The sequence below is a fragment of the Oncorhynchus gorbuscha genome, linkage group LG18, assembly GCF_021184085.1.
Source record: "Oncorhynchus gorbuscha isolate QuinsamMale2020 ecotype Even-year linkage group LG18, OgorEven_v1.0, whole genome shotgun sequence".
NCBI classification, from domain to species: Eukaryota; Metazoa; Chordata; class Actinopteri; order Salmoniformes; family Salmonidae; genus Oncorhynchus; species Oncorhynchus gorbuscha.
The window spans coordinates 33,222,932-33,367,110 of NC_060190.1; the positions used below are offsets into that span (position 1 = coordinate 33,222,932).

The window sequence follows — 144,179 nt, forward strand, 5'->3', positions numbered from 1 at the left end:
TGCCGTTACAGGGCACAGACTGTGAGAGCCGCCAATAAACGCAGGATTAAGAGTCCAAGGTATTGTTGCGGCCAGAGAGTGTGGCTTTCCACTCGCAACCTTCCTCTTACGACAGCTTCTCGTAAGTTGACTCCGCGGTTCATTGGTCCGTTCCGTGTCTCCCAGGTCGTCAATCCTGTCGCTGTGCGACTGCTTCTTCCGCGACATCTTCGTCGCGTCCATCCTGTCTTCCATGTCTCCTGTGTCAAGCCCTTTCTTCGCACCCCCGTTCGTCTTCCCTCCCCCTCCCGTCCTTGTCGAGAGCGCACCTATTTACAAGGTACGTAGGATCATGGACATGCGTTCTCGGGGACGGGGTCACCAATACTTAGTGGATTGGGAGGGTTACGGTCCTGAGGAGAGGAGTTGGGTTCCGTCTCGGGACGTGCTGGACCGTTCACTCATTGATGATTTCCTCCGTTGCCGCCAGGATTCCTCCTCGAGTGCGCCAGGAGGCGCTCGGTGAGTGGGGGGGTACTGTCATGTTTTGTCTTAGATTGTCTTGTCATTTTGGCTTTTCCCTCTGTTCATTTTCCCCCTGCTGGTCTTTTTAGGTTCGTTCCCCTTTTTCTCTCTCTCTTCTCTCTATCGTTCCGTTCCTGCTCCCAGCTGTTCCTATTCCCCTAATCAATCATTTAGTCTTCCCACACCTGTTCCCTATTCTTTTCCCTGATTAGAGTCCCTATTTCTCTCCTTGTTTTCCGTTCCTGCCCTGTCGGATCCTTGTCTATTGTTCACCGTGCTGTGTCTGTGTATCGCCCTGTCGTGTCGTGTTTCCCTCAGATGCTGCGTGGAGAGCAGGTGTCTGAGTCTGCTAGGTTCAAGTGCCTTCCCGAGGCAACCTGCAGTTCTTGATCGAGTCTCCAGTCTGTTCTCGTCATTACGAGTGGAATTATGTCTTATGTTTGTAGAATTACTTTACTGGATTAAAGACTCTGTTTTCGCCAAGTCGCTTTTGGGTCCTCATTCACCTGCATGACATCCCCGTTAGGTGTTGCAAAAGCAGCAGCTACTCTTCCTGGGGTCCACACAAAATATGAAACATGACATAATACAGAACATTAGTAGACAAGAACAGCTCAAGGTCAGAACTATATAAAAAAAATAAAGGCACACGTAGCCGATATATCAATGCATACACACAAACCATCTAGGTCAAATAGGGGAGAAGCGTTGGGTCGTGAGGTGTTGCTTTATTTGTTTTTTTGAAACCAGGTTTGCTGTTTATTTGAGCAATGTGAGGATGAAAGGATGTTTCATGCAATAAGGGCTCTATATAATACTGTATGCTTTCTTGAATTTGTTTTGGATTTGGGGACTGTGAAAAGAGACCTGGTGGCATGTCTGTTGGGGTAAGTGTGTGTGTCAGAGCTGTGTGTAAGTTGACTATGCAAACAATGTGGGATTTCCAACACATTAATGTTTCTTATAAAAAGAAGAAGTGATGCAGTCAGTCGCTTCTCAGCTCTTAGCCAAGAGAGACTAGCATGCATAGTATTTGTATCAACCCTCTGATTTACAATGAAGAGCAAAACGTGCCATTCTGTTCCGGGCCAGCTGCAGCTGAACTAGGTCTTTCTTGCAGCACTGGACCACACGACTGGACAACAATCAAAATTAGACAAAACTAGAGCCTGCAGAACCTGGTTTTTGGAGTGTGGTGTCAAAAAAGCATAGCATCTCTTTATTACGGACAGACCTCTCCCCATCTTTACAACCATTGAATCAACAGTTGAAGTTGGAAGTTTACATACACCTTAGCCAAATAAGAAAAAGGGAGAGAAAAAAGAAGCCATATCTCAGACTCACCAATAAAATAAAATATTAAGATGTCCAGACATTGGACGGAGGAACTCTGCCTAGAAGGCCAGCATCCCGGAGTCGCCTCTTCACTGATGACGTTGAGACTGGTGTTTAGTGGGTATTATTTAATGAAGCTGCCAGTTGAGGACTTGTGACACTAATGTACTTCTCCTCTGGCTCAGTTGTGCACCGGGGCCTCCCACTCCTCTTTCTATTCTGGTTAGAGCTGTTCTGTGAAGGGAGTAGTACACAGCGCTGTACGAGATTTCAGTTTCTTGGCAATTTCTCGCAATGAATGGCCTTCATTTCTCAGAACAAGAATAGACTGATGAGTTTCAGGCCATTTTGAGCCTGTAATCAAACCCACAAATGCTGATGCTCCAAATACTCAACTAGTTTAAAGAAGTCCAGTTTTATTGCTTCTTTAATCAGGACAACAGTTTTCAGTTGTGCTAACATAATTGCAAAAGGGTTTTCTAATGATCAATTAGCCTTTTAAAATGATTAACTTGGATTATCTAACACAACGTGCCATTGGAATGGTTGCTGATAACGGGCCTCTGTACTCCTATGTAGATATTCCATAAAAAATCAGCCGTTTCTAGCTACAATAGTCATTTACAACATTAGCAATGTCTACACTGTATTTCTGATCAATTTGATGTTATTTTAATGGACAAAAATGTTGCTTTTCTTTCAAAAACAAGGACATTTTCCAAGTGACTTTTGAACGGTAGTGTAAGTTTTTTCATCAGCAAACTATGATAAATAATGTCAAAAGCTGCACAAACGTCTAACAAAACAGTCAATCATAAGTCATTTGTGTAAGTGCCGTGCTTGTTGAATGTCCTTCCCTATGTAACAGTATAACTTTAGTCCGTCCCCTCGACCATACCCGGGCTCGAACTAGGGACCCTCTGCACACATCAACAACATTCACCCACGAAGCATCGCTACCCATCGCTCCACAAAAGCCACGGCCCTTGCAGAGCAAGGGGAACCACTACTTCAAGGTCTAAGAGCAAGTGACGTCACCGATTGAAACGTTATTTAGCGAGCACCACCGCTAACTAGCTAGCCGTTTCACATCCGTTACACTATAAGCATGCTAAAAGCCTGTTGTTAATTTGTTTACAGTAAAATACCATTGTATCTGGTCAAACAACATTTTTTTCAAAAAGTTTACTAAGGGTTGGTGACAGGCTGATTAGTGTCTGAGAAATTCTATAGGAAGAGAGAGACTGCAGATTCTTTCAAACAACAATTTTATAAGATTAGCAAAAATGAAGCAATCAACCATAACCAAGAAGGGTTTAACAGCTTAACAAACATAGCCGGGTCTCTGCTTTAATAGTGAAAATACAACCCCTTCCTGTGTACATGGCAGTCAGCAGATAGTGTGTAAAAGGTATCAGTTGTCTGTGCAGACTTTAAGATAGCACAAGGTTGATAGCCCGAGGGCTCAACCGTTTAACTGCATCCACAACATCAAACACTATATTGTACCCCTTTCTGCAAGGTTCCATACTTGTGACTTTCTGTAGATAGTAATCCCACGGGATGTCACATGCTACAGTTGCACCCAAACGGCTTTTAGCTGTAAGCCCAGTCTTATGACTAAGTCACACCAAGACAAGTTTGTATCAGGTTAGAAAAAACACTAGCATAAAACAAAAGACTATTCTTTAAGTAGTAAAACACAGGAGAGCATGACTAATTCTGTAATTTTCCATTGCATAACCTCCCTTTTGATACTAAGTCTCAACCTAATAGAAAATGACTTAGTTTCAAAACTTTCACATAATGCAATTCATTCTCAGAAGTGGGAAAGGAACATATGAATTTAAACGTCAGTACATACTTTATCACAACACACAAGGCAATTGTTTCGTTGAGACTGTTCATATTGCCTGTTGTCCATTTGTGTACAGTAAAATAGCATTGTATCTGGTCAAACAGTTTTTTTCTCCAAAAGTTTACTAAGGGTTGGTGACAGGCTGATTAATCTTCTCTGTATCACGGAGGCGCTCCGCACCGCTAAAGCTAACTCTCTCTCCTCTGCTCTCATCCTTCTAGACCTATCGGCTGCCTTCGATACTGTGAACCATCAGATCCTCCTCTCCACCCTCTCCGAGTTGGGCATCTCCGGCGCGGCCCACGCTTGGATTGCGGCCTACCTGACAGGTCGCTCCTACCAGGTGGCGTGGCGAGAATCTGTCTCCTCACCACGCGCTCTCACCACTGGTGTCCCCCAGGGCTCTGTTCTAGGCCCTCTCCTATTCTCACTATACACCAAGTCACTTGGCTCTGTCATAACCTCACATGGTCTCTCCTATCATTGCTATGCAGACGACACACAATTAATCTTCTCCTTTCCCCCTTCTGATGACCAGGTGGCGAATTGCATCTCTGCATGTCTGGCAGACATATCAGTGTGGATGACGGATCACCACCTCAAGCTGAACTTCGGCGAGACGGAGCTGCTCTTCCTCCCGGGGAAGGACTGCCCATTCCATGATCTCGCCATCACGGTTGACAACTCCATTGTGTCCTCCTCCCAGAGCGCTAAGAACCTTGGCGTGATCCTGGACAACACCCTGTCGTTCTCAACTAACATCAAGGCGGTGGCCCGTTCCTGTAGATTCATGCTCTACAACATCTGCAGAGTACGACCCTGCCTCACACAGGAAGCGGCGCAGGTCCTAATCCAGGCACTTGTCATCTCCCGTCTGGATTACTGCAACTCGCTGTTGGCTGGGCTCCCTGCCTGTGCCATTAAACCCCTACAACTCATCCAGAACGCCGCAGCCCGTCTAGTGTTCAACCTTCCCAAGTTCTCTCACGTCACCCCGCTCCTCCGCTCTCTCCACTGGCTTCCAGTTGAAGCTCGCATCCGCTACAAGATCATGGTGCTTGCCTACGGAGCTGTGAGGGGAACGGCACCTCAGTACCTCCAGGCTCTGATCAGGCCCTACACCCAAATAAGGGCACTGCGTTCATCCACCTCTGGCCTGCTCGCCTCCCTACCACTGAGGAAGTACAGTTCCCGCTCAGCCCAGTCAAAACTGTTCGCTGCTCTGGCTCCCCAATGGTGGAACAAACTCCCTCACGACGCCAGGACAGCGGAGTCAATCACCACCTTCCGGAGACACCTGAAACCCCACCTCTTTAAGGAATACCTAGGATAGGATAAAGTAATCCTTCTCACCCCCCCCTTAAAATATTTAGATGCACTATTGTAAAGTGGTTGTTCCACTGGATGTCATAAGGTGAATGCACCAATTTGTAAGTCGCTCTGGATAAGAGCGTCTGCTAAATGACTTAAATGTCAAATGTAAATGTAATCGGCTACTTGAGCCAGTAAAGGTGGCTTTATTATTCTTAGGTAGCGGAATGACTTTTGCTTCCCTCCAGGCCTGAGGGCACACACTTTCTAGTAGGCTTAGATTGAAGATATGGAAAATAGGAGTGGCAATATCATCCGCTATTATCCTCAGTAATCGTCCCATCCAAGTTGTCAGACTCCGGTGGCTTGTCATTGTAGATAGACCAATAAAGATTCACCTCTTCCACACTCACTTTACGGAATTCAAAATTACACTGTCATCTGTCATAATTTGATCAGTTATACATGGATTTGTTGTGCCAGCATTTTCTGCTGGCATGTCATGCCTTAGATTGCTAATCTAAAATTATTAAAGTAATATGCGATTTCAGTGAGTTTTGGGATGAATGAGCCACCTGATTCAATTAATTTTGGATCTGAGTTTTCCTTTTTGCCCAACATTTTAAGGTGCTCCAAAGCTTTTTACATTTACATTTACATTTAAGTCATTTAGCAGACGCTCTTATCCAGAGCGACTTACAAATTGGTGCATTTTATTATCAATCTTTATAAAATGTCTCTTTGTTTCATAGTATAGTTTATTATTTATATTCCGTTTAGTCACATAATTTCTCAATTTGCAGTATGCTTGTCAATCTATTGTGCAGTCAGACTTATTTACCATTCCTTTTGCCGCTCAACCATACAATTTTTAAATTCCTCATCCATTCACAGGGATTTAACAGTTTTTACAGTCATTTTCTTAATGGGTGCATGCTTATTTGTAACTGGAATAAGCAATGTCTTAAATATGTCAAGTGCAGCATCTGGTTGCTCATCAATACACACCACAGAACAACAAATATTCTTTAACAACATAGAAGGCACTACAAAACGTTGTATTACCTCTTGTACACTACATTAGGCCCAGCCTTTGGAACTTCGGTTTTCCTAGATATGCCTGCTATATTGTGATCACTACGTCCTATGGATTTGGATACTGTTTTAAAGCAAATTTCTGCAGCATTAGTAAATAGTAAATATGTGATCAATACATGTTGATGATCTCATTCCTGTGCTGTTTGTTACTACCCTGGTAGGTTGACTGATAACCTGAACCAGGTTACAGGCACTAGTTGCCGTTTGCAGCTCACACAATTTGTGGAACCTTTCACGGGCCCACAAGAAGCAGGATAGCATACTCCCGCAGCTCCCAGTGATAGGTCCAGTCCTCCCACAGCAGGCAGAGCCCCGTCAGACCCAGAGATAGGGAAAGGAGCCAAACTCAAAGACAAAGTCACTGTTAGAGTCAGCACAGCTGTCGCAGACACAGGCAGTCCAAGTAAAGAAGGCACTGGTAGATTAGGCACCAGGGCAGCAAAGTTATTCTTCATGTCGATTTGCTCCAGATCTCTCTCAGACACTCTACTCCATTTAGCAGGATGCCACTGCCTTCGGTTTCCACGACTTGTGACATGGGACCAGCACTGATTGGAACAATCCTCTTACCGTTCTCCGTCTACTCCACTAGAAGATGGAGGAGGAGAAGCAGATGGAGCCGACTTCCTTGGCAGACAAGTTCCAGGTAGCACAGGCCACCCGGATAGGGACAGATGACAAGAAGGGGATACATCCATAAAGCTCAAGCAACGTCCAGCCACAGGAGTTGAGAACGTTCCAGTTTGCGTTTTCCCCATAAGTTCACGCAGAATTGACTTTTGCTTGCTAAGGATAGCATCCTCACTCCTGTAATCCTCCGCAAGGAAACAATTGCTGCATTGGAACTCAATTAGCACATTGGAACACAATATTGTCCCGGACAAGAGTGTAAATTTAGATTTTTTTATTTAACCCAGTAAGTTGACTGAGAACACATTCTTAATTACAGTAACAACCTGGGGAATAGTTAAAGGGGAGAGGACATGATTGAGCCAATTGTAAGCTGGGGATGATTACAATTGGCTCATTCATTCAGGTGATGGTATGAGGGCCAGATTGAGAATTTAGCCAGGACACTGGGGTTAACACCCCTACTCTTACAATAAGTGCCATGGGATCTTTAGTGACCACAGAGAGTCATGACACCCATTTAACGTCCCATCCGAATGCCGGCACCATACACAGGGCAATGTCCCCGATCACTGCCCTGGGGAATTGGGATATATATTTAGACCAGAGGAAGGGTGTCTCCTACTGGCCCTCCAACACCACTTCCAGAAGCATCTAGTCTCCCGTCCAGGGACTGACCAGTACCAACCTTGCTTAGCTTCAGAAGCAAGCCAGCAGTGGGATGCAGGGTGGTATGCTGCTGGCAATAAACATAACTTCCACAGCACTGTGTAGTTCATTAGTTGTGGTCAGTAGTTGTGTGTTTGTGGTCAGTAGTTGTGTTCAGTGTCGGTCAGTAGTTATGGTCAATAGATTTGTGGTTGTGGTAAGTAGTCGTGGTTTAGTAATTGTATTAATTTGTTGTTTGGGTTAGTTCATTAGCTGTGGTCGGTAGTTGTGGTCAGGAGTAGTGGTCAGCAGTTGTATGGTTGTGGTCATTAGTTGTGTGGTTCAATAGTTGTGTGGTCAGTAGTTTTGTGGTCCGTAGTTGTGTGGTTGTGGTCAGTAGTTGTGGTCAGTAATTTTGTGTTTGTGATCGGAGTTGTGGTCAGTAGTTGTAGTAAGTATTTGTGGTTTAGTAGTTATGTTCAGTAATTGTGGTTAACGTCAGTAGCTGTAGTCAGTAGTTGTGGTTAGTAGTTGTTGGCAGTAGTTTTGTAGTTGTGGTCAGTAGTTGTGGGGTTGTGGTCATCAGTTCTGTGGTTGTGGTCCTTAGTTGTGTGCATCAGTAGTTGTGTGCATCAGTAGTTGTGTGGTCAGTAGTTGTGTGGTTGTGGTTAGTAGGTCTGGTGAGTAGTGTGTGGTTGTGGTCAGTAGTTGACGTAAATAGTTGTGTGGTTGTGTAGTTCAGCTGTTGTGTGATCAGTAGTTGTGTAGTTGTGGTCAGTACTCATCAGTAGTGTTGGTAAGTAGGTGTGTGGTCAGTAGGTAAGGTCAATAGTTGTGAATATATGCAGATTAACCTGTAACTCCACCTATACAAAAACATATGAAAACATGAGCACATTACCTTGATGCTTTCTCTGCTAAATCTAACAAGCCCCTACAACAGATGATCAACCGCAATTCACTAATGGATATTAGATCCAACGTGGATCCAGGCACAACTGTCCTCACTGGTGTAACGAATGAGACACCAAAATATTCTGGACATTCGTCACAAACACCTTTGTTCCAGCACCATGGGCTGTTGATGCATTACATGCGGTATCACAACAGCTGTTTGTCACTTGACTGTTATTCGGAAAATTCCTTCCTGGATCAGATGAGGATGTGTGGAAATCACGGAGTAACTAATCAGCTGGACACCAAATGCGTATCCATTAGTATTATACATAATTATTGAAGAACCACGTTTAATGGCAGTATTGATTTAGGTTTTAACCATCGAGGTAAGGTGACTCTTTTGGTTAGAAGCAATCCATTTTGCCATCACATTTATTATTTTGGATTTATGTGCCCATGAAAACTGTTTTCACCGCGTAACATAAGGAGACATGAATATTATAGTTACACTATATTATACACTGCTCAAAAAAATAGTGGGAACACTTAAACAACACAATGTAACTCCAAGTCAATCACACTTCTGTGAAATCAAACTGTCCACTTAGGAAGCAACCGTGATTGACAATACATTGCACATGCTGTTGTGCAAATGGAATAGACAACAGGTGGAAATTATAGGCAATTAGCAAGACGCCCCCAATAAAGGAGTGGTTCTGCAGGTGGTGACCACTTCTCAGTTCATATGCTTCCTGGCTGATGTTTTGATCACTTTTGAATGCTGGCGGTGCTTTCACTCAAGTGGTAGCATAAGACATCTACAACCCACACAAGTGGCTCAGGTAATGCAGCTCATCCAGGATGGCACATCAATGCGAGCTGTGGCAAGAAGGTTAGCTGTGTCTGTCAGCGTAGTGTCCAGCACGGAGGCACTACCAGGAGACAGGCCAGTACATCAGGAGACGTGGAGGAGGCCGTAGGAGGGCAACAACCCAGCAGCAGGACCACTACCTCCGCCTTTGTGCAAGGAGGAGCAGGAGGAGCACTGCCAGAGCCCTGCAAAATTACCTCCAGCAGGCCACAAATCTGCATGTGTCTGCTCAAATGGTCAGAAACAGACTCCATGAGGATGGCGACGTCCACAGGTGGGGGTTGTGCTTACAGCCCAACACCGTGCAGGACGTTTGGCATTTGCCAGAGAACACCAAGATTAGCAAATTCGCCACGAGCGCCCTGTGCTCTTCACAGATGAAAGCAGGTTCACACTGAGCACATGTGACAGACGTGACAGACTGGAGACACCGTGGAGAACGTTCTATGCCTGCAACATCCTCCAGCATGACCGGTTTGGCGGTGGGTCAGTCATGGTGTGGGATGGCATTTATTTGGGGGGCCGCACAGCCCTCCATGTGCTCGCCAGAGGTAGCCTGGCTGCCATTAGGTACCGAGATGAGATCCTCAGACCCCTTGTGAGACCATATGCTGGTGCGGTTGGCCCTGGGTTCCTCCTAATGCAAGACAATGCTAGACCTCATGTGGCTGGAGTGTGTCAGCAGGTCCTGCAAGAGGAAGGCATTGATACTATGGACTGGCCCGCCCGTTCCCCAGACCTGAATCCAATTGAGCACATCTGGGACATCATGTCTTGCTCCATCCACCAACGCCACGTTGCACCACAGACTGTCCAGGAGTTGGCGGATGCTTTAGTCCAGGTCTGGGAGGAGATCCCTCGGGAGACCATCCGCCACCTCATCAGGAGCACGCCCAGGCGTTGTAGGGAGGTCATACAGGCACATGGAGGCCACATACACTACTGAGCCTCATTTTGACTTGTTTTAAGGACATTACATCAAAGTTGGATCAGCCTGTTGTGTGATTTTCCACATTAATTTTGAGTGTGAAATCCAGACCTCAATGGGTTGATAAATTTGATTTCCATTGATAATTTTTGTGTGATTTTGTTGTCAGCACATTCAACTATTTCAGGAAAAAAGTATTTAATAAGAATATTTCATTCATTTAGGTCTAGGATGTGTTATTTTAGTGTTCCCTTTATTTTTTTGAGCAGTGTAGTTACATTTTCTGAGATCGCAATAGAAAAAACTTTCAGACAGCTAGATCCAGGATTCTTACAGGGTTCAAGTTCAATGTCTAATTTAACTGATTAATGCTTAATATATGATATAACAACAACTTACACTTCCATAAATGCAAGGACAGAAAAGTACTGTTTTATGTCACACAATTTAAAGGGTTAAACATAGGTTTTAAATACATTTATATTGAAAATAGCTATGATTCCCCCTTACATCCTAATGGAACGACATGAAAAAAATTGTCTGATTATTATCAATGACTTATTAACAGTTGTAACACGTTGTCCAGTGTAGGAAATCCTCACTGGTACCCTAGTTTATAGAAAGACCCAAGTGCAAGAAGGGCCTTTTCATGTTGCGGGTTTGAGGAGTTCTTAATTCTTCAACACATTAAACATTTTAGGGGGACCACAGCTAGTTGGCCTCCTCTCACGCATGTTTGTCTTGTTAATGACGAAAGGAAGAAAGGCACGTCTCTATTCCCTTCAGACAATCAGCTCCTCCAGACAATCTAGTTCCTAGAGAGCCTACACCTGTAGCACTTTCTAATAACTCCACGTAATAACCATTCATAATGGATTTGTACGTAGTTTTTTTTAGCATTTGTTCATCATTACTCCATTCATACAATGTTTAATATCGGTCCTTATAAACAATTTACAATCTTTTTCACAACTTCTGCCAAAGTCGGTCCCTCTCCTTGTTCGGGCGGCGTTCGGTGGTCGACATCACCGATCTTCTAGCCATCGCAGCTCCACTTTTCATTTTCCATTATTTTGTCTTGTTTTTCTGCACACCTGGTTTACATCTCATCATCATTACTATGCGTATTTAGCCGTCTGTTCCCTCCATGTCTGTGTGGGGTATTGTTTATTGTCGAGGTTGGCACGCTTCCGGCTGGTTAGCGCCAGGCTTTATGTATACCTGTGTGTTGTGGCAGCCTGTACTTTGTACTTTGTTTGTGGTACTTTGTGCTGCCTTACTTGTTTTGGGCATTTGGTTTTGGTGACTCTGTTGCGTTCTGGTCTTACTATTTGCCTCAGTAAAGTGCTTCGTGTTCACTCAACTCTGCTCTCCTGCGACCTGACTTCCATGCACCAGCTACACCCACCATTGACAGTCTTGCGTGGCCTAATCGAGTGTGGGCTATTTATACATTACAAATACTTTAGAAAATGTTTTGCGTGATCAGTGTAATTTCTCACAACAAAATGGGCATGCCATTGGTAGACATCGTCTCCTAGAACACATCAATAAGCATGCAATACAAAGGATGTTTAAATATATTAAACATTTTATTCCAAAACAGTCAAACTGTTGGAATAGTGTGATGTGTAACTTCAGACAAACTCTAGGCTGAGTAAAATTACGTTTTTCACCCGAACATTAGCGTTTCTTGGCAGTGACTTCTCTGTCAAAACCAAAGTGTGAATTGCAGTCACTAATTAGACAAGTTCACAGACTGCTTACGAGGTAAGGAAACAAATATCTGAGCACATCATTTCGCTGAACTATCCAATTACGTTTAAAGAGTTACTACCTTTAAAGGTCCAGTAAAAGTGCAGCTAAATAAAGCCACGTGTGAAAAATGTCTGAAGCACTGGAATCATTTAAAGGTTATAATTTACATCTAATATTTCTACCTCAATCACATATCAGTAGTAATGAAGGAATAAAAATCCACTAGAGGAAAACTTTCCGGCCCAGCCAGCTATTGTGTGTAGGCTACATTTCCCTGTTTTATAATTTGTTTGCATTCACAAGGTTAGCAAAACCTTCACATTTAAACTCTTCCGCAGGTCCTTGCAACAGTGGTTTTACAGTTTTTGTGAATACATACTAGCAAAAATGTTCTGGTAGTATCAATATCACTGAACACATCACATCATAGCTGACTTGCACAGAGTGACACACACTGCCTGGTTAGTGTGTGACTCAAGGCTATATTGTTCTCGTTCTCAGGCCTACCTGGTTTTCACAGGTTAAGTGATACAAATCAGCCTTTATCTCCCAGGGCAGCTGCACTACAGCAGCAAGAAGAACTAGCCAATGAGGACCTATAATGTGGTCTGAAATCTCAGAGCCTCGTAAATTGGCCCACTGTTGTCACTGCCATCCACTACTTTGAATAAATGGAGCGATAAATTATTCATGTTGAGATTAACAAATATGACAGGCATCCTCTGGATTATAGATTAACACACCATGGCCTCATCATGGCATGTTATTAAAAAACGCTTTCGGAAATCATACTTGCCAAAAAAGGTATGTTGTCAAAAAATGTCTTTCTCTCCGAGCTTAACTGAGACATGCATGCTTATGCTTCATTATCTACAGTTGAAGTCAGAGGTTTACATACACTTAGGTTGGAGTCATTAAAACTAGTTTTTCAACAACTCCACAAATGTCTTGTTAACAAACTATAGATTTAGCAAGTCGGTTAGGACTTCTATGTGCATGACACAAGTAATTTTTCCAAAAATTGTTTGCAGGCAGATTATTACACTTAATTCACTGTTTCACAATTCCAGTGGGTCAGAAGTTTACATACAAGTTGACTGTGCCTTTAAATAGCTTGGAAAATTCCAGAAAATGATGTCATGGCTTTAGAAGCTTCTGATAGGATAATTGATATAATTTGAGTCAATTGGAGGTGTACCTGTGGATGTATTTCAAGGCCTACCTTCAAACTCAGTACCTCTTTGCTTGACATCATGGAAAAAAAGAAAAAAAAATCAGCCAAGACTTCAGAATTTTTTTTTGTAGATCTCCACAAGTCTGGTTCTGTTATGCTGGTGAGTGAGGACCCAAAAGCGATATAACAGAAACAGAGTCTTTTAATGTCCAAACAGGAAAAACATAAATCCTCAATCTTTACAGGAGATGTCCAAACAGGGAAAACATAAATCCTCTAGCTTAACAGGAGAGTCCCCCTTCTAGTAGTTGAGGAGAATTGCAGGGCTAACGGCAACAGACTGCAGGTCCCTTCGGGTAGGCGTGGGCCGTAGAGGATAGAGACACCTGCTCACACGTAGTATCTGATGAAGAGGCAGATTACAACAGGACGGAACAAGGGCAAAGCAAACAAGAATCCGACAAGGACAGAAGCAGAAACAGAGAGAGAAATAGAGACTTAATCAGAGGGCAAAAGAGGGAACAGGTGTGAGAGAGTAAACGAGGTCGTTAGGAGAATGAGGAACAGCTGGGGGCAGGAACGGAATGATAGAGAGAGAGATAGAGAGAGAGAAAGTAACCTAATACGACCAGCAGGGGGAAACAGAGAGAAGAGAAAGCACATGGACAAGACATGACAATACATGACAGTACCCCCCCACTCACCGAGCGCCTCCTGGCGCACTCGAGGAGGAAACCTGGCGGCAACGGAGGAAATCATCGATCAGCGAATGGTCCAGCACGTCCCGAGATGGAACCCAACTCCTTTCCTCAGGACCGTACCCCTCCCAATCCACTAGGTACTGATGACCACGGCCCCGAGGACGCATGTCCATAATCTTCCGGACCCTGTAGATAGGTGCGCCCTCGACAAGGACGGGGGGAGACGAACGGGGGCGCGAAGAAAAGGCTTGACACAGGAGACATGGAAGACCGGGTGGACGCGACGAAGATGTCGCGGAAGAAGTCGCACTGCGACAGGATTAACGACCTGAGAAATACGGAACGGACCAATGAACCCCGGGGTCAATTTGCGAGAAGCTGTCATAAGGGGAAGGTTACGAGTGGAGAGCCATACTCTCTGACCGCGACAATACCTAGGACTCTTAGTCCTACGCTTATTAGCGGCTCTCACAGTCTGCGCCCTATAACGGCAAAGTGCAGACCTGACCCTCTTCCAGGTCCGCTCACAACGTTGGACAAAAGCCTGAGCGGAGGGGACGCTGGACTCGGCGAGCTGGGACGAGAACAGAGGAGGCTGGTACCCGAGGCTACTCTGAAATGGAGATAGCCCGGTCGCAGACGAAGGAAGCGAGTTGTGAGCGTATTCTGCCCAGGGGAGCTGTTCTGCCCAAGACGCAGGGTTTCGAAAGTAAAGACTGCGTAAGATGCGACCAATAGTCTGATTGGCCCGTTCTGCTTGACCGTTAGACTGGGGATGAAAACCGGAAGAGAGACTGACGGAAGCCCCAATCAAACGACAAAACTCCTTCCAAAATTGAGACGTGAATTGCGGACCCCTGTCCGAAACGGCGTCTGACGGAAGGCCATGAATTCTGAACACATTCTCAATGATGATTTGTGCCGTCTCTTTAGCAGAAGGAAGCTTAGCGAGGGGAATAAAATGAGCCGCCTTAGAGAACCTATCGACAACCGTTAGAATAACAGTCTTCCCCGCTGACGAAGGCAGACCAGTAATAAAGTCTAAGGCGATGTGAGACCACGGTCGAGAGGGAATGGAAAGCGGTCTGAGACGAACGGCAGGAGGAGAGTTACCGGACTTAGTCTGCGCGCAGTCCGAACAAGCAGCCACGAAACGACGCGTGTCACGCTCCTGAGTGGGCCACCAAAAACGCTGGCGAATAGAAGCAAGCGTACCCCGAACGCCGGGGTGGCCGGCTAACTTGGCAGAGTGAGCCCACTGAAGAACGGCCAGACGAGTAGAAACGGGAACGAAAAGAAGGTTCCTAGGACAAGCGCGCGGCGACGGAGTGTGAGTGAGTGCTTGCTTTACCTGCCTCTCAATTCCCCAGACAGTCAACCCGACAACACGCTCCTCAGGGAGAATCCCCTCGGGGTCGGTGGAGGCTACTGAAGAACTGAAGAGACGGGATAAAGCATCAGGCTTGGTGTTCTTAGAGCCCGGACGATAAGAAATAACGAACTCGAAACGAGCAAAAAACAACGCCCAACGAGCCTGACGCGCATTGAGTCGTTTGGCAGAACGGATGTACTCAAGGTTCTTATGGTCAGTCCAAACGACAAAAGGAACGGTCGCCCCTCCAACCACTGTCGCCATTCGCCTAGGGCTAAGCGGATGGCGAGCAGTTCACGGTTTCCCACATCATAGTTACGTTCCGACGGCGACGGGCGATGAGAAAAATACGCGCAAGGGTGTACCTTATCGTCAGAATGGGAGCGCAGGGACAGAATGGCTCCCACGCCCACCTCTGACGGGTCAACCTCGACAATGAACTGTCTAGAGACGTCAGGTGTAACAAGGATAGGAGCGGATGTAAAACGCTTCTTGAGGAGATCAAAAGCTCCCTGGGCGGAAACGGACCACTTAAAGCACGTCTTGACAGAAGTAAGGGCTGTGAGAGGAGCTGCCACCTGACCGAAATTACGAATGAAACGACGATAGAAATTCGCGAAACCGAGAAAGCGCTGCAGCTCGACACGTGACTTAGGGACGGGCCAATCGCTGACAGCATGGACCTTAGCGGGATCCATCTGAATGCCTTCAGCGGAAATAACAGAACCGAGAAATGTGACGGAGGAGACATGAAAAGCGCACTTCTCAGCCTTCACATAAAGACAATTCTCTAAAAGGCGCTGGAGAACACGTCGAACGTGCTGAACATGAATCTAGAGTGACGGTGAAAAAAATCAGGATATCGTCAAGGTAAACGAAAACAAAGATGTTCAGCATGTCTCTCAGTACATCATTCACTAATGCCTGAAAGACAGCTGGAGCGTTAGCGAGACCGAACGGCAGAACCCGGTATTCAAAGTGCCCTAACGGAGTGTTAAACGCCGTTTTCCACTCGTCCCCCTCCCTGATGCGCACAAGATGGTAAGCGTTACGAAGGTCCAACTTAGTAAAAAACCTGGCTCCCTGCAGGATCTCGAAGGCTGAAGACATAAGGGGAAGCGGATAACGATTCTTAACCGTTATGTCATTCAGCCCTCGATAATCCACGCAGGGGCGCAGGGTACCGTCCTTTTTCTTAACAAAAAAAAACCCCGCTCCGTCGGGAGAGGAAGAAGGGACTACGGTACCGGCGTCGAGAGCAACAGACAGATAATCTTCGAGAGCCTTACGTTCGGGAGCCGACAGAGAGTATAGTCTACCCCGGGGGGGAGTGGTCCCCGGAAGGAGATCAATACTACAATCATACGACCGGTGAGGAGGAAGGGAGGTGGCCCTGGACCGACTGAAGACCGTGCGCAGATCATGATATTCCTCCGGCACCCCTGTCAAATCACCAGGCTCCTCCTGTGAAGAGGGGGCAGAAGAAACAGGAGGGATAGCAGACATTAAACATTTCACATGACAAGAGACGTTCCAGGAGAGGATAGAATTACTAGACCAATTAATAGAAGGATTATGACACACTAGCCAGGGATGACCCAAAAAACAGGTGTAAAAGGTGAACGGAAAATCAAAAAAGAAATGGTTTCGCTATGATTACCAGAGACAGTGAGGGTTAAAGGTAGCGTTTCACACTGAATCCTGGGGAGAGGACTACCATCCAAGGCGAACATGGCCGTGGGCTCCCCTAACTGTCTGAGAGGAATGTCATGTTCCCGAACCCAGGCTTCGTCCATAAAACAGCCCTCCGCCCCAGAGTCTATCAAGGCACTGCAGGAAGCTGCCGAACCGGTCCAGCGTAGATGGACCGACAAGGTAGTACAGGATCTTGACGGAGAGACCTGAGTAGTAGCGCTCACCAGTAGCCCTCCGCTTACTGATGAGCTCTGGCTTTTACTGGACATGAAATGACAAAATGACCAGCGGAACCGCAATAGAGACAGAGGCGGTTGGTGATTCTCCGTTCCCTCTCCTTAGTCGAGATGCGAATACCCCCCAGCTGCATGGGCTCAACACCTGAGCCAGTGGAGGAAGATGGTAGTGATGCGGAGAGGGGGGATACTGTTAACGCGAGCTCTCTTCCACGAGCTCGGTGACGAAGATCTACCCGTCGTTCAATGCGAATAGCGAGTTCAATCAAAGAATCCACGCTGGAAGGAACCTCCCGGGAGAGAATCTCATCCTTTACCTCCGCGTGGAGACCCTCCAGAAAACGAGCGAGCAACGCCGGCTCGTTCCAGTCACTGGAGGCAGCAAGAGTGCGAAACTCTATAGAGTAATCCGTTATGGATCGATTACCTTGACATAGGGAAGACAGGGCCCTGGAAGCTTCTTTCCCAAAAACTGAACGATCAAAAACCCGTATCATCTCCTCTTTAAAGTTCTGATACTCGTTAGTACACTCAGCCCTTGCCTCCCAGATTGCCGTGCCCCACTCACGAGCCCGTCCAGTAAGGAGAAATATGACGTAGGCGATACGAGCTCTACCCCTGGAGTATGTGTTGGGCTGGAGAGAGAACACAATATCACACTGGGTGAGGAACGAGCGGCATTCAGTGGGCTGCCCAGAGTAACACGGTGGGTTATTAATTCTGGGCTCCGGAGACTCGGAAGCCCTGGAAGTAGCTGGTGGATCGAGACGGAGATTGTGAAAATGTTTTGAGAGGTCGGAGACATGGGCGGCCAGGGTCTCAACGGCATGCCGAGCAGCAGACAATTCCTGCTTGTGTCTGCCTAGCATCGCTCCCTGGATCTCGACGGCTGAGTAGCGAGGATCCGATGTCGCTGGTTCCATTCTTGGTCGGATTCTTCTGTTATGCTGGTGAGTGAGGACCCAAAAGCGATATAACAGAAACAGAGTCTTTTAATGTCCAAACAGGGAAAACATAAATCCTCAATCTTTACAGGAGATGTCCAAACAGGGAAAACATAAATCCTCAATCTTTACAGGAGATGTCCAAACAGGGAAAACATAAATCCTCTAGCTTAACAGGAGAGTCCCCCTTCTAGTAGTTGAGGAGAATTGCAGGGCTAGCGGCAACAGACTGCAGGTCCCTTCGGGTAGGCGCGGGCCGTAAAGGATAGAGACACCTGCTCACACGCAGTATCTGATGAAGAGGCAGATTACAACAGGACGGAACAAGGGCAAAGCAAACAAGAATCCGACAAGGACAGAAGCAGAAACAGAGAGAGAAATAGAGACTTAATCAGAGGGCAAAAGAGGGAACAGGTGTGAGAGTGTAAACGAGGTCGTTAGGAGAATGAGGAACAGCTGGGGGCAGGAACGGAACGATAGAGAGAGAGAGAGAGAGAGAGAGAAAGAAAGTAACCTAATACGACCAGCAGGGGGAAACGAAGAGAAGAGAAAGCACATGGACAAGACATGACAATACATGACAGGTTCATCCTTGGGAGAAATTTCCAAACGCCTGAAGGTGCCACGTTCATCTGTACAAACAATAGTACGCAAATATAAACACCATGGGACCACGCAGCCGTCATACCGCTCAGGAAGGAGACGCGTTCCGTCTCATAGAGGTGAATGGACTTTGGTGTGAAAAGTGAAAATCAAACAGGTACAAAAGTATCTATATCCACAGTAGAACGAGTCCTATATCAACATAACCTGAAAGGCCGCTCAGGAAGGAAGAAGCCACTGCTCCAAAACGGCCATAAAAAAGCCAGACTACGGTTTGCAACTGCACATGGGGACAGAGATTGTACGTTTTGGAGAAATATCCTCTGGACTGATGAAACAAAAATAGAACTGTTGGCCAAAATGACCATCGTTATTTTTGGAGGAAAAAGGGGGAGGCTTGCAAGCCGAAGAACACCGTCCCAACCATGAAGCACAGGGGTGGCAGCATCATGTTGTGGGGGTGCTGTGCTGCAAAAGGGACATGTGCACTTCACAAAATAGATGACATCACGAAGCAGGAAAATTGTGTGGATATATTGAAGCAACATCTCAAGACATCAGTTAAAGTTAAAGCTTGGTCGCAAATGGGCCTTCCAAATGGACAATGATCCCAAGCATACTTCCAAAGGTGTGGCAAAATGGCTTAAGGAAAACAAAGTTAAGGTATTGGAGTGGCCCTGACCTAAATCCTATAGAACATTTGTGGGCAGAACCGAAAAAGTGTGTGCGAGCAAGGAGGCCTACAAACCTGACTCAGTTACACCAGCACTGTCAGGAGGAATGGGCCAATATTCACCCAACTTATTATGGGAAGCTTGTGGAAGGCTACCCGACATGTTTGACCCAAGTGAATCAATTTAAAGGCAATGGTCCCAAATACTAATTGAGTGTATGTAAACTTCTAACCCACTGGGAATGTGATGAAAAAATTAAAGCTTAAATAAATAATTCTCTCTACTATTATTCTGACATTTCAGGTACAAAAGTATGACATGTTGCTTAAAATATGTACAGTTGAGGTTGGAAGTTTACATACAACCTAGCCAAATACAGTTGTGATCCCAACTGACCCTAAGACAGGGAATACATTTTTACTAGGATTAATTATCAGGAATTGTGAAACTAAGTTTAATTGTATTTGGCTAGGTAAATACTTCCAACCTCAACTGTACATATTTTAAGCAACATGTCACAGTTGTTTGTACACAGGCCTCTCCTGTCCTTACCGAAGATGTGAAGAGAATACCATTGTAATGAAGATGCAGTAAGTACTGCTGTGTCATTTCACAAATAGAGTGCCTTTTGGGTAGTGTAATTTGTCAAAAATAACTATTTATTTCACCTAATTTTAACACTGTCATAAAGAGCACTGTCATGCACAAAGTATATGTCCTATTATGTCTTAATAAACATGCTTTCCTTGTCAAAAGATTACATTTAAAGAAAGATTACTACAAAATGTCTATTACAGCTACAGGGTTGACCGTAAAAGGGTTGTGGATTTAATCTTAAATCAGCAATATCTCCCCTTGTGACAGGGGGAATGGGAGCTTTTTGTGTGCAGGGGGGGGTGCAATTTTATGCAACCTTAACAAAAAGTATTACTTTTTAATACATTTCTATGGGTAACAGGGTTGTCGTGTACCAGAAAATGTCCAAAAAGAGTAGAACCATCTCACCTGAGGGACACATGTACATCAATTACTAACCACATTAAACAAGTAAAAAATCGTTTGAAATTTCTTTCCCAAAGCAACAAAATAAATAGGGCTTGAAAATGATAGTGAAAACTTGGTGAAATCTTGGGGTTAAGTGGGTTAAATTCTTCCTCGAAGTTGGACGTACATGACTTGGGACATTCCAAAATGGGGATTTACAGAGAAAACAAATAACTTTAGTAACTTTACTGCATAGATGTATTTATTTATCCTTAACTAGGCAAGTCAGTTAAGAACAAATTCTTATTTACAATGACAGCCTACCCCAGCTAAACCCTAACCCAGATGACGCTGGGCACATTGTGCGCTGCCCTGTGGGACTCCCAATAACAGCCGGTTGGGATACAGCCTGGAATTGAATAAGGGTCTGTAGTGACACCTCTAACACTGAGATGCAGTGCCTTAGAGAGCCGCGCCACTCGGGAGCCTCAGGAGCACTATGTATGTATGTGATCCAACTGTTCAATTGAGTGTTTAGCAACATGTACATACATAATTCCTGAGGGACATAAAAAGCACTCTAAAAAAATAAGAAAAAGGAATGAGCTGCTGTCAGGAATATGGTGGAAACTTCCCCCAGCCATGCTTGCTCCGATCCAATGCTTTTAAATGCAGGAGGGGGGGTGAATGAGTGCACACCTCAGGAGAAGGGTAAAGAATCATAATCCAGCCCTACTAGCTAGTTCTGCATGAACAAGTGGAAGTTGGTGCGTGTGAACTCTTGGTGGATGAAGTCTATGAGAGTGTCAGACTCTGGAGCATTTTGCAGTGCCCCTCTGGCCTGCGGGGGGGTGTTGTGTTCAGGGGTGTAGGTGAAACTGAAGGTGCTCCTGTAGATCAGACCATCCAGACGGATGAGGGACAGAGGTACGGTGATGGGGTGCCGCAGCCATCTCCACTCCCCACTGAACACGGAGACGTCTGGAACCACACACAGCATGGACTTTGGTGACCTGCAGTGACACAATAGAGAGGTGAGTCGGGCAGCTCTTGCTGTAGATTCCAGGCCTGATCGCTTATTGCTAAATAAGTTGTGGTTTAAATTAGAATTAAAGCAGAGTTGTTTAGAAGAAAATCTGAATGTTTTTTGGATTCAACTTGTTAATCAAAACGTGCTTCTTTTGAAGGATTAGACTGCTTATGGTCTCACTAATACTGTCAGGATTTGGCCAGGGTTGTTCCGGTTTTTGGTCACTAGATGCCCCCATTGTGCCTTTTGACCTTTTGTTTTCCCTTGATCCCCATTATTATTTGCACCTGTGCCTCGTTTCCCCTGATTGTAATTTAAACCCTTTGTTTTACTCAGTTCTTTGCTCTGTGTTTGTATGTGAGCACCCAGCCCTAGTACTCTGTGAGCTCTTGTTGATCCCGGTGGACTCTCTTGTGGAGTTCTGTTTTTTTTGTTCTTGTTTGTTTGTTTGTTTGTTTTTGAGTATCTTTTGAGGCTTTTTGTGCTGTGCCTTCCACCTTGTGGATTTGCCTTTTTGTCTTGGAGGATTGCCTTTGTTCTTGTGAAATTCCTTTTGAGGTTGTGGAGTTACATGTTTTCCTGAAGAACTTCACTTTTTACTTCATTAAATACACCGTCTCAAGTACTGCTGTGTCTGCCTCATCTTCTGGGTTCTGCTGACTATTCATGGCTCAGTTGGTTTAGTGACTGTTTCTCACTCCGGAGACCCGGGTTCGTAACCGGGTCCTGACAAATACTAGATTAGACAGGGTTTTAGGCCAGGATTCAAAGACAGAGAAACAATGGACTGCAGCAATTTCAGCTCGAGCTGACATCCACAGGACCCACAGGGAATGCGCACATTGTTGCAATTGAAATTGTCTTTAAAAGTTTAGCGCTGTCTTCAAGTTGTTAATTGGATTGAATCCCGGGCTTAATCGCCATGGGTTCTCCAAGAAGCTTGGGCAAACATTTTCAGTTTTGAGACAAATAATAGCAGAGATGGGACCAAGTCACAATTTAGCAAGTCCTAAGCAAGTCTCGAGTCTTACCCTTCGGATCTCGAGTCAAGTCCCAAGTAACAATGGGCAAGTCTCAAGTCAAGTCCCAGAGCTCAATTCAAGTCACGTCCCTAATTTTGGGTTTTGAGTCCTCAAGTCAATGGTTAAGTGTTTTATACCAATATCAATGCCATTTTTAAATTCAGGTTATATTTTCTGTTTCCCTTGCACTCGGCCTACTAGTACACTACATACGCCTACATAATAAACTTCATAGATCATGAGATAAATGGTTGTTGAATCAACATTACCAATAGAAAGGCCATTACCAATAGAAAGGCCATCCAAATGATGATTTACAGCTAGTGTTGATAGTACAGCTACAGTTTGACTGATATTGTGACATTTCCAATTAGAATCAAGTGTTGTTGCTTTCCCCACGCCCACTACATGCGTGTTGAGGGGTCTGTGGTTGGCTGAGAATAAACATTCACAGAAACGGTTGCTCAAGAGTGCATATTATCAAGTGACAAGTGTTGAGAATATAGGACAGCAGCGGTGCTAGGCAGATCTGAACAGAATTTAACAGTCATTTCCCATATTTTTTATATATATAATAATAATAATAATATTTTTTCCCTTGGTTACGTCATTGCCCTTGGTTACATCAGGGTCCAGCTCCAACTGACAGGTTGAATACCTCCCTGCAGCAATGATGTAACCAAGGGAAAAAAATCCACAAATGTACTTTTAACACAGTACACCTGTTAATTGAAATGTATTCCAGGTGACTACCTCATGAAGCTGGTTGAGAAAATGCCAAGAGTGTGCAAAGCTGTCATCAAGACAAAGGGTGGCTACTTTGAAGAGTCTCAAATAAAATAAAATCTATATATTTTTTAACTGTTTTGTTGGTTACTACATGATTGCATATGTGTTATTTCATCATTTTGAAGTCTTCACTATTATTCTACAATGTAGAAAATAATACAAATAAAGAAAAACCCTTGAATGTGGAGGTGTGTCCAAACATGTGACTGGTACTGTATATAACTTTTGTCCCCATAGCAGAACATGGGGCTATATATATATATGACTATTTTTAGTACATGTAGTGCCTAAGCCATGCCCTTCGACAGACTTAGTAGAAATTGCCAATGGAAAGGGGCCACTCTAGTTTTTTTCATCCAAGATTCTAAGGGAACCCATCCTGGATGGGTTTGGGAGCTTGTCTGCAGAAATAAATAGACATTTACATTTGAGTCAATTAGCAGACACTCTTATCCAGAGCAATTTACAGTAGTGTGGGCATACGTTGTCATACATTTTCGTACTGGTGCCCTGTAGGAATCAAACCCACAAGCCTGGCGTTGCAAGCGCCTTGCTCTTCAAGCTGAGCCACACAGGACCAGGGGGACAGACAAACAAACTATGAGCTGCAATACATCTGACCCACTTTCATATTCATACCATCATTTTGCTAAATTGAAACTGAATATTCACTGCCCTCTTACACCTTACCTTTAATTATACAATTAACAAAAATATAAATGCAACATACAATAATTTCCTCGGCATATACATCACTTTATACTCTTAAATGGTCCCCCACACAGACAGTGTGGTGAAGAAGATGCAACAGTGCCTCTTCAACCTCGGGAGGCTGAATTCATTTGGCTTGACCCCTAAGACCTAGGTGGTTGATTGAGGTGATTGCGGCGCATGAATGGCAAGATCTCATCACGGTATCTCTGTGCATTCAAATTGCCATTGACAAAATACAAATGTGTTCATTGTCCGTAGCTTATGCCTGCCCATACCATAACCCAACCACCACCATGGGGCACTCTGTTCGCAACGTTGACATCAGCAAACTGCTCGACCACACAACGCCAAACACACTGTCTGCCATCTGCCCGGTACAGTTGAAACCGGGAATCATCCGTGAAGAGCACACTTCTCCAGCACGCCAGTAGCCATCGAAGGTCAGCATTTGCCCACTGATGTCAGTTATGATGCAGAACTGCAATCAGGTCAAGACCCTGGTGGGGACTGGCAGGTAGATGAGCTTCCCTGAAACAATTTCTGACAGTTTGTGCAGAAATTCTTTGGTTGTGCAAAGCCAGTTTCATCAGCTGTCCAGGTGGCTCTCAGATGATCCTGCAGGTGAAGAAGCCGGATGTGGAGGTCCTGGGCTGGTGTGTTTACACTTGGTCTGCGGTTGTGAGGCTGGTTGGACGTAATGCCAAATTCTCTAAAACAAAGTTGGAGGTGGCTTATGGTAGAGTAATTAACATTCAATTATCTGGCAACAGCTCTGGTGGACATTCCTGCAGTCAGCAAATGCATGCTCCCTCAAAACTTGAGACATCTGCAGCAATGTGCTGTGACAAAACTGCACATTGTAGAGTTGCCTTGTGTTTAACCCAGCACAAGGTACACCTGTGTAATTATCATGCTGTTTAATTAATCATCTTCTTGATATGCCACACCAGTCAGGTGGATGGACTATCTTGGCAAAGGAGAAATGCTCACTAACAAGGATGTAAACATATTTGTGCACAACATTTGAGAGAAATAAGCTTTTGTGGCATATTTTTTTTTCAGCTCATGAAACAATGGACCAACACTTTACATGTTGCATGTTACATGTTTTTTTCCCCCAGTCTGATTATGCCTGGTCCTGTCCACTCTCTTCTCTAACAAGTCCTACACAGCTTGTGTTCCTAAGAATCTTAGGTTCCACAGGAATGGGGTCATAATAAGCTTATAGCTCCAACCATTTAAAAATTAGAGCCACATTTGCAGGACAAAAACAGAAAGCCCTCTGTTTATCACAACCACATTCTATTAACGGTTGTATTAAATTAGGGACACATTTTTATTTTATAAATGTTCACATCTGGTGAAGCGTTTGGGAATGGCGGCAATGACAGTCAGGTTGCCACCCACAATGTAAACTGTAACATTTCCAGCCTACACTTTCTATGGGGATCCAGTTAGCAAGGTAGCGAGCGAGCTTCGACCGTAGGATACTGACATGACATTCATTTACATTTACATTTACATTTAAGTCATTTAGCAGACGCTCTTATCCAGAGTGACTTACAAATTGGTGCATTCACCTTATGACATCCAGTGGAACAGCCACTTTACAATAGTGCATCTAAATATTTTAAGGGGGGTGAGAAGGATTACTTTATCCTATCCTAAGTATTCCTTAAAGAGGTGGGGTACTTATTTATTATTATTTACTTAGGTACCTGTACATAATGAAGGAATGTCAGAATCACTAATATAGATACATGTCTCGTCAGTATCCTAGTATTATAGTATAAGTTAGCTAGCTAACAATAGCTAACACACTTTTGTACATCGTGCTGTTCCGTACATTTGACCTTATTTTAGCGCCCAAAAACAATACTTCCAGGTCAACTTTTATATGAACACCATTGTAAAGCACAATTTCTCCCCTTGCAAGCAAAATCAATGACGACACCTTCATGCTGCCCATCTCTGCATGATTGAAGGCAATGGAGCTCCGCCTGGTCTTTTTAAAATGGTGGGTGGGGAAGCTACTGCGTAATAGTGAAAGAGTGTTGTGTGGGAAAACTGCTTTTTTCACCCGATTTGTCCAACTTATCACCTCAAAAATGTATATAAAACACTATATAATGTCTCATTACATACCTATTTGAAGGTTTGTGTCGAATTTGAATAGGGTTTTTAGGGCAGCGCTAAATTGATCTTCACAATTAAATTGCTGCTGACAGGGTTTAGAGTCATGATGGCTCGCAATGATTACACAAAAAACTAACAATTGATTGATTCATGAACTCTCAACAAGTAATTCACTTTACAATCACCATTGCTAATTTCTTGTTTTTAGTTTGAGAAAAGGGCTACACCTGGTGGAATGTGGCTGTATGACACAGAATGAGTTTCATGATGCATGCCGTACATTACGTTGTGACACGTCACAATTTAACATACAGCGTCAGGGGGGGTCAGTTTTTTCAACTTTACTCCAATATTATTGGTCCATTACCATGTCAATCAACGCTTGAATAGAAACATAATTCACACCGCATTTTGATGCCAATGCAGTCGCTACATTAGTTTTCATTGCAGCCTCGTTTAAATGCAGCGGTTGCGCAAATGTGTACGAATCGGTGTTAATCACGTTACCTAACTATCTTCCTACAAGCTAACGTTAGCTAGCTGAGTCCCAGAAATAGGGGAAAAGTGTAGCTGGCTATGTGGGAACATTTTTTACATTGTGGGAGGCAACGTCTGACTTGTTTCCCCTTTATGATTCTGACATTACTTTGTATGTAGCTAGCTACAGGTACCTATGTCAGTAGCTACTTAGCTATCCTAGTTGCGGTCAAGGCCAGTAGCTAGAACCACATTATCATGTTCTTTACTTTTAATAGTAATAATAATAAGTAGGTAGAAGAATAACTATTTAGAAACTTACTTCTTCAAGGTTGCTCACGGATGCTATATGTATGGGACAGAACCTTGAAAGACGATGACAGCTGCAAATTAGTAGTTAGCTAGCTAACTTGTTGAAGTTTGCTGTGCATATGCTAAACCAGACAAAGTGATTGTTCTGATGGAAGACAAACAAGTGGAAGTGCAAACAAACAATTGCTGCCTTGTAGCCAACAACTACCGTACAATCTCTAAATGCTTTTGGCCATGCAACTACCTACTTCTCTCCTGTGTATGTCAACATGAGGAGTACCAATTTGATCGTGCGGGACCGGCAGTGGGAGAAATGCAAATCAAAGATGAACTAAAGTTCCTGGCCTTTTTTTCCCCCAAACAGCTCTTAAGCAAAAAAAGGCACGTTCACAATTTCAGAGTGTAATTTTGACCTCATAGTGTGGAAATGGGGAAAAACATGTTTTAACCGCACTGCCCCTTTAAAGACTCTGAATACCTATGTACCTGAATACCTATGTACATCACAAAATGGCTACTTTCATATTTGGGTCAAGCTTCTGGGGCTGCATTGTAATCCTACGACCAAGCCCGATGGGAAAATGTCCTCCAAATGTACATTTCAGAAATGTTTTATTACAAACCAAGTTTTAACGGCCTTGTTTAAATGTAACTCAAAGTCCTGTATACTTGTGCTGTCCCATGTACCACCTGGAGTTCATGTGGTAAAATGAATGAGAGCGGAAGTTTTAAATATGACTGGGGCCTCTCCAAGTGTTTTTTGGCGTGCTTGTAAGTCTACGTTCACCTGGAAGTTCCATAAAAAGCAACTAAGCAAGACAAATTAAAGTAGGCCAGAGGGCCATTAAGCCTATAACCCTGATAACTACAACAAGTACATAGATATTAGTCAATTGAAACAACAAGTTTGCACTGTGCATTTTATATGTGTCCTCCTTTGTAAGGACACCACACTGGTCTGGTTGAGGCATTGCATTTACTTAATTATAGAACAAGAACAGTTACTTGTGAGATTTAAAATGTACCTGAACATAGTTTCTGCCTCCACATTTCCAAACCAAACTTTCAGATGGGGGCCAAAGTTTTCTCCATTTACTTCTAGCATGGCTACGTGTCCTCCACCATTCACCTAAAAGGACACATTCAACATTAATTCAATCAAACCATCATATCAACATTAAACTTATTTTACTACCCTCACACACACACTTCTTATTCTGTAAACTGGAATGATATACCTACAAGGCGAGTCTACCAATAGTAGTACTGTATTATTGTACAGTACTCTTACAGTACTCATTTTCCCCCATCCACATCTCTTAAATGTCCTGTTTGGCCCTGTCCGGGGGTGTCCTCGGATGGGGCCACAGTGTCTCCTGACCCCTCCTGTCTCAGCCTCCAGTATTTATGCTGCAGTAGTTTATGTGTCGGGGGGCTAGGGTCAGTTTGTTTATCTGGAGTACTTCTCCTGTCCTATTCGGTGTCCTGTGTAAATCTAAGTGTGCGTTCTCTAATTCTCTCCTTCTCTCTTTCTTTCTCTCTCTCGGAGGACCTGAGCCCTAGAACCATGCCCCAGGACTACCTGACATGATGACTCCTTGCTGTCCCCAGTCCACCTGGCCATGCTGCTGCTCCAGTTTCAACTGGCCTGGGCCCTAGGACCATGTCCCAGGACTACCTGACATGAGGACTCCTTGCTGTCCCCAGTCCACCTGGCCGTGCTCCTGCTCCAGTTTCAACTGTTCTGCCTTACTATTATTCAACCATGCTGGTCATTTATGAACATTTGAACATCTTGGCCACGTTCTGTTATAATCTCCACCCGGCACAGCCAGAAGAGGACTGGCCACCCCACATATGCTCTCTCTAATTCTCTCTTTCTTTCTCTCTCTCTCGGAGGACCTGAGCCCTAGGACCGTGCCCCAGGACTACCTGACATGATGGCTCCTTGCTGTCCCCAGTACACCTGACTGTGCTGCTGCTCCAGTTTCAACTGTTCTGCCTTATTATTATTTGACCATGCTGGTCATTTATGAACATTTGAACATCTTGGTCATGTTCTGTTATAATCTCTACCCGGCACAGCCAGAAGAGGACTGGCCACCCCACATAGCCCGGTTCCTCTCTAGGTTTCTTCCTAGGTTTTGGCCTTTCTAGGGAGTTTTTCCTAGCCACCGTGCTTTTACACCTGCATTGTTTGCTGTTTGGGGTTTTAGGCTGGGTTTCTGTACAGCACTTTGAGATATCAGCTGATGTACGAAGGGCTATATAAATAAATTTGATTTGATTTGATTTGACTGTGTGCAATTTACATTAAAAATGAATCTCTGCAGTTCCTTGTTCCTGAATGGATTTTTTTGTCAGTTTCAGCAGTGTTAAGACCGCACCTCCAGTCCTGTGATGACAGGTATTGGGCTGATGGCGCCCTGAACGCAGGCCAGGCCCTCACAGAACGTATACTCCACTGCCTCTGTACCGATGATGGTCCAACATGATCCATCGTTCAGCACCTCTCTGCTCTGCTCCCTCAGACTGGATGAGACCTGGGAAGACCCAAGTTAAAATAGTTAACTCCTCCATGCCCCATTCCCATTGAACCCTGCTAGTAAACCCAGGGCCAGAGGAATAGGTTCAGTGGCACTATCCCTTAGCTACTAATTTAGGTATGTGACCTAATTCTGGGCTAAATAATGATTGCGAGTGCTAGCGAGTGTTATAGCATGGACATGTATCATCATGTCCCACAAGTGACATTTTACCTCTCATGAGGGCTTCTTACACTACTGAGTCAAACTGAGCAAAGCCAATACCCAATACCACCCACTATTGCAGGGACCGTGTTGAAAAGCATAATGAGAAGAGAGCAAGCACAGGTTTGGGTCGGCACAATCGTGTGAATAGGGTCATATTAACCTGGTACTGTATGATTCTCTCATTAGACAGACAGAGGTACATCTGGCTGTTGTCCTTGAACTGAAAGGCACACTTGTGAAGCTGGGAGACGGGCTCGTCCACATCTAGGATGGCGTGCTGCTTGTTTACCTTGCGGATCACCTGGAGGGAATCCAAAAACAACAAGGATCTAACAGAATCCATCATCCTTTTGACACATCGTTGGCCTCCTCTCTATAAAAATAAATATAAAAATAAACAGCGACAATAAGAAATACATGTACTAGTATGAGAGGAATCTAATGCAATCTATATTCCAATAAGACACATAATTGGCTTAATCTCTTTTTAAAATCAACTGGACCTCTATTAAATCTATGTACAACATGATAGCTTTGTTAATAACATGGCTTAGATGATGTTATGTCTGGAGGAGGCCCCTGAATAAGATTGTGTTTTCCTGCCAAGGAAAGCCAATGTAGTATCATCTTCCCATTATAGATAACCCCTGGCTGGTCCTGAGCTACACGCTTAGACAAAAAATAACCTAAATAGGTTCTTCGGCTGTCCACATCGGCGAACCCTTTGAAGAACCCTTTTTGGTTCCTGGTAGAATCTCTTTGGTTCCAGGTAGAACCCTTTTGGGTTCCATGTAAAACCCTTTCCACAGAGGGTTCAACATGGAACCCAAAGGGTTCTACCTGGAACCAAAAAGGGTTCTTCACAGGAGAACTATGTGGACAGCCAAATAACCCATTTGGAACCATTTTGTCTAAGAGTGTACCAGAGAGAGCAGTCTCAGCACGACTGTGGGCTAGCACTATTTCAGCTCCCTCCAAAGGCCTGAGCTGAACCAAACTGTAAGCAAACACAGTAAACGTGGTGGAGAGCGCTCTAGAGTTTAAATAGCCTCTGCAAATCAGCAAATTGCCTCAACTTAAATAACACGTATATGTGTACAATGTAGGTGAATGTTACTCTAAACCATCAGCTGTATTATTCAAACACCAATTTGGGAGTACGTGAAAGGGGTCTGAACAGCAAATTGCCATGAAGGGTTGAAAATAATCCCATCCTATGAAATGAGTAAGACAACAATAACAATAGAATTCTGCTGTACAGCAAACCATATAACATCTGGAAAAACTATAACACGTTATTATATACCCCAATTATGGAATACAGTGGAAATAAGGTGGTCAGACTTCAGACTACTGCAGCTATCAAGGTCTCCAGCATAATGGTACCATTGAGGTGATATCCGATTATATTGCATGTGTGTGTTTACCATGGGGGGCAGGGCCACCCCGGAGTCAGTGCAGACCAGCTGAACCACACAGCCGTAGCAGATGAATCCCTCACACACCGTGAACTCCTCCGAGTCAGCATGCTGGTTATCCACTGCACACACACAGACACACAGACACACAGACACACAGACACACAGACACACAGACACACAGACACACAGACAGACAGACAGACAGACAGACAGACAGACAGACAGACAGACAGACAGACAGACAGACAGACAGACAGACAGACAGACAGACAGACAGACAGACAGACAGACAGACAGACAGAGTTAAAACAATGTAAGTGAATGAATAGCAGTAGGATGAAAACATGAAAAACAGATGAGCCTATGGAGTCTACTTCTGGTGTGAGCTTGATCTTAGTTTTGGGGATCAGATTCCAATCAGAGAAAGGTTGAAAATCCATCTTGGAATGTATTAGCAGATGTTTTTTTATTTCATGATGGAAAACAAATATTGTCCCAGCATTACCACCAGCTAGAAGATTTACTTCTTCCTTTCATAAGGGCTCTGACAAGTCATTCTGCCCACAGCAGTAAAGAGAGAGAGAGTGTGTAGATGGAGGACTGAGAGACAGTGGTTCAGACAACCGTTCATACCTAGAGTGACTGTAAATGCAGTCCACTGTCTGGCACTGGCTACAAAGGCCCCTCGTTCTACGGCCAGGTAACGTGTGCTGACCGTTTGGGACCGCAAGCGGTTGAATAGAGCCACCCTCGACCCCGTGGAAATGCACACTGCAAATGTACACACACGCAAACATACAGACATGTGTACACACACGAATGCGCACACAAACACACACATATGCACACACACAAACACACATAGCCGTAGTATGCAGCATGACAAATACATTTCATTTCCACATGTTGTGCACATGTCACATTTCCCTACCTTAAATACATAAATACACACCACAAATAAGCCCATAAATAAGCATACACCATTCTCATTAATGACTGATGCAGCATGACAATTGCAGGTATTTCCTTTCGCACACAGTGCACACTATGTCACCCCACTTTTGATCTCAGCTGTCAAACCTCTCTGGCGCCTTTCCTTTGGATCTCGCAAGGGGTAGGAGACCACTATGTCAACACAACTGGACTCGTAGTGTGTGCTCCTGGATCATAAGGACACATGTCTGGCCTAATTAGGGAGTGGCAACCTGCACCTCCACTCTAGTCCTACCGTGACCCTGGGGATTGTGGCACCTTAGGATCACCTTTCACTCACAGTCAGCGTTCTTCATAGACTGCCTCTTCTGGGACGGTTTGGAGATAACTTTGATCAGCTTACTGAGGAAGGAGCCAATCTCCTGCCCGTTACCAAGGAAGAGCTTGAGGACCAGGCGAAAGTGCTTCCTTTTGTCTGTGTCAGAGATGTACAGGGACTTGGCGCAGGCAAACATCTGTTATAAAAGAGAAAGCAAACATTCAGAAGTGCCTCATACGCTGCGTTTGTTCTGTCAATAGTCTCTTGTAATAAAGTGTTATGAAACCTTGTCTGGGTCAATATAGCGGCAGGGTAGATTACTTACTTCAACTGTTGTAGCCCATCAGAACCCAAAATAGAACACAAGCTTGTTTTACTCCAATGTTTGTAAACAAAATAAATGTAGTGAAACACTATATAACCAAAACATGGTTAAAACTATAATTATTATATCATGGATAGTCAGTCCTTGCATCCATAGCTCTGTCTGTGATTTTGAGAGTGTTTAAAGCTGCAATATGTAACTTTTTGGGCGACCCAATCAAATTCAAATAGAAATGTGTCTTATAGATCTGTCATGGAAAGCAAATCTAAGAAGCTGACTTTGAAAAGGCTTTTGATAAAGTACGACTGGAATGTATATATAAATGCCTTGAATACAATGGGTTAAAGTTATATAAGTAACCCTAGGTGAAAAATAGTAAATAATGGCTACTTCTAGGAAAGTATTGTCAAGAGGAGTAAAACAAGGTTGTCCACTACTGGCATGTCATATTATGGCCATTGAAATGTTAGCTATTAAAATCAGATCCAACAATAATATCAAGGGGCTAAAAATCCAGGGCTTAAATAGAAAAGGTGTCATTGTGCGCTGATGATTCATGTTTTCTTTTAAATCCACAATTTGGATCCCTCCACAGCCTCATAGAGGATTTAGATAATTGTTCTAACCTCTCTGGATTACAATAAAATTCTAATTATTACGCATTGGATCACAAAAAAAATTGAACTTTCACATTATCGTGTAGTTTACCAATTAAATGGTCTGATTGTGAAGTGGACATACTCTGTATTCATATCCCAGAAGAAAGAAATATAAAGTTAGCAAAAATAAATTTGATTCTACCATGTAAGGAAAATAGCTATCTATTTGTAGAAAAATCACCCTGATTAACTCATATCCTAGTTTAGCTCTTTGCTTATGGCCCTGCGTACACCTAAAAACATTTATTTTTATTTTTATTATATGAGCAAAAAATATTCAATTTTATTTGGAACGTCAAGCTAGACAAAATTAAACAGAGCTATTTATATAATGAATATTAATTTGGAGGGCAGAAATGATTCAATATTAAAGCATTAGACCTCTCACTAAAGGCTTCAGTAATACAAAATCTATACTTAAATGCAAAATGGTTCTCTAGTAGATTAGTAAGAATGGCTCCCCCTGTGCTCATGAATGGACTTTTTCCCTTTATTCAGATTTCAACCTCTCACTTTGAAATCATTTCCAAAATATCGCTATATTTAAAACAAGCAACAGAAAGTTGGTTGCAATTTTAGTTTAATCAACCAGAAAAGATGGAACAAATATTGAAAAAAATATTATGGTTAAACTCAAATATACTAATTGATAAAACATATTTTGGGAATAAATGTTTAAAAACTGTATAATATTTGTAAATGATATCATAAATAGGACTGGTGAAGTTATGTCACACAAAGCTAACAAAAATCTATGGAAGTGTCTGCTCTATCCAAAAATAATTGCAGCATTACTGCAAAAATGGCAGAGGAAACTGGAAGGGGGAGAAAGTTAGGAACTTGTCTGTCATCTCTGCATTAAAGACCAAAATTTGTTAAAGAAAATTGTGATAACTAAAAAAGTATACCAGTTTCATTTAAGGACCAAAAAAGAAACAGCATACACATTACAAAATAGTTGGGAAGATATTTTCGATGTACCAATTACATGGCACATAGTTTATAAACTGATACACAAAACAACGCCAGATTCAAAACTTTTTCAATTTAAATGATTATACAACATTCTTGCAACCAATAGAATGTTATATATACAGATACAACCATCCTAGCTCTGCAGATTTTCTGTGAAGAGGCAGAATCATTAGACCATTTGTTTTGGTACTGTCCATATGTGACTAGTTTCAGTAAACTAGGTGTATACCATGTGTCACTACTTCACAGGAACGCCCTTTGAATGTAAACTTTAAAAAAAAATCTAAATGCAGAAATGCCTTCTGGAACATGTGAACAAATGTGTATGCCATCTGTAAATATGAATATATTTAATAAATTATGAGCCTAATTAGTTTAGCCATGGAAAAAGACAGCAACCTCCCACTAGCCATGATTGACTGAGGTAATGAGTGGGCTGGACATGCCGAGAGATGAGTTCGGATTGGTCTGCCATGTAGCCTGCTTCTGTCTATAATATGAGCTGGTCAGTATGTGTAGGTAATTCTTTCTAACGCATCTTTTTTGAAAGATATCACATAGTAGAACTGCATAAGAGTTGCTCTCCACTTTCTGGAGGACCAAGTTGAAATCATTGGAATGCCTGGTGGAATTAGAGTATGATACCTAAGGAGATGGAGAAAATTCTGGTGTTTGATTGCAAATATGCAGATTGATTCGAAAAGAGAACACACAGAAGGCTGTTGTATAAAACACCTAGATTACATCTTCTAACTAAGGGCACCCATGGCATCCATGACAGAGAGGGAGAAGCGTCCATCCATGTAGGGTAAGAGAGTCTAGCTATTACACGTTTTTAATTTAGTCAGAAAGTACTTTTCTTTTGAAGTTAAAGTGTACTGTTAGCTAGCTACCTAACATTAGCTGGCTGGCGTGTATGGTCTGTGTCCGTAATTTGTGTATAATCTGTGTCAGTGTATAGTCTGTGTCGTTAATATTATTTGTATCTCAGAGCCATTTGCATTGCAAGTTATAGCCTAATGGTAGCTAGCTAACATTGAACCTGGTTGGTTAGCTACCTGCAGATTCATGCAGGATAGTAACGTTATGAGTTGGGATTATGGTTCATTGTTTAGCTAGCTAGCTACATGTCTAAACAAGACTCCACTATGCAAGTACCTATTTCAATATAATGTTTATGATGTCACTGTGACAACTGTCGATAGACGTAGCTGGTAAATTCGATCTGGCTATCTATTCTGATTTCAAAGCACTCTTGTCTGAGTGTGCAAAACCACAGAATAACTGAAGAATTTACAAACTCTCAATACCCATTAAATATGGCCAGTGTCAGTAAACATTGGCAAAAAGGTGTAATTAAATTGTTGCCAGCAGCACAGTTGCAGTCACTAACGCTCTGGATAACATAAAAACAGCCTAACCAGCTTTGCTAAGGCAAGTAAAATGGTCAGAGTGAGCTGTTCTCTCATTTGTGTCTGGAACTAGCGAGCCAACACCCGCCAGTTAGCTTGGGTGCTTGACTGCTATTGTTGGGTCAAACGCTTGGATCAACCTTACATTTCAGCCTGTGTCCAGTATGCGCTCTGAATTTACGAACAGCCAATCTGACAATGCTCTGAATTTACGAATGCCCAGGGCACACTCTGGCACTCCAGATTAAAATTTACGAACACCCCTAGAATAAACCAGCCTTTAGTCTTGACATTTTTGGTTGTTTAGCACATAGCCTCGCATGTGAATCATTAAAGAGATGGGTGTAAGCTAAAGCTGAAAAGGGTGTGAATGATGCTGGGTGTATACAAAGAAAAGCTCTCCAGTAGACGCCGCACAAGTCCTCAACTGGCAGCTTCGTTAAATGGTACCCACAAAACACCAGTCTCAACGTCAACAGTGAATAGGCGACTCCGGGATGCTGGCCTTGTAGGCAGAGTTGCAAAGAAAAAGCCATATCTCAGACTCGCCAATACAATAAAATATTAAGATGTCCAGACACTGGACAGAGGAACTCTGCATCCTGGAGTCGCCTCTTCACTGTTGACGTTGAGATTGGTGTTCTGCGGGTACTATTTAATGAAACTGCCAGTTGAGGACTTGTGAGGTGACTGTTTCCCAAACTAGACACTCTAATGTACTTGTCCTTTTGCTCTGATGTGCACCGGGGCCTCCCTCTCCTCTTTCTATTCTGGTTAGAGACAGTTTGCGCTGTTCTGTGAAGGGAGTATTACACAGCGTTGTACGAGATCTTCAGTTTCTTAACAATTTCTCGCATGGAATAGCCATAATTTCTCAGAACAAGAATAGACTGACGAGTTTCAGAAGAAAGTTATTTGTTTCTGGCCATTTTGAGCCTGTAATCGAACCCACAAATGCTGATGCTCCAGATACTAAAGTTTTATTGCTTCTTTAAATCAACAGTTTTCAGTTGTGTTAACATAATTGCAAAAGGGGTTTCTAATGATTAGCCTAATTATCATTTTAAAATGATGAACTTGGATTAGCTAATAACGGGCCTCTGTACGCCAATGTAGATATTCCATAAAAACCAGCCGTTTCCAGCTAAAATAGTCTTTTACACCATTAACAACGTCTACACCCTATTTCTGGTCAATTTTATGTTATTGTAATGGACAAAAAAAAACTGCTTTCCTTTCAAAAACAACAACATTTCTAAGGGACTTTTGAACTGTAGTGTATATATGTATAGATATGTTTTTAATAATTTCTCTCTCTCTCACTCATATATATATATATATATATATATATATATATATATATATATATATATATATATATATATATATATATATATATATATATATATATATAGATAGTTGAAGTCAGAAGTTTACATAAACTGAGTTTAAATGCATTTGGTTGAGGTGTTTCACAATTCCTGACATTTAATCCTAGTAAAAAAAATCCCTGTTTTAGGTCAGTTAGGATCACCACTTTATTTTAAGAATGTGAAATGTCAGAATAATAGTAGAGAGATTGATTTATTTCAGCTTTTATTTAAAGAAGTTTACATACACTCAATTAGTATTTGGCAGCATTACCTTTAAATGGTTTAACTTGGGTCAAAGGTTTCAAGTAGCCTTCCACAAACTTCCAACAGTAAGTTGGGTGAATTTTGGCCAATTCCTCTTGACAGAGCTGGTGTAACTGAGTCAGGTGTGTAGGCCTCCTTGCTCGCACACACTTTTTCAGTTCTGCCCACAAATTTTCTATGGGATTGAGGTCAGGGCTTTGTGATGGCCACTCCAATACCTTGCCTTTGTTGTCCTTAAACCATTTTGCCACAACTTTGGAAGTATTCTTGGGGTCATGGTCAATTTGGAAGAACAATTTTCAACCAAGCTTTAACTTCCTGACTGATGTCTTGAGATGTTGCTTCAATATATCCACATAATTTTCCATCCTCCTGCAGCAAATCACCCCCACAACATGATGCTGCCACCCCCGTGCTTCACAGTTGGGATGTTGTTCTTCGGGTTGCAAGCCTCCCCCTTTTCCCTCCAAACATAACGATGGTCATTATGGCCAAACAGTTCTATTTTTGTTTCATCAGACCAGAAGACATTTCTCCAAAAAGTAGATCTTTGTCCCCATGTGCAGTTGCAAACGGTAGTCTGGCTTTTTTATGGCGGTTTTGTGGCAGTGACTTCTTCCTTCCTGAGTTTTCTAGGGAGTTTTTCCTAGCCACCGTGCTTCTACACCTGCATTGCTTGCTGTTTGGGGTTTTATGCTGGGTTTCTGTACAGCACTCTGAGATATCAGCTGATGTATGAAGGGCTATATAAATACATTTGATTTGATTTGGCCTTTCAATTTGTGTTGAAAGTACGTTCATCTCTAGGAGACAGAACGCGTTTCCTTCCTGAGCGGTATGACGGCTGCGTGGTCCCATGGTGTTTATACTTGCACACTATTGTTTGTACAGATTAATGTGGTACCTTCAGGCGTTTGTAAATTGGTCCCAAGGATGAACCAGACTTGTGGAGATCTACACATTTTTTTCTGAGGTCTTGGCTGATTTTTGATTTTCCCATTATCGTTTTCAGGGATTTTCCAAGCTGTTTAAAATGCACCGTCAATTTAGTGTATGTAAACTTCTGACCCACTGGGATTGTGATACAGTGAATTATAAGTGAAATAATCTGTCTGTAAACAATTGTTGGAAAAATTATTTGTGTCATGCACAAAGTAGATGTTCTAACCAACTTGCCAAAAGTATAGTTTGTTAACAAGAAATTTGTGGAGTGGTTGAAAAACAAGTTTTAATGACTCCAACCTAAGTGTATGTAAACTTCAGACTTCAACTGTATATACACACCAGTACCAGTCAAAAGTTTGGACACACCTACTCCTTTAGAGTTTTTATTTATTTATACTATTTTCTTCATTGTAGAATAATAGTGAAGACTTCAAAACGATGAAATAACACATATGGAATCATGTAGTAACCAAACATTTTTTAAACAAATCAAATTATATACCGATTACAGTTACAGGTTTTTTGTAATCAGATTACATGTAATCAGTTACTCCCCAGCCCTGTCTTGAGTCTTGAGGTTGGGCTGGAAACACAGGAGGCCATGTGTTTGTCATAAAACTGGAGACCCCTTTCACCTTGATATATTTTTATTTCGATTCCCCCTCTCACCCTGGCATCAGGCTGGTCCTCGAAGGCTAGTTTGGAGGTGTCTGCCTGGGTCACACAGGAGCTGTCCAGGCCCATATAACCATAGAGTCTGTAGCAGGAGTCCCCTGCACCAGTGGCTGGGTAGGATTACAGAGCTTAAATCAGATCATGTAGTACAGTACTTGAATTGCTTAAATAAATGCCAAATGTGTGGGGGAACATGTATCCTCGGGCTCACCATTCAAAACATCTTGTTTCAGTTTCCATCCTGAGCCACTGATGTAAACACAAGGAGGAGGGCAGAAGAACCTATTGTATGTAGACACACACAATGTTCCTTCATACCATACAAAAAGCAACTGCAATCTGGCTAAGGCTAGTTTGCCGACAATCTAACCCAATAAACTCCCTGCATGTATCACCGACATCAGTGTGCTAGCTTAGCATATAGCGCTGCCTCCCTGAACATTCCTCTGACTGAGCTTGAACAAGGGTCCTCTACCTTGTAAAACACACGTGACCACCCGCTTTTCAACGTGCGAATAACGTGCGAATAGCTCCATTGGTGACATTTCAAGCTAGCTGTGGAGTGAGGTTACGTTACGTTCTTAACTCCATTACACATGTGTCATGATGACATTACCATGTTAAGTCTATTGGGCCTTGTCGACTTACCGTTTCTCGTTGCCGTATGATTTCTGGGCGACCTTTGCATGGAGTATTCGCACAGATTGGTCAGGGGGAAACTGCAGATACTGTCTCACTGACTCCCTGGTCACTCTGGGCAGTGGAGAGAAACTTTGGTCCAATCTGCTGAATGAATATAAAATCAATTAAAAAGAGACAAACTCTGCATTGTTGTTCCTCTTTTAGAAGAGTGACATTACGAAAATGTTTGACATTTCTTAAAATGTAGAGTACTACTCAGAATTCGAGATTTTGCCATAATTTCCCGATCATTTCAACAGCTATACAATCCCATAATTGATTTAGGTGAACATATTAAAGTAAAAGAACAAATTAGCCTACCATTATAAAAAACTATTATCCCTTTCTTGATTGCCATTGACGGGAAGTGTGGGTTTAAAGGGATAGTGCGACATATAGACATAGCTATTGATGTTAAAACGTCTCATAGAATTGACACACTAACTTCACTGTCATTTCCCCCTTCTTATAGGCTTTAAAACGGCCAATCCGCAGTTGCGATATCCATTTTTTGACATTCATTAATCATTTGTACCCATTGATTCTATTAATATAACCTATAAAACTTATACATAACTGTCATTCGGTAATCAGAATCCAATATAAAAGTAAATGTAAACACTGTATAGCCTCAAAACATGGTGAAAATTATACTTTTGAGATCATGGATGGTCAGTTTTGGCATCCATATATGAATTTGAGAGTGGTTACTTTTCTCCAGCCTCATCCTTCAGCTTTTCCCCGAAACAGTGCTTATGCTTTGTTATTGTTTCAACAGCGGATAACCCCTATAAGAGGTGACTGGGGCTCTTATTTGACCCTGGTTTCACTGTGTCAGGGGTTTAAAATGAGACATTCTCTACAGTGGCAGGAGCACAGACGTACTGGTATTTCCCACCATGCTCACATAAGGACTTAATACACCCCAGCAGTTACACAAACTAAGCCAAATCTATGCAAATGTCCTTTTATTGTTGTTATTGTTAAGTTGTTGATTAGAAAAAGCGCAGTCTATTATTACAACTTTCGAAATGCCGTAAATGCTACACATTTTATTAATGCTAAATGCAGTGGTGTAAAGTACTTAAGTAAAAATACTTTCAAGTACTACTTAAGAAGTTTTGTTTGGAATCTGTACTTCACTTTACTATTTTTTTATATTTTTGACTATGTTTACTTCACTACATTCATAAAGAAAATAATGTACTTTTTACTCCATACATTTTCTGTGACACCTAAAAGTACTTATTTATACTTTTACTTTTGTTACTTCAGTACATTTTATCAATTACATGTACTTTTGATACTTAAGTATATTTTAAATCAAATAAAATCAAAAGTAGTATTTTACTGGGTTAAATTCACTTGGGTAATTTTCTAGTAACGTATCTTTATGTCAATTTGGTACTTTTTCCAACACTGGCTAAGTGTACCCAACTTTTATTTACTAACGTAATAAGCTCAATTTTGTGTAGCCTATTCTACACTGTACAAAAGGCACAAGAGCATCCCAGTCCTGGCATGCGTCCCCAGCTGTTCATATTTCAAAGATGGGTGGGGTCTACACTTCAACTCTCATTCCCTGGTTTTTAATACCTGCACGAGCCTCCGCTCCTTCATTCCATGACAAAATAATTGTTGAGACCAGGCTTAACAACCGCACAACATAAAAGGACGATCTCATTTTTCCCTGCTTGGTGACTTTGGAGAGGCTTGGATACCACTGCTTTTGCACAGACATTTTGTGAGTCATAGCGGGAGTTTCGTGTGTGTGGAAGTCGCATTTACCGCAGTACCTGTTCCATTCCGACGGCCGAGGTTCTGTCCTACCCAGCACCGTCGCCAGGTGAGTTAGCGAATCCCAGGGTTGGTACGTGTGGGCGGTGTCCAAGGAATCCGTTATCTGCAATGATGCTGAAAATGTAATGGAGATAGTGCGTTTGTGTCATTTGTCAGTATTCACTGAGTCTGTCTCCGTCTATATAGATCAGTGTATATTTAAAATAAGAAAACAAACATGTGTTTTGTTTTGCTACTCCTCTATAGGCTAATAAATAGTTTGGTTAACCAGGCAACATGACCCAGTGACCCTGTCTGATCCTTCATTAGTGCCGCTGTGGGATTTTTTTAGGTGTTCTAATGTCGTTTCTGATTTTGCCACCATAGGGTAGTAATAAGAGTTGCCAAAATGCAGTCTAGACCTGAGGTGTAGCTCATTTATACAGAGCCATACACTCTTAGAAAAAAAGGTGCTATATAGAACCTAAGGTGGTTCTTTGGCTGTCCCCCACACCTTTGAAGAACCCTTTTTGTTCCAGGTAGAACCCTTTCCACAGAGGGTTCTACTTGGAACGCAAAGTAGTTCTACTTGGAACCCAAAAGGGTTCTCCTATGGAGACAGCCAAAGAACCCCTTTGGAACCCTTTTTTCTAAGAGTGTATTATGAAAGTCAAACTTAATTGATATGACATATGTTTTATAGTAGTAGAAATAGTAGCAGTAGTTGTTGGTAGACTATATCTGTTTATGTTGGACTAGATGGTTGTCTTTTGGAGAGTTCCTGGGGATGTTGAGGAATTAGAAAAATCTGTATTTGCCAATCTAATTTGATTAAATGCTATTATTAAATTGAAATATATACCTTAAACAACACTTGGCTTACACTATATTATTTAGTAGGAATGCAATATTTCAAAACGACCATCAAACAGGATAATATACAACAAACCAACATCTCAAAAAATGCCTTCTTTACCATCTGGTAACCAACTCAACATTGTGTACTGTAGAGTGAGACTATGTGGAGGGTGCTGACTGGCTGTATTTGCTTGGTGCACAGTGGCTGCCTGGAGGTGAGGAGGTTAGGAGGCAGGAGAAACTGCTAACAGTAGCAAAGTCCACATCTGCTTCCAATCGAGAAAGAACAAGAAGCTGCTGTGTCTTAATCTGAATATGGGCTCAAGCTGTCACTCAACTCCCGATCAGCCACATAACTGCTCTCTTCACTCATTCCCGAAGGTGTCGCTCACTTTCCCGGTCTCTCCCTCCCTCTCTCCCCATTCCACTCCCACCTCTCTCTCCCCTCTACCTTGTCACTTCCTCCTTTGCTTTCTATCAGCCTCTCCCTTGTGCCTGAGCTCCCTGTCAAACTCAAACTGTGAAGAATGTTTTAACTGTCAGGACTTAATCTCTTGGACATCCTTCGAGTTAAGCAGATTTTTCTATGTAGAGCATAAACAGATATCCCAAAGAGAAATGTGGGCCTACAGCTAACTCGCAGCATGCCCACTCTCTCCCTCCATATCCCCCTACTTATTTCCCCCCTCTCATCTCCCCTAGCCGCAGGTAGACGTTGCTCTTAGACACAGATCTAGGGATAGCTCAGTCCTCACAAATCCTGATCTTGATGATTACAGGGAAAACGCAAACAATGACCTTCATTTGTTTTATTTTTTGGGCAACCCATCTGGCTTATCCATTCCTCCTTCTATGTGGCTTATTCTGGAGCTGGTTCACTTACCTTCTCGCCTCTCTTCCCCAGTTTCTGCCTCCCCGACGAGGCTCTGCATGGTCTGGTAGCAGTGCTAAACCTGAAAAGAGGAAGTCCTTTTGTAGCTACACCATGCATGTCCCAACAACAGGGGTTCTGCTGCTACTGTGCTTTACTTCCTCGGAGAAGCCACTCTGCTCCATTCAATACAGCTCTGCCTGTGAATTCACTGTGACTCACTAATATGGATACTGTGTGTTAGCGCTAATGGTAGTGTGTTACTGTTACCCCCACCCCTTTCTCCATTCTGGATCTCTTATTCCAGTGGCAGTGTGTCTGTGTCTCCGTTTGTTTGTATTGCGAGATAGTCACCTGTTTCTCAGGTACAGGGTTCTCACACCCCTCTTGCTTCCGCAAACACTGTAGGAGATAGCAAGAGGTTGCCCAAAGACAAGAGTGACGTCCAACCAGACAGCGAGTGCTTGTCTAACAGCTATGCAGTAGCTTTTAAAATTGCATTAAGAGTTGAGTGGTGTGTCTCTGAAAATAAATGGCAGAGAATTAGACACCTGTGTTTTATATCAAGTTGGAAACCAGAATAAAAGTAATGTGCACTTCCAGGGAGCCTCAACCCACACAGTAGAACTGATGGTTTACTGTGAACTCAGGGCATATGGGGGCCGGTGTAAGGGAAGTATGGAAGTTGCATTAGTGGCATTGCTCCCCAAGGGTGAGCACTGACATCTAAGCCTGTTATTTTGGGCTCGTCAGCAACATATGCCACATGGTTTTTGAAAAGTTTCACAGAAGAGCTGTAGAAAGCTGCAGAAAGAATGTACAGTTGATGTCAGAAGTTTACATACACTTAGATTGGAGTCATTCAAACTCGCTTTACAATCACTCCACAAATGTCTTGTAGTTTTGGCAAGTCGGTTAGGACATCTACTTTGTGCATGACACAAGTAATTTTTCCAACAATTGTTTACAGACAGAAGTTTACATACACTAAGTTGACTGTGCCTTTAAACAGCTTGGAAAAGTCCAGAAAATTATGTCATGGCCTTTAGAAGCTTCTGATAGGTTAATAGACATAATTTGAGTCAATTGGAGGTGTACCTGTGGATGTATTTCAAGGCTTACCTTTCAAACTCAGTGCTTCTTTGCTTGGCATCATGGAAAAATCAAAAGAAATCAGCCAAGACCTCAGAAAAAATCTGGTTCATCCTTGGAAACAATTTCCAAACGCCTGAAGGTACCACGTTCATCTGTACAAACAATAGTTCGCAAGTATAAACACCATGGGACCACTCAGCCGTCATACCGCTCAGGAAGGAGACGCGTTCTGTCTCCTAGAGATGAACGTACTTTGGTGTGAAAAGTGCAAATCAATCCCAGAACAACAGCAAAGGACCTTGTGACAATGCGAGGAAACAGGTACAACAGTTTCTATATCCACAGTAAAACGAGTCCTATATCGACATAACCTGTAAAGCCACTCAGGAAGGAAGAAGTCACTGCTCCAAAACCGCCATAAAGTCAGACTACCGTTTGCAACTGCACATGGGGACAAAGATCTACTTTTTGGAGAATTGTCCTCTGGTCTGATAAAACAAAAATAGAACTGTTTGGCCAAAATGACCATCGTTATGTTAGGAGGAAATCCTGTAGAAAATTTGTGGGCAGAACTGAAAAAGCCCCTGCGAGCAAGGAGGCCTACAAAACCTGACTCAGTTACATCAGCTCTGTCAGGAGGAATGGGCCAATATTCACCCAACTTACCATGTGAAGCTTGTGGAAGGCTACCTGAAACATTTGACCCAAGTTTAATTTCACATTTCACATTCTTAAAATAAAGTGGTGATTCTAACTGACCTAAGACAGGGAATTTTTACTAGGATTAAATGTGAGGAATTGTGAAAAACTGAGTTTAAATGTATTTGGCTGAGGTGTATGTAAACTTCCGACTTCAACTGTACATATCTTCTTCCATACTACTTTAGCTACTCCCATGTGATGAAGAATCGTATGCAAAGTTCAATCTGTTCATTTTCATACCGACACTGAACAAAAATACAAACACAACATTTTCTATACGCACAAAAGTTTATTTCTCTCAAATGTTGTGCACAAATATGTTTACATCCCTGTTAGTGAGAATTTCTCTTTTTCCAAGATAATCCATCCACCTGATAGGTGTGGCATATAAAGAAGCTGAATAAACAGCATGATCATTATGCATGTGCACCTTGTGCTGGGGACAATAAATGGACAATCTCAAATCTGCCATTTTGTCACATAACACAATGCCACGGATGTCTCAAATTGAGGGAGCTTGCAATTTGCATGCTGACTGCAGGAATGTCCACCAGAGCTGTTGCCATATAATTTAATGTTAATTTCTCTGCCATAAACCGCCTCCAACGTCATTGTAGAGAGTTTGTCAGTACATCCAACCGGCCTCACACCTGCAGACCATGTGCATGGCGTCATGTCGGCGAGTGGTTTGCTGATGTCAACGTTGTGAACCAGAGTGCCCAATGGTGGTGGTGGGGTTATGGTACGGATTAGGTATAAGGTACAGAAAACACAAATTTTTTCGATAGCAATTTGAACGCACAAAAATACCGTGATGAAATCCTGAAGCCCATTGTGAGGTACATTTTTTTTAAACAGATGCATATCTGTATTCCCAGTCATATGAAATCCATAGATCCGGGCCTAATTCATTCATTTCAATTGATTGATTTCTTCATATGAACTGTAACTCAGTAAAATCTTTGAAATTGTTGCATGTTGCGTTCATATTTTCATTCAATATAGTAGGCTAGGTCTTCTTTTTCTTTTGTCAATTGTGCTATAATTGCTTGATTACTGCTCCAGTATTTAACATCCAATTACATATTATACTGTATGCAATTCATAACTTATACCATTATATAATGTAGAATTCCACCACCCATATAGACACTGTATCAGTCCATTTAGTGCAGAGGAATAGTAAAGTGCACTGAATGTTTTTCTTAATGCATAATTACAGTGTATTTGTTGTGGTGTGACCTGTGAGAATAGGGGCCTGGTAGTATGGGCACTGCTGTGTTAGTTAGGTAGTAGTGGGGCACACTTCTGCATCTTTGTACCTGCACACATGCACTTACAGAAGGAGGCTACTGAAACACACTTCTAGAGTTCTGCACTGGGTCACTGGATCAAGATCACAATGCATAAGGGTCTCTCTCAGCTGGATGTGGGCTCTTAGCGAGGTCCTGATCTCTCCATCTTCCTGTCTGTCTTAATAAACCTCTGTCTGTCTACCCCTTAATTTGCTCGAACTAAATCAAATCTAATTGTATTTGTCACATGCGCCGAATACAGGTGACCATACATACAGTGAAATGCTTACTAAACCAACAATGCAGTCAAGTAAAAATTTGAAAAATAACAAATAATTAAAGAGCATCAGAAAATAACAGAAGACAGGCTATTTACAGGGTGTTAATCAAGATAATATGTACACTACTGTTCAAAAGTTTGGGGTCACTTAGTCCTTGTTTTTGAAAGAAAAACATTTTTTTTTATTTGATTAGCTGATCAGGAGTCTTATGGCTTGGGGGTAGAAGCTGTTAAGAAGCCTTTTGGACCTAGACTTGGCGCTCCGGTACCGCTTGCCGTGGGGTAGCAGAGAGAACAGTCTATGACTCGGTTGGCTGGAGTCAGTGACAATTTTTAGGGCCTTCCTCTGACACCGCTTGGTATAGAGATCCTGGATGGCAGGATGCTTGGCCCAATTGATGTACTGGGCCGTATGCACTAAATCACATTTATTTACATTGCCTTGCGAAAGTATTCGGCCCCCTTGAACTTTGCAACCTTTTGCCACATTTCAGGCTTCAAACATAAATATATAAAACTGTATTTTTTTTTTGTGAGGAATCAACAACAAGTGGGACACAATCATGAAGTGGAACGACATTTATTGGATATTTCAAACTTTTTTAACAAATCAAAAACTGAAAAATTGGGCGTGCAAAATTATTCAGCCCCCTTAAGTTAATACTTTGTAGCGCCACCTTTTGCTGCAATTACAGCTGTAAGTCGCTTGGGATATGTCTCTATCAGCTTTGCACATCGAGAGACTGAATTTTTTTCCCATTCCTCCTTGCAAAACAGCTCGAGCTCAGTGAAGTTGGATGGAGAGCATTTGTGAACAGCAGTTTTCAGTTCTCTCCACAGATTCTAGATTAGCTTCAGGTCTGGACTTTGACTTTGCCATTCTAACACCTGGATATGTTTATTTTTGAACCATTCCATTGTAGATTTTGCTTTATGTTTTGGATCATTGTCTTGTTGGAAGACAAATCTCCGTCCCAGTCTCAGGTCTTTTGCAGACTCCATCAGGTTTTCTTCCAGAATGGTCCTGTATTTCGCTCCATCCATCTTCCCATCAATTTTAACCATCTTCCCTGTCCCTGCTGAAGAAAAGCAGGCCCAAACCATGATGCAGCCACCACCATGTTTGACAGTGGGGATGGTGTGTTCAGGGTGATGGGCTGTGTTGCTTTTACGCCAAACATAACGTTTTGCATTGTTGCCAAAAAGTTAAATTTTGGTTTCATCTGACCAGAGCACCTTCTTCCACATGTTTGGTGTGTCTCCCAGGTGGCTTGTGGCAAACTTTAAACAACACTTTTTATGGATATCTTTAAGAAATGGCTTTCTTCTTGCCACTCTTCCATAAAGGCCAGATTTGTGCAATATACGACTGATTGTTGTCCTATGGACAGAGTCTCCCACCTCAGCTGTAGATCTCTGCAGTTCATCCAGAGTGATCATGGGCCTCTTGGCTGCATCTCTGATCAGTCATCTCCTTGTATGAGCTGAAAGTTTAGAGGGACGGCCAGGTCTTGGTAGATTTGCAGTGGTCTGATACTCCTTCCATTTCAATATTTTCGCTTGCATAGTGCTCCTTGGGATGTTTAAAGCTTGGGAAATCTTTTTGTATCCAAATCCAGCTTTAAACTTCTTCACAACAGTATCTCGGACCTGCCTGGTGTTCCTTTTTCTTCATGATGCTCTCTGCGCTTTTAACGGACCTCTGAGACTATCATAGTGCAGGTGCATTTATACGGAGACTTGATTACACACAGGTGGATTGTATTTATCATCATTAGTCATTTAGGTCAACATTGGATCATTCAGAGATCTTTTGTTAAAAAAGTTTGAAACATAGAGAGGAACCAGGCTATGTGGGGTGGCCAGTCCTCTTCTGGCTGGGCCGGGTGGAGATTATAACAGAACATGGCCAAGATGTTCAAATGTTCATAAATGACCAGCATGGTCCAATAATCACAGGCAGAACAGTTTAAACTGGAGCAGCAGCACGGCCAGGTGGACTGGGGATAGCAAGGAGTCATCATGTCAGGTAGTCCTGAGGCATGGTCCTAGGGCTCAGGTCCTCTGAGAGAGAGAAAGAAAGAGAGAATTAGAGAGAGCATACTTAGATTTACAAAGGACACCGGATAGGACGGGAGAAGTACTCCAGATATAACAAACTGACCCTAGCACCCCGACACATAAACTACTGCAGCATAAATACTGGAGGCTGAGACAGGAGGGGTCAGGAGACACTTGTGGCCCCATCCGATGACACCCCTGCACAGGGCCAAACAGGAAGGATATAACCCCACCCACTTTGCCAAAGCACAGCCCCCACACCACTAGAGGGATATCTTAAACCACCAACTTACCATCCTGAGACAAGGCTGAGTATAGCCCACAAAGATCTCCGCCACGGCACAACACAAGGGGGGGGCGCTAAACCCAGACAGGAAGATCACATCAGTGACTCAACCCACTCAAGTGACGCACCCCTCCTAGGGACGGTATAAAAGAGCCCTAGTAAGCCAGTGACTCAGCCCCTGTAATAGGGTTAGAGGCAGAGAATCCCCGTGGAAAGAGGGGAACCGGCCAGGCAGAGACAGCAAGGGCGGTTCGTTGCTCCAGAGCCTTTCCGTTCACCTTCACACTCCTGGGCCAGACTACACTCAATCATATGACCCACTGAAGAGATGAGTCTTCAATAAAGACTTAAAGTTTGAGACCGAGTTTGCGTCTCTCACATGGGTAGGCAGAACATTCCATAAAAATGGAGCTCTATAGGAGAAAGCCCTGCCTCCAGCTGTTTGCTTAGAAATTCTAGATACAATTAGGAGGCCTGCGTCTTGTGACCGTAGCGTACATGTAGGTATGTACGGCAGGACCAAATCAGAGAGATAGTTAGCCCATGTAATGCTTTGTAGGTTAGCAATAAAACCTTGAAATCAGCCCTTGTCTTGACAAGAAGCCAGTGTAGGGAGGCTAGCACTGGAGTAATATGATCACATTTTTTGATTCTAGTCAGGATTCTAGCAGCCGTATTTAGCACTAACTGAAGTTTATTTAGTGTTTTATTCGGGTGGCTGGAAAGTAGAGCATTGCAGTTGTCTAACCTAGAAATTACAAAAGCATGGATTAATTTTTCTGCATCATTTTTGGACAGAAAGTTTCTGATATTTGCAATGTTACATAGATGGAAAAAAGCTGTCCTTGAAACAGTCTTGATATGTTCTTCAAAAGAGAGATCGGGGTCCAGAGTAACGCCGAGGTCCTTCACAGTTTTATTTGAGACGACTGTACAACCATTAAGATTGATTGTCAGATTCAACAGAAGATCTCTTTGTTTCTTGGGACCTAGAACAAGCATCTCTGTTTTGTCTGAGTTTAAAAGTAGAAAGTTTGCAGCCATCCACTTCCTTATGTCTGAAACACATGCCTCTAGCAAGGGCAATTTTGGGGCTTCACCATGTTTCATTGAAATATACAGCTGTGTGTCATCCGCATAGCAGTGAAAGTTAACATTATGTTTCCGAATGACATCACCAAGAGATAAAATATATAGTGAAAACAATAGTGGTCCTAAAACTGAACCTTGAGGAACACCGAAATTTATATTTGATTTGTCAGAGGACAAACCATTCACAGAGACAAACTGATATCTTTCTGACAGAACAAGACCAGAACTTGACCGTGTAGACCAATTTGGGTTTCCAATCTCTCCAAAAGAATGTGGTGATCAAAAGCAGCACTAAGGTCTAGGAGCACGAGGACAGATGCAGAGCCTCGGTCTGATGTGATTAAAAGGTCATTTACCACCTTCACAAGTGCAGTCTCAGTGCTATGATGGGATCTAAAACCAGACTGAAGCATTTCGTATAAATTGTTTGTCTTTAGGAAGGCAGTGAGTTGCTGCGCAACAGCCTTTAAAACATTTTTTGAGAGGAATGGAAGATTCGAAATAGGCCGATTCTAGGTCAAGGTTTGGCTTTTTCAAGAGAGGCTTTATTACTGCCACTTTTAGTGAGTTTGGTACACATCCGGTAGATAGAGAGCCGTTTATTATGTTCAACATAAGAGGGCCAAGCACAGGAAGCAGCTCTTTCAGTAGTTTAGTTGGCATAGGGTCCAGTATGCAGCTTGAAGTTTTGGAGGTCATGATTATTTTCATCATTGTGTCAAGATATATAGTACTAAAACACTTGAGTGTCTCTCTCGATCCTAGGTCCTGGCAGAGTTGTGCAGACTCAGGACAACTGAGCTTTGAAGGAATACGCAAATTTAAAGAGGAGTCCCTAATTTGCTTTCTAATAATCATGATATTTTCCTCAAAATAATTTCATTAATTACTGCAGAAGTGAAAGCCATCCTCTCTTGGGGAATGTTGCTTTTTAGTTAGCTTTGCGACAGTATCAAAAGGGAATTTCCGATTGTTCTTATTTTCCTCAATTAATTTGGAAAAATAGGATGATCGAGCAGCAGTAAGGGCTCTTCGATACTGCACGGTACTGTCTTTCCAAGCAAGTCGGAAGACTTCCAGTTTGGTGTGGCGCCATTTCCGTTCCAATTTTCTGGATGCTTGTTTCAGATCTCGGGTTTTTCTGTATAACAGAGAGCTAGTTTCTTATGAGAAATGTTTTTAGTTTTTAGGGGTGCAACTGCATCTAGGGTATTGTGCAAGGTTAAATGGAGTTCCTCAGTTAGGTGGTTAACTGATTTTTGTCCTCTGGCGTCCTTGGGTAGACAGAGGGAGTCTGGAAGGACATCAAGGAATCTTTGTGTTGTCTGTGATTTTATAGCACGACTTTTGATGTTCCTTGGTTGGGGTCTGAGCAGATTATTTGTTGCAATTGCAAACGTAATAAAATGGTGGTCCGATAGTCCAGAGATTATGAGGAAAAACATTCAGATCCACAACATTTATTTCATGGGACAAAACTAGGTCCAGTGTATGACTGTGACAGTGAATAGGTCCAGAGACATGTTGGACAAAACCCACTGAGTCGATGATGGCTCCGAAAGCCTTTTGGAGTGGGTCTGTGGACTACCCTCTGTAGAGCCTTGTGGTCGGAGGCCGAGCAGTTGCCATACCAGGCAGTGATGCAACCATGCTCTCGATGGTGCAGCTGTAGAACTTTTTGAGGATCTGAGAACTCATGACAAATCTTTTCAGTCTCCTGAGGGGGAATAGGCTTTGTCGTACTCTGTCGGGTCCTCTTCCCGACGGTCTAGCAGTCAGGATGCTCTCGATGGTGCAGCTGTAGAACTTTTTGAGGATCTGAGGACCCATGACAAATCTTTTCAGTCTCCTGTGGGGGAATAGACTTTATCGTACTCTGTTGGGTCCTCTTCACGACTGTCAATTGGTGACAGATTTTCGTGTAAACATTCTACATTTCGTGCAAATATTCAGCACCTCATCTGTAGCCAAATAAACTGCATGCTTTCTCAACAAGTCGTAGTGGGAGGACCATACAACATATCATCAAGTTTACTCGATATGATGGTTAAATCAATATTTGTGCATGAAAGCGTTTCCACCACCATCGAGAGCATCCTGACTGCTAGACCGTCGGGAAGAGGACCAGAGTACGACAAAGCCTATTAATTTTACCGACACAAAAAGATCCCACCTTGTCTAGCGTCTTTTTGTTTTGTTGACATTTGAAACAATTAGAGTAGGATGGAAACCTGTTGACTTTCCATCCCACTTTATTTTGCTGTATCCCTCTTTTCATTATATCGCTCTCTTGCTATCTATGAACTTAGTCTGTTGGCTTTGACATCCATTTTCATAACAGAGAGCTTGCCAGCTCATGTCAATTGGCATTGGTTTAATGTTTCCTTCACTCAAACTTCACTGCCAAGTAGGAAAAGCACATGGCACAGTTGTCTTTGATGTGATGTCTGTCTACGCTCTCTGAGGAAGTTGTTCCCATTAGGCATTCACAAATTGACCAAAATGGGGCCAATGAATGACTACTATTCAAGGTACAATAATCTGAGCGATAACGATACATTTCACCTGGACACCTCTCTCAGGACTGAAGAAGAGAAGTTTAATTTATAATCCTCTGTACCTCCGCCATCTGATTGGTGTCAAGGTTTTTATCACAGGAATGTGCTGGTGATAAAGTATTCTCGATGACCTGTTTTGTTCTGTGTTCTCTCGTTGCGGTGCAGTGTGAAGCCTGCCTAAACTCAGCCCGAGAGGTCCGGCTCCCAGCCCAGCACCCTGAACATGAGACAGCTGTGTATCTGTGTGTCTGTCCTGCTAGCCTTGGCCACCATGGCTGTGGCTAGGCCTAAAGAAGGTTAGCCGAGTCCAACTGTGAAGTAATAAAAAGACCATGAATGGATTGTAGTTTAGCCCACATTCAATTGCTTCTTGCATTTTATATTTTATTCCAAGAATACATCAAAATGAGAACTGGCGTTGAAAGGAAGTTAATGAAATTAATACAAAACTACTGTTTAATTGTCTGCTTATGCCGTAGCTAATGTGATATTCATGATTTCCCACTCTGGCTTCACACATTCTCACTTCGCTTAAACCAGGACTGGAGCAGAAGTGCAAGTCTGGCCCAGTGGACCTCATGTTCATTATTGACAGCTCTCGAAGTGTGCGGCCCCACGAGTTTGAGACCATGCGCAAGTTCATGATCGACATCATCCACACGCTGGACATGGAGGCGAATGCCACCCGAGTGGGCGTAGTGCAGTACTCCAGCCAGGTCCACAACCTCTTATCAACTTCACAATTTATCCTTTTGTTTATACACATTAGTGAAGAACTACGCTTGGAAAGGGAAGATCATTCTTGATGAATTCTTAGCTTGGCTTCCCTTTCCAGTTGTAGTTCTTGTAAAGGCTAAATGCCACTGGTGAAGACTCAGTTGTACCTAAATAGAGATAGCTAGACATGCAAACCCTGCATATGAAGAGGTGACTGATGCTTTGCATATTTCTATTACTCTAGGTCCAGAACGAATTCTCTCTCAAGACCCATGGCAAGCTGCAGGGCATGGTGAAAGGCATCAATGAGATCGTCCCCCTGGCGCAGGGCACCATGACGGGCCTGGCCATCAAGTACGTCATGAACCATGCCTTCACGGCAGCCGAGGGCGACCGACCCAAGGTGCCCAATGTGGCCGTCATCATAACGGACGGGCGGCCGCAGGACCGGGTGGCGGAGGTAGCAGCCGAGGCTCGAGACAAGGGAATCGAGATCTATGCGGTGGGCGTTGCTCGGGCGGATATGACCTCGCTGCGTGCTATGGCGTCGCCGCCCATCGAGGACCATGTCTTCCTGGTGGAGTCTTTTGACCTGATCTACCAGTTTGGCCTGCAGTTCCAGGACAAGCTCTGCGGTGGGTTGGGTCGATAAGCGATATTATCGAATTATTGTCAAAAGTTTGGACACACCTACTCATTCAAGGGTATTTCTTTATTTTTTACTATTTTCTACATTGTAGAAAAATTGTGAAAAAATCAAAACTGTGAAATAAATCAAAATATATTTTAGATTTTAGATTCTTCAAAGCAGCCACCCTTTACCTTGATGACAGCTTTGCACACTCTTTGCATTCTCTCAACCAGCTTCATGAGGAATGCTTTTCCAACAGTCTTGAAGGCTCTCCCACATGCTGGGCATTTGTTGGCTGCTTTTCCTTCACTCAACAGTCAAACTCATCCCAAAACATCTAAATTGGGTTGAGCTCAGGTGATTGTGGAGGCCAGGTCATCTGATGCAGCACTCCATCACTCTCCGTCTTGGTCAAATAGCCCTTACACAGCCTGGAGGGGTGTTGGATCATTGTCCTGTTGAAAAACAAATGATAGTGGGACTAAGTCCAAACCAGATGGAATGGCTTATCGCTGCAGAATGCTGTGGTAGCCATGCTGGTTAAGTGTGCATTGAATTCTAAATATTTCACTGACAGTGTCACCAGCAAAGCACCCCCACACCATCACACCTTCTCCTCCATGCTTCACGGTGGGAACCACATATGCGGAGATCATCCGTTCACCTACTCTGCATCTCACGAAGACACGGTGGTTGGAACCAAAAATCTCAAATTTGGACTCATCAGATCAAAGGACAAATTTTCCATTGCTCGTGTTTCTTGGCCCAAACAAGTCTCTTCTTCTTCTTGGTGTCCTTTAGTAGTGGTTTTATTGCAACAATTCGACCAGGAAGGCCTGATTCACGCTGTCTCCTCTGAACAGTTGATGTTGAGATGTGTCTGTTACTTGAACTCTGAAGAACTCATTTGGGCTGCAATATGAGGTGAGCTGTTCTTGCAATAATATAGACGTAGCCCTATTTGGTAAAAGACTGTATACCACCCCTACCTTGTCACAACACATCTGATTGGCTCAAAAGCATTAAGATGGAAAGAAATTCCACAAGGCACACCTGTTAATTTAAATGCATTCCAGGTGACTACCTCCTGAAGCTGGTTGAGAAAATGCCAAGAGTGTGCAATGCTGTCGCAAAGTTTGGCTACTTTGAAGAATCTGAAATATAAAATCTATTTTGTTAAAAAAAATATATATTACTGCATGATTCCATGTGTTGTTTTGATGTCTTCACTATTATTCTATAATGTAGAAAATAGTAAAAAATTCAATAAACCTTGAATGAGTAGGTGTGACCAAACGTTTGACTGGTACTGTGTATGTTCAGCGATATGCACAATATAAGCAATTATCAACATTACTCAGTTTCCATGATAAATCAAAGTTATTGTTCCAACCGTAGTATCCCAATTTACAAATCCCACTTTACTGTTGCTGAAGTGTGTCAAGATCGCCAGTGTCCACAAAGGTTTGTATTCGTACTTGAGACTTTCAAAGCTTATTAGCACAATATCAAGCATCTAATTCTCACAAGAGCATCACTAGCTTTTGGGAACTTTCCTTATATTTCCTAATCCCAATATGATGAGAGTTGTATTGTTGCTTGTCTGCTGGGGTTCCAGGGATGGATCTGTGCCTGGAGTCTGACCATGGCTGTGAGCACCTCTGTGAGAGCTCCCCTCGTTCTTTCCACTGCCTGTGTCTGCCAGGGTACACTCTCAACGAGGATGGCAAGACCTGTAAAGGTATAGGCTGTCAATGGGGCTAGAAATGAGCCAACTTAATCATTTTGTATTATTATTAATGAACTATACACTGAATATACCTTATATTGAGTTGCACTCCTCCCACACACACTTTTGCCCTCAGAACAGCCTACATTTTTGGGGGCATAGACTCTACAAGGTGTTAAAAGTAGGCCAGAATCCCTGTGGAACATGTTGACTCCAATGCTTCTCACAGTTGAGTCAAGTTGGCTGGATGTCCTTTGGGTGGTGGACCATTCTTCATACACACGGGAAACTGTTGAGCATCCCAGCAGTATTGCAGTTCTTGACACAAACCAGTGCGCCTGGCACCTACCATACCCTGTTCAATGGCACTTAAATATGTTGTCTTGCCCATTCACCCTTTGAATGGCACACATACTCAATCCATGTCTCAATTGTCTCAAGACTTAAAAATCCTTCTTTAACCTGTCTCCCCCCCTTCAGCTTCAATGTTTGAAGTGGATTTAACAAGTGACATCAATAAGGTATAATAGACTGACCAGGTGAAAGCTATGTCATGGAAAGAGCCAGTGTTCTTAATATTTTGTATACTCAGTATATGTCAGTCAAGTGCATCAAATCAAATCAAATTTGATTTGTCACATACACATGGTTAGCAGATGTTAGTGCGAGTGTAGTGAAATGCTTGTGCTTCTAGTTCCGACAATGCAGTAATAACCAACAAGTAATCTAGCTAACAATTCCAAATTACCAACAACGATGAGACGGCCAACAGGAAGGAGGTGAGGGCCCTCGGAGTGTGGTGTCAGGACAATAACCTCACACTCAACGTCAACAAAACTAAGGAGATGATTGTGGACTTCAGGAAACAGCAGAGGGAACACCCCCCTATCCACATCGATGGAACTGTAGTGGAGAGGGTAGTAAGTTTTAAGTTCCTCGGCGTACACATCACAGACAAACTGAATTGGTCCACCCACACAGACAGCATCGTGAAGAAGGCGCAGCAGCACCTCTTCAACCTCAGGAGGCTGAAGAAATTCGGCTTATCACCAAAAGCACTCACAAACTTCTACAGATGCACAATCGAGAGCATCCAGTCGGGCTGTATCACCGCCTGGTACGGCAACTGCTCCGCCCACAACCGTAAGGCTCTCCAGAGGGTAGTGAGGTCTGCACAACGCATCACCGGGGGCAAACTACCTGCCCTCCAGGACACCTACACCACCCGATGTCACAGGAAGGCCATAAAGATCATCAAGGACAGCAACCACCCGAGCCACTGCCTGTTCACCCCGCTATCATCCAGAAGGTGAGGTCAGTACAGGTGCATCAAAGCTGGGACCGAGAGACTGAAAAACAGCTTCTATCTCAAGGCTATCAGACTGTTAAACAGCCACCACTAACATTGAGTGGCTGCTGCCAACACACTGACTCAACTCCAGCCACTTTTAATAATGGGAATTGATGGGAAATGATGTAAAATATATCACTAGCCACTTTAAACAATGCTACCTAATATAATGTTCCCTACATTATTCATCTCATATGTATTCGTATATACTGTATTCTATATCATCTACTGCATCCTTATGTAATACATGTATCACTAGCCACTTTAACTATGCCACTTTGTTTACATACTCATCTCATATGTATATACTGCACTCAATACCATCTACTGTATCTTGCCTATGCCGCTCTGTACCATCACTCATTCATATATCTTTATGTACATATTCTTTATCCCCTTACACTTGTGTCTATAAGGTAGTAGTTTTGGAATTGAAGTGCATGTAACTGGGTAAGCTGTAACTGGGTCTGGTTCTTGTATATATCAATGGGAAATGAGTCAGAAATTGTGAGCATGTAGGATAGGTCAAGTTAAGTTTCAGCAGTTACTGACATAACAGCAACTGTGATTTTTGTCTCTTTGTATGATACAGCCATAGACCCGTGTGCTGGGGGGAAGCATGACTGTGAGCAGATCTGTATCCCCTCCCCTGGAACCTTCACCTTCACCATCAGCTTTCACTAGGTACTAGGATGCAATTTATGTGTTTATAACTGAGTGAAATGGTTCTCATGGGCAATTTTAAACTGGGACTGGTTCTCTCCAAACTCCGAGGCCACAAGAGGACTGTGCAAAACATTGCATTTTACTTCATTGATAAATGCAGTCACAAGACCCAATCCAAAATACATCTCCAAGTCAACACTTATTGATGTTATTATAAATAACAATCCACATAAGTACTTGGCCGTTGGTATTTTCCCTAATGATTTAAGAGATTATTGTGCAGTTGCTTGCATTAGAGACCCTAAAATCCCTAAACTGCTCCCTCGGTACATGGTCAAACAACATTTTAAGCAGTTCTGTAAGCAGGCCTTCCTGCATGAACTTTACGCATGCAACTGGGATAGGATTGCTGTTTTTGCCAGACAGAGGAGGCATTCTCCTATTTTCATTCCATCTTTTCTAGTATCTGTGATAAACATGCCCCTCTCAAAAAGTACTGGGTAAGAGGTAGAGACAATCCCTTGTTTACAGAGGAATTATCTGATTTGATCCAAAAACAAAATACACAAATGGGCTAAAGCCAAAAAGGGTAACTCCCAGGCTGAATGGCAGTTATTCAGGGTACTGAGAAACAAGTACACCTTGTTAATACGGAAATGGAAATCTAACTTCTATTACGAATCTACCAAGGCAAACCTCAATAACCCGACAAAATTATGGAAAACCATTAAGTGACAGACAAGAATCAACCGCTTGATATTTTTTATGAGAATTTTGCTTAGGCTGGGCATTTATTTGATAATTAACTCCATCCTAACATCTCGAATGAGGCTGTGAATGAAACTGCCGCCTGCCGGCCTACGGTTCATCCATTTCATTATACCGATATTGAGTTTTCAGAAGTTGTAAAGGCACTCAAATCTATTGATATTAAGTAGCTGGAATTTAACCCTTATTTAAAAAAATATATTTGATGCCCCTCTCACTCATATATTAACATCTTTCATTGATGAATAATACGATTCCAAAAGTCTGGAACGCACTTTTACATAAGGTTGGAGATCTGTCCCAGTTGGATAACTATCGTCCCATATCAAAACTGTCTGCACTGGAATAGGTTTTGGACAACCTGGTGAACTGACAGTTGAAAGACTTTCTTTATAAGTTCTCAATTCCAGTCGGTTTTAGAGCCAAGCATAGTACCATTTCTGCGGTAACTAAAGTTATAGGTGATATTCAAGATGCTCCAGACAAGAAACATCACTGTTTCACTTTTTATTTAATTATCAACACTGTTGACCTTGCCCTGCTGTTGTGTAGACAAAAACATTTTGGTTTAAGTGTTGAAGAATTGGATTGGTTCTAACACTACTTTTGTGGCAGAACAGTGCACAGCAGGGAATGAAATCGCCGTTTCGAAGGCTTATGAAAGGAGTTCCCCAGGGCTCAATTTTAAGTCTGATCCTTTTTACACTGTATATAACTTATATATGGAAGACTGTTGACTTAGCAAATCTCCATCTGTATGCTTATGACACTATTTATTCTAGCACATGTAATATTGAGAAGGCTTTTCAGGATAGTTGGCTTTTGATGCTGTTCAAAAGCAACTTTCCCGAATTGAAACTGGTGCTTAACGCAAACTAAATATAATGATTTTCTCTTCTCTGAAAGTAGATAGGAATCACTTGAAGAGTTTAACTCTAAAAGGCCACCAAATTAATATGGTCACCTCCTATAAATTTCTTGGGATTTGGTTAGATGAAAGCTGAATGTTAAACAGCACATTGATATGCTGAAGAAACTGAAATTGAAATGTGTTTTTTATTTTAGGAACAAATCTTGTTTTTCAATGTCAGTCAGAAAGGATCTTATTCAAAGCACTTTTACATCAGTGGTGGATTATGGTGATGTTGTCTATCTGCAGGTCTCAGCAAGTACCTTAAACCAGTTAAATGTAATTAAGAATGGGTTGCACCAACATCGATTAGAGTTAATCTAGGTTTTGTAAATCTAGGTTTATAATTAATCAGAGCTGTGTTGCACCACTTAATTTTAAATCTGGGTCAGTAAATCTATAAATAACAGTTTTAAACTATGATTAGTGACATGTTACACCAATATGAGGTATTTTGTGAGTTGAAACGAAGTAGCTAGCCTACTTGACAAATGAGGCCACAAAGCTGCTGTTTCTTGATAAAACAATAACAATGTAATGTTAGAACTACTGCAACTCCATCGTGAAAGGTTCTCAAGGGTTGGCTGATTTGAAATCAAATCCATTATTTGCCAGTACTAGACAGAAAATGAGTTTGTTAGCTAACTTTAGCTCGCTAGTTTATAAATTAAAAGTGGAAGCCAAAAAGGATGCGGCAGTGGAGAGGGGGGGCTATTTCAAACTGGAGCCGGAGTGGGGCCTACGTCCAAGGGAATTAATCCTATCACCCAGAAGACATGAGAGATGATTCCCAAGCAAGTTTGCCCCTCTCCATAACCCCTATGATGACGACAGAGAACTTGACCCAACAATATTTAGCAAGCATAAATAACTAGTAAATATCAATGCCTATAATGCACATTAAAACTAATGTTAATGCTACTTCACTACAATGTTACCGTTATCAGGCCCGTTATAGCATGTTGCATAACATTATTCATACCAAGGCTGGGCATATGATAAACTCCAATTCAATTGCTGCACAATATGGTCATGTAAATAGCCTACTAATAATGAGTTAATTATCATAAAACACTACAGGATTCAACCTGTTTCTAATTATTCTCTGAGGAACTCGTTTTGGTCTCTCCACAGTAGATATGCTGCAATTTTATCAGTTAAAACCCTCAAGTGGCAGTTTAGAATGAATCGTCAATCTAAGTTTATGTATATTTTTTAATTAATTGAGCAACAGGCTTAAAATGAATCTAGGTGTAAACTTAGATTAGAGGAAGGATTCATTTAAAACTAGGTTTAAAATTTGGTGCAACAAGAAAGATAAACCTTGATTTAACCCAGTTTAAAAGTTAATTCATGTTGGTTCAATGCACCCTAAATGTAATTGAAAATGTAATTCACTGGAATGACTCAATAGGCGTGGCTGGTAGGTGACTGGTAGGAAGGCAATGAGGAGGAACAATGACAGGGACACAGCTTAACCTAGGCTAGCATATTTATTAAAAATAAAAAGGTTCACAAATCTGGTTCTCAAACATTAACAAAAATCAAAACTCTCCCACTCCACTTAACTGAACCTGGTAATAGCCTTAACTTTAAAGAAAACTTGGCCGGGCTGCTACCCAGCTTCACTTGTAGACCGGTCACTTCTTCCTGTGGAGAACACAATGTCCAGGGCTTCAAACAAATGTCCGTAGAGCTCAGCCTCTGGTGTCCAGCCCCTGTGCTAAACTAAAGCAGCCACTTAAATTTCCCCAGGTGCATTGCAGCCTAACGAGGCCGAGTGACTTCAGGTGTGGTCGTAGCCCTCTAGCCTAGCTTGCTGCCGCCAACATTGCGGGTTGTGGGACGTGGCTGACACTCAAAACAGTGGCTTTCCCCGGCCACATAACTGGGACGCCACACTAAGTAATCCCCAAAGGAAATTGTTTATCATGAAAGGGCCATAAAGGATAACTAGCAGTGGTGTAAAGTACTTAAATAGCACTTTAAAGTATTTTTTCTTATGTAGTTTGGGGTCTCTCTTCTTTACTTTACTATTTATATTTGTGGCAACTTTTACTTTTACTTCACTACATTTCTAAAGAAAATAATGTACTTTTTACTCCATACATTTTCCCTGACACCCAAAAGTACTCATAATTTGACAGGAAAATGGTCCAATTCATACACTGGTCATCCCTACTGCCTCTGATCTGGCAGACTCACTAAACACAAATGCTTGGTTTGTAAATGATGTCTGAGTTATGGAGTGTGCCCCTGGCAATCCGTATATAAAAAATAAGAAAACGGTGTCGTCAAGTTTGCTTAATATAAGGAATTTGAAATTATTTATACTTATACTTTTACTTTTCATACTTAAAACCAAATACTTTTAGACATTTACCCAAGTAGTATTTTACTGGGTGACTTTCACCTGAGTCATTTCCTATTAAGTTATCTTTACTTTACCTCAAGTATGACACTTGAGTATTTTTTCCACCACTGATAACTAGTACTGCTGCATACTCCAAGAAAGGTCAAATAAAAATGTTAATAAATTGCTGAGGTATAGTCACGTTTGAGGACACAAGCTCAAGTACACAGTAAAAATATGATTTTTTTAAAAATATGAAATATTTTATGATGTACTTCCTATTCAACAAAACAGTATGAATAAGCCTTGAAATGACTTATAATCTTTCTAAATGTACAGTTGAAGTCGAAGATAACATACACTTAGTCATTTTGGCAAGTCAATTAGAACATCTACTTTGTGCATGACTGTCATGCCTTGGTCATTGTATTTTGTATTTTTGTTATATGTTTGGGTAGGCCAGGGTGTGACATGGGTTTATATGTTGTGTTTCGTATTGGGGTTTGTATTAATTGGGATTGTGTATGATTAGGGGTGTGTCTAGTTAGGCTTGCCTGCCTGAGGCGATTCTCAATTGGAGTCAGGTGATTCTGTTGTCTCGGATTGGGAACCGTATTTAGGTAGCCTGAGTTCGCGTTGTATTTTGTGGGTGTTTTTTCCTGTCTCTGTGTAGTGTTCAACAGATAGGCTGTAATAGGTTTCACGTTCCGTTTGTTGTTTTTGTATTTATTCAGTTATTTTCATGTACCGCGATATATTTAATTAAAGTCATGAGTAACCTACACGCTGCATTTCGGTCTGACTCTCTTCATTCAACAGATGAACAACATATTTCATTAAAGTCATGAGTAACCTACACGCTGCATTTCGGTCTGACTCTCTTCATTCAACAGACGAACGATGTTACAATGACACAAGTAATTTTTCCAACAATTGTTTACAGACAGATTATTTAACTTATAATTCACTGTATCACAATTCCAGTGGGTCAGAAGTGTACATACACTAAGTTGACTGTGCCTTTAAACAGAAAATTTCAGAAAATTATGTCATGGCTTTGGAAGCTTCTGATAGGCTAATTGACATAATTTGAGTCAATTGGAAGTGTACCTGTGGATGTATTTCAATGCCTACCTTCAAACACAGTGCCTCTTTGATTTAACATCATGGGAAAATCAAAAGAAATCAGCCAAGACCTCAGAAAAAAATTGTAGACCTCCACAGTCTGGTTCATTCAACTGTATGTGTATATATGTGTCATAAGGATAATTAATGATATAAAATTGTATTTGTCACATGCGCCTACTAAAACAGGTGTAGTAGATTTTACAGTGAAATATTTACTTACACTTATTTTTCTAAACTGCATTGTTGGTTAGTAAGTTAAAAAATAAAAATAAAGTAACAAGTAATTAAAGAGCGCAGTAGTATAACAATAATGAGGCAATATACAGGGGGTACCAGTACAGAGTCAATGTGCGGGGGCACCGGTTAGTTGTAGTAATACTGTATGTACATGTAGAGTTATAATGACTATGCATTGATGATAAACAGAGAGTAGCAGTAGTGTAAGGGGGGTCAATGCAAATAGTCAGGTTGGTGTTTGATTAGCTGTTCAGGAGTTTTATGGCTTGGGGGTAGAAGCTGTTAAGAAGTCTTTTGGACCTAGACTTGTCGCTCAGGTACCGATTGCCGTGCAGTAGCAGAGAGAAAAGTGTATGACTACGGGGGTGGAGTTTTTGACAATTTTTAGGGCCTTCCTCTGACACCGCTTGGTATAGAGATCCTGGATTGCAGGAAGCTTGACCCCAGTAATGTACTGGGCCATACGCACTACCCTCTGTAGTGCCTTGCGGTCAGAGGCTGAGCAGTTGCCATACCAGGCAGTGATGCAGCCAGTCAGGTGTCTCTATGGTGCAGCTGTAGAGGATCTGAGGACCAATGCTAAATCTTTTCAGTCTCCTGAGGGGGAATGAGGTGTTGAAAGAGTTCCACAGGGATGCTGGCCCATGTTGACTCCAATGCTTCCCACAGTTGTGTCAAGTTGGCTGGATGTCCTTTGGTGATGGAACATTCTTGATATACACGGAAACTGTTGAGCATGAAAAACCCAGTAGCATTGCAGTTCTTGACACAAACCGGTGCCCCCTGGCACCTACTACCATACCCCGGTCAAAGGCATTTTTATATTTTGTCTTGCCCATTCACCCTTTGAACGGCACACATACACAATCCATGTCTCAAGAGTGAAAAATCCTTCTTTAATCGTTCTTCATCTACCTAAAAAAAAATAACTTTGACTGCATTTACACTTTTTGTTCCAATATCTCCGGCCCAAAATGTCAGATCCTCACAAGGTAAAGTGCTTGTTGTTCAGAAGTGTCTTTCTGAGTAGTTTGAGGGGATCTACAACGTCAGTAATTCGAGGGGAGAAAGGTTTTTGGTAGCTTATGTCCATGTTTGACCAACAATATGGAAATATGCCTTTTCTGTGTTTTTGCATAACTTAAAGGATAATTATGACAAAAGTACCTATAAATATGTTTATTCCATACTCTAAGTATGTTTGTGTGATTAAATAGTCTGTTTATATCTTCAGTAATATGTTCAGAATCTGTGGCTTGGTAAATGTACAACTTTGCTCTTTTTTTATCTGAGAAATGTATTTTGAATGTAAACCAATCCGCATAGCACTATTATAGCAACCACTTTTTTTGATCTTGTCAATTATTTAAAATGTGTTTGTGGACCTGTCAAAATCTGTTGATACTGTTCATCATGCTATTTTATTGAAATAAGTTGTCCTCAATAGGCTTGAGCTCTGTTCAGGATTTAATGACTATGTTAGTGACAGAACTCAGGCCATCGTGATTGACAGTCCACATTTCTTAAGATACATAAGCTGTTGCGCAGGCGTCGATACTAGGATCTGTTCTTTTCACTGTTCATATAAATGCTATTGGTCGATCTGTAAAAAAAATACAGATGATACTATTATGTACACAATTGCCCCAGCTGCTGACCTGGCTGTGACAAGGCTACAGTCCAATTTTGGAGATGTGCAGGAAGCCCTTACTGATATAAAACTAAATACATGTTGTTTTCAAGTTGTCTCCGATGGATTACATCATTACCTGTGGGATGATTCTATAATCGAACGAGTTACTGCATACAAATACCTTGGTATATGGATTGGCAATGATTTATTGTTTTAAAAAAAACGTACGACTGAGCTTGAAGAAGAAATTAAGATTTAAAGTGGGCTTTTTTACATTAACTGATCTTGTCTCTCTTTAGTCAGCAGGAAGCAGATTGTGCAGTCAACCTTTCTACCTGTTCTCTATTATGGTGATACTATTTATCAACGTGCAGATGCCTCGACTCTTAAAACCTTGGATGCCGTTTTTTATAGCGCTCTTTGACTTATCACAGGAGACAGTTGTATTACTCATCACTGTATTATTTACCAAAAGGTTGGCTTGACCTCTTTGAAGTCTTGTAGATTACACCATTACGCTCTTTTTGTTTACAAAGCCCTGCTCCACAAACTTCAGACTCACCCTAACATCACTGTTAAGATTTAAAATGACAAGTTATCAAACCTGTTCATAGGGTTGGTTATCTCTGGAGACTCCTTTTGTGTCTAGACAGAGGCTGATTTTCCTTTCATGTCCTTGCACCTTCTGTGTGGAATTAACTACAATACACTTTAAATGTAAGGAATGGGTGACTCTAGAACAGTGGTTCCCAAACTTTTTATAGTCCCGTACCCCTTCAAACATTCAACCTCCAGCTGCGTACCCCCCTCTAGCACCAGGGTCAGCACACTCTCAAATGTTGTTCTTTGTCATCATTGTAAGCCTGCCACACACACACTATACGATACATGTATTAAACATAAGAATTTGGGGCGGCAGGGTAGCCTAGTGGTTAGAGCGTTGGACTAGTAACCGGAAGGTTGCAATTTCAAATCCCCGAGCTGACAACTTACAAATCTGTCGTTCTGCCCCTGAACAGGCAGTTAACCCACTGTTCCTAGACCGTCATTGAAAATAAGAATTTGTTCTTAACTGACTTGCCTAGTAAAATAAAGGTAAGAAAAAAAGAAAAAAAAATATAAGAATGAGTGTGAGTTTTTGTCACAACCCGGCTCATGGGAAGTGACAAAGAACTCTTATAGGACCAGGGCAAAAATAATAATAATCAATCATTTGCTCTTTATTTATCCATCTTGCGTATAAAACCTGTTTTTTTTTTATAGAAAATTGTGAATAACTCACCACAGGTTAATGAGAGGGGGTGTGCTTGAAAGGATGCACATAACTCTGCAATGTTGGATTGTATTGGAGAGAGTCTCAGTCTTAAATCATTTTCCAAACACCGTCTGTGCCTGTATTTAGTTTTCATGCTAGTGAGGGCTGAGAATCCACACTCGCATAGGTACATGGTTGCAAAGGGCATCGGTGTCTTAACAGTGCGATTTGCCAAGGCAAGAAACTCTGAGTGCAGCCCTATCCAGAAATCTGGCAGTGGTTTCTGATTAAATGACATTTTCACAGAACCGCTTGTTGCAATTTTGATGAGGCTCTCTTATTCAGATATCGGTGGACTGGAGGCAGGGCATGAAAGGGATAATGAATCCAGTTGTTTGTGTCGTACGTTTCGGGAAAGTAGCTGCATAATTGCGCACCCAACTCACTCAGGTGCTTCGCTATATCACATTTGACAGTGTCCATAAGCTTGAGTTAATTTGCACACAAAAAAATCATACAATGGTGGAAAGATATGTGTGCTGTCCATGTTAATGCAGACAGAAAAGAGCTCCAACTTCTTAATCATAGCCTCAAATTTTGTCCCACACATTGAATATAGTTGCGGAGAGTCCCTGTAATCCTAAATTCAAATCCTTCAGGCGAGAAAAAACATCACCCAAAATAGTCCAGTTGTGTGAGAAACTCGTCATCATCCAAGCAGTCAGACAAGTGAAAATTATGGGCAGTGAAGAAAACTAAGCTCGTCTCTCAATTAAAAAAAATGTGACAATATGCTCCTACCTGTATTTGACATTGTGTTGTTATTCGTTGGTTGAACACAAGATGGTTTTATTTTATTTTTGGAAGTGAAAGGCGAGAAAAAAAACTCACCCAAATTTATATCCCCGTTGGAAAACATAGATGTACTGTTTGAAAATGTGAAGATTTGTTTTCTTTTTATGGATCCCATTTTAATTTGCCATACCCTCGACGGCATTACGCGGTACCCCAGTTTGGGAATACCTGCTCTAGGGCATTTCAAATTGTTGTTGGAGGACCTTTTTTACTGACTCCCAGCATTGAATCCCTGTCCTAATAAAGATTAAATAAGAAATTACAGTGTCAATATCTCTGGCCCAGAAAGTCAGATTTTTGTGAGGAAAAATTATCCTGGTTTAGTGGGGTCTCCCACAGTTTTCTCAGAGACTCTATATCATCTGAGAAGGGTCCTTGGTGGTGTTACAGACCACAACTATAGCTGAAAATATCTGAATTTATCCTTTCTGTATATCTGCATGCCTTAAATATAACTTAAAGAAAAGTAACTATTAATGCATCCATTCCATAGTCTAAGTGTTTGTTTGACAATCCACTAAGTTTTTGTTGTGAATTTCTGGATATTTAACAGAAATCTATGACTATTTCCATTACTCCCATTCTCACCAGATTTGACCTTTTAACCCACTGAACATTTCCTTAAGAATCCAAATGTAAATATGTATCTGGCCTAACTTTGTGTCACCCCATCATTGTTTGATCTAGCCTGTAACAAGCCAAAAAAAGAGCAAGCACATTTTCCAGGATGGCTAGTCTACCATGTGGGTTGAGAATAATTGTCCTCCTATTGGGTCCTGTTTGTTGGGTCGTTAGACGGCTGAAGGCCAATCCGAGAGATAAAGATTCTGCTGAAGTGTGTGATGGTGGTGGATGATGAAGCTCTCATTACGTTGTTGCCACTCGTCTTCCGCGATCCAGCCGAGATCTTGTAGGAATGTGGATGGTCTTCCTCACTTGTGATTCTGTCCAACGTAAATGTCCTCCTAGCTAGCGGTGTGGATGGGGAACTTTTTCCGGTTGGTCCTGATTTTGTGCTTGTAGTGATTTTTCTATCTTCCTGCGGGCCCCACTGCCCTATGTTAAACTGGGAGTACAAGAGCCGTTTCAGGAGTTGGTGCAGGTTTCCACATACAGTAGGGTGTAGAGAACTACTGCTTTTGTAAATGAGGACGTTAGTTTAGATATCACAATCATCAAAGACAAATTTCCCATGTCTGTCAAAGGCTTCACTGACACATTTTAGGAGGTGGTGTATTTTCACGTCTATGTCAGCTTTGGAGGAGAGAAAGTTGGCAAGGTATCGAAAGTGATCCACATTTACACGGTTGGTATTGTCAACATATATTGTTGTGACCTTTGTAGTCTGGTATTGTCAAGAAGTATTGTTGTCACCGGTGTTGTATTGTCTAGTGGGGCTTAGTGGATGATTTGTGTCTTTTTTTTTGTTCAGGGCCAGACCCAGGAGTGTGTACGTCTTTGCAAAGTCTTCTTATAAAGTGGGTAGGCATTACTTTGTCATGTGCATACTGGAGACATATGGCGGCTCTGAGGAGGGTGCACGTCTTCCCGGTTCCTGCTCGACATTGCTTTTTTTATGGCTTTTAAAAAATAAAATGAAATACTTTGTTTGCTCCTTTGTTCACCGCACAGCGGACTTACATGTTGCTGTTAAACAAGATGACCAAAGGCAACACTGGAGATGAAGAAGAGGAAGAAAAGGGGTCTCCAAGCTAGTCAGATGGGCTACACAGCCTCCTTTTCCAAGTATCCTGATGGCCAATGTCCAATCGCTGGAAAATACTTTGAACTCAGAGCAAGGCTTCAATCACAGAAGGATATGTTTTTACAGAGACCTGACTTACAGACGATACACTCGACTGCTATTCAACCAGATGGCTTTTCCCTTTTCCTTATCGTTCGAACTGCGGCTTCTGGTAAGAGTAGGGTATGTGTCTTCATCAACAATTCCTGGTAAAACAAAGTTGAAAATATCTCGAGCTCCCGTTCTCCGAACCTGGAGTTCCTGATGCTAAAATGCCGACCCCACTAAATGCAGAGGGAATTCACGTGTTATCACACCTGTGTACATACCGCCACAAGCAAACACCAAGGCGAACTGTACAGGATCATTAGCCAACAAAAATCCTCTTGCACTGAAGCAATCTTTATTGCTGGATCATGTACAAACAGACCCACTCCAATTTGCCTACCTCTCCAACAGATCCAGAAAAGATGCCATTTCCATCACTATTCACACGGCCATAACACCTATGTGAGAATGCTTTTCATTGACCACAGTTCATCATTCACCACTATTCTTCCCTCCAAGCTCAACACCAAGCTCAGAGCCCTGGGTCTGGACACCACCCTCTGGAACTGGATCCTTGACTTCCTGACGGGCAGACCCCAGGCTGACACCAACTCCATCATCAAGTTGGCTGACGACACCACGGTTGTAGGCCTGATAACCAATGACAAGTGAGCCTATAAGGAGGAGGTAATTGAACTATCATTGTGGTGCCAGGACAACAACCTCTCCCTCAATGTCAGCAAAACAATTGATGCCCCAATCCACATCAACGGGACTGCAGTACAGAGTCAGCAGTTTTAAGTTCATCTGTGTCCACCACTCTTGTAAGAAGGCGCATGAGCATCTCTACTTCCTAAGGTGGCTGAAGAAATTCAGCATGCCAACACAGTGTCCTCTCCAAATTCTACCGCTGCACATTGAGAGCATCCTGACCGGTTACGTCACAGCCTTGTACGGGAATTGCTCCGTCCACGGCCACAAGGCCCTCCAGCGGGTGGTGAAGACAGCCCGGTAATATCACTAGAACCATGTTCCCACCCATCCAGGACATCTACTTGAAACTGTGCCTGAGGATGCCCCCCCCCCCCCATCATCAAGGACCACACACCCCAGCAATGAGCTGTTCACTCTCTTATCGCCGTGCAGACAGTATCGAAGCATGAGGTCTGACACCAACAGGCTCAGAGACAGTTTTCCTACAAGCAATGCTGCGCAATTTAAAAAATGCCCTCTAATCCCAATTGTGCCTTCCGTTTTATGCAAAAAATAATATTCTACTGAGCCGTTTACTTTGTTCATATTCTTATGTTATTTCTTAATTTTGTTGTATTGTCAAGAAGTAAGCATTTCAGTGGACGGTGTATACCATGTGTATCCTGTACGACTAATAACACTTGAAGCTTGAGCTCCATAATAGAAGTGAATTTGCTGTTTGCCTTGACTTTAATTAGGTTGAAGAATCTGCTGTATGTTTTTACAGGATTGGGACTTCCTTAGACAGATGTTACATGTGAAGTGAAGGATGGCAGCAATGAAGATTGCAAAAAGGGTGGGGCAATGATGCAGCCGTTTCATCCCAGTTTCCATCTTGAAGGGTTCCATTTTAGCACCACTGTAAAGGATCAGTGTTGACGACATGCAGAAGTTGTTATGCAGAAGTCACAGTACCCTGGTGAACTTTTCAGGGCAGCTGATATTTTACATAGTCAAATCCTTTTGTAAGATCTATAAAAAAAAGTAAAGTAAAGTGTTTGCTTTTTCTCTTGCAGTTGTTGTGTTGTGGAAATCATGTCCATTGTGCCTCTGGATGGGCAAAAGCCTCATTGTGATTGTGGGAGGGGTAGGAATCAGTTGGCCAGTATGTGATTTAAGTATTTTCCCAGTGGTGGACAGTAGGAAGATACTACATAGATGCCTATGTAGTTCCCACAAATATTCCTGTCCCCCTTTTTAAAGATGGTAACAATCTGAGTTCTGTGGGAATTCTCTACTTGTGCCAGATCTTCAGAAGCAGGGCATGTATGTGGTGTAAGAAAGAGCACCTTCTTGGTGGCATTTTGTACCTGCTCCTTCCTAAGTGGTTTTCCTAAGTCTTCCTTTATGATACGCTGAAGGGTTTGGTTGAGGATCTCCGTCTCAACGGTTGTACTTCGGTTTGAAGAGTTCCTTGCCTCAGACAATGACATGGTCAATGATATGCCAGAGTGGGGATAAATCCAGGATATTTGTTTTTTTTTTTCAGATTGAAGAATGTGTTGGTGATGAGATCATTTTCTACACATTTGGTTAGGGGAATAACTCCATATGAGTTGGTTTGCTGACACCTTCTTTCCCAATCATTCCTCTCCAAATGTTGTGGTCCTGGCCGACTGGCAATAAAATCCCCAAGATGAATGACCGTGTCTTCCTTGGAATACTTGAGAGCCCAAGTTGGTATAGAAAGTCTCAAACAATAGAACTCTGGGCATTAACCACAACCTTCCCTTCAACAGTAATCAGTGTTTCTGTTTTTTATAATACAGTGATAGACCTGTGTGCTGAGGGGAAGCATGACTGTGAGCAGATCTGTATCACCTCTCTGGGCACCTTCACCTGCAACTGCAAGACTGGCTACACCCTCAACAATGACAAGTTTACCTGCACAAGTTAGTGAAGCCATCATCAGGCCAAACCATTGAGGAAGCCCAGATATGAAACTACAACCTTCCCTTCAACAGTAATCAGTGTTTCTGTTTTTTATAATACAGTGATAGACCTGTGTGCTGAGGGGAAGCATGACTGTGAGCAGATCTGTATCCCCTCCCCTGGAGCCTTCACCTGTGACTGCAGCGCTGGCTTTAAGCTCCACGATGACAAGAAGACCTGCATAAGTTAGTGAGGCCATCATCAAGCCCAACAGTAGAATGTATTTACTGTAGCTAGGGGCAGAATATTTGAGGCAGCTGCTGGGTGATATTTGCGGTGAACATTGCAAGCGCAATAAACCTAAAGTATTAACTATTCCGTGTTTATCAAGCTTGAGACCCAGCATTAACATACACTTGAAAATAGGTTTTGAAGATTAAAGGTCTTATTTTTGGTCCTTATTACTTGCACACAACAGGACTTTGTTCATATTTCTGATCTGAGTTCAAATAGTATGTTTTTTCTTTGAGCATGATTGGAATGCCAGGTGGGCGACATTTGCACTTTTGGCATTATGTCAGTTCAAGTGCTCCAAGTCAGCTCAATCGAAAGCAGCTAAAGTATTCAAAACAATACAAATACTATTTGAACAAAGGTCTGTTTATTATAGAAACACCTATGCTGTTGGTCACAATCAAATAACATTATCTTGCTCTTATGCTATCTAGTTACTTTTTAACTGCATTGGTAACCAGAATGCAATTACTGGCTATCTATGCTTTCAGCTTTTACAAATGGAATGAGCATTTAGAAAAAAAATTCTACACCCCAAAAGGACCATATCTAAATATTATGCTGCAAAAACAGCCAAATATATCCAAATTGGATTTTAGTAACCACATTAGACATTGTATAAAATGTGCACGTTGTTAGCATCAGCTTTTTAGAATGGTACCAATAACGGCATCCTTGTGCCGATCCTGGACTGGACCTATAACACCACACACTTCTCGTCCACTGCCCCCCAGTTTGTCAGAGTGTCCGTGTGTGTTTGTCCCTCCACAGACCTGTGTAAACACAGTGGAGCATGGCTGTGAGCACCAGTGTATCAGTACACCAGACTCCTACTACTGCATCTGCCCTGAGGGACAGCTACTGGCGGAGGATGGCAAGGGCTGCCGAAGTAAGTATACTTCACACACCCACTAAATACAATAATGTTAACACCCTCACTTCCAAAATGGTTCTTTCTCCTCATCTGAATAACCCTTTTTGGAAGACAAAGGTTCTTTTTAAGGCAAAGGGTTCTACCTAGAACTTTTTTTCCCACCCCCTTTTTCTCCCTAATTTTGTGGTATCCAATTGGTAGTGGTTACAGTCTTGTCTGATCGCTGCAACTCCCATACGGACTCGGGAGAGATGAAGGTTGTTCTCCGAAACACAACCCAACCAAGCCGCACTGCTTCTTAACACAATGCCCATCCAACCCGGAAGCCAGCGGCACCAATTGTGTCGGAGTGCACTGCGCCCGGTGCGCGATGAGACGAGAATGGCCCTGCCGGCCAAACCCTCCCCTAACCCAGACGGCGCTGGGCCAATTATGCGTCACCCCATGGGCCTCTGGGTGTTCAAAAGTTTAAACGGTAGTGTACATTGGTTGGTTGATTTAATCATATGCTACACAAAGATAACTAATATACATTTTTCTAAACTAATCCAACCTGTTAGGAGTTTGATGTATTGCACCCATTACTTAGATGGTTGTACCAGTTTAGATGCTTTAGATAGTTTTTCATACCCTGGCAGTCATTCTGAATGCATGTTGTGGGTGATTGAAAGTTCCAATTATTGGATATCCTGACTCTGGCTGGATTCCAATAAGAATTACTCATCACTTTACATGCCAGCGTAATGTGATTTGTAAACCAGGAGTTGTAAACCAGGAGTTTGACCACTGTTAGGGTATAACAAGGCCCTCAAATAAATACCTTATGATATATGTAAGGTATTGTCATGAAGAGTATTGATGGGCATTCAAAATATTTTCCATAAGCCGGATCTTTTGGCTCTGCTCACCTAAATGAGGCATTCATTTGGCTCCCAAATGACTCGTCATTCAGCAGTGCTTAAAAATGTATGAAAAACCATGAAAAATAACTCATTTGTAGTGTAAAGCCTAAAAGGTTGCCTATCATTATGTCAGATCATGAAATCTGTGTTCAAAAAACATTTTACCTGATGAAATTAGATAGCTTTCAAAAATGTTGCCTGGACCATAATAAGGCCCTCTTCTCACTGCCTATTGTTCCTGCTGTGAGGAATTACCATCTTCACAGAACTTATCTACAGAAAGTCATTGTCTGGAGCTCAAAAAGCAGTAGTAGCAGTATGCAAATCAGCGAACCAAATGAACAGCTCTTTAACAGATGAGAGTCGGTTCCCGACGTTCACCAAAAAGATCTGTTCAAAAACAGTGTTCATTCGCGGATGACTCATCACTAAGAGTTGAATGTTGAAGGCTAATAAGACTGGTGGAACTGTTCATAGAGGGTTCTAGGAAGAACCCTTCAAAGATAAAATGGTTCTTGGTAGAACTCTCTGCAAAGGGTTCTACTTAGCACCTTTTTTTCCTAAGAGTGTACATCTCATGTGGTTCACCAGAGGTTTAATCATTAGTTCAAACAGTTGTGTACTAAAACAAGAGTTTCTATTGGACAAATTCAGCGAGGTCCGGTTTCGTTCCATTTGCTTCCATTTAAGAGATGTATTGCAACCAAATCGTCATAATGAATACACCCCTGGATGCAATAGCTCTATACAACTACTTCTATTCAGTTGACTCTCTGTAGTATCTTGGATACAGTTTCTAACGTGCTCCAGAAATGAAATTAGCAAAGGTCGTCAAAATTGATAAAAGGTCAAAAATAAAGTTCTCTAAATGTAATAGCTGCATAATGGAGTAAAATACTCAACTCGTTTTGAATTTGAAATAACCCTTCAAATTTGGACTGTATTATAGCACATTAACAATAGTATAATGAGAGTAAATCTATGGAATCTATATATTTCAGTGAGATTTCAGACATTCAGTTGAATGTCAAATGTAATTGTTTCTTCTTTGAAATGATACAAATGTTTTTAAACCACATATGGCCTATTAACAGTACCAGTCAAAAGTTTGGACACCTACTCATTCAAGGCTTTTTCTTTATGTTTACTGTTTTCTACATTGTAGAATAATAGTGAAGACATCAAACTAAGAAATAACACACATAGAATCAGGTAGTAACCCTAAAAGTGTTAAACAAATCAAAATGTTTTATATTTGACATTCTTAAAAGTAGCCACCCTTAACCTTGATGACAGCTTTGCCCACTCTTGGCATTCTCTCAACCAGCTTCATGAGGGAGTCACCTGGAATGCATTTCAATTAACTTCTTGGTGACGGGGCAGTATTTTCACGTCCGGATGAAATGCATGCCCAAATTCAACTGCCTGCTACTCATCCCTAGAAAATAAGATATGCATATTATTAGTAGACAAAACACTCTGAAGTTTCTAAAACTGTTTGAATCATGTCTGTGAACTTATTATAGCGCGGCGAAAACCAGAGGACAAACCATTCAGATTTTGTTTTGTTTTGGGGTCACTCTCTTTTCAATGGGTTTTCAATGGGAATCCAGATTTCTAAGGGACCTTCTTGCAGTTTCTATCGCTTCCACTGGATGTCAGTCTTTAGAAATTGGTTGAGGTTATTCCTTTGTGTAATGAAGAAGTACGGCCATCCTTGAACGAGGGTCACTTGAAGTGTACTGTTAGATGGAGGAGCGTGACCAGAAAGCATTGCTACAGTTTGTTTTCTTCCTGTATTGAACACAGATCATCCCGTCTTCAATTGTATCGATATTTACGTTAAAAAATACCTAAAGTTGTATTACAAAAGTAGTTTGAAATGTTTTGGCAAAGTACAGGTAACTTTTGAGATATTTTGTAGTCACGTTGCGCAAGTAGGAACCAGTGTTTTTGGACATTTTGGATATATATCGACGAAATTATGCAAACAAAGGGACCATTTGTGATGTTTATGGGTCATATTGGAGTGCCAACAAAAGAAGCTCATCAAAGGTAAGGCATGAATTATATTTTTATTTCTGCGTTTTGTGTCGCGCCTGCAAGGATGAAATATGGTTTCTCTCTTTGTTTACGGAGGTGCTATCCTCAGATAATAGCATCGTTTTCTTTCGCCTAAAAGCCTTTTTGAAATCTGACATGTTGGCTGGATTCACAACAAGTGTAGCTTTAATTTGCTATCTTGCATGTGTGATTTAATGAAAGTTTGATTAATTGATTAATTTCAGTAATTTATTTGAATTTGGCGCTCTGCATTTAGCTAGCGTCCCACATATCCCAGAGAGGTTACAGGTGTGCCTTGTTAAAGTGAATTTGTGGAATTTCTTTCTTAATGCATTTGAGCCAATCAGTTGTGGTATAAAAACAAGTCCATATTATGGCAAGAACAACTCAAATAAGCAAAGAGAATTGTGTCATTGTGAGACGCAGAGTCAGTGAACGGAGGATCTCCGCATGTGTGGTTCCCACTGTGATGCATGGAGGAGGAGTGTGATGGTGTGGGGGTGTTTTGCTGTTGACACTGTCAGTGATTTATTTAGAATCCAAGGCACACATAACCAGCATGGCTACCACAGCATTCTGCAGCGATACGCCATCTTCCGGGTTGGAGCGAGCGGTCGCATCTGCATTTCGCTCCGCAGGTAGTATAACTTTTTCATTACATTTCATTACATTTCATTATAGCACAACGGTTTGTTTTGTCTAATCTTAGCAATTTCTTCTTAGCTAGCTACATAGCCGTCTTTGTATCAAAGATAATTGCGTAATTATCGTATTTCGCCGTCCTAACGTAGTCTTCACTGCTATTTGCCCAGCAGCTAGCCAGCTAGCCAGCTAGCAAATGCCCACCGATTAGCTGCACTGTAGAACTATTACACTCAACTGAACGACTTGATTAGTGTAGTGTTAGCTAGCTACATAGCTGTCTTTGCTCTCTTCGTATCCAAGATAATTGTGTAGTTTAGAGTGTGTAGTCTTAGAGTGATTATCTTAATTTACCGAGGTTAGCTAGCCAGCTATTTGTCGTCCTTAACGTAGGAGACACTGCTAGCTAGCTAACAGCTAGCCAACGTCTACCGAATAGAACTTCCGCACTCAACAACCCGGTCGCATTCCGCTTCGCTCCACAGGTAGTATCACATTTTCATTTCATTTCATTACAGCACAACGGTTTGATTTGTTTGATCGTAGCTAGCTACATAGCTAGCTACATAGCCGTCTTTGTATCAAAGATAATTGTGTAGTCTAGAGCGATTTTCTAGGTTAGCTAGCCAGCTATTGTCGTTCTTTTAACGCAACGTAACGTAAACAACACTGCTAGCTAGCCAGCTAGCCCCCGAATAGCAGCACTGTCGAAACTATTACACTCAACGGAACGACTTGATTAGTGTAATGTCAACAACGCACCCACTGCCAGCTAGCCTACTTCAGCAGTACTGTATCATTTTAATCATTTTAGTCAATAAGATTCTTGCTACGTAAGCTTAACTTTCTGAACATTCGAGACGTGTAGTCCACTTGTCATTCCAATCTCCTTTGCATTAGCATAGCCTCTTCTGTAGCCTGTCAACTATGTGTCTGTCTATCCCTGTTCTCTCCTCTCTGCACACAACATACAAACGCTCCACACCGCGTGGCCGCGGCCACCCTAATCTGGTGGTCCCAGCGCGCACGACCCACGTGGAGTTCCAGGTCACCGGTAGCCTCTGGAACTGCAGATCTGCGGCCAACAAGGCAGAGTTCATCTCAGCCTATGCCTCCCTCCAGTCCCTCGACTTCTTGGCACTGACGGAAACATGGACCACCACAGACAACACTGCTACTCCTACTGCTCTCTCTTCGTCCGCCCACGTGTTCTCGCACACCCCGAGAGCTTCTGGTCAGCGGGGTGGTGGCGCCGGGATCCTCATCTCTCCCAAGTGGTCATTCTCTCTTTCTCCCCTTACCCATCTGTCTATCGCCTCCTTTGAATTCCATGCTGTCACAGTTAGTTACCAGCCCTTTCAAGCTTAACATCCTTATCATTTATCGCTCTCCAGGTTCCCTCGGAGAGTTCATCAATGAGCTTGATGCCTTGATAAGCTCCTTTCCTGAGGACGGCTCACCTCTCACAGTTCTGGGCGACTTTAACCTCCCCACGTCTACCTTTGACTCATTCCTCTCTGCCTCCTTCTTTCCACTCCTCTCCTCTTTTGACCTCACCCTCTCACCTTCCCCCCCTACTCACAAGGCAGGCAATATGCTCGACCTCATCTTTACTAGATGCTGTTCTTCCACTAACCTCATTGCAACTCCCCTCCAAGTCTCCGACCACTACCTTGTATCCTTTTCCCTCTCGCTCTCATCCAACACCTCCCACACTGCCCCTACTCGGATGGTATCGCGCCGTCCCAACCTTCGCTCTCTCTCCCCCGCTACTCTCTCCTCTTCCATCCTATCATCTCTTCCCTCTGCTCAAACCTTCTCCAACCTATCTCCTGATTCTGCCTCCTCAACCCTCCTCTCCTCCCTCTCTGCATCCTTTGACTCTCTATGTCCCCTATCCTCCAGGCCGGCTCGGTCCTCCCCTCCCGCTCCGTGGCTCGATGACTCATTGCGAGCTCACAGAACAGGGCTCCGGGCAGCCGAGCGGAAATGGAGGAAAACTCGCCTCCCTGCGGACCTGGCATCCTTTCACTCCCTCCTCTCTACATTTTCCTCCTCTGTCTCTGCTGCTAAAGCCACTTTCTACCACTCTAAATTCCAAGCATCTGCCTCTAACCCTAGGAAGCTCTTTGCCACCTTCTCCTCCCTCCTGAATCCTCCTCCCCCCCCCTCCTCCCTCTCTGCAGATGACTTCGTCAACCATTTTGAAAAGAAGGTCGACGACATCCGATCCTCGTTTGCTAAGTCAAACGACACCGCTGGTTCTGCTCACACTGCCCTACCCTGTGCTCTGACCTCTTTCTCCCCTCTCTCTCCAGATGAAATATCGCGTCTTGTGACGGCCGGCCGCCCAACAACCTGCCCGCTTGACGCTATCCCCTCCCCTCTTCTCCAGACCATTTCCGGAGACCTTCTCCCTTACCTCACCTCGCTCATCAACTCATCACTGACCACTGGCTACGTCCCTTCCGTCTTCAAGAGAGCGAGAGTTGCACCCCTTCTGAAAAAACCTACACTCAATCCCTCCGATGTCAACAATTACAGACCAGTATCCCTTCTTTCTTTTCTCTCCAAAACTCTTGAACGTGCCGTCCTTGGCCAGCTCTCCCGCTATCTCTCTCTGAATGACCTTCTTGATCCAAATCAGTCAGGTTTCAAGACTAGTCATTCAACTGAGACTGCTCTCCTCTGTATCACGGAGGCGCTCCGCACTGCTAAAGCTAACTCTCTCTCCTCTGCTCTCATCCTTCTAGACCTATCGGCTGCCTTCGATACTGTGAACCATCAGATCCTCCTCTCCACCCTCTCCGAGTTGGGCATCTCCGGCGCGGCCCACGCTTGGATTGCATCCTACCTGACAGGTCGCTCCTACCAGGTGGCGTGGCGAGAATCTGTCTCCTCACCACGCGCTCTCACCACTGGTGTCCCCCAGGGCTCTGTTCTAGGCCCTCTCCTATTCTCGCTATACAACAAGTCACTTGACTCTGTCATAACCTCACATGGTCTGTCCTATCATTGCTATGCAGACGACACACAATTAATCTTCTCCTTTCCCCCTTCTGATGACCAGGTGGCGAATCGCATCTCTGCATGTCTGGCAGACATATCAGTGTGGATGACGGATCACCACCTCAAGCTGAACCTCGGCAAGACGGAGCTGCTCTTCCTCCCGGGGAAGGACTGCCCGTTCCATGATCTCGCCATCACGGTTGACAACTCCATTGTGTCCTCCTCCCAAAGCGCTAAGAACCTTGGCGTGATCCTGGACAACACCCTGTCGTTCTCAACCAACATCATGGCAGTGGCCCGTTCCTGTAGGTTCATGCTCTACAACATCCGCAGAGTACGACCCTGCCTCACACAGGAAGCGGCGCAGGTCCTAATCCAGGCACTTGTCATCTCCCGTCTGGATTACTGCAACTCGCTGTTGGCTGGGCTCCCTGCCTGTGCCATTAAACCCCTTCAACTCATCCAGAACTCCGCAGCCCGTCTGGTGTTCAACCTTCCCAAGTTCTCTCACGTCACCCCGCACCTCCGTTCTCTCCACTGGCTTCCAGTTGAAGCTCGCATCCGCTACAAGACCATGGTGCTTGCCTACGGAGCTGTGAGGGGAACAGCACCTCAGTACCTCCAGGCTCTGATCAGGCCCTACACCCAAACAAGGGCACTGCGTTCATCCACCTCTGGCCTGCTCGCCTCCCTACCACTGAGGAAGTACAGCTCCCGCTCAGCCCAGTCAAAACTGTTCGCTGCTCTGGCCCCCCAATGGTGGAACAAACTCCCTCACGACGCCAGGACAGCGGAGTCAATCACCACCTTCCGGAGACACCTGAAACCCCACCTCTTTAAGGAATACCTAGGATAGGATAAGTAATCCCTCTCACCCCCCCTTTAAGATTTAGATGCACTATTGTAAAGTGACTGTTCCACTGGATGTCATAAGGTGAATGCACCAATTTGTAAGTCGCTCTGGATAAGAGCGTCTGCTAAATGACTTCAATGTAATGTAATGTAATCTCATCTGGTTTGTGCTTAGTTGGACTATCATTTATTTTTCAACAGGACAATGACCCAAAACACACCTGAGGTTTGGGATGAGTTGTGGACCGCAGAGTGAAGCATAATCAGACAAGTGCTTAGCATATGTGGGAACTCCTTCAAGACTGTTGGAAAAGCATTCCTCATGAAGAGAATGCCAAGAGTGTGCAAAGCTGTCATCAAGGCAAAGGATGACTACAGTGGTTCGTCCTTTAAAAGTTGCAGCGTACTGCAGCAAAGCTTGCGTGGTGCCGCATAATTCTATGGCGCGTTATTTAAGTGCCACCCACTGGTAACATGAATGCTAGTTAGTGCTAGTTTGACCACCAGAGGGCATCTTTGAGAAGCATTTGACAGCCTTCAATAGTGGCTGTACAAGAGAATTGAAAACCTTTTTTTGTAAAAACATAGTATATGGGACTGATTAAGAAATTTTGCTCTGGGTTTCCGTTAGGATGGAACATAAAATATGGCGCTGTACAACGTGATGGTCGGGAGTAGGCTACAATTCTCGGCTATTTAGCTAAAGAACTGAAAAAAGCGTGTGCGAGCAAGGAGGCCTACGAACCTGACCTGAGTTACACCAGGTCTGTCAGGAGGAATGGGCCAAAATTCACCCAAATTATTGTGGGAAGCTTGTGGAAGCGTTTGACCCAAGTTCAACAATTTAAAAGAAATGCTGCCAAATAGTAATTGAGTGTATGTAAACTTCTGACCCACTTGGAATGTGATGAAATAAATTAAAGCTGAAATAAATCATTCTCTACTATTATTCTGACATTTCACTTTCTTAAAATAAAGTGGTGATCATAATTGACCTAAATCAGGGAATATTTACTAGGATTAATAAGTTATCTTAGGGATTTGGTTCCGCTGGCGGAAATCAGCGGAAATTTCAGAGCGCCACCTATAGTTTTCGATAAACCTCAAACTTTCATTAAAACACACATGCAAGGTACTGAATTAAAGCTACACTCGTTGTGAATCTAGCCACCAAGTCAGATTTGTAAAATGCTTTTCGGCGAAAGCATGAGAAGCTATTATCTGATAGCATGCACCCCCCAGAATACCAGACCTTCACCTAAACAACAGATTTTGCGGTAGCCGGCGCTACCCAAAACGCAGAAATAAAATATAAAACATTCATTACCTTGGACGAGCTTCCTATATAGCCCATAAACATCACAATTGGGTCTTTTTCCCGATTAAATCCGTCATTGTATAGCCAAAATGTCGTTTTCTGAAGACCGGTCTGATCCAAGGAATATTCCCTTTTACAAGACGCAACGTCACTTTTTAAAATTACAAAAGTTTCCTATAAACTTTTACAAATAACTTCAAACTACTTTTCTAAACCAACTTTAGGTATTACTAAACGTTAATAATCTATAAAATTGATCACGGGGCGATCTGTATTCGATAGCAGCAAGTCTTGAAATCATCGTCCATGTTTTCAATTTCACAACATCCTGGGGCGAGCCCCAAGAAAGGAAGTGCCCTAACGTCATCTGACCAAGGATACAGCAGGCAAAAAATGCCAGTACTGGCGACATAGTGTGGAAGCTGTAGGCATTGTACTGGGGGCCTCGTTTTTTTCTTAGACAATACATTGACTGGCGGATTCATATTGTTTTGTGTTTGGTAAACAGTTTTACCAGGGATTGTTACTCCTAAACATGTTCTGTTATAGCCACAGACACGATTTAACCAGTTTTAGAGACGTCAGAGTGTTTTCTATACACACATACTTATCATATGCATATACTATATTCCTGGCATGAGTAGCAGGACTTTGAAATGTTGCGCGATTTTTAACAAAAAGCTGCGAAAATTCGCAGCCTCCCTATGAGTTAAATGTCAGGAATGGTGAAAACTGAATTTACATATATTTGGCTAAGGTGTATGTAAACTTGTTTAGCACTTTTTTAATTACTACATGATTCCATATGTGTTATTTCATAGTTTTGATGTCTTCACTATTATTTTACAATGTAGAAAATAGTCCAAATAAAGAAAAACCCTTTGAATGAGTAGGTGTTTCCAAACCTTAGACTGTTATTGTATGTTTATTATTATATTGACAGAATAATTACGTTTTAAATAACTCATTTCACCTATTGGTGAAAATGAAAAAAAACAGACATGGAATATCCCTTTGAGCATGGTGAAGTTATTAATTACACTTTGGATATGGGATCAATACACCCATTATACAGGAGTCTTCCTAACTCAGTTGCCGGAGAGGAAGGAAAACTGCTCAGGGATTTCACCATGAGGCCAATGGGGTTTTTAAACAGTTACAGATTTTATGGCTGTGATGGGAGAGAACTGAACATGGATCAACAACATTGTAGTTACTCCACACTACTTACGTAATTGACAGAGTGAAAAGAAGGAAGCCTGTACAGAACAAAAATATTCCAAAACGTGCATCCTGTTTGCTACAAGGCACTAAAATAATACTGAAAAGAATGTGGTAAAGTAAGCAACTTTAAATATGAAGAGTGGTACTCAGTAATGTGTTGTATTGGATTTGCCCCAAACATAACACTTTGTATTCAGGACATAAAGTTCAGGATGCATGTTTTGGAATATTTTTTATTCAATGTTGATTCAACCAGTGGGAAGGTTCTCTCACACAACATTAGTAATGTTTAGTTTAAGAAAACGGTAGTTATTTGAATACATAAATGATAGAATAACACTATTTTACCAAGATATTCAAAACACATCATCAAATACATTAAGAAATGGATTATGACCTACTGTCATCACTGAACAACGATGTGACAACATCATTTACTTTAAGATTTCTGACAGTGTTGTTTTTTTGTTTGAATGACTTTATTGCTGGCTAGACTAGCCGCCCACCATACTTCAAGGGATATGGCAAAGTATATTAAGTGAAAAAAAAAGAAAAACTAGAAAGTTCAATCAGCATAAACCCTTTTGAACATGGTGAGTCCTCTTAATTTATAGCATTTCCGTCACTGAGTCAACAAAACATTAGCAAAAGTTACCCAATTAGCGGGAGGGATTGGGCAACATCTTGTTAGCGCACTGTAATTATGTTCAGAATGGCTTCCATTCAAAACCCATAGAGCGCTGTGAAGCGCATAGCCTGAGGTCTGACGTTATGTATAGCATGTTACTGTACAGTCACTGCGTTCCAAATTAGGCGTTCATCAGTGCCAAATGCTATTTTAAACCTGTATATGTGTACATATTTAACAATTGCTTGTTTTACGTTTTGTTTGATTAAAAAGCAAGCCCGTATATGCTAACCTACTATAACGAAGCTGGTTCAATAGCAATGCGTCTGGTGTCTTTTTTTATCCTGGACATGCATTAGCCAAGTAGCCTATCCATAAAAGGTTTCTAAAATGGTCTACTCTTGAGGCTTTTGCATTATTGTTACGGTTTTCTTCCGTTGAAGGAGAGTCGGACCAAAATGCAGCGTGGTTAGTTCGATACATCTTTAATGACAAAAAAACCCAGAACAATACAAAAACAACAAACGGAATGTGAAAACCTATGCAGCCTATCTGGTGACTACAAACACAAAGACAGGGACAATCACCCACGAAACACTCAAAGAATATGGCTGCCTAAATATGGTTCCCAATCAGAGACAACGATAATCACCTGCCTCTGATTAAGAACCGCCTCAGGCAACCATAGACTTTCCTAGACAACCCTACTCAGCCACAATCCCAATACCTACTAAAACCCCAATTCAAAAACACACCACAAAATAAACCCATGTCACACCCTGAACTGACCAAATAAATAAAGAAAACACAAAATACTAAGACCAAGGCGTGACAGAACCCCCTCCCAAGGTGCAGACTCCCGGCCGCACACCTAAACCCATAGGGGAGGGTCCGGGTGGGTGTCTGTCCACGGTGGCGGCTCCGGCTCGGGACGTGGACCCCACTCCAACCAAGTCTTAGTCCCCCTGTAACGTGTCCTATGATTGGTGACCCTCGCCGCCGACCTTGGCCTAATAACCCTCACCAAGGACCCCACTGGACTGAGGGGCAGCTCGGGACTGAGGTAGAAGCTCGGGACTGAGGGGAAGCTCGGGACTGAGGGGAAGCTCGGGACTGAGGGGAAGCTCAGCCCTGAGGAGACTGGTGGATCCTGGCCGACTGGTGGATCCTAGCTGACTGGCGGCTCTAGCTGCTCTGGCTGCTCCATGCAGACTGACAGCTCTGGCTGCTCCATGCAGACTGGCAGCTCTGGCTGCTCCATGCAGATTAGCAGCTCTGGCTGCGCTGAACAGGCAGGAGACTCCGGCAGCGCTGGAGAGAAGGAATGCTTTGGCAGCGCTAAACAGGCGGGAGACTCCAGCAGCGCTGTAGAGGAGGAAGGCTCTGATAGCGCAAGACAGGCGAGGCGCACTGAAGGCCTGGTGCGTGGTGCTGGCACTGGTGGTACTGGACCGAGGACACGCACAGGAAGCCTGGTGCGAGGAGCTGCCACCGGAGGACTGGTGTGTGGAGGTGGCACTGGATAGACCAGACCGTGCAGGCGCACTGGAGCTCTTGAGCACCGAGCCTGCCCAACCTTATCTGGCTCGATGCCCACTCTAGCCCGGCCAATACGAAGAGCTGGTATGTACCGCACCAGGCTATGCACCCACGCTGGAGACACCCTGCATTCCATAGCATAACACGGTGCCTGCCCGGTCTCTTTAGCCCCCCGTAAGCACAGGAAGTTAGCGCAGGTCTCCTACCATACTCCCTGTGAGCCTCCCCCCAATACATTTTTGGGGCTGACTCTCAGGCTTCCATCCGCATCGCCGTGCTGCCTCTTCATACCAGCCTCTCCGCTTTTGCCGCCTCCAGTTCTTCTTTGGGGCGGCGATATTCTCCAGGCTGTGTCCAGGGTCCTTTTCCGTCCAATATCTCCTCCCACATCCAGAAGTCCTGTGATCGCTGCTCCTCACGATAAACAGGGGGAGTTGGCTCAGGTTTGAACCCTGACTCTGCCACACTCTCCCTGAGCCTCCACCAAGACATTTTTGGGGCTGACTCTCAGTCTTCCGTCCGCGCCGCCATGCTTGCTTCGCCAACTCCATTCTCCGATAACCTGCTTCGCACTGCTCCAGCAAATCCCAGGCGGGCTCCGGCACTCTCTCTGGGTTGGGTCGACCGCCCACCTGTCTATTTCCTCCCAAGTCGTATACTCCAAACTTCGTAGCTCCTGCTGCTGCTGCCTGTCACCACGCCGCTTGGTCCTGGTGTGGTGGGTGATTCTGTTACGGTTTTCTTACGTTGAAGGAGAATCGGACCAAAATGCAGCGTGGTTAGTTCGATACATCTACAAACACAAAGACAGGGACAATCACCCACGAAACACTCAAAGAATATGGCTGCCTAAATATGGTTCCCAATCAGAGACAACGATAATCACCTGCCTCTGATTAAGAACCGCCTCAGGCAACCATAGACTTTCCTAGACAACCCTACTCAGCCACAATCCCAATACCTACTAAAACCCCAATTCAAAAACACACCACAAAATAAACCCATGGCACACCCTGGCCTGACCAAATAAAGAAAGGAAACACAAAATACTAAGACCAAGGCGTGACAGAACCCCCCCCCCCAAGGTGCAGACTCCCGGCTGCACACCTAAACCCATAGGGGAGGGTCCGGGTGGGTGTCTGTCCACGGTGGTGGCTCTGGCTCGGGACGTGGACCCCACTCCAACCAAGTCTTAGTCCCCCTGTAACGCGTCCTATGATTGGCGACCCTCGCCACCGACCTTGGCCTAATAACCCTCACCAAGGACCCCACTGGACTGAGGGGAAGCTCGGGACTGAGGTAGAAGCTCGGGACTGAGGGGAAGCTCGGGACTGAGGGGAAGCTTGGGACTGAGGGGAAGCTCGGGACTGAGGGGAAGCTCAGCCCTGAGGGGAAGCTCAGCCCTGAGGGGAAGCTCAGCCCTGAGAGGAAGCCCAGCACTGAGAGGAAGCTCAGGCAGGTAGTTTTTAATCTTTTTAAATTAATTTATCTTATTAACACTTTGTTCTAGCTAGCTATTTGTGTAGGTAGCTATCAAGTAAACGCAATGATAATGTGGTACCCCCCTACCTCCCTCCCCGATGGGACGGATCATGCGTACCCTGGCGACCCACTCGCACCTGCCACTCCACATGAACTGAAACACAAGCCTCACTAGTGGCCTCCTCAGACAAGCCGGCAATGGGTAGATGTACGCCAAATACAAAAGAGACGGCAACACATCCACCTTTAGGACCAGGACTTTGCCCATAAAAGACAAATACCTAGCCTTCCACATTGCTAGCTTCCTCTGTACCACTGCGATACGCATGTTCCAGTTTAGCGTCGGTGAGCCGGAGGTCTCAAAATGGACCCCGAGAATCCTCAGGGCCCCCTCACAGAGAGATAACCCCCCAGGCACATCTTTTCTACCGCGCCATCTTCTGAAAAACTTGACGGAAGAATTTGCATGGTTCAAAACTGCTCCCGACGCTCGGGTGAAATCCCCAAAGATGGCAAGGGACGTTGTCAGGCACGAGTCCTTGCACAGCAGCAAGGAAGTGTCGTCGGCGTACTGCGTCATCTTAACACGCAGCCCACCACTTCCAGAGATCAACAAGCGTTCCACCCCTGTGTCTGCCCTAATGGCAGCCCCCAGAGGCTCCATGTACAGAACGAAGAGGAGAGCCGAGAGTGGGCACCCCTGCCTGACCCCAGACGAGAGGTCAAAAACGTCACCCAAGTGACTATTTACACTAACTCGGCACCCCGCTCCGACATATAATGTACGAATCCATCCTATGAACTTCTCCCCAAATCCTAATCGACCTAACACTGAATATAAAGGATCTATTCACGCGATCGAAGGCTTTCGCCTGATCTAGCGCTGCTACCATTAAAGGCAGTCCTCTATCTTCAACCCAAGCGATGGAGTCCCTGATTAACTGTAGGTTCCATCTAATAGAGCGGCCCTCTACCCCGCACATCTGATCCTCATGGACGACGTAGGGAAGGGCTGTGCGCAACCGGTCTGCTAAAACCTTTGCAAGTAGTTTGTAATCTACACACAGCATGGTCAACGGCCGCCAGTTGCCAAGGTCTGTTACTTCCCCCTTCTTATATAAAAGTGACAGCACACCAACAGCCATTGATCCCCCCCGGGACCCCCGTCTCAAGGATGGCCTTCAAGACTTCGAGGACCACTGGTCCAAGTATACCCCAAAACTTGAGATAAAACTCAGCCGGCAGCCCATCCATCCCAGGCACCTTCCCTTTTCCCATCCTCCTAAGAGCGCTCTCAACCTCTTCTAGTGAGATCTGGGCCTCCATCACTTCTCTGTTGTTCTCCGGCAACCGCCTGGACAAGTGTTCTAAAAACACATTTCCCTGCTCTACATCTATTTCCCTTTCCTTAAATAAACCTTGGAAATGATCAGTTGTCACCCTGACCATATCCACTGGTTCCCTAACTATACTACCATTTTCTTCCCTAATGCCATGCATTACCTTCCTACTCTGTCTGGCCCTAACCGACTTAAAGAACATAGCAGAACAAGTCTCATTATGTTCTAGAAAGCCACTATGCGCATGCTCCAGGAAAGCTCGAGCCTTCCGTTCCTGCAACTCCCTGAGCTGCGCCTTTAGGGTTGCGGATCTCTCCCAGTCAAATGACCCGCCGAGGTTGCCTGCCTCGTATTCGAGTTCAATTAACCTTTGGATACGATCCACCTCCCTCCTCTCCTCCCTTTTTCCCTCTTGCAATACTCTATTATAAAAGCCCTAATCCTCACCTTAACTAATTCCCACCACTCTAACACCCCCTCGCACATGGACCGGAGGCCTTCAAGCTTCCAAAAGAAACCATAAAACCCGTCAACAAAAGCCTGCTCCTCCAGCACATCCCGATCTAACTTCCAGTACCCACTACCAAAGAGGCAGACTGGCGACCCCACCTGCAGGAGCACCCCGTCGTGATCCGAAAAGAAAACAGGCAACAGTCGCCCAGACAACTTACCCAAAGACCTGGGTACAAAAATATAGTCGAGCCTCCGTTCAACCCCCCTGGAGTTGCGCCATGTAGGACCGGCCATTTTCGGAGTAGTGTGCAGACCAACATCTACCAGACCATGGCAAGCCATTAGCCCGGAAATGGCGCCTGCACTGCTATCCCCCCTATTCCTAAATCTGTATTAAAATCCCCCCCTATCACTAATTTCCTATTTGTGACACACAGGGGCGTCAGACAGTCCACCATCTCCCTCCTATCTGCCACCACCTGTGGCCCATACACCACCACTAATCTAAATTTACAATCCCTTATCGTGACATCCACCCCTATAACCCTCCCTTGCATTACCACAAAAGAATCATCCACTTTTACCTCCCTGTGCCCACACAAAATCCCTACCCCCGATGAGTTCACCCCCCCAATACCCCAAACCGACTCTCCCTTGTCCCACTCCCTCTTCAACCTACTAACATCCCCTCCATCCCTCAGGTGAACCTCCTGTAAAAAACAAAAATCAAACCCCACACCCTCCAAATAACTAAAAACCGCCCTCCTCTTAACAAAATCCCTTAACCCCTTACATTTAAACTAACAAAAGTCCAATTAGACCCCATGAAAGAATAAAATAAAAACATGTAATACACAAATATAAACTAATGTAATACTCAAATTCTAAACCCAGACAGAAAAAGAACTAAACCCGATGCTCCCCTGCTCCATATCTACCGGTGATAACACCATCCGTACTCCCAACATCCCCCCCTCTTCCTCCATCTCACCAACCCAGGATGCAGGAATACTGTTTGGCTCCGGGGTGCCCTGCACCCTGGGTCTACCCCCACAATCCTCCCCCTCCCCAGTGCTGCAGTTGGATTGGAAAAAAATTGGGGAGGCTGAGTCCCCAAACAAAGAAGTCCTTCTGTAGCTCAGTTGGTAGAGCATGGCGCTTGTAATGCCAGGGTAGTGGGTTCAATCCCCGGGACCACCCATACGTAGAATGTATGCACACATGACTGTAAGTCGCTTTGGATAAAAGCGTCTGCTAAATGGCATATATTATATATTATTCCTGTACCCAGTCCTGAGTCTTGTTAGGTGTGTCCCCACCCAACAGAAGTTGAGGGCCTGGGGAAACCAGCAGCAACCCAGAGGTTTCTCCCACCCCCATCACTCTCTTGGCCATCCCCTCCCTCTCACTGTCAGCCAATCGCACCCTCCTCTTCATTCTCTTCTTTGGTGATGGCGGCAGTGGAGAGATACCACCCTCCCCCCCGCCAGCTCCTCCACCATACTCCTCATCTCTTCCACCAGGGCACTTTCCCCCCAGTCCACTTGCTCTTCCACAGTCTCCTTCTCCAACACTCCTCCCTCGCTTTCTTCTTTCTCATGCTCCTCCACTCGGTTGCCTTTTTCCGCCACTTTTCCTGGTTCTCCTACTCCCGTGCCTTCCGTTTCCTTCTCTCTTCCATCCGCCGCTTCTTGCTCCTCCTCCTTCCTTGCGGCCTTCCCCTCTGGACCTGTATTCTGGTCATGAGGCGTGCTTCCTTCCCCTCCTCTTCTTTCCCCATCCCCCGCTCTCCTGCTCCCCCCCAGCCGCAGACGCATATGACCTCTGACGACCCGGGCACCCCCGCCACAGGTGTGCGGATGAGCCACACCCATGGCACGCCTTAGGCTTGTCACAATCTCTCGCCTCGTGTTCCTCAGATGCTCAAAATCTGCATTTTCTTGTGCTGCATGAAGCGAATATGTGGCTGTAGGCCATACAGCGCCTGCAAAATGGGGGCTGACGTGCATAAAACAACGTCCCCCTGTCAGCCCCTAGGGAGAACATAGCAGGAGGATGGAGGTAGCCACCATGTCCCTTTGGGTCCTCCCTGAGGAGTGCCTGGAAGCCTCTCCTCCCATTCCAAAACCCAAGGGAGTCTTTGAGGTGCCTTGCTGAGGAGACGTTATCCATGTATCTCCCCAGAAAGGCCCTCACCTCTTCGTCCTTAACGTATGGGTTGTAAATGTTGACAGTTACAACCCTAAAGTTGTTCTTCGCCAGGCTTGTTATTTCATAGTGGCTCATCGGCCTCTCACCTCCCACTGCTCTTGCCCTTCTCAGGATATCATCGTGTTTCTGCTCTGTATATAGTGCTACGTCGTATGCTCCCTCCAACGAGTTGCCTTGGAAACAAAACACGTCCTTCACCGTCAGCTTTAGAATCCCCATCAATATTATCCTTATATATTATTTACATTTCACATAGGCATACCTGCAGTGCATAGGCTACTCCAGTCGGCTTGTATCCATCCCCATTTCCAAAGAGCGGCTCTTGTCCGATTACCAAATACACGCCAAACATATTCAATCATATAAAACCATGTTTTTCACTGTTGCTATTACTGGTTATTGTAATAATTAATATAGCTATTTTCTACCAACTGAGGTACTCAAAGCACTTTGCATAGTAGAGGGAAACCAATGTACCAATGTATAGCACCCACCTGGGTGATGCACAGCAACCATTTTTGTGCCAGAACACTCATCACACATCAGTTTAGAAGTGATATATGCTGATTTGGAATGAGGGGGATGATTAGGTGGCCATGATGGAATGGGACCAGGTTGGGAATTTAGACATGACACCAGGGTTAACACCACTAATCTTACAATAAGTGCCATGGGATTTTTAAATGATCACAAAGATTCCAGGACACCTGTTTAATGTCACATCTGAAAGTCAGCACCCTACGCAGGGCAATGTCCCCTTCACTGCTCTTGGGAATTGGGATTTCCTTAGACCGGAGGGAAGAGTGCCCCGTACTAGTCCTCCAGCACCAGATCCAGCAGCATCTGGTCTCCCATCCAGGGACTGGCCAAGATCCACCCTGCTTAGCTTCAAAGGCAAGCCAGCAGTGGGATGCAGGGTGGTATGCTGCTATTTATTAAACTATATCAATCCACAAGGGACTATGAAGAGACTATTCCATGCCCCCGGCCGAATTAAGACAACACAAAGACCATCAGTAACCTACAGAACTTGAGACAATGGCATGCCGTATTAAGCAGTGAACAGCATTGATTGGCCTGTGAGTTTTAAGCCCTCTTCACACCTATAATGAGTTAAACCCAACCCTTACGCGCCACTGCCAGCTATTGCACTCAATTCCCTGTGATAATAGCTCAAATATTTTTGATACACCCCCGGACCTATAGCCATACTGCCAGCGCTAAGATTTATCATTGCGCTAGCTTTGTAAAAATAGAACCCCCATGTCTACGATTTCTGACAATACCCCCATCCTTTTGAGACATAGTTACACACTTCTCCAAGATAGTAAAGCCCAAGAGAAAATGTGGTTTGCACAGGTAATCGTATGAATATTGTCAGTTCAATCGGTGACGTGACAATTACTTGACAAATCGATAATCCACTTCTCAAACAAAATCAAATGAAAGCTGAACTGAGCTGTATTGTCAGGTGGGCGTGGCTTGAGCCTTGCAACTGAAATGACATAACCTACAAATAAATCCAGCTCTTGCAAAATAAAAATATTAAGCCAGGTAAGTCATTGAGAACAAATTCTCTTTTACAATGCCGATCTGGTAAAATGCATAATAATAACTGCACATCCCACAGTGCTTTATGGAAGACCTACAATCCATGCATTGTAAATGAAAGGGGCATGTTACTGTATGAAAAGGGCCCTGATTACCCCAATGTCCCACCCAGCCTGCAGATCGGCCAACATTGACCTGGTCCTCCTCATCGATGGCTCCAAGAGCGTGCGTCCCCAGAACTTTGAGCTAGTCAAGCAGTTTGTCAACCAGGTGGTGGACTCCCTGGATGTCTCCGCCCATGGGACTCGAGTGGGCCTAGTGCAGTACTCCAGCCACGTGCGCACAGAGTTCGCTCTCAAAATGTACGAGAAGGCAGATGACATCAAGAAGGCAGTGATGAACGTGGAGTACATGGAGAAGGGCACCATGACGGGCCTGGCCCTCAAGCACATGATGGAGAACAGTTTCTCGGAGGCCGAGGGTGCCCGCAAGAACATCCCTCGCGTGGGCCTGGTCTTCACTGACGGCCGCTCTCAGGATGACATCACTGAGTGGGCCAAGAAGGCCAAAGAAGAAGGTCAGTGACATAAACTTATAAAGCACCTGCAGTAATGTTTACATAAACCAAGGGAATGACAAAGATTGCATTAAAATAAGAATATCTTGCTTAGATAAGAGCACATATAACATGATTAGGAAATATGGAATCAATTGGTTCATACATGAAAACAGTTTAATAACTTTTTATTTAAAGTGTAATACATACTACTTACAGACAATACATGTGTCCAAATTGGCTGCCATTCGCTACTTTGGTGTGTTACTGGCTGTTTCAACAAAACAGTTCTTGCAATTAAATACAATTTAGGACTTCATCCAACATTTTTGTGACATAGTGTGTTGTCCTCCTTGTCAGGTATCACCATGTATGCTGTTGGTGTTGGGAAGGCCGTGGAGGATGAGCTGCGTGAGATTGCCTCAGAGCCACTAGACAAGCACTTCTTCTATACCACTGACTTCACTTTCATCAACCAGATAGCCGAGAACCTCAAGCTCAATGTCTGTGCAGGTACTGTATTCTTTGATCAAAGCTAATCACAAATCACAGCACATTAGAACATGTTATTTTAGAACACAATCTACAGTCAGGCAATGTCTGTCTGTCTGTCTGTCTGTCTGTCTGTCTGTCTGTCTGTCTGTCTGTCTGTCTGTCTGTCTGTCTGTCTGTCTGTCTGTCTGTCTGTCTGTCTGTCTGTCTGTCTGTCTGTCTGTCTGTCTGTCTGTCTGTCTGTCTGTCTGTCTGTCTGTCTGTCTGTCTGTCTGTCTGTCATGGACCCCACAAAGATAGTTTTAAAAAATGGTGTGTGTTTCAGAGGAGAGCCAGGGAGAGATTGAGGTGAAAGACCCATGTGCCTGTGAGAGTCTGGTTGAGTTCCAGCAAGCAACAATTTCCACTCTGGAGCAGCTGAAAACAAAACATATCCTTCTATATACTGCACTTGTTCATTAAAGGTGCACTTTGTAGGTTGTCTTTTCCCTGTTGTAGCATGACCAATTACTGTATATGTGACTCGTTTCAGGAAAATAGACGTGTCGCACGTCATAACTTCACAGGATAACTATTTTAACTGAAACATTTATTTTTGATTAAAATGCGTTTTTGGCAGAAATGCCTTCCGGAAAATGTTTCATGTGCCTTAATAACAAACTTGTATGCCAACTGTAAATACGAATACAATTGTTAAATTACTAACCTAGTTGGTTTAGCCCCGAAAAAAGGGGACCCTTTCCGCTAGCCATAATTGGCTGAGATAATGGATCTGCTCGACATACCGAAAGATGAGTTCGGATTCGTCTACCATGTAGCATGTGCTGCCATGTAGCATGTGCAGGTAATCCTTTCTACCGTGGCTTTTTGTGAAAGATATCATGAAGAAGTGCAAAAGTGTTGCAAATGCCCTCCACTTTCTGGAGGACAATCGTGCCATGCTGACTCTCTCTGACTGAAAATGAATCAGAACATGAGAAAATCCCTGATTTACGTAAAAACATTTCCAATGAATCAGACATTATAGAGTCTTCTGAAATGGAGATCAACAGTGTTGTTGTCACGGAAGAAGTTGACCGAGTTTTGAAATTAGTGGAATACCCGGTGGAAGCAGAGTATGATAGCTAAGAATTCTGGCATTTGATTGCAAAAATGTGGAGGAAGTCAAAAAGAGAACACACAGAAGGCTGTTTTATAAAACACCTGTCTCTGGATTCCATCTTCAAACTAAGGGCAACCATGGCATCCGTGACAGAGAGGGAGAAGCATTCATCCATGCATACGGGTAAGATAATCTAGCTAGCAACATTCAGATATAAGTTTATAATATTGTCAGAAAGTTGTTTTCATTGCGAATTAAAGTGTACGGTTAGCTAGCTAGCTAATGTTACTTGTTTGATCTGTGCAGTAACATTAGTATCTCAGAAAGCAATTTGCCTTGCTAGTTATAGCCGAATGTTAGCGAGCTAGCTAACACTGAGCCTTGTTGGTTAACTTTAGCTAACTGCAGATTCATGCATTGTCACGCCCTGGTCAAAATATTTTGTGTTTATCTTAATTTATTTGGTCAGGCCAGGGTGTGGCATGGGTTTTTGTATGTGGTGTGTATGTATTGGGATTGTAGCTTAGTGGGGTGTTCTAGTTAGGTCTATGGCTGTCTGAAGTGGTTCTCAATCAGAGGCAGGTGTTTATCGTTGTCTCTGATTGGGAACCATATTTAGGCAGCCATATTCTTTGGTTGTTTCGTGAGTGATTGTCCTTAGTGTCCTTGTTCCTGTCACTGTGTTAGTTTACACTAGTATAGGCTGTTTCGGTTTTCGTTACGTTTATTGTTTTTGTAGTGTGTAATATACATTCGTGTTACGTTTTTTTGAATAAACATGGATCGCAATCTACACGCTGCATTTTGGTCCGACTCTCCTTTACCACAAGAGCACCGTTACAGAATCACCCACCACAAACGGACCAAGCAGCGTGTTGACAGGCAGGAACCACAGGAGAGGCAACAGAGGCAGCAGCAGCAGGAGCAGCAGTAGCTGCAGTGGGAGAGGCTGCACCACCTGGAGAAATGGACATGGGAGGAAGAACTGGACGGTAAAGGACCCTGGGCTCAGCCTGGAGAATACCGCCGCCCCAAGGAAGAACTGGAGGCGAGGAAAGCGGAGAGGCGCTGGTATGAGGAGGCAGCACGGCGACACGGATGGAAGCCTGAGAGTCAGCCCCAAAAATGTATTGGGAGCGGGGCTCAGGGAGAGTGTGGCAGAGTCAGGAGTCAGACCTGAGCCAACTCTCCCTGTTTATCGTGAGGAGCCAAGGAGGAGACCAGAACCAGAGTCGGTGTTGGAGGTGAGCGAAGCAGAGACTGTGAAGGAGTTAATGGGGAAATTGGAGGAGAGAGAAATGAGGGAGTTGCTGTGTTGGTGCTTTAAGCATGGAATTTGCCCGACGGAACGTGTCGGGGATTTGATGGCACCTGAGTTAGCGCTACATACTCGTCCTGAGGTGCGTGTTAGTCGGCTGGTGAAGTTGGTGCCAGCCTCACGCACCAGGCCTCCTGTGCACATCCCTAGCCATGCACGTCCTGTGCCAGCACTGCTCTCAAGATCTCCAGTACACCTTCACGGTCTAGCCCATCCTGTGCCACCTCCACACCCCAGCCCTCCGGTAGCAGCTCCCCGCACCAGGCTTCCTGTGCGTGTCCTCGGTTCAGTTCCACCAGTGCCAGCACCACGCATCAGGCCTACAGTGCGCCTCGCCTCTCCAGTGCTGTCGGAGTCTCCCGCCTGTCTAGCGCTATCAGAGCCTTCCTCCTCTCCAGCGCTGCCGGAGTCTCCTGTCTGCATGGAGCAGCCAGAGCTGTCAGTCTGCATAGAGAAGCCAGAGCTGCCAGTCTACATGGAGCAGCCGGAGCTGTCAGTCTGCATGGAGCAGTCAGAGCTGCCAGTCTGCATGGAGCAGCCAGAGCTGCCAGTCTACATGGAGCAGCCAGAGCTGTCAGTCTGCATGGAGCAGCCAGAGCTGTCAGTCTGCATGGAGCAGCCAGAGCTGCCAGTCTGCAAGGAGCTGCCAGTCTACATGGAGCAGCCAGAGCTGTCAGTCTGCATAGAGCAGCCAGAGATGCCAGTCTACATGGAGCAGCCAGAGCTGTCCATCTGCATGGAGCAGCCAGAGCTGTCAGTCTGCATGGAGCAGCCAGAGCTGTCAGCCTGCATGGAGCAGTCAGAGCTGTCTGTCTGCATGGAGCAGTCAGAGCTGTCAGTCTGCATGAAGCAGACAGAGCTGTCAGTCTGCATGAAGCAGCCAGAGCTGTCAGTCTGCAAGGAGCTGTCAGTCTGCAAGGAGCTGTCAGTCTGCAAGGAGCTGTCAGTCTGCAAGGAGCTGCCAGTCTGCAAGGAGCTGCCAGTCTGCAAGGAGCTGTCAGTCTGTAAGGAGCTGTCCGTCTGTAAGGAGCTGTCCGTCTGTAAGGAGCTGTCAGTCTGCAAGGAGCTGCCAGTCTGCATGGAGCCGCCAGAGCTGCTATTCTGTAAGAAGCCGCAAGAGCTGTCAGCCTACATGGAGCAGCCAGAGCCGCCAGTCAGCGTGGAGCAGTCAGAGCCGCCAGTCAGCATGGAGCAGCCAGATCTTTCAGTCTGCCAGGATCCGCCAGTCAGCCAGACTCTTCTAGATCTGCCAGTCAGCCAGACTCTTCCAGCTCTGCCAGTCAACCAGACTCTTCCAGATCTGCCAGTCAACCAGACTCTTCCAGATCTGCCAGTCAACCAGACTCTTCCAGATCTGCCAGTCAACCAGACTCTTCCAGATCTGCCAGTCAACCAGAATCTTCCAGATCTGCCAGTCAACCAGACTCTTCCAGATCCGCCAGATCCGCCAGTCAGCCAGGATCTGCTGAGACCACCAGCCAGCCAGGATCTGGTAGATCTATTTACCTGCCTGAGCTTCCTCTCACTCCTGAGCTTCCTCTCACTCCTGAGCTTTCTCTCACTCCTGAGCTTTCTCTCACTCCCGAGCTTTCTCTCAGTCCAGAGCTGCCTCAGTCCCGAGCTGTCCTTCAGTCCCGATCTGCTCCTCAGTCCAGTGGGGTTCTGGGTGAGGACTACTAGGCCATGGTCGGCGGCGAGGGTGGACTATCCAGGGACGCGAGGAGAGGGGACTAAGACATTGACTGAGTGGTGTCCACGTCCCGCGCCGGAGCTGCCACCATGGACAGACGCCCACCCGGACCCTCCCTATTGTTTTGAGGTGCGTTCGGGAGTCCGCACCTTAGGGGGGGGTTCTGTCACGCCCTGGTCGAAGTATTTTGTGTTTATCTTCATGTATTGGGTCAGGCCAGGGTGTGGCATGGGGTTTTTGTATTGTGGGGTGTTTTGTCTTGGGGTTTTGGTGTGTATGTATTGGGATTGTAGCTAGTGGGGTGATCTAGCAAAGTCTATGTCTGTCTGGAGTGGTTCTCAATCAGAGGCAGGTGTTTATCGTTGTCTCTGATTGGGAACCATATTTAGGCAGCCATATTCTTTGAGTTTGTTGTGGGTGATTGTCCTTAGTGTCTTTGTTCCTGTCGCTGTATTAGTTGACAAGTATAGGCTGTTTCGGTTTTCGTTACGTTTATTGTTTTGTAGTGTTTGTGTTATTTCGTGTTTACGTTTGTTTGATTAAATATGGATCGCAATCTACACGCTGCGTTTTGGTCCGACTCTTCTTCACCACACCTAGAAAACCGTTACATGCATGGTGGATAGCTATGACAATCAGTATGGGTTGGGATTATTGCTGCGTTCAAAACAATTGGGAACTCTAGAGGAAAAAAACGAGCTCCGACTGGGAAAAATCATTTTGAAAGGTCATTGAACTCGGAATTCCAACTCAGGAACTCGGGCCTGTTTCTAGAGCCCCGAATTTCTGTGCTGAAGATCACTGACATCATGATTTGACCTTGTATTTTTACCAAGTTCTCGTATTTTTCCAAGTTCCCAGTTCCCAAGAGTGTGCTAAGCCGTCATCAAGGCAGCCTTGAAGAATCTCAAATATAAAATATATTTGGATTCGTTGAACACTTTTTTGGTTACTACATGATTCCATATGTGTTATTTCATATTTTTTATGTCTTCACTATTATTCTACAATGTAGGAAATAGCAAATATGAAGAAAAACCCTTGAATGAGTAAGTGTGCAAACTTTTGACTGGTACTGTATATATATTTTTTATCATTACCTTAGATACTTTATAAATATGCATATAAGTGATATACTGTAGGCCCAAATCCTAATGCCTCTGTGTGTGTGTGCGTGTGTGCGTGTGTGTGTGTTTGTAACTCAAGTTGTTGTAGAGATCTTCCATTGACATCAATGCATAATTTATACCAAAGTCCAAATCTTGTGCACACTCTTCAAGTTAGGATTCAGCCCAACATCAATCCGATAATGCCATCCCATTCTACTACTACCCACCACAATATCATTAAACTCAGCCCAACTTTTTTCATACAGGCCATTTGACAATAAAATTGAATGATGTGTTTATTTCCTTAACCCATTTATACTGGCGGGTATGACTGCACAATTGGAGGACATGGAGAACAAGCTGCTGTCACGAAAATGAGGGATGTCATTCAAGTAACCCAACGAGAATAAGGAGATGCTTTGAGCATAGAATAATTTTCCTGTCAAGAATGTAACAGTAAAAACAAAAGTCCTATCAATGTCGACTTTCCATGATGTAAATGACCCAAAACAATATTTTATGTAGAATATCTTATTTCAGTGCATGAATGTGGACATGCAATGGACTTAAGTCATGTCAAGCACATCCATACTTAATGTAGACATAAGCACAGGCAACTAGAAAATACAGCCATTGCTTATAACTTAAAGCTCCAATATGCAACTTTTTGGGCACCCAACCAAATTCACATAGAAATATGAGTTATAGATCTGTCATTGAAAGTCTAAGAAGCTGGTAGATCGGTTCTATGCTTCCCATTTTAAAGTTTTGTTTGTGACTTTTTACTTTCATTTTTGTACATCTTCAAACAGCTGAAAATAAAATATTATTGGTTATGGAAAATATATTTCACAACGGTTTACATGGTACAATGATACTCTACACTATAATGTCACTATGAACTTAAATTAGGCTATTAGAATTTTAGCAACCAGGAAATGCCGGTGCGATGTCTCCATAGTGCGTCTTAAATACACAGTATTTTTCCATTGTCACACCAGACAGTTTTTATTTGTGCTCCATTTATCCTTAATATGTTTTATATGGTTTGTTAATGTAATGTGTTTATAGCAAGTTTGATACCAGTAGTAAATAACTGGGGGAAAAATAATTAATAAGTATTATTACCACTTCAAATTCAGACGCATTTTCTCATAGAAAGTAATATAATCCAATATTTTTAGAGGAATAAATGATAAGAGAGTCGTAAAGAACACAAAATGAGGGTTCCTGGTTTCACAAAAGTGAAACCAAGCATCACAAAATTACCTAGATCACAGCAAAACATTACTGTCAAGAGGATGAGAAAGTTCTGTATAAATTTGAGCTCCAAAAAGACATCCTAAATGAGTAATTAAGATCACATTGATTGTCTTACTTTGTAACTATTTATGAAGTTGAATGAGGTCATGAATATACTGGTATATTATGTGAAATCAAAATACCACCACAAAGGAAGGGAAGTTTACACCCAACTTTTGCTGTTGGGTGTAAACTTAAGCAATAAGCCCCGAGCAGGTGTGGTATATGTTCTTACGCATGACACAACGCGGGGTGCCTGGACACAGCCCTTAGCCGTGGTATATTGGCCATATATCACAAACCCACAAGGTGCCTTACTGCTATTATGAACTGGTTGCCAATGTAATTAGAGAAGTAAAACTACATGTTTTGTCATACCCGTGGTAAATGGTATGATATACCACAGCTGTCAGCCAATCAGCGTTCAGGGCTCGAACCACCCTGTTTATCATTTATTTTAAATGGAGTGAGCTTTTACAGTTGAACTGATTTGCCCTATCTTTGAAGCATTTTACTGCATTTTCTTGAGACCGAGAGAATATCACTCAGCAATGTAAATGAACAAGAGGGCCTTTTAGTTTCTTTATTTAGTCTTGTATTAAACGACCATGTGATAGGGAAGATTTATACTCCTATATTTGGTTACCTGTACTTTTTGTATTTTTTCTAATAACCTTTTTCTGTAATGGTTGAAGACTCTATTCTGGCACAGATGGTAATAAAGACTGAACTGTTCTCGGTGTTGTTTCTTCATAACTCTGAACCGGCTCATAGAATCATTGCAACCAGAGAGCAGTCACCCTGTAATTGGACTGAGAAGTGTTGAGGGTGTACCCCCGAGGGACTAAATTGACAAGTAATGTGTAGTGGGATCTTCCTTCATTATTGTTTGCAAACAGAGACATACTTTATGGTGATGAACTTCAGTTCTTATCTCCATAGATGTTCTAATCAGTCCCTGGGATGCCATGTTGTCGTTCCACAAGTGTCCCGCCCTGGATGACCTTTGTCAGTAGCTTCTAATTAAGGCTAATGGGACGGAGCTCCCCTTTCCATTGCCGTGTTTGCCGACTCCCCAGCCAAGACTGGAGAATGTGAAATGTCAGATGGTCCCCCAAGCCTTGGTAAAAGACATGTTAATTGTCCCAATAGGTAGTCTGGCCTTCAACTCTCACAGGGAGCTGTGGAAAAACATATGCAAATGCTTTTCAACAACAATCGGCCTTTAAAAAGTTATCAGTCTGGTCTAACATTGCCAAGTGAACGGAAGAAACAGAGGAGCTCAGACAAGGAAGTTGGGGATACCATATAGCTGTCTAAAAGTAAAACCACTTCCTGAGACACCTGTATTGATTCAGCTGCTCTTCATGCCATGCTTTATGTGTTGGTTTACTGGGTTTGATTACAGAAATTTGAGCTGAAGAGCACAATGTTCAGCCAATCAAATCATTTATTTTGGCCTCAATGGCCATGATGGCACAAGCCCAGGCACATATCAGCCTAACTATGACCCTCCTGTGGGTCCAGAAGTGGGGCCCACTACACCTTCAATGCTAACCAGTGTAACAGTGTATATTCACAGGGTGTTAAGTGCATCATGGTTGAGTTTGTTTTGGTTAATTTTGGATGAAAAATACCTGTTTTAATAATCACATCAAGTGATAAATCATAGATGAGTGGACAGAATATATTCCACTCTTTAAAATGAAATAGGAAAAGAGAACCCATAGGCAAACATGCATGTTGCAATTAAGCACTCGGTAAACAACGTCAGCAATGTATGGAAAGACAGTTGAACAAAACAATAGCAGTTGTAAATAGCTGAATATTGTGTAACCTTTATAAAAGCAGTGCATGGTCTACAGTATCAAAATGCCTTTAAGGTAGTAAACAGACTTGCACAGTGTTATTTGGAGTCTAAAGCACTGATGATATACAACTTTGGCAATTTTATTACAGAAGTTCATATTTTTGAGTCACCACCCTTTAGCAACTAACACATTAACAGTGATGTTTCCCCATTCAGGAACCACAAGAAACTGGTGAAATAAATGTAACAAAATGTTCAACATATGTAAATTGTGATTTTGATGAACTTTGGTAGTAACAGGGATAACACCTGTTTAAACCATAGTGTTAAAGTGGCATTTGGAGTCAACTTAAAACCACTTCGACTTCTTCAGAGGTCAATAAGTACATAATGTACATCTAATGTACTCATAGGCTGTGAGCCAGAAATCTGAGCGAGAGAGGCATAGGCTCTCCACAGATCCAACTGTGGAGATTGGAGATTGAATATAGACAGTGTATTTGTTTAGACTATGTCAATAAGCATGAATATATGAAAATGTATTTGGGCGTGGGCTTTGTAGCCTTCCCTTGATTATGCACAAGCTGTGAATGATCTATTCTAATGTGTCCATTTGGGGATCCGATTATTTTCAAAGGGATGCTGATTTGAAATTGAATGTGAGAATGACAAATATTAAATCAAACCATTTATCAAATCGCAAGCAGCAGAAAACAAAACAATTAAAGGAATGTATTTAGCTAGAAAATATCAAAAGAATCTGTCTTGGGCAATCGATGACAGCCAAAGTAAGTGGGAAAAAGGTGTTACATTAGATTATGAGTTAAACATCACTTAAACCATATCATGTAATCATGTTTTTTTTCCAACACCCTCATGTGGAAAGCTGTATGTGTGAGCAATATGGCCCGTGTTAAGGGAATGACCCTCCTTGTCAGAAGTTAGTCCCAGGACACAAATTATACTATATAAACTCATGCCAGAGATGAAGACTCACATATTATGTCAGGTTGATCTTGAGATTAGAGGACATCTAGAAAGGTGAGTAGATGGTACATTACTGTACCTAACCAAGTCATTATTACAGCAAGATTTAGAAATAGCAGCAGTATGATAAAACTCATGGATGATGAGGTACATATCTGAACTTTTGAGGATGTAAATGACAATGCACTCTCTGATTTACCTTATATTTCAGCCCAAATATTGCTAATCTACTGCATTACAGGTTGCAACTATTGAGCGATGAATTTCTCAGTCGATGGCAACGTCACACACGTCTCTCTCAACGTCAGAGACACGTTTGTCACGGCTTTGACAAAGAACATTATTGTGGTGGCGCTGTGGATCTCCATCAACTACATCAATGGCACATTTGTCCACACCTTCTTGAAACACGAGACCTTCAATGTCAACCCTCGCTACATCCTCTTCATCCACCTGGTGATCAATGACATGATCCAATTGACCATTGCTGTCTTCCTGCATGTCATAAGCTACATCCTGTTCACAATCAATGTGTCTTTTTGCTGCTTTCTTTTGATGATCGCCATTTTTACCACTTTGAATACTCCTGTGAACCTGGCTACCATGGCCTTAGAGCGCTATATAGCTATATGTATACCGCTGCGCCATTCTCAGATATGTACAGTGCGCAGGACCTACATTCTCATTGGCATCATTTGGATCATGGCCACGATTCCAATTTTACCTGACCTTTTCATTCTCTTGGCCACAGAACCACTTCAGTTCTTCCACTCCAAAATATTCTGTAGCCGAGACTCACTTTTCCGCAACCCGTACCTGATAGAGAAGAAAAACATTTCCCACGCTGTGTATCTGACTGTTGTTTGGTTCACTCTTTTCTATACGTATTTCAGGATCATGTTCACTGCCAAGGCGGCTAATGCAGATGCCAGGAAGGCTCGCAACACCATCTTGCTTCATGCTGTACAGTTGTTAATGTGCATGTTCACCTACATAGGCCCTTTGATTGACAGCCTGATGCTATATATATTTTCCACACATGCGCTGGAGATCCGGTTTACTAGCTATGTAATTGTTCATATTTTGCCCAGGCTTATTAGTCCAATAGTTTATGGGCTTAGAGATCAGACCTTTTGTAAGTATCTGAAGAGGTACCTGATGTGTCGGGTGAATGAGCATTTATCCTCAAAATGTGTCCCTCTCAAACACCACCAGCCAAGGGAAAAGGTCTTTATAGATCACATAGCAGGATAATTCTTCTCCATGTGTATATACTCTATATATATATATATATATATATGTGTGTGTGTGTGTGTGTATATATATATAAAGATATATAGAGAGAGATAAAGGGTTTTATTGTTCTTCACCAAATAATTATGGCAGCAAGCTGAATTGTAATGAAAATGTGGAAGAAAAAATGTGTAATTCAATATCTATCTATCCACTGAGTGTAAAAAAACATTAAGGACACCTGCTCTTTCCATGAGACTGACCAGGTGAATCCAGATGAAAGCTATGATCCCTTATTGATGTCACTTGTTAAATCCCCTTCATTGTAGATAAAGGGAGGAAACAGATTAAAGAAGAATTTGTAAGCTTTGAGACAATTGAGACATGGATTGTCTGTGTGCCATTCAGAGGGTGAATGGGCAAGACAAAAGATTTAAGTACCTTTGAACGGGGTATGGTAGTAAAGTGCCAGGCACACCGGTTTGTGTCAACTGCAATGCTGCTAGGTTCTTAATGCTTAACAGTTTCCTGTGTGTATTAAGAATGGCCCACCACCCAAATGACAACCAGTCAACTTGACAACTGTGGTAAGCATTGGAGTCAACATTGGCAGGCATCCCTGTAGAATGCTGTTGACACCTTATAGAGTCTATGCCCTGATGAATTGAGACTGTTCTGAGTGCAAAAGGGGGGCTCTAACTCAACATTAGGAAGGTGTCCTTAATGTTTTGTACACTCAGCATGTATGCATGTATACACACCAGTGCCTTCAGAAAGTTCACACCCCTTGACTTTTTCTTCCACATTTTGTTGTGTTATTCTGAATTTAAAATGGCTTTAAAAATGTTTTGAATGTGTCACTGATAAAAAAATAAAAATGTAAAAAATAAAAAGCTGAAATGTATTGAGTCAATAAGTATTCTTATGTTACGGAAAGCCTAAATAAGTTCAGGAGTAAAAAAATTCTTAACAACATTTACATTTACATTTAAGTCATTTAGCAGACGCTCTTATCCAGAGCGACTTACAAATTGGTGCATTCACCTTATGACATCCAGTGGGACAGTCACTTAACAATAAGTCACATAAAAAGCATGGACATGGAATAATAGTGTTTAATAGGATTGTTGAATGACTACACCATCTTTGTACCCATCACATACAATTATCTGTAAGGTTCCACAGTCAAGCAGTGAATTTCAAGCACAGGTTCAACCACAAAGACCAGAGAGCTTTTCCAATGCCTCGCCAAGGGCACCTATTGGTAGATGGGTAAAAATTCTACTAAGCTAAAATATGGAATTGTTTTAAGGTAGCCATACCATGGATCATTTAGCTATTTGATTTTGAATTTTAGGACCCCTTCGGGTGTACAATAAAATGCAGGTTATTTGATAAAATATTTTATTTGGCCTTTACTACTACAGCCCATAGAAATGTACTGAATAACACATTCATACATTTACAAAATAAATCATAATGTTTTAAAATGCATGTCCTATGTCTAGGAGATATAAGAAAGCTCAGGAAAATACACTGCTCAAAAAATAAAGGGAACACTTAAACAACACAATGTAACTCCAAGTCAATCACACTTCTGTGAAATCAGACTGTCCACTTAGGAAGCAACACTGATTGACAATAAATTTCACATTTAAGTCGTTTAGCATTTACATTTAAGTCGTTTAGCAGACGCTCTTATCCAGAGCGACTTACAAATTGGTGCATTCACCTTATGACATCCAGTAGAACAGTCACTTTACAATAGTGCATCTAAATCTTAAAGGGGGGTGAGAAGGATTACTTATCCTATCCTAGGTATTCCTTAAAGAGGTGGGGTTTCAGGTGTCTCCGGAAGGTGGTGATTGACTCCGCTGTCCTGGCGTCGTGAGGGAGTTTGTTCCACCATTGGGGGGCCAGAGCAGCGAACAGTTTTGACTGGGCTGAGCGGGAACTCTACTTCCTCAGTGGTAGGGAGGCGAGCAGGCCAGAGGTGGATGAACGCAGTGCCCTTGTTTGGGTGTAGGGCCTGATCAGAGCCTGGAGGTACTGAGGTGCCGTTCCCCTCACAGCTCCGTAGGCAAGCACCATGGTCTTGTAGCGGATGCGAGCTTCAACTGGAAGCCAGTGGAGAGAGCGGAGGAGCGGGGTGACGTGAGAGAATGCTTTTGTGCAAATGGAATAGACAACAGGTGGAAATTATAGGCATTTAGCAAGACACCCCCAATAATGGAGTGGTTCTGCAGGTGGTGACCAGACCACTTCTCAGTTCCTATGCTTCTTGGCTGATGTTTTGGTCACTTTTGAATGCTGGCGGTGCGTTCACTCTAGTGGTAGAATGAGACGGAGTCTACAACCCACACAAGTGGCTCAGGTAGTGCAGCTCATCCAGGAGACAGGCCAGTACACCAGGAGACGTGGAGGAGGCCGTAGGAGGGCAACAACCCAGCAGCAGGAACGCTACCTCCGCCTTTGTGCAAGGAGGAGCAGGAGGAGCACTGCCAGAGCCCTGCAAAATTACCTCCAGCAGGCCAAAAATGTGCATGTGTCTGCTCAAATGGTCAGAAAAAGACTCCATGATGGTGGTATGAAGGCCCGACGTCCACAGGTGGGGATTGTGCTTACAGCTCAACACCGTGCAGGACGTTTGGCATTTGCCAGAGAACACCAGGATTGGCAAATTCGCCACTGGCGCCTTGTGCTCTTCACAGATGAAAGCAGGTTCACACTGAGCACATGTGACAGACGTGACAGTCTGGAGACGCCGTGGAGAACATTCTGCTGCCTGCAACATCCTCCAGCATGACCAGTTTGGCGGGGGGTCAGTCATGGTGTGGGGTGGCATTTCTTTGGGGGGCCGCACAGCCCTCCATGTGCTCACCAGAGGTAGCCTGACTGCCATTAGGTACCGAGATGAGATCCTCAGACCCCTTGTGAGACCATATGCTGGTGCGGTTGGCCCTGGGTTCCTCCTAATGCAAGACAATGCTAGACCTCATGTGGCTGGAGTGTGTCAGCAGTTCCTGCAAGAGGAAGGCATTGGTGCTATGGACTGGCCCGCCCGTTTCCCAGACCTGAATCCAATTGAGCACATCTGGGACATCATGTCTCGCTCCATCCACCAACACCACGTTGCACCACAGACTGTCCAGGAGTTGGCGGATGCTTTAGTCCAGGTCTGGGAGGAGAACCCTCAGGAGACCACCCACCACCTCATCAGGAGCATGCCCAGGCGTTGTAGGGAGGTCATACAGGCAGGTGGAGGCCACACACACTACTAAGCCTCATTTTGACTTGTTTTATGGACATTACATCAAAGTTGGATCAGCCTGTAGTGTGGTTTTCCACTTTAATTTTGAGTGTGACTCCAAATCCAGACCTCCATTGGCTGAGAAATTTGATTTCCATTGATAATTTTTGTGTGATTTTGTTGTCAGCACATTCAACTATGTAAAGAAAAAAGTATTTAATAAGTATATTTCATTCATTCAGATCTAGGATGTGTTATTTTAGTGTTGTCTTTATTTTTTTCAGCAGTGTATATATTTTTTGTTGGCACAAAACTGTCATGCAGGTGAAAGAGGACCCAAAAGCGACTTAACAGAAACAGAGTTTATTAAAGTCCAAAACGGAATAACAGAAATCCTCTAGACTTGTAGAGGGGAAACAACTGGAGAAGCCTGCAGGTTGTCGACTGAGACACCTGCTCACACGCAGCATCTGATGAAGGCACAAAACACGGCAGGACAGGGTGATACACAATCACGGCAAAAACACGACAGGACAGGGCGAAACGCAATCACAGCATGGTGAATACAATACAAGGAACCGACGGCACAGGAACGGATCACAAAGGAATAAATAGGGACTCTAATCAGGGGAAAGGATCGGGAACAGGTGGGGAAGACTAAATGATGATTAGGGGAATAGGAACAGCTGGGAGCAGGAACGGAACGATAGAGAGAAGAGAGAGCGAGAGAGTGAGAGAGGGAGGGGAGAGAGAGGGATAGGAGGGAAAGAACCAAATAAGACCAGCAGAGGAAAACGAATAGCATGGGGAGCACAGGGACAAGACATGATAATAAATGACAAACATGACAGTACCCCCACTCACCGAGCGCCTCCTGGCGCTCTCGAGGAGGAACACTGGCAGCAACGGAGGAAATCATAGATCAAACGGTCCAGCACGTCCCGAGAAAGAACCCAACTCCTCTCCTCAGGACCGTGTTAGGGTACTACTCTAAAAAAAAAATGAGAACTAGGGACAGACTGAGACACAGCAAGGGCAGGGACAAGAACAGGAGAGATGCGATGGCAGGGAACAGACTGAGACCCAGCAAGACCAGGAGCAGAAGCAGAAAAAATTACCAGACTTCTTCTGCGCGCAGTCTGAACACGCAGCCACGAAACGGCGCGTGTCACGCTCCTGAGTCGGCCACCAAAAGCGCTGGCGAATAGACGCAAGAGTGCCTCGAACACCGGGATGACCAGCTAACTTGGCAGAGTGAGCCCACTGAAGAACAGCCAGACGAGTGGAAACAGGAACGAAAAGGAGGTTACTAGGACAAGCGCGCAAGACGCAGTGTGCGTGAGTGCTTGCTTAACCTGTCTTTCAATTCCCCAGACTGTCAACCCGACAACACGCCCATAAGGAAGAATCCCTCGAGATCAGTAGAAGCCACAGAAGAACTAAACAGACGGGATAAGGCATCAGGCTTGGTGTTCTTGCTACCCGGACGGTAAGAAATCACAAACTCAAACGAGCGAAAAACAACGCCCAACGAGCTTGACGGGCATTAAGTCGTTTGGCAGAACGGATGTACTCAAGGTTCTTATGGTCTGTCCAAACGACAAAAGGAACGGTCGCCCCCAAACCACTGTCGCCATTCGCCTAGGGCTAAGCGGATGGCGAGCAGTTCACGGTTACCCACATCATAGTTGCGCTCAGATGGCGACAGGCGATGAGAAAAATAAGCGCAAGGATGAACCTTATCGTCAGACTGGAAGCGCTGGATAGAATGGCTCCCACGCCTACCTCTGATTGACAATAAATTGTCTAGTGACGTCAGGAGTAACGAGTCTTAGAAGATCAAAAGCTCCCTGGGCGGAACCGGACCACTTAAAACACGTCTTGACAGAAGTAAGAGCTGTGAGAGGGGCAGCAACTTGACCGAAATTACGAATGAAACGCCGATAGAAATTAGCGAAACCTAAAAAGCGCTGCAACTCGGTGACCTTGGAACGGGCCAATCACTGACAGCTTGGACCTTAGCGGAATCCATCTGAATGCCTTCAGCGGAAATAACGGAACCGAGAAAAGTAACGGAGGAGACATGAAAAGAGCACTTCTCAGCCTTTACGTGAGACAATTCTCTAAAAGGCGCTGTAGAACACGAGTGCTGAACATGAATCTCGAGTGACGGAGAAAAAAATCAGGATATCGTCAAGATAGACAAAAACAAAAATGTTCAGCATGTCTCTCAGAACATCATTAACTAATGCCTGAAAAACAGCTGGCGCATTGGCGAGACCGAACGGCAGAACCCGGTACTCAAAATGCCCTAACGGAGTGTTAAACGCCGTTTTCCACTCGTCCCCCTCTCTGATGCGCACGAGATGGTAAGCTTACGAAGGTCCAACTTAGTAAAACTCCCTGCAGAATCTCGAAGGCTGATGACATAAGGGGAAGCGGATAACGATTCTTAACCGTTATGTCATTCAGCCCTCGATAATCCACGAGGGGCCAGAGTACCGTCCTTCTTCTTAACAAAAAGAACCCCGCCCCGGCCGGAGAAGAAGAAGGCACTATGGTACAAGAGACACAGACAAATAATCCTCGAGAGCCTTACGTTCGGGAGCCGACAGAGAGTATAGTCTACCTCGAGGAGGCGTGGTCCCTGGAAGGAGATCAATACTACAATCATACGACCGGTGAGGAGGAAGGGAGTTGTCGGGACCGACTGAAGACCGTGCGCAGATCATGATATTCCTCCGGCACTCCTGTCAAATCGCCAGGTTCCTCCTGAGAAGTAGGGAGAGAAGAAACACATTAAACACTTCACATGACAAGAAACGTTCCAGGATAGGATAGAATTACTAGACCAATTAATAGAAGGATTATGACATACTAGCCAGGGATGACCCAAAACAACAGGTGTAAACGGTGAACGGAAAATCAAAAAAGAAATAGTCTCACTGTGGTTACAGATACTGTGAGAGTTAAAGGTAGTGTCTCAAATTTGATACTGGGAAGATGACTACCATCTAAGGCAAACATGGGCGTAGGCTTGTCTAACGGTCTGAAAGGAATGTTATGTTTCGTGCTTCCCATGAAACAACCCTCAGCCCCAGAGTCAATCAAGGCACTGCATGTAGCACCCGAACCGGTCCAGCGTAGATGGACCGACATAGTAGTACAAGATCTAGATGAAGAGGACTGAGTAGTAGCGCTCACCAGTAGCCCTCCGCTTACTGATGGGCTCTGGCCTCTTACTGGACATGAATTAACAAAATGTCCAGCAACTCCGCATAGAGGCACAGGCGGTTGGTGATCCTCCGTTCCCTCTCCTTATTCGAGATTCCCTTGCATGGGCTCAGTCTCAAAGCCAGAGGAGGGAGATGGTTGCGATGCAGCAGGGAAACACCGTTGATGCGAGCTTCTTCCACGAGCCCGGTGACGAAGATCTACCCGTCCTATGCGGATGGCGAGAGCAATCAAAGTCCACATCTGAAGGAACCTTTCATCCTTAACCACTGCGTGGAGTCCCTCCAGAAAACGAGCGAGCAGCGCCGGCTCGTTCCACTCACTAGAGGCAGCAAGAGTGCGAAACTCAATGGAATAATCCGTTATGGACCGTTCACCTTGGCATAAGGAAGCCAGGGCCCTAGAAGCCTCCCCACCAAAAACTGAACGGTCAAAAACCCGAATCATCTCCTCTTTAAAGTTCTGGAATTTGATAGAGCAATCAGCCCTTTCCCAGATAGCTGTGCCCCATTCTCGAGCAGTAAGGAGTAAATGATTTCTTCTAGAGTATGTGTTGGGTTGGAGAGAGAACACAATCTCACACTGCGTGAGAAAGGAGCGGCACTCAGTGGGCTGCCCGGAGTAGCTGGGTTATTAACCCTAGGTTCTGGAGGCTCGGCAGGCCAGGAAGTAACAGGTGGCACGAGACGTAGACTCTGGAACTGTCCAGAGAGGTCGGAAACCTGAGCGGCCAGGTTCTCCAATGGCGAGAAGCATGGCTCCTTGGATCTCAGGCAGTGTAACGAGCGTCTGTCCATTCCTTGGTCGGTTCCTTCTGTCATGCAGGTGAAAGGACCCAAAAGCGACTTAACAGAAACAGAGTTTATTAAAGTCCAAAACGGAATAACAGAAATCCTCTAGACTTGTAGAGGGAAACAACTGGAGAAGCGACCACAGACTGCAGGTCGCCCGGGTAGGCGCAGGCCGTTCGACACCTGCTCACACGCAGCATCTGATGAAGGCACAAAACACGGCAGGACAGGGTGATACACAATCACGGCAAAAACACGACAGGACAGGGCGAAACGCAATCACAGCATGGTGAATACAATACAAGGAACCGACGGCACAGGAACGGATCACAAAGGAATAAATAGGGACTCTAATCAGGGGAAAGGATCGGGAACAGGTGTGGGAAGACTAAATGATGATTAGGGGAATAGGAACAGCTGGGAGCAGGAACGGAACGATAGAGAGAAGAGAGAGCGAGAGAGTGAGAGAGGGAGGGGGAGAGAGAGGGATAGGAGGGAAAGAACCAAATAAGACCAGCAGAGGAAAACGAATAGCATGGGGAGCACAGGGACAAGACATGATAATAAATGACAAACATGACACAAAACTACCTCCATACTTCCATTAATTTGTATGGTTTAAAGTCAGAGTGTCCAGTGGCACTGTTTGGTGTCGTAGACCAACCATTATCATGTTTGTGAGAGTCTCCCCTTTCCAACGTGGGGTCATATTAGTTTGTAGCCCAAAGGATTCGAACGCTACAAGACGTTTTCGTAAGAAGGCTGATTTTCAGGATATCTCATGGTCTGACAAAAACACCACTGTCGCTCGGCGACCTTCCAACGTAGATGCGGACAGCCGTAAATTGACAGGTTTTTGATTGGGATTGTTTTATGTTACTTATAGCCTGTTATTAATGGCTGTGATAGGATAAAGCTGAGGATGGATTAATAGTATTAGTTATTACACAATACTAACATAATTGACAGAGTGAAAAGAAAGGCCGTACAGAATAAAAATATTCAAAAACATGCATCCTATTTGCAACAAGGTACTAAAGTAATACTGTCAAAACTTTGGCTAAGCAATTAACATTTTATCCTGAATACAAAGCACAATGTATGGAGCAAATCCAATAGAACACATTACTTAGTATCACTCTCCATATTTTCAAGCTTAGTGGTGTCTGCATTATGTTATGGGTAGGGCTGTTACAGTGACCGTATGACCACCACACCAGCGGTCACGAGTCATGATGGCAGTCAACTTCCGCGTGACCGTTTAGTCATGGTAATTAGGCTTCTCCAAGCGCTGATGCAGCGGATGGTCATTAGTAGCCTACCAAACTTGCTAACTGCCTGGTACTCAGCACTCCATTGTCCCTCTAATCACTCTGATATCAATGCAAATGTTTCGGAAATCTAAAGCAAACACTTCATGAGAGCCCATGTTGCACAAAATTTCTATAGGATATGGCACAGCAGTCTAAGGCACCGCATCTCAGTGCTAGAGGCGTCACTACAGACCTAGTTCGATTCCAGGCTGTTTCACAACCGGTTGTGATTGGGAGTCCCATAGGGCAGCGCACAATTGGCCCAGAGTCATCTGGGTTAGGGCTTGGCCAGGGTAGGCCATCATTGTAAATAAGAATTTGTTCTTAACTGACTTGACTAGTTAAATAAAGCTTAAATAAAAGATTGTGCGAAAACAGAGTGATTGCCTCCATGAAAAAGAGGATTCCATCGGCTTTCTATATGCTAGGCCTATTATATTTATTTATCAACTTTCCTAATATTAAGTACAATGCATCTCTTTACAACAGGAGGGCAATGCAAATTAAGTAAAGGAATAGCTTCCTCCAGTCGTTATTTAAGTGCATAGATGACATTTTTTTCCCGTGCCTGGAGACAGGTGCATGATAATGGTCCATTTTAAATCCAAAAAATTTCACACATACAGTGCATTCAGAAAGTATTCAGACCCCTTCACTCTTTTCACATTTTGTTACGTTACAGCCTTATTCTAAAATGATTAAATAAATAAAAATTCTCATCAATCTACACACAATACCCAATAATGACAAAGCAAAAACAGGTTTTTAGAATTTGTGAATTTATTACAAATAAAAACAGAAATGCCTTATTTATGTAAGTATTCAGACCCTGCGCTCTGAGACTCGAAATTGAGCTCAGGTGAATCCTGTTTACATTGATCATCCTTGAGTTGTTTCTACACCCTGATTGGAGTCCAGCTGTGGTAAATTCAACTGATTGGACATGATTTGGAAAGGCACACACACCTTTCTATACGGTCCCACAGTTGACAGAGCATGTCAGAGCAAAAACAAAGCCATGAAACAAGATTCTCTGATCGGATTAAACCAAGATTGAAATCTTTGGCCTGAATGGCAAGTGTCATGTCTGGAGGAAACTTGCCACCATGCCTACAGTGAAACATGGTGATGGCAGCATTATGCTGTGGGAATATTTTTCAGTGGCAGGGACTGGGAGACTAGTCAGGTTTGAAGGAAAGATGAACGGAGAAAAGTACAGCAATCCTTGATGATAACCTGCTCCAGAGCACTCAGGACAGACTGGGGAGAAGGTTCAACTTCCAACAGGACAACAACCCTAAGCACACAGCCAAGACAACGCAGGAGTGGCTCTGAATGTCCTTTGAGTAGCCCAGCCAGAGCCTGGACATGAACCTTTTCTAACATCTCTGGAGAAACCTGGAAATAGCTGTGCAGCGAAGTTCTCCATCCAACCTGACAGAGCTTGAGAGGATCTGCAAGAGAAGAATGGGAGTAACTGCCCAAATACAGCTGTGCCAAGGTTGTAGTGTCATACCCAATAAGACTTGTGGCTGAGTAAAGGGTCTGAATATTTCTAAAAAACGTTTTTTTGCTTTGTCATTATGGGGTATTGTATGTAGATAAATGTTTTTAAAGCTTTAATACATTTTAGAATAAGGCTGTAATGTAATTTTTGGGGGTAACAGTAAGGCTGTCTGAATACTTTCCGAATGCACTGTATATTATTTAGTATATGTAAAGACGAGATTAAATCAAAAATAGTCTGATGGTGACAATATTAGCCTATGACTTGTGAATGATGTATTTGCCGCTGGGAAATTCAAGGCATTATCAAGTGCTTGTCAAATTGTGACTCGTTTCAGGAAACTAGAGTCACACTAGAGTCACAACTTCACATTTGAACATTTATTATTATTTATTTAAAAAACATTTTTGGCAGAATTGCCAAATGTGAACTTTCATGTGCTTACATAACAAACTTGTATGCCATCTGTAAATACGAATAAAGTCGTTAAATTCCTAGCCTGGTTGATTTAGCCACAGAAAAAGTCAGGATGTCATGTATTGTATTGTCATGTCTTGTCCCTGTGCTTTTTCTTCTCTTCGTTTCCCCCTGCTGGTCTTATTAGGTTTCTTTCTCTCTCTCTATTCCTCTCTCTCTCTATCGTTCCGTTCCTGCTCCCAGCTGTTCCTCATTCTCCTAACGACCTCGTTTACTCTTTCACACCTGTCCCCTATTTTGCCCTCTGATTAAGTCTCTATTTCTCTCTCTGTTTCTGCTTCTGTCCTTGTCGGATTCTTGTTTGCCGTTTGCTGTACCCTTGTTCCGTTCTGTTGTATTCTGCCTCGTCTTCAGATACTGCGTGTGAGCAGGTGTGTGAGCAGGTGTCTCTATATTGGATTTCATGCCAGGAACATACACAAAATATTCGAAATGGTGAAGTGAAGAAAAACAAACTTGTTTAAAAAAATGCACAAAAAAAAAATGTGCATATGTATTCACCCCCTTTACTATGAAGCTCCTAAATAGGATCTGGTGCAACCAATTACCTTCAGAAGTCACATAATTAGTTACATAAAGTCCACCTGTATGCAATTTAAGTATAACATGATCTGTCACATGATCTCAGTATACAGTGGGGAGAACAAGTATTTGATACACTGCTGATTTTGCAGGTTTTCCTACTTTACAAAGCATGTAGAGGTCAGTAATTTGTATCATAGGTACACTTCAACTTTGAGAGACGGAATCTAAAACAAAAATCCAGAAAATCATATTGTATGATTTTTAAGTAATTCATTTGCATTTTATTGCATGATATAAGTATTTGATCACCTACCAACCAGTAAAATTCCAGCTCTCACAGACCTGTTAGTTTTTCTTTAAGAAGCCCCCCTGTTCTCCACTCATTACCTGTATTAACTGCACCTGTTTGAACTCGTTACCTGTATAAAAGACACCTATCCACACACTCAATCAAACAGACTCCAACCTCTCCACAATGGCCAAGACCAGAGAGCTGTGTAAGGACATCAGGGATAAAATTGTAGACCTGCACAAGGCTGGGATGGGCTACAGGACAATAGGCAAGCAACTTGGTGAGAAGGCAACAACTGTTGGTGCAATTATTTGAAAATTTAAGAAGTTCAAGATGACGGTCAATCACCCTCGGTCTGGGGCTCCATGCAAGATCTCACCTCGTGGGGCATCAATGATCATGAGGAAGGTGAGGGATCAGCCCAGAACTACACTGCAGGACCCGGTCAATGATCTGAAGAGAGTTGGGACCACCGTCTCAAAGAAAACCATTAGTAACACACTACACCGTCATGGATTAAAATCCTGCAGCGCACGCAAGGTCCCCCTGCTCAAGCCAGCGCATGTTCAGGCCCGTCTGAATTTTGCCAATCACCATCTGGATGATCCAGAGGAGGAATGGGAGAAGGTCATGTCGTCTGATGAGACAAAAATAGAGCTTTTTGGTCTAAACTCCACACACCGTGGTTGGAGGAAGAAGAAGGATGAGTACAACCCCAAGAACACCATCCCAACCCGTGAAGCATGGAGGTGGAAACAAAATTCTTTGGGGATGCTTTTCTGCAAAGGGGACAGGACGACTGCACTGTATTGAGGGGAGGATGGATGGGGCCATGTATCGCGAGATCTTGGCCAACAACTTCCTTCCCTCAGTAAGAGCATTGAAGATGGGTCGTGGCTGGGTCTTCCAGCATGACAACGACCCGAAACACACAGCCAGGGCAAATAAGGAGTGGCTCCGTAAGAAGCATCTCAAGGTCCTGGAGTGGCCTAGCCAGTCTCCAGATCTGAACCCAATAGAAAATCTTTGGAGGGAGCTGAAAGTCCGTATTGCACAGCGACAGCCCCGAAACCTGAAGGATCTGGAGAAGGCCTGTATGGAGGAGTGGGCCAAAATCCCTGCTGCAGTGTGTGCAAACCTGGTCAAGAACAACAGGAAAGGTATGATCTCTGTAATTGCAAACAAAGGTTTCTGTACCAAATATTAAGTTCTGCTTTTCTGATGTATCAAATACTTATGTCATGCAATAACATGCTAATTAATTACTTAAAAATCATACAATGTGATTTTCTGGATTTTTGTTTTCGATTCCGTCTTTCACAGTTGAAGTGTAACTATGATAAAAAATTACAGACCTCTACATGCTTTGTAAGTAGGAAAACCTGCAAATTCGGCAGTGCATCAAATACTTGTTCTCCCCACTGTATATACACCTGTTCTGAAAGGCCCCAGAGTATGCAACACCACCAAGCAAGCAGCATCATGAAGACCAAGGAGCTCTCCCGGACCAGGCAAGGAGGGCATCTCTGCTGTGCCACAGCAGAGATTGGAGTATCTGTCTTTAGGACTACTTTAAGCCGTACACTCCACAGAGCTGGGCTTTATGGAAGAGTGGCCAGAAGAAAAGCCATTGCTTAAAGAAGAAAATGAGCAAACACATTTGGTGTTCACCAAAAGGCATGTGGGAGACTCCCCAAGCATATGGAAGGAGGGTCTCTGGTCAGATGAGACTCAAATTTAGGTTTTTGTCCATCAAGAAAAACGCTATGTCTGGCGCAAACTCAACACCTCCCATCGCCCCGAGAACATCATTGGCAGGGACTGAGAAACTGGTCAGAATGGAAGGAATGATGGATGGCACTAAATACAGGGAAATTCTTGAGGGAAAGCTGTTTCAGTGTTCCAGAGATTTGAGACTGGGACGGAGGTTCACCTTCCAGCAGGATAATGACCCTAAGCATACTGCTAAAGCAACACTCAAGTGGTTTAAGGGGAAACATTTAAATGTCTTGGAATGGCCTAGTCAAAGCCCAGACCTCAATCCAATTGAGAACCTGTTGTATGACTTAAAGTTGCTATACACCAGTAGAACCTGGAGCAGTTTTTCCTTGAAGAATGGGCAAAAAATCCCAGTGGCTAGATGTGCCAAGCTTTTAGAGACATACCTCAAGAGATTTGCAGCTGTAATTGATGCAGAAGGTGGCTCTACAAATTATTGACTTTGGGGTGGTGAATAGTTATGCACGCTCAAATTCAGTTTTCTTTGTCTTATTTCTTGTTTTCTTAATAAAAAATATTCTCAATCTTCAAAGTTTTGTGTAAATCAAATGATACAAATCAACACAAAGTCTATTTTAATTCCAGGTAAGGCAACAAAATAGGAAAAATGCCAAGGGGGTGAATACTTTCGCAAGCCACTGTATACGGGTAAGAGTCTAGCTATAGTTTCAGATATTATACGTTTCTAAATTTGTCAGAAAGTCGTTTTCATTGCAAGTTATAGCTAGTTAGCTAGCTATCATTGAACCTATTTGGTTAACTTTAGCTAGCTATGACAAAATTGGTTTATTGCTAGTATGCCATGGCTTGGGATTATGGTTTATTGTTTGGCGAGCTTGCTAGTTAGCTATGTCTAAACAAGACTCCACTTCGCCAGCTAGGTGTGTCTGACAGTTATTACGGCTATGATAATGCATCTGGAATTTGTCTTTCAGCAACAGTCGAACAAGCCTCACTCTCCTCCACCAGTCAGCTTTGATTTTGTTCAACCCGTAAGAAACATTTCCTCCTTTATTAAGAAATATATGGGAAGCAGGCAAATGGCTTTCACTGAGCTGTGTAAAGACAGACTGACAGGGGTGAGACAAATTAAAATGAATTGTCTTAATGTTGTTTGCAGGTGCACTGTCCTTCTATGCAGCCAGGTCCCATCTACCCATCTAACAAGTGTGGCTTGTTTGGTGTCTGCTGTAAAGGAATACCACAAGTCAACTACTTGATTGATGAAGTCATGTCATCCAACAAAGGCAGCAGCGCATTCATCAAGTCCATGCATCATTTCTTCACCAACTATGGAGTTGGGGAAACATGTGGACCTGAATTGTGATAACTGTAGTGGCCAAAAGAAGAACAAGTTTGTGCTCTGGTATCGTATCTGGCGGACCCTGCACAAGCTCCACCAGTCTGGACCTTCACTTTCTGATCACAGGCCACACCAAGTTTGCCCTGACTGTTGCGTCGGCCTCATCAAGCAGCATTAACAGCACTTCAGGTGAATATAATTTATTGCATTGTATGGGGTTATTCGTTGTAATGTCTTCAACTATTGTTATTTCCTCTTTTACAGTTCAATGCTCTGGAGCCTGGTGTTGTCACCAAGGAGCATTCAGACTTAGTCGGGACCATGTTTCAGCTGCTGAGCAACGCTTACATCCTTCCTCCCATAGATGGTCTGCCTGTACAAGCACAACCTGGACAGGACACAGATAGACAAAGGTATATTTTTTTAAAGACCAGGGAGCTTTGCGACAGAGGCTATGGACATCAGATGCCCTGCACCAAGTCAAGTGCATGACAGAAACAGACTCTGTGAAGTTTGGCTGGTACTGTATAAGCATGGATTAGCATTCCAAGTGAAGCTGGCTGAGAGAATGCCAAGAGTGTCCAAAGCTGTCATCAAGGCAAAAAAAAGGCTGGCTACTTTGAAGAATCTCAAATATATTTTGATTTGTTAAACTTTTTTGGTTACTACGTGATTCCATATGTGTTATTTCATAGTTTTGATGTCTTCACTATTTATTCTACAATGTATAAAATAGTGAAAAGAAAAACCCTTGAATGAGTTGGTGTCCAAACTTTTGACTGGTACTGTAGATTCCTTTGTTCATGCATGGTTCAGACTGAGCAGTTCACTCTCTCTAACAACGTTGCTGCTACTATTTTATTTATTTTGTATCCTGCTGCTCATCCACTTTACCTCTGATTGTATGCATATACCTACAATTGTAGTCGGAAGTTTACATACACTTTAGCCAATATATTTAAACAGTTTTTCACAATTCCTCACATTTAATCCTAGTAAAAACGCCATGTCTTAGGTCAGTTAGGATCACCACTTTATTTTAAGAATGTGAAATGTCAGAATAATAGAGAATATTTTTCAGCATTTATTTTTTTCATCACATTCCCAGTGGGTCAGAAGTTTACGTACACACAATTACTATTTGGCACCATTGCCTTTAAATTGTTTAATTTGGGTCAAATGTTTTGGGTAGCCTTCCACAAGCTTCTTGCAATAAGTTGGGTTAATTTTGGCCCATTCCTCCTGACAGAGGATATTTGGCTAAGGTGTATGTAAGCTTCTGACTTCAGGTGTGTGTGTGTGTGTGTGTGTGTGTGTGTGTGTGTGTGTGTGTGTGTGTGTGTGTGTGTGTGTGTGTGTGTGTGTGTGTATATGTATATATGTATATGTGTGTGTGCCTTTCCAAATCATGTCCAATCAATTGAATTTACCACAGGTGGACTCCAATCAAGTTGTAGAAACATCAAGGATTATCAATGGAAACCGGATGCACCTGAGCTGAATTTCACGTCTCATAGAAAAGGGTCTGAATAAAAAAGGGTAAAAAAGGTTTATGTATTTTTATTCATTTTCAGAAATGTCTAAGAACCCATTTTTTTTGCTTTGTCATTATGGTGTATTGTGTGTAGATTGAGGCTTGAATTTTCTTTTTTCAATTTAACGTAACAAAAAGCACAGTCTTGAATTTTATGTTGTTTTATATATCAACTCATACACCCTGTACCATGGAATCAGTACAACAAAAATCTCTTCCCAACTATTTTGCAATCTGTATGGCACAGTTGTCAACATCCTGGTTGTTACGATACAGGTATTCTGTGTGTGTATCCTGTGTGTGTGTGTGTGTGTGTGTGTGTGTGTGTGTGTGTATTTCCTTTCTCTCCTTCTCCCCTCACAGGTGGCAATCATCATTCCCCAATCAGGCAACATGCAGTCATCAATTAAGACACACCTCCTCCTTTTCCCTTACCCTATCACATTTCCTTTCCCTTGGTTTAAAACCCCAATCAGTTGTTTTCTCAGGAGCTCAATCTCTCTGTCAATATCTGTCATACAATCTCTCGGTAGTTCTCTTGTTTGTTTTAGCTGGTGGGAAAAGGGGGAACCAAGACAAGGACTACTTTGTCTAAGAACACTAGGTAGAACTGGGCGGACCACCCACTGTATTTTTAGTTAGTTAGCTGTATAGTTAGTTAGTAGTAGGCTCATCTAGCTTAGGGGTGTTTTTGGATATTTGTTTCTTGTCTTGGGTCCAGCTCAGCCCCTTTACCGTGTGTTTGACGGTAATTGAGTTGTCTGTGGTTTTTCATTTGCACTTTCACTTTGTCACTATTATAATTTGCATGTGTTATATTACGTGTCTCGTTATCATCCACCCCCCCCCCCCTAGACTGCCGGGCCAAAAAGGGATTCGTAACTCTGGTCCTCAAATAAAACTAAATATTTTTGTTTATTCCTCTGCCAGTTTTTTAAAACATTTATTTTAAAATTTTACCCCTTTTTCTCCCCAATTTCATGGTATCCAATTGTTTAGTAGCTACTATCTTGTCTCATCGCAACAACTCCTGTACGAGACGAAGGTTGAAAGTCATGCGTCCTCCGATACACAACCCAACCAAGCAGCACTGCTTACCACAGCGCCATCCAACCCGGAAACCAGCTGCACCAATGTGTCGGAGGAAACACCGTGCACCTGGCAACCTTGGTTAGCGCGCACTGCGAGATGAGACAAGAATTTCCCTACCGGCCAAACCCTCCCTAACCCGGACAATGCTAGGCCAATTGTTCGTTGCCCCACGGACCTCCAGGTCGTGGCCGGTTACGACAGAGCCTGGGCGCGAACCTAGAGTCTCTGGTGGCACAGCTGGCGCTGCAGTACAGCGCCCTTAACCACTACTACTTAAGTATATTTAAAATCAAACACTTTTAGACATTTACTCAAGTAGTATTTTACTGGATTGCTATCACTTTTACTTCAGTAATTTTCTATTAATGCATTTACTTGTAGTCAAGTATGACAATTGGGTACTTTTTCCACCACTGGGTACATCTATTGTATGGTCTGGCAAAAAGATTCTTCAACCATTTCTCCAATGTCCGGCATACTGTTCATAATGTTAAGTTGGCCTGTCAATGTTGACACTATTGTCAATTTTATAGTCCAGTTGCATATTCATGACTTAATTAGCCTATGTGTTCATGTTATATATGTTGTAGGCTATGAAGAGATAATTATGAAGCATTATTGATTTCCGTTCAAGCATGCCATCTCAATCGTGACTAGCCATTCATGTGTTATGCGACACTATGCAGGTGCATGAATGTTGTGAGGAGAGCATGTCATAGCCTATGTATAAAACATTCATGTTTTCCTACCCAAACAGATACACACAATCTTGTGTTCAGCAATGTTCCCTGGCAGGCGACAACAATACCACACACCAAGCAAAGAGACAGCTACAATTGTGGCGTTTATGTGCTGCTGGTGAGTTCATATGCTTATTAGTTCCAAGGGTAATTCACTAGGCACATGTGTTATTCAGCAGTGATACATTCATTAAGTTCTTTGAGGAAAAGATCATGATCATTAGAAAGCAAATTATGGACTCCTCTTTAAATATGCTTATTCCTCCTAAACTCAGTTGTCCTGAGTCTGCACAACTCTGCTAGGACCTAGGATCAAGGGAGACACTCAAGTTCTTTAGTACTATATCTCTTGACACAATGTTGAAAATAATCATGGCCTCTAAACCTTCAAGCTGCATACTGGACCCTATTCCAACTAAACTTCTGAAAGAGCTGCTTCCTGTGCTTGGCCCTCCTATGTTGAACATACAGTTGAAGTCGGAAGTTTACATACACTTAGGTTGGAGTCATTAAAACTCGTTTTTCAACCACTCCACAAATTTCTTGTTAAACAAACTATAGTTTTGGCAAGTCGGTTAGGACATCTACTGTGTGCATGACACAAATAATGTTTCCAACAATTGTTTACAGACTTATAAGTGAAATCATAACTCACTGTATCACAATGTCATGTTTTGTCTTATATTGTCTTGTCATTTTGCTTTTCCTTCTGTTCGTTTTCCCCCTGCTGGTCTTTTTAGGTTCGTTCCCCCTTTTCTCTCTCCCTTCCTCTCTCTCTTCTCTCTATCGTTCCGTTCCTGCTCCCAGCTGTTCCTATTCCCCTAATCAATCATTTAGTCTTCCCACACCTGTTCCCTATCTTTTCCCCTGATTAGAGTCCCTATTTCTCCCCTTGTTTTCCGTTTCTGCCCTGTCGGATCCTTGTCTATTGTTCACCGTGCTGTGTCTGTGTATCGCCCTGTCGTGTCGTGTTTCCCTCAGATGCTGCGTGGTGAGCAGGTGTCTGAGTCTGCTACGTTCAAGTGCCTTCCCGAGGCAACCTGCAGTTCATGATCGAGTCTCCAGTCTGTTCTCGTCATTACGAGTGGAATTGTGCTTTATGATTGTATATTTACTTTACTGGATTAAAGACTCTGTTTTCGCCAAGTCGCTTTTGGGTCCTCATTCACCTGCATAACACACAATTCCAGTGGGTCAGAAGTTTACATACACCAAGTTGACTGGGCCTTTAAACAGCTAAGAAAAATCCAGAAAATGATGTCACGGCTTTAGAAGCTTATGATAGGCTAATTGACATAATTTGAGTCAATTGGGGGTGTATCTGTGGATGTATTTTGAGGCGTACCTTCAAAATCAGTCCTCCTTTCTTGACATCATGGGAAAATCAAAAGAAATCAGCCAAGACCTCAGAAAAAAATTGCGGACCTCCACAAGTCTGGATCATCCTTGAGAGCAATTTCAAAATGCCTGAAGGTACCACATTCATCTGTACAAACAATAGTATGCAAGTAGAAACACCATGGGACCACGCAGCCGTCATACCACTCAGGTATGAAAAGTGCAAACCAATCCCAGAACAACAGCAACGGACCTTGTGAAGATGCTGGAGGAAACAGGTACAAAAGTGTCTATATCCACAGTAAAACAAGTCCTATATCGACATAACCTGAAAGGCTGCTCAGCAAGTAAGAAGACACTGCTCCAAAACCGCCATTAAAAAAAGCCAGACTTAGCGACTGCACATGGGGACAAAGATCGTACTTTTTGGATAACTGTTCTCTGGTCTAATGAAACAAATAGAACTGTTTGGCCATAATGACCATCGTTATGTTTGGAGGAAAAAGGGGGAGGCTTGTAAGCCGAAGAATCCCATCCCAACCGTGAAGCACAGGGGTGGCAGCATCATGTTGTGGCGGTGCTTTGCTGCAAGAAGGACTGGTGCACTTCACAAAATAGATGGCACCATGAGGGAAAAAATGATGTGTGTATATATTGAAGCAACATCTCATGACATCAGACAGGAAGTTAAAGCTTGGTTGCAAATGGGTCTTCCAAATGGACAATGACCCCAAGCATACTTCCAAATGTCTGGCAAAATAGCTTAAGGACATCAAAGTCAAGGTATTGGCGTGGCCATCACAAAGCCCTGACCTCAATCCAATAGAAAATTTGTGGGCAGAACTGAAAAAGTGTGTGTGAGCAAAGAGGCCTACAAACCTGACTCAGTTACACCACATCTGTCAGGAGGAATGGGCCAAAATTCACCCAACTTATTGTGGGAAGCTTGTGGAAGGCTACCCAAAACATTTGACCCAAGTTAAACAATTTAAAGGCAATGCTACCAAATACTAATTGAGTGTGTGAACTTCTGACCCACTGGGAATGTGATGAACGAAATAAAAGCTGAAATAAATAATTATCTCTATTATTCTGACATCTCACATTCTTAAAATAAAGTGGTGATCATAACTGACCTAAGACAGGGAATTTTTACTAGGATTAAATGTCAGGAATTGTGAAAAACTGAGTTTAAATGCATTTGGCTGAGGTGTATGTAAACTCACTGCCTTCCTGAAGACAAACAATGTATACGAAAAGCTTCAGTCTGGTTTTAGACCCCATCATAGCACTGAGACTGCACTTGTGAAGGTGGTGAATGACCTTTTAATGGCGTCAGACCGAGGCTCTGCATCGGTCCTCGTGCTCCTAGACCTTAGTGCTGCTTTTTATATCATCGATCACCACATTCTTTTTGGAGCGATTGGAAACCCAAATTGGTCTACACGGTTCTGGCCTGGTTAAGATCTTATCTGTCGGAAAGATATCAGTTTGTCTCTGGATGGTTTGTCCTCTGACAAATCAACTGTAAATTCCGGTGTTCCTCAAGGTTCTGTTTTAGGACCACTATTGTTTTCACGATATATTTTACCTCTTGGTGATGTCATTCGGAAACATAATGTTAACTTTCACTGCTATGCGGATGACAAACAGCTGTACATTTCGATGAAACATGTGAAGCCCAAAAATTGCCCTCGCTTGAAAGCCTGTGTTTCAGACTTAAGGAAGTGGATGGCTGAAAATGTTCTTCTTTTAAACTTAGACAAAGCAGAGATACTTGTTGCAGGTCCCAAGTCTATAAATGGAGAAAATTCAGCACTGTTGCTACTCTCCCTAGGAGTGGCCGTCCTGCAAAGATGACTGCAAGAGCACAGTGCAGAATGCTCAATGAGGTTAAGAAGAATCCTAGAGTGTCAGCTAAAGACTTACAGAAATCTCTGGAACATGCTAACATCTCTGTTGATGAGTCTACGATACGCAAAACACTAAACAAGAATGGTGTTCATGGGAGTACACCGTGGAAGAAGCCACTGCTGTCCATAAAAACATTGCTGCACGTCCGAAGTTTGCGAAAGTGCACCTGGATGTTCCACAGCGCTACTGGCTATTCTGTGGCCAGATGAAACTACAGTTGAGTTATTTGGAAGGAACATACGACACTGTGTGGAGAAAAAAAGTCACCGCATGCCAACATCAAAACCTCATCCCAACTGTAAAGTATGGTGGAGGGAGCATCATGGTTTGGGGCAGCTTTGCTGCCTCGGGGCCTGGACAACGATAAACTTGGGAATACATTTTCCCAATATATTTTGCAGGAGAATGTTAGGCTGTCTGCCGATTGAAGCTCAACAGTTGGGTGACGCAACAGGACAACGACCCAAAACACAGAAGTTAATCAACAGAATGTATTCAACAACAGAATACGGCTTCTGGAGTGGCCCAGTCAGAGTCCTGACCTCAACCCGCTTGAGATGCTGTGGCATGACCTCAAGAGAGCAGTTCACACCAGACATCCCAAGAATATTGCTGAACTGAAACTGTTTTGTAAAGAGGAACGGTCCAAACTTCCTTGTGACCGTTGTGCAGGTCTGAGCCGCAGCTACAGAAAATGTTTGATTGAGGTTATTGCTGCCCAAGGAGGGTCAACCATTTATTAAATCCAAGTTTTCACATACTTTTCCCATCCTGCATTGTGAATGTTTACATCGTGTGTTCAATAAAGACATGAACACGTATAATTGTTTGCATGTTATTTAGTTTAACCAGACTGTTTGTCTATTGTTGTGACCTAGAAGATCAGATCAAATTTTATGACCAATTTATGCAGAAATCCAGGTATTTTCAAAGGGTTCACATACTTTTTTCTTTCCACTGTTCATAAAACTTGGGCATGTAAGACCATGCAGTGCATTCGGAAGTATTCAGAACCCTTCCCTTTTTCCACATTTTGTTATGTTACAGCCTTATTCTAGAATGGATTAAATAAATGTCCTTGTCAATCTACACACAATGCCCCATAATGACAAAGCGAAAACAGGTTCTTTTAGACATTTTGAAAATGGCATTAAAAATAAAAAACATAATATTCCTTATTTACGTAAGTATTCAGACCATTTGCTGTGGGACTTGAAATTGAGCTCCTGTGCTCCTCCTCCTTGGTTCCATTGATCATCCTTGAGATGTTTCTACAACTTGATTGGAGACCACCTGTGGTAAATTCAATTGATTGGACATGGTTTGGAAAGGAACACACCTTTCTATATAAGGTCCCACAGTTGACAATGCATATCAGAGCAAAAACCAAGCCATGAGGTAGAAGGAATTGTACGTAGAGCTCCGAGACAGGATTGTGTCGAGGCACAGATCTGGGGAAGGGTACCAAAAAATGTCTGCCGCATTGAAGGTCCCCAAGAACAGTGTCCTCCATCATTCTTAAATGGAAGAAGTTTGGAACCACCAAGACAGCCTGCTTGGAGTTTGCCAAAAGGTACCTAAAGGACTCTCAGACCATGAGAAACAAGATTCTCTCGGCTGATAAAACCAAGATTGAACTCTTTGGCCTGAATGCCAAGCGTTACGTCTGGAGGAAACCTGGCACCAGTGAATCATGGTGATGGCAGCATCATGCTGTGGGGATATTTTTCAGCGGCAGGGATTGGGAGACTAATATCCTTGAATGGCCTAGCCAGAGCCCAGACTTGAACCCCCTCAAAAATCTCGAGAGACCTGAAAATAGCTGTGCAGCGACGCTCCCATCCAACCTGACAGATCTTGACAGGATTTTCAGAGAAGAATGGGAGAAACTCAACAAATACAGGTGTGCCAAACTTGTAGCGTCATACCCAAGAAGACTCGAGGCTGCCAAAGGCGCTGCCACCAACAGCGCTTCAACAAAGTACTGAGTAAAGGATCTGAGTCATTATGTGAATTGATTTTTTTTATACATTTGCAAACATTTCTAAAAAAGTTTTTCCTTTGTATGCACTGTATGTACAGAAGCCGCTGCAGTGTTAAAGTTTGGACACGTGGCAATTGTTTGTCAAATGAATAACTATGTAGTCGTTGAAGAGTCTGATGAAGCATGTTGTAATTGTGTGATGGGAATGTAATGTAAGGAGGTTGTGGTAGCTAGGATCAGGGCTATTCAGCAGGTCTCCAATGTGCCGGCAGTGAAAATAGCTGGAGTGAGTAGAGATTATATGGTTGTGGATGTCCCACAGTCTGCAGTGAATGCCATGCAGGAGAAGGATCCCAACACACTAACTGTGAAGGTGGACTTTGTTGCATTTATAGCGCAAGTGAGAAATTGCACTAGTCACACTAATAAAACATCTAAAGAGTTAGACATTGTGAAGGCGACAAATAGATTTCTGGATCTCCAGGACTTTACAGCCTAAATGTTACAGGGAGTACTGAATGAAGACGTTTCCCCCTCCCAGGGCCTGACTGTTTAAATCTGTCTGAAGTCGTTTAAAAAATAATAATAATAATAAATTCAGGGTAGTAGTGTGAATTTGGTTAGTGTTTTGGTAATTAGTATGAGTTTGTTTTGGGGGTATTTTTCACTACCCTGTACAGTAGGTGGCGGTAAAACACCGTACAAGTGTAGTCTGCCAATAAACCTCAAAGATGAAGACGCTTGAATTTCCTGTCTGCGAATCCTGTTTGTCACCTGGTTGAGGTTAGTTAGCTAGGTTATATAAACGTTACGTGAAGATGATGAGCAAGGCTGTTACGACGAAGTTTCTGAAATCCTTGCGAGGGTTCCCAAGCCACCGAATGAACTACGCTCAAAGTACTATCGAGAGGTAGCTGCGACGTTATACACACACACACACAATGTTTCAGCTACTTATCTTGTAGCGAGCGAATGATGGTCATTCGATGACGCAGTAAGCTTAGCCAGTTCCCTAGTTATTCAAATATCACCTAGTCAGACCTGTTCCAGCTGGCTGATATGAGTTATTAGATAGCTAGTTAGGTACTGTTAAAGAGTCTGTTACGCCCGTACATACCCTGTAATGGCTAATGGTGCATGATCTGCTAACGTTAGCACCTGTTCCCCAACTTTTCTGCTATGAATGCTTGCTGGACCCTAATAACTAATGTCAATATAATGGTGTTTTTACATAATGTATTGAACAGGAGAAAGATGAGATGCGACTTCTACATGGATTTTCAAGCAACACCAATGGTATTCTATCCACCAGCCTCTCCTACGATAATTATAGAACTGGCGCCATGAAATCTGTAAATCATTGGGTGTTATTAATTTGATTAAATAAATGTGATCTTTCAGTATTGCAACCACCACAGAACCTTCAACTCAATATATTTTATTTAATGACTCTAGGAAACAAGAGTGAATTATTACGGTAACCCTCACTCCAGAACACATGCATATGGCTGGGAAAGTGCAATGGAAAAAGCTAGAAAGTTATTTGAATGACAATTCATCGACCAGCTTTTGCATCATATCATCAAATGATGACAGAGGCCAACATATCTTCATTTGATGGATCCTTACAGCAAGTGGCACACCTGATTTGCTACAGATCCTCATGAAATCGTTTTCACAAGTGGTCCCACTGAATCCAATATGTCAGTCACTCTTGTACTGCTTTTTAAGAGCAGGATTGGGGAGAGTGAATAATACATGCCAATAACTGCCTTCTGATGAAAAGATTAATACATCAGGAGTTAAGGTCGATCAACTGTTCTGTTTAATTCATTTGTAAATGAAGATACCGTGACTTGAGGAAAAGGAACAGTATCTGTTTTTGTTTCTTCCCACAATGATTTCCTTCTATGGTGTGGTTGGTTTTACAAGGCTAAGAAGAAGCACGTTATCACCACTCAGACGGAGCATAAGTGTGCTTGGACTCCTGTCGAGTCTTGGAGGCAGAGGGCTTTGACATAACCCATCTTCCTGTGAAAACTAATGGCCACTAATGGTTGTGTAATATAAACATTTGTTTGATGTGCAATGTTTTATAGAGCCTCATTGTATAAATCCACTACTGCTTGTACCAAGAATAAGCTCAATTGTTCAAGTAACTTAACCTATTTCTTCAATATGTTTGCATGTCCTAAATACCCCCACATGCTGATCTTAACGTTGACATTTTTTTTATAGCTACTGGAGGAAACAATTCATCCAGACACAAGTTGTCTGGCGGTGTCGAAGACAGGTAACCTTTAAACCTAAATATACTGAACAAAAATATAAACACAACATGTAAAGTGTTGGTCCCATGTTTCATGAGCTGAAATTAAAGATACACAAAAATCTTATTTCTCTAAAATGTTCACAAATTTGTTTATATCCCTGTTAGTGAGCATTTCTCCTTTGCCACGATAATCGTTCCACCGGACAGGTGTGGCATCAAAAAGCAGATTAAACAGCATGATCATTACATAGATGCACTTTGTGCTGGGGACAAAAAAGGGCCACTACAAAATGTGCAGTTTTGTCACACAACACAAAGCCAAAGCTGTCTCAGTATGTCAAATACACAACGCAGATCATGTGTAACCACGCCAGCCTAGGACCTCCACATCCGGCTTCTTCACCTGCGGGATTGTCTGAGGCCAGCCACCCGGACAGCTGATGAAACTCGGTCTGCACAACCAAAGAATTTCTGCACGAACTGTCAGAAACCGTCTCAGGAATATGCATGCTCGTCATCACCAGGGTCTTGACCTGACTTCAGTTTGACATCGTAACCGACTAAAGAGGGCAAATGCTCACCTTTGCTGTCCATTTGCACGCTGGAGAAGTGTGCTCTTCACGGAGGCAGATGGCAGACAACGTGTATGGTGTTGTGTGGGCGAGTAGTTTAGTTTGCTGTTATAAGCTACAGGCAACGAACACACTTGCATTTTATCGATTGCAATTTGAATGCACAGAAATACTATGATGAGATCCTGCGGCCCATTGTCATGTCATTCATCCGCAACCATCGCATGTTTCAACATGATAATGTACATGTCCAAAGGATCTGTAAACAATTCCTGGAAGCTGAAAATGTCCCAGTTCCTCCATGGCCTGAATACTCACCAGACATGTCACCCATTAAGCATGTTTGGGATACACTGTCGTACGTCGATTCAGAGCGTTCCAGTTCTCCCAAATATCCAGCAACTTCGCACAGCCATTGAAGAGTGGGACAACATTCCACTGACTACAATCAACAGCCTGATCAACTCTGCGAAGGAGATATCGCACTGCATGAGGCAAATGGTGTTCACACCAGATACTGTCTGGTTTTCTGATCCAGGCCGCTACTTTTGTGCGGGGGCCTGGATGTGGAGGTTCCGTGGGTGGCTTTTGACCTTCTCTTTGGATTCCTCATGTCTAACTCATTGTTAGATAAAAGCTTTGTCCAAATCATATATTAGGTACTAGATTTGATTTCCTATGAGTTAAAATTGCCAATTTGGGTACAGTCAATTATCTTAATATCTCAGATTAAATTATATTTCAACAAAATAATGTTGCAGGGATACTAATCCTATCTGTTTCTCACAAAACATTTCAGAACAATCTGAGATGGTGGGTGTCAATCTTTCAAATTTTATTTTTCACATGCGCCCGAATACAACAGGTATTGCTTACCTTACAGTGAAATGCGTAACTTACTTACAAGCCCTTTACCAACAATGCTTTAACACTTTTATTTTTTTCTTAAGTAAAATAGAAAATAAAAGTGAAAAATAATTAAACAATAGCGAGGCTATATACAGGGGGTACCGTTACAGGGTCACCGGTTATTCAAGGTATTTGAGGTAATATGTACATGTAGGTAGAGTTAGTGACTGCTTATACTTTTTGAAGTGGAACGACCCATCTTATTTGCTGCAGGTTGTCGATGGGTAAATTGGAAGTGTTTTACTGAATGTGTAGCGGTGGTATATTGTTTTCAGTGAAAGAATATATTCAGTTATTGATAAAAATAAAAAAAACATTATATATATATATAATGTGTGTTTTTGTTACTTATTGATCCCCTCTCCTTTCCAGTATGATCACAGCCTTGAGTCCATTTTGGCAAACCGCCTTGTGCAGAAAATCATGTCAGAGATCCCTGATGTTGTGATGAATGGTGATCCAGATCAAACATCCCCTGCTCTGTGCTTCACCTGGGTATGTGTGGGTGGAAGTAGAATTACTAAATTTTCCACAAGAACCATCTATGTAATTGGCTGGTAATCTGTTCATGAAATGAGACCCTTTATTCCTTTTTAGCTGTTATGTATGGTCTAAGTGGTGTATGAGTTAATCACATTAGAGCAATATTATGTTGCATATGCCGACAGATTGAGTGTAGCACTTAAAGATTGAGTGTAGCACTTGGTGGATTGTACTCTGTAGTCACTTTATGGAATAATTCCTTAAATGTTTGTTGATCCGCTATTAGTAACTTGAATGTTTTCGGTCTGACACCGGATGTATTAATTAGTCTTTTGCCTATGTGGAGGGAGAGAGTCTGTTGATGGCCCTGAATGATGTTGCTCTTTCATCTGGCAGGTCAGAGGCAAATTAAGAGCTATTAGATTCTTTAAAAAAAAAAGATGTATATTATTTTAGATTACGACCTATTAGATTTCTTAGGGCTTTTAACTTGGATCCATACATTAAATACTGTTCATACATTGGTGATGCCATGCAGTGCCTGCACCTCTGCTTCATTGAAGCCTTCATGTGTCTTGAGAGCAATTGGAACAGATGAGGACCTGGCCCACTCCTCAGTCAGGTGAGTAACAGAAACACAACTCGGGAAGCTCACATTGATGGTCATGGGATTTTAAAGATGTAAACTTTCCTTTTTATTATTCCTAATTGAAAAGGAGCAGGGTCAAGAAGAACATTTTGCAGCTGAATGGTATTATTTTGGTGTCTTACCCAGTCTGTTTCTCCAAATTGCCTGACAATTTGGAATTGGCCGATTTAGCGCAGAAGTGGACTATACATTTACATTACATTTAAGTCATTTAGCAGACGCTCTTATCCAGAGCGACTTACAAATTGGTGCATTCACCTTATGACATCCAGTGGAACAGCCACTTTACAATAGTGCATCTAAATATTTTAAGGGGGGGGGTGAGAAGGATTACTTTATCCTATCCTAAGTATTCCTTAAAGAGGTGGGGTTTCAGGTGTCTCCGGAAGGTGGTGATTGACTCCGCTGTCCTGGCGTCGTGAGGGAGTTTGTTCCACCATTGGGGAGCCAGAGCAGCGAACAGTTTTAATGTTGAGAGTAAGAATATTAGAATACACAAGGTGCAGTTTATGAATTTGGTCTTCTGGTCCACTGATAGGCTAACTGAGTGACTATGTCAGCTAACATTTTTTTTAGATTGTAAGTTAGTCTTGCGGCCAGCTATCTAAACTTGTATTAATCATGGCAGAATTACCGGCCGGGGTGCCCCCAAAAGGCGTACGGCGTGTGTTGGTATGGATGTGGGTATGCAGACCTGCGAGCCATTGCGGTCCTCATGAGTTCCTATTTATTGATTTATTTGTTTTTTTGTGCCCACACCCCCATCAAGGTTTCCCATCCCAGAGCTAATGGAATATAATATATTATCCTTTTATTTTGCAACATTATCAATGCACTCTTACAGTTCTCAATGTCTTCATTGTTCTCCAACTTATTTTTCTCTTCAGCCCCTTGTGGGAGATGATGCAAGAAGGGATTTATATAAAGAGCATTAAGTGGACTCAGCACTAGAGAGAGCCTTCAGGAAACATACCTAAGAGCATTGTGATTACTGAACTTGCTCAGTTTTGTGCCTAAAATGCCACTCTTGGGATGACTGGAAATAATTTATACCGTTTAGAAACGCAGAACTTCCTGACTTATGTTAGTGTAGGCCTACAAGTATATTTTGTATTGGCAGACCTGAATAATTTTGTTCCTTTTGTATTTGACAAATTATTATTATTGACAGAAATTATGTGCTCTTGAAGCAGGAATCCGCTACCCTGCTTGTGTTGTGCACACGGTTTTTAGTATTACTGTTCGCCCCAGCAATTTTATTGTTTTTGTTTCACCATAGTGCTGGGTCGGACAGTAATACCAGTAACCGAGCACACAACACAAGCAGTGGGGCTGTAGCAGATTCCTGACTTTAAGTAGTTCAACAGCATTGACCATTGGATTTCATGACTGTGAGCAAGTTACAAAATGGTTTGTTTATGTAGTGCAGTTGAAGTCAGAAGTTTACTTACACTTAGGTTGGAGTCATTAAAACTCATTTTTCAACAACTCCACAATTTACTTGTTAACAAACTATAGTTTTGGCAATTTGGTGAGGATATCTACTATGTGCATAACACAAGTAATTTTTCCGACAATTGTTTACAGACAGATAATTTCACTTATAATTCACTGTATCACAATTCCAGTGGGTCAAAAGTTTACATACACTAAGTTTTATTGGAACTCAGTATTCAAGACCCAGATTGGAAAACCATGCTTTTAATGCCTTGCATGTTTTGTATACCAAACAAGGCTAGAGAGGTCCATTAGAAGGTGCTACATTATTTACACTGCACAAAACATTAGGAACACCTACTCTTTCCATGACATAGACTGACCATGTGAAAGCTATGATCCCTTATTGATGTCACCTGTTAAATCCACTTTATCAGTGTATATGAAGGGGGAGGACACAGGTTAAAGAAGGGTTTTTAAGCCTTAATGGATTGATATATAGATCCGTTGTATTTGTTTTTAAGGGTAGCACATGCTAAATGAAGCGCACAAACGTTGTGGTACATTAAGGAAATACGCAGATGGTTCAAAGGATGCAGTCTATGCAGTCTATCTATATGTTAGGGGCAGGGGTGTATATCCCAGATTTCAATGTAAGAGTATGTAAGCAGTTAACTGATTGTGTCGGTGTATGCGGCCGAGTTGTTGACTGTGATTATAGGTTTGAGATGGGTGGAGGAGGTGAAAACCCTCCGTATTGATTTACTCTGATTCGGCTTCAGTGTTGAGTAGTGTGAAGACGGGCTGGTCAGATAGGGGAGACTTGTTTGTGGAGATGATGGTGCTGTTAATGGGAGTGGTGGTAAGCTTTTGCTGTGTTCCTGCCCATGTGGGTGTGGAGGGTAATGAGAAGGCTGATGCCGCAGGGAAGTCAAGTCATTGATCTGGGCAAAAGGGAGTAGGATGCTAGTAGTAAGGGAAGACAATTTTATCACATGCACGGGTCATTTTATCGCATGGGGCGGCAGCGTAGTCTAGTGGTTAGAGCGTTGGACTAGTAACCGGAAGGTTGCAAGGTACAAATCTGTCGTTCTGCCCCTGAACAGTTAACCCACTGTTCCTAGGCCGTCTTTGAAAATAAGAATTTGTTCTTAACTGACTTGTCTAGTTGAAGGTAAAATAAATAAAAAATAAAAGTTAAAGGAGAGGTGGGGAGTATGGGATGTAGGAGAGGAAGCTGTGTAGAGTAGACTACGGTTTGGGCGCACAGGTTTGAATGCCACTGGGAGACATGGGAGACATGAAACAGGTCTGTGTGAGTGTTTAGTGGAGGAATGGAGAGATTGTGTGAAAGGGTTAGAGAGGCTGGATGGGGTTTGGGTGGTGTAGTGGGGGCAGGGAAGTGTTGTCCAGGGCTCTATTTTACTTTCTTAGAGGAACCGGACTAATGAAGGTAGGCTGTGACTGGTCTCACAATCCAATACAGTATTTGGCAGTGTATGCACTTGAAAAGTTGGATGCTGTCCGCCAACCCAATCTAGCAGAAGACCTAGATTGTGTATGTGTGCAATTCAGAGGGTGAATGGGCAAAACAAAATATTTAAGTGTCTTTGAATGGGGTATGGTGGTAGGTGCCAGGCACAACGGTTTATGCGTCAAGAACTGCAGCACTGCTAGATTTTTCACGCTGGACAGTTTACTGTGTGTATCAAGAATGGTCCACCACCCAAAGGATGTCCAGCCAACTTCACACAACTGTGGGAAGCATTGGAGTCAACATGGAATGCTTTCGACACCTTGTTTTAGTCCATGCCCAACGAATTGAGGCGTTTGAGGGCAAAAGGGGTGTAACTCAATATTAGGAAATTGTTCTTAATGTTTTGTACACTCCGTGTATATCCAACAAACGCCTCTATTTAGTAAAAAAAAAATCAATATAATATCCAAATTCTGGGATATTATATATTTCTCAAATAAGTCTGTTTAAATCTTACCTTGAGCAACACATTTTTTAATTTTAAACATTGATAAGAAGCTAGATTTTATTGTTAATTTCAATACTAAGTAAATTCAAGATATGTACATTTCCCAAGAACCCAGATTTCAAGCCTTCCCCTAGGAATTTGTAGCTTTTAAATTACTTCTGTTACTATGTAATTTGTAGAAAATTATAATTCAATATTTTATGTATGATGTGATGTCTTATTTTATTTAAAATTGTGTACGGTGATTTTTGATGTGTTTTTGCCTGAATTGAGTATTGTCTATTGTTACAAAAAAGAAAAACTACACAAGCAGAGAGAGAAGAGCAAGAGAGGAGGACGCACCATAAAATAAAGATCTGTTAACAGATATTTCGGTAAGGACCAAATAAAAACACAGCGGACAAATGCAATTACAGAGATAGTAATAATGAAGTCGTTGACAGATGAGTGAAAATACAAATCTGCAGTTAGACATTGGGTGACTATAGTGTTAGCTAGAAGGGCTAGCTAGCTACTAGATATTTGGGGGGCATGTGAGCTGTTCGGTCTGCCCAAATGGGGTAACGTTAGCTAGCTATGTGTTTAGCGAACAACAAGCTATATCACTCATGTATTACGTTATGCTTTTCGTGAGCTTTAGAAATGTGGGAACTAGCTAGCTAAACGTTTGATGTTCTCGTGTTTCGCTAGGTAGCTACTAGTCTGAATAAGTACGTTGAAGGGCAATTGTTCTGTCTTTAGCCAATGATGCTAGCTAGCTACCCATCTTGCTAATTAACTAGCTAGCTTCTAGGTCGGAGAAGGGGTTTTCATTGCAGGACCAACGCCATATTGGCTGTCTGCTCTTAATATCAATCCAACTAACGTTAGCTAGCTTGCACGGCGCCCTTTCTCGAGTAATGTGGTACACATTCAAATGTTGAAATGGCTAGATATAATTTGTCTGTGGTCTCTTCCTGTAGCCTTGCAGAATTTGCTGTCTTTTTGCAGCCCTTCACATTTGGAAACCGCTTTAGTACTGTGACAGACTGAGCTTTTAGCTACGTTATTGGCAAATGTGTTTTACAATGAAGTCTCGTTCATGTTGACAGCGTTTTCGTGCCCATGCAATTCCATTGCTATTTCATCAACTTCTCCCAATATTTGCTATTTGTCGTGACCAGAGATTGGGCAGTCCAGGGGTGTATTCATTACGCCTTGCAGCGGAAACCGTTCACCGTTTAAGAACCAAACAAAAGGGGGAGGGACCTACCTGAATTTGTCCAATAGAAACTCGTTTTCTTTGGAAACGATTTATGTTGCAAAAGTGTTACAACGGTATACCCAGCAGGGGTGTAACCATTCATCCAAACATGGTTGAAATGCACAAATTGAATCATTGAATTTATATTTCATGATTTGAAACTGAATTGAAAATTGCATTCAGTTTTAAAATGTGATTTCAAATTGAATATTTATATATTCAGTTTGAATATGGTAGATTGCATTCATTGTCTGTATCAAGTTTACAAACTATCATTTAAAGTTGATCAAAGTTTCATAATTTCAGATAAGGAGCACGTATCGAATCAAACGGTCTATGGTAAACAAAAGCTTCTGGTGGTTTCTGAAGCCAATCTGGCATGATGACCACAGGCCTCGCCAGGATATTATAGAAGGGAGTCGCACAAAAAAAAACATGGATAAACTTTTCACTCCATATTTAATCTTGTGACTGACTGTGTTCGAACCAGGTCTCCTGCATGTCACAAGACTGTGTTGACCCACTTGGCTAAAGCCTATAGGGATAAGTTCAGGAAGTTAATGTAAAGGACGACACGCTGCTTTCTTATTGAGTACCATTTCCCCCCCGATTCAGCTCATATCGAGACTCGGAACTCAGGACCTCTGCCTCGCAAACACGTGTGACTGCCCTCTTGAGTTCCAACCCCTTGCGCTGTTGAGAAAGTCCTTCAATTGCGCAAGGGGCGACACTTCAGACTGATGAGTGAGTTGTAGATCTGAGTCCAGTGGCACCATTGCATATGAAGATGGCGCCGACAGACATGGCAGCTCTGCTTCTAGCTCCTAAGCAACTTTCCAGTATTTTGTTTTGTTGTTGTGATTTCTTACATTATTAGCCCAGAACAGTTTTTGTGTTATTACGTACAGCCAGAAATAACTTTTGGATATCAGAGCGGCGGTAACTCACCAACATTACAACCAGAAATATGACTTTCCCAAATTGGATCTTTTGTTCGTACCCTCCAGGGCAACTGAACTTATACCAGAGGCTGCTCCAAGACGCTGCTGGTGGAGAAGAGGTATTCTGAGTGGACTCAGGAGGCGTGCACACCATCCGCCACTTCCGAGCATATATTCGCTAATGTGCAGTTCAGCTAATTTTCAGTCCCCGGACAATAAAGTAGACGAGCTCAGGGCGAGGATCTCCTTCCAGAGAGACATCAGGATTGCAACATACTGTTTCATAAAATCATGGCGCTCTCCAGATATACTGTCCCCGTTCATACAGCCAGCTGGTTTCTCAGTACATCGCTCAGACCGGAATAAATAATTCTCCGGGAGGAAGAAGAAAGGTGGTGTATGTTTCATGATTAACAACTCATAATGTGATTGTGATAGCGTACAGGAACTCAAGTCCTTTTGTTCCCTCAACCTAGAATGCCTCACGATCAAATGCTGACTGTATTACCTCCCAAGAGAATTCTCTTTGGTTATAGTCACAGCCGTGTTTATTCCCCATCAAGCCGATACCACGATGGCCCTCAAGGAATTTCACTGGACTTTGTGCAAACTGGAAACCACCTATCCTGAGGCTGCATTCATGTAGCTGGGTATTTTAACTAAGCAAATTTGACACATCAAAACATTGCCTTTAGTACTCGCACATCAGACTGGGATATGTTCCGGGTAGCCTATGAGAATAACATTGGCGTATACAGTGACTGAGTTCATCAGGAAGTGTATAGGGGATGTGGTTCCCACTGTGACTATTAAAATCGACCCAAACCAAAAACGGTGGACAGATGACAGCATTCGCACAAAACTTAAAGAGCAAACCACCGCATTTAACTACAGCAAGGTGACTGGGAATATGGTTGAATACAAACTGTAGTTATGCCCTCCGTAAGGCAAGCAAACAGGCAAAATGTCAGTACAGAGACAGTGGAGTAGCAATTCAATGGCTCAGACACGATACGTATATGGCAGATTACTAATGGAAAACCAGCCAAGACACGGACACCGGCGTCTTGCTCCCGGACAAGCTAAACACCTTCGCCCGTTTTGAGGACAACACAGTGCCACCAACACGGCCCACTCCCAAGGACTGTGGGGTCTCGTTCTCCGTGGCCAATGTGAGTAAGACATTTAAGCGTGTTAACCCCCGCAAGACTGACGGCCCAAACGTCATCCCTAGCCAAGTCCTCAGAACATGCGCAGACCAGCTGGCAGGAGGGTTTATGGACATTTTCAATCTCTCCCTATCCCAGTCTGCTGTTCCTACTTGCTTCAAGATGTCCACCATTGTTCCTGTACCCAAGAAAGCAAAGGTAACTGAACTAAATGACTATGGCTAAGCCTTCAACACAGTAGTACCCTCCAAGCTCATCTTTAAGCTCGGGGCCCTGGGTCTGAACCCTGCCCTGTGCAACTGGGTCCTGGACTTCCTGATGGGCTGACCCCAGGTGGTGAATGTAGGAAACAACACCTCCACTGCTGATCCTAAACACAGGGGCCCTACAAGGGTGAGTGCTCAGCCCCCTCCTGTACTCCCTGTGTACTCCCACTTAATGATGGGAGCCTACCACGTGTTTAAAGCGCAACTGAAGGCAATAAACAACTTATATCGATGCCACTTATCTGGTCGAAAGTCAAACATTTACTCTAGTTTCAAAATCGACTAAAGTGTAAATAGGATAATTTTGGTCAAAAAGTCAGTCTCATCCAAAACAGTTTATTTTTAAAGTGAGTTTGTCATGACTTGAGGGCTTGGTTTTGATTTCAACAAGGCTAACTTGCCCACTAACACGGGTTACACACTGCTGCGCACTATCCAATCATACCGCAGAACACGTATACAGTGAGACAGACCTGCCCAGCAGTGCAACGGATCAGAGTTTGTTTACATAAGATATGTCACACCTTGGATAGAAGTAAAATTGCGCGACTAAAACTTCCTCTGCAAAAACGTCAACTCAAGAAATATGTCATTTTTAAAATCTTAGCTCGACTATTTTGAGTAAATGATACTGCCATTGTATGGCCTCAAGTTATGCTGAAAACTATGATTTTGATATCTTGGTTGGCCAGTCATTGCATCAATAGCCATCTATGAATTTGAAAGTGGTTACATTTCTCCAGGCCTTTTCCTCAGTTTTTTACCCAAAATAGAGGTGAGGTGCCGCTTTGTTATTGTTTCAACTGCGGATTGCCACTTTAAGATGGCTAGGTGGGACAACCGCAGTTGGGGCGGCAGGGTGGTTAGAGCGTTGGACTAGTAACCGAAAGGTTGCAAGTTCGAATCCCTGAGCTGACAAGGTACAAATCTGTCGTTCTGCCCCTGAACAGGCAGTTAACCCACTGTTCCTAGGCCGTCATTGAAAATAAGAATTTGTTCTTAACTCACTTGCCTAGTAAAATAAAGGTAAAATAAATAAAAAATAAAACAGTTGATGACCTCACTTATTGTCCATTGTTGCAGATGTGGACCATGTTATGTGCTTTCACAGGAGTGACCGTTGTCCCCTGTATATTTTGTGGAAAGATTCCCACACAATTGAGATATTGTAGTGTGCTGAAGCTTTGAGTTCACACACATGCAGGTGGTTGCATTTTCCATACAAAATAAGGAATATGCGAGGCTACATTTTAGTGTAGGCCCAGGCTTGCATTTTTCATGGGGCAGGGTCTGAATACAATCCTCAGTGTGAGACTGATGACGCAGTAGACCTGATTTTAGGTTTGTCCATAGTATGTTCAGGTATTGGGCTTCAGAGTCTCTTGATAACCATGATCAAATTATGTGTTTGGTGGGAGATGAGAAGCAGTCTTCCAACTGACCGGTCCATTACCATATTATTATACCTTATTTGCATATGTAGGCCATATAGTTGACATAATTTTACATAGAACAGTTTAAGGATAAGCTATCGAGGGAAACTTGGGCAATGAAATACAAGTTTAATGACATGGATGTTTATTTCACTCTTATGGATTTCTGTGATGAATTAAATGTATTTTCATGCTTAATGTCAACATGAGAAATTATGAGATGCATAATCTTTGTGAAATATATTATTGTATGGCTTTTTGGCACGGCAGCCATTTGAAGGAGTTTGTGTTCTAATTTACTGCATTTCTCCTGATGCAAAAGACAAGCTGATATGGGGTTGAATCAAGAGTGTTTTGTACATGCTGTTCACTAAGGATGCCTTCATTTGCCTGCTTTTTGCTCATGTTTTTGCTTCAATTTCCTATTGTTTTGTTAGTCAAGAATTGATTTGATTTGATCTATGGTCCTTCTGTAGCTCAGTTGGTAGAGCATGGCGCTTGTAACGCCAGGGTAGTGGGTTCAATTCCCGGGACCACCCATACGTAGAATGTATGCACACATGACTGTAAGTCGCTTTGGATAAAAGCGTCTGCTAAATGGCATATATTATTATTATAATATTTAAATTGCTTGCTGTCAGGATTGGCTTTGATATCCTGTGCCACAGTTTTAACGAAGCACCATTATTACAGGTAAGCTTGTGAATATGTCCTGAACAAGCTTGGACTTCCAGTCCAACCCCAACCTTCTGTCTGCTCGTCATGGTTTTTACCAGTAGTTATTAGCTTTGTTAGGCTATATTCATTGACCTTATTGATTCCCTTCTTGACTAGTGTCCCTTTTGGGATAGTGTACTCTATTGTGGAAACCTCTGAAGTTGAGCAGAGCTAAGAATGACCTACCAAGGTATGAGTGGTATAGAGGAAGAGCATGGTATGTTGGTGGCTTTCTTTGACAAGATACCACAATAGCCACAAGCCCCAAGTAAATGTCTCCACTTCATGAACTGATCTCCTTCTGTTGACCACATTTTCTACTTGCTTTTTACTTGGTTGTTTTGGCAAACACCTGCTCTGAACAATGCTTGAGACTTGAGCCAACACATAGGCTAATTGTCTTGCACCTTTAGTGTTTTAATGTTGTTATGCATTTATGCGATAACACATGGCCTAATTTGTCTGATCCTCTCCGAATTTTAAACAATTCATCAAATCAATTTGTATTTGTCATGTCCCGAATACAACAAGTGTAGGTAGACCTGAGTGAAATGCTCACTTACCGGATCCGGTATCGTGACTACAGCCTCAAGCTCATTACCATAACGCAACGTTAACTATTCATGAAAATCGCAAATGAAATTAAATGAATCTATTTGGCCTTTTGTTAACAACACTGTCATCTCAGATTTTCAAAATATGCTTCTCAACCATTGCAAAACAAGCATTTGTGTAACAGTATTGATAGCTAACGTAGCATTTAGCGTTAGCATTCAGCAGGCAACATTTACACAAAAAAACAGAAAAGCATTTAAATAAAATCATTTACCTTTGAAGAACTTCAGATGTTTTCAATGAGGAGACTCTCAGATAGCAAATGTTCAGTTTTTCCTGAAAGATTATTTGCTTAGGACAAATCGCTGTTTTCTGCGTCACGTTTAGCTACAAAAAAAAACTGTATCCAGGATTGTGTAAATCTATCCGCAAGCTCATTAGCATAACACAACGTTAACTATTCATGAAAATCGCAAATTAAATTAAATGAATCTATTTGGCCTTTTGTTAACAACACTGTCATCTCAGATTTTCTAAATATGCTTCTCAACCATTGCAAAACAAGCATTTGTGTAACAGTATTGATGGCTAACGTACCATTTAGCATTCAGCATGCAAAATTTTCCACAAAAACCAGAAAAGAATTCAAATAAAATCATTTACCTTTGAAGAACTTCAGATGTTTTCGAATGAGGAGACTCTGTTAGATAGCAAATGTTCAGTTTTTACAAAAAATGTTATTTGTGTCGACTAATCGCTCCGTTTTGTTCATCACATTTGGGGAGGGGGAAAAAATATATATATATTAAGTCATTAAAACGCTAAATTTTTTCCAAATTAACTCCATAATATCGACAGAAACATGGCAAACCGATATTTAGAATCAATCCTCAAGGTGTTTTTCACATATCTATCGACGATAAAATCCATCGTGGTATTTTACTTTCTCTTCTGAAGAAATGGAACGCGCATGGACCTACAGATTACGCACACAGGACACCGGGCGGGACACCTGGTAAATGTAGTCTCTTATGGTCAATCTTCCAATGATATGCCTACAAATACGTCACAATGCTGCAGACACCTTGGAGAAACGACAGAAAGGGCAGGCTCATTCCTGGCGCATTCACAGCCATATAAGGAGACATTGGAACACAGCGCCTTCAGAATCTGGGGCATTTCCTGTATGAAACTTCATCTTGGTTTCGCCTGTAGCATTAGTTCTGGGACACTCACAGATAATATCTTTGCAGTTTTGGAAACGTCAGAGTTTCTTCTTTCCAAAGCTGTCAATTACATGCATAGTCGAGCATCTTTTCGTGACAAAATATCTTGTTTAAAACGCAAACGTTTTTTTTTTATCCAAAAATTAAAAGAGCGCCCCCTATCTCGAAGAAGTTAATAAACCACAACTTAATTGCTAGATTCAAGATGGTCTAGTCAGATAAATCGATGAAAGTCGACTTAAAAATGTGGTTTAGTTTTAGGATTTGCATCTGTTGTTGGTAAGTAATTGCACCCTGTAAGCTTCTAAAACGACTTACTCAACCTTTTAAATTCATGCCCCTTCTTCCACCTGAAATGTACTGGACATGGGCCTAATTATGCATCAGATTGATCAATTGGAAGTTGAGGTATACAGTGCATTCGGAAAGTATTTAGAATCCTTGACTTTTCCCCCAAAAATGGTTACGGCCTTATTCTAAAATGTATTAAATTTGTATTTTTTCCTCCTCAGTCTGCACACAATACCTCATAACGAAGCAAAAACAGTTTTTTTAGCGAAAGTATAATACATAAAATACTTATCACAGACCCTTAACTCTGTACTTTGTTGAAGCACCTTTGTAGTGATTACAGCCTCGAGTCTTCTTGGGGTATGACGCTACAAGCTTGGCACACCGGAATTTGGGGGGTTTCTCCCATTCTTCTTCTCTGCAGATCCTCTCAAGCTCTGTCAGGTTGGATGGGGAGCGTCGCTGCACAGCTATTTCCAGATCTTTCCAGAGATGTTACATCGGGTTAAAGTCTGTGCTCTGGCTGGGCCACTCAAGAACATTCAGAGCCTTGTCCCAAAAGCCACTCCTATTTTGTCTTGGCTGTGTGCTTAGGGTCATTGTCCTGTTGGAAGGTGAACCTTCAACCCAGTCTGAGGAACTGAGCAGGTTTTCATCAAGGCTCTCTCTGTACTTTGCTCCGTTCATCTTTCCCTCAATCCTGACTAGTCTCCCAGTCCCTTTGAAAAACATCCCCACAGTATGATGCTGCTGCCACGCGTTACCATAAGGATGGTGCCAGGTTTCCTCCAGGCTTGGCATTTAGGCCAAAGAGTTCAATCTTGGTTCCATCAGACCAGAGAATCTTGTTTCGCATGGGCTGAGTCCTTTAGGTGGTTTTTGGAAAACTCCAAGCGGGGGGTGGGGGGGGCATTTACTAAGGAGTGGTTTCCGTCTGGCCATTCTACCACAAAGGTCTGATTGGTGGAGTGCGGCAGAGATGGTTGTTTTTCTGGAAGGTTCTCCCATCTCCACAGAGGAACTCTGGAGATCTGTCAGTGACCATCGGGTTCTTGGTCACCTCCCTGACCAAGGACTTCTCCCCCCGATTGCGCAGGTTGGCCGGTCGGCCAGCTCTAGGAAGAGTCTTGGTTGCTCTAAACTTCTTCTATTTAAGCGTGATGGAGGCCACTGCTCTGACATGCAGTGTCAACCTTGGGACCTTACAGTTGAAGTCGGAAGTTTGCATAAACCTCAGCCAAATACATTTAAACTCAGTTTCACAATTCCTTCCATTTAATCCGAGTAAAAATGATCTGTCTTAGGTCAGTTAGGATCACCACTTTATTTTAAGAATGTGACATGTCAGAATAATAGTGATTTTATTTCAGCTTTTATTTATTTCTTCCCATTCCCAGTGGGTCAGAAGTTTGCATACACTCAATTAATATTTGGCAGCAATGCCTTTAAATGGAGTGGCCATCACAATGCCCTGACCTCAATCCCATAGAACATTTGTGGGCAGAACTGAAAAAGCGTGTGCGAGCAAGGAGGCCTACAAACCTGATTATATTACACCAGCTCTGTCAGGAGGAATGGGCCAGAATTCACCCAATTTATTGTGGGAAGCTTGTGGAAGCCTACCCAAAACGTTTGACCCAAGTTAAACAATTTAAAGGCAATTCTATCAAATACTAATTGAGAATGTAAACTTCTGACCCACTGGGAATGTGACAAAAGAAATAAAAGCTGAAATAAATAAATCATTCTATTATTCTGACGATCCTAACTGACCTAAAACAGGGAATTTTTACTAGGATTAAATATCAGGAGTTGTGGAAAAACTGAGTTTAAATTAATTTGGCTATGGTGTATGTAAACTTCTGACTTCAACTGTATCTAGAAAGGTGTGTGCCTTTCCAAATCATGTCCAATCAATTGAAACAGGATGCACCTGAGCTCATCATTTGAGTCTCATCACAAAGGGTCTGCAGATTGATGAGGGGGAACATTTTATTTAATCCAATTTATTAT

General features: G+C 43.0%; 4 protein-coding genes across 8 annotated transcripts in view; 3 read left to right on the forward strand and 1 right to left on the reverse strand.

Annotated features, from left to right (window-relative positions):
* Nucleotides 1–19,875: 19,875 nt before the first annotated feature.
* rbpjl (recombination signal binding protein for immunoglobulin kappa J region-like) lies at nucleotides 19,876–43,222 on the reverse strand. Of its 4 annotated transcripts, none has more exons than XM_046311989.1 (12): nucleotides 42,957–43,222; nucleotides 41,233–41,339; nucleotides 39,404–39,538; nucleotides 38,967–39,037; nucleotides 38,750–38,865; nucleotides 32,149–32,323; nucleotides 31,509–31,646; nucleotides 30,882–30,994; nucleotides 29,615–29,755; nucleotides 29,089–29,244; nucleotides 27,727–27,830; nucleotides 19,876–21,234 (listed from the first exon to the last, which is right to left on the reverse strand). In XM_046311989.1, exons 1-12 carry the CDS (start codon nucleotides 43,062–43,064, stop codon nucleotides 20,961–20,963), a joined length of 1,638 nt encoding a protein of 545 aa, XP_046167945.1. In that variant the 5' UTR covers nucleotides 43,065–43,222; the 3' UTR covers nucleotides 19,876–20,960. The 4 variants fall into 4 exon arrangements, with proteins under 4 accessions (XP_046167945.1, XP_046167944.1, XP_046167947.1 ...); XM_046311988.1 differs by having other exon boundaries at nucleotides 39,404–39,541; XM_046311991.1 differs by having other exon boundaries at nucleotides 41,233–41,350.
* Nucleotides 41,063–99,650, forward strand: LOC124003601 (matrilin-4-like). Its single transcript, XM_046311993.1, has 12 exons — nucleotides 41,063–41,282; nucleotides 52,479–52,609; nucleotides 52,854–53,029; nucleotides 53,275–53,665; nucleotides 55,280–55,402; nucleotides 57,240–57,248; nucleotides 67,383–67,394; nucleotides 72,045–72,146; nucleotides 91,519–91,923; nucleotides 92,263–92,415; nucleotides 92,720–92,824; nucleotides 97,933–99,650. Exons 2-12 carry the CDS (start codon nucleotides 52,537–52,539, stop codon nucleotides 97,989–97,991), a joined length of 1,608 nt encoding a protein of 535 aa, XP_046167949.1. The 5' UTR covers nucleotides 41,063–41,282; nucleotides 52,479–52,536; the 3' UTR covers nucleotides 97,992–99,650.
* Nucleotides 99,651–101,313: 1,663 nt separating this feature from the next.
* Nucleotides 101,314–103,741, forward strand: LOC124004055 (odorant receptor 131-2-like). The gene has a single exon (XM_046312814.1). The coding sequence runs from the start codon at nucleotides 101,971–101,973 to the stop codon at nucleotides 102,964–102,966; it is 996 nt and encodes a 331-aa protein (XP_046168770.1). The 5' UTR covers nucleotides 101,314–101,970; the 3' UTR covers nucleotides 102,967–103,741.
* A 30,846-nt stretch (nucleotides 103,742–134,587) lies between these two features.
* LOC124003769 (RNA-binding protein 12-like) overlaps nucleotides 134,588–144,179 on the forward strand; it is a 14,011-nt gene continuing 4,419 nt past the window's right edge. The window contains exon 1 of one of the 2 annotated variants that reach the window (XM_046312333.1): nucleotides 134,588–134,699. The gene's annotated coding sequence lies outside the window, so the exon portion shown is untranslated. Of the gene's footprint in view, nucleotides 134,700–136,595; nucleotides 138,072–144,179 lie in introns of those variants that run through there. The other variant, XM_046312334.1, reaches the window with a different exon arrangement.

What these genes read in the sequence shown, in the direction of transcription:
- rbpjl (XM_046311988.1), bottom strand. Translation starts at nt 43,064, where the DNA reads ATGCATGGTGTAGCTACAAAAGGACTTCCTCTTTTCAGGTTTAGCACT. An exon ending in TCATACGGCAACGAGAAACG is followed by an intron (nt 39,038 to 39,403) that starts GTAAGTCGACAA and finishes TACATACAATAG; the next exon opens with GTTCTTCTGCCCTCCTCCTT. An exon ending in GTCTATGAAGAACGCTGACT is followed by an intron (nt 31,647 to 32,148) that starts GTGAGTGAAAGG and finishes GTACATTTGCAG; the next exon opens with TGTGCATTTCCACGGGGTCG.
- LOC124003601 (XM_046311993.1), top strand. Translation starts at nt 52,537, where the DNA reads ATGAGACAGCTGTGTATCTGTGTGTCTGTCCTGCTAGCCTTGGCCACC. An exon ending in GTTCCAGGACAAGCTCTGCG is followed by an intron (nt 53,666 to 55,279) that starts GTGGGTTGGGTC and finishes CTGGGGTTCCAG; the next exon opens with GGATGGATCTGTGCCTGGAG. An exon ending in GGATGGCAAGGGCTGCCGAA is followed by an intron (nt 72,147 to 91,518) that starts GTAAGTATACTT and finishes TGTCCCACCCAG; the next exon opens with CCTGCAGATCGGCCAACATT.
- LOC124004055 (XM_046312814.1), top strand. Translation starts at nt 101,971, where the DNA reads ATGAATTTCTCAGTCGATGGCAACGTCACACACGTCTCTCTCAACGTC.